Source organism: Rhineura floridana, chromosome 19, assembly GCF_030035675.1.
Source record: "Rhineura floridana isolate rRhiFlo1 chromosome 19, rRhiFlo1.hap2, whole genome shotgun sequence".
In the NCBI taxonomy this organism is placed as follows: Eukaryota; Metazoa; Chordata; class Lepidosauria; order Squamata; family Rhineuridae; genus Rhineura; species Rhineura floridana.
In genome coordinates, this window is record NC_084498.1 from 22,793,981 (window position 1) to 22,938,159 (window position 144,179).

Sequence of the window (144,179 nt, forward strand, 5' to 3'; positions counted from 1 at the left end):
CCATGTCTACCTTGATCCTGAGTGCTTGCTTATATCAGTTGGGGTTAGGGAGCTGTAGGGAAGCCAAGAAGTTTATTGGAAATGGCCATAGTTGAGTGCTTTGTATGCAGAAGGCCCTAGGTTTAATCCCTGGCATCTCCACATAAGGATGGAGGACCTCTCTGAAGCCCCAAAGAGCCACTGCCAGTCAGCATAAACCAGTGGTTCCCACCTTTTTTGGTATGGTGACCCCCTAGTCCAAATTTACTTGGTATGGTGACCCCCAGCAATTTACTGTCACATGAATTTTGGACTTTATGACTTTGACAGCTATTGGTTCCATGCATTTTAACTGTAAGGTTGCCTTTTTTATAAACATTTCTTGAGGCATCCAGGTAGACTTGCCACCAGCACCAAAGAATGGTCCCCAGAGTAAAAATGTAAGACCCAAACCTTTCTGACATTTGGGTACACAACATTATAACAGTATGCCAACAAAACATCAACAAAAAGGTCCTCTCGGGTTTGCCATTTTTCCAATCTTAAATTCATTTCTCCACATTCCTGTAGTAATCTGCGATTTTGTTTTGTTGTTAAAAAATATCCTCATAAAAAGTTTTCAGCATTTTGGTGTGAATTTCTAACAAACCCATTTTTGTATGCAGCTTTAACTAAACATATTTTTGGAAAGAAATCTCTCCCAATTTAATGCATTTTTGCATGTTAGTTTCACTAGTATATTCAGGCGTGAGACAGGGGTGTATTTTATCACCCTATTTGTTTAATCTATATGCAGGACATATAATACAGAAAGCGGGATTGGACCAAGATGAAGGAGGTGTGAAAATTGGAGAGACAAATATCAATAATTTAAGATATGCAGGCGATACCATACTATTAGCCGAAACCAGTGATGATTTGAAACAAATGCTGATGAAAGTTAAAGAGGAAAGCAGAAAAGCAGGACTACAGTTGAACGTCAAGAAGAATAAAATAATGACAACAGATTTATGTAACTTTAAAGTTGACAATGAGGACATTGAACTTGTCAAGTATTAATACCTCAGCAAAGTCATTAACCAAAATGGAGACAATAGTCAAGAAATCAGAAGAAGGCTAGGACTGGGGAGGTCCTAGAACTAGAAAAGGTCCTCAAATGCAAAGATGTATCACTGAACACTAAAGTCAGGATCATTTGGACCATGGTATCCCCGATCTCTATGTATGGATGTGAAAGTTGGACAGTGAAAAAAGTGGATAAGAGAAAAATCAACTTATTTGAAATGTGGTGTTGGAGGAGAGCTTTGCACATACCATGGACTGCGAAAAAGACAAATAATTGGGTGTTAGAACAAATTAAACCAGAACTGTCACTAGAAGCTAAAATGAGGACACTGAGGTTATCATACTTTGGACACATCAGGAGAAGACATGATTCACTAGAAAAGACAGTAATGCTGAGGAAAACAGAAGGGAGTAGAAAAAGAGGAAGGCCAAACAAGAGATGGACTGATTCCATAAATGAAGCCACAGACCTGAACTTACAAGATCTGAACAGGGTGGTTTATCACAGATGCTAGTGGAGGTCGCTGATTCATAGGGTCGCCATAAGTCGTAATTGACTTGAAGGCATATAACAACAACAACAATTCATTTTATGCAAACTTCCAGTAATATGCCTTTTTTAAAAAACAACAACGTTGGTCAGAGAACTGCATTGCAAAATTTGGAGATGTGCAGATTTCAAAAGATGGCTGTGTTTTGGTTCTCAAATTGTTTTGGAAAGTGCAAATTGCATAGATTCAGCTTTAAATGCAATCTGAATTGAATTTCTTCTCCATCCCTAGTGGTGAGGAATCTTTTTTAGATTGAGGGCAGCTTCTAGGCAACTTTCCTGCTGCCTGGTAGGAGTTGATATGCTTCTTGCCTCCACTTAAGTTAGCGTATAAATCCTGGAATGAATGGACAAATAAAATTCAGCGCAGAACTGCCTCACTGTATGATTTCAGCAACAGTTGCCACTGTCTAACAGATCTGGAAGCAGGGTGGAAAATGCATGACCTCTGTTTCACATCCCTGATGATCATCATCAAAAGCAACTTCCCTGACCCTAGATGTGCAGGCTGTTCCAATGGCCCTTAATATCCAACCCAAAATAGCAGAATTCAAAGCTACTGGATCAGGGGGCAGGTATGGGTTGTATTAACCCAAAGGTCTGATAGAATTCCCTCCTTGTAATGCTGTACATGAAATGTCGACTGCAAAAGTATCCAAAGGAATGCCACACATATGCCATTGTGAAAGGGCTTGATTTACATGGAGCCTATTTCGGTAAAGAAAATGGAAGATGGCCTGGTAGTGTTCTTGTTACTGGCTAAAACTGCAAACTTCTCTCTGCTGATGCCACAGTGCTGTTGGCGTGTTTTTTCCAGTTACTACTGCTTGTGAAAGTTTGTATTTATTTGTACTTTTAGCAGCCCACCCTGCAAAAGCAAACTCAGGTGGTGAGTGCCAGTAGGATTACAGCCAAAATGGGGGAAACTGAGAAATAATAGGGAGATATTGGCATGTTCGGGAAAATCCCAAGGTTTGCATAAGTAGGAAAACATACTTAAAGGCAAACAGGCTACAGGGGAAAGCAATATAGGCTGGATTAGTTGTGAGGTATAGGAACAGACATGGCCTGTGAAAAGAAGGCACCAAAGGAACATAGGAAGCTGTCTTATACTGAGTCAGACCAATGGTCCACCTAGCTCAGTATTGTGTACACGGACTGGCAGCAGCTCTCCAGGATTTCAAGCTGGGGACATTCCCAGGGGATTGAGCCAGGAACCTCCTGCACGCAAAGCACTTGCTCTACCACTGAGCCACTTTGTGACTCAATGTGCATGCATTTACGTCCAGACGCTCATGGACTCAATCGTGTATATACTGCAAGTCACACATTTTTGCATAGAGATGTAGTAAGGGAGAGACACAATGTGCTCCCACTGTCCTATGGCACAAGCAGGATTTTGGATGAGTGTTGATGTCACATGGACCTTTATAGCTGGGTGGGGAACCTGCTCCCATCTGTACTTCATGTTATGTGTCCAGGTCCAAGCTGTGGCATCAGTCCATCCCCATAGATTTGGCCAGAAAAGGAAGGGAGAGATGAAGAATGGAATTTGGGAGCAAACAGGGATTGCCTCAGCCCCAAATTGTCCAGGCTAAGGGAGCAGAGTGGATGCTGGAGCTTTATAGCAAACAGTTGCATGTGGGGGTAATGGAGAACTAATGCAAAATTCAGTTTGCATTTAAAGGCAAATGTATCTAATTTATTTATTTATTTATTTATTATTTATTTATTGCACTTGTATACCGCCCCATAGCCGAAGCTCTCTGGGAGGTTTACAGCAATCAAAAGCATTAAAACAAATACACAGCTCAATAACATATTTTAAAAACAATTTAAAACACAATTTTAAAATTCAAAACAATATAAAAACAATTTAAAAACTCATGCTAAAATGCCTGGGAGAAGAGGAAAGTCTTGACCTGGCGCCGAAAAGATAACAGTGTTGGCGCCAGGCGCACCTCGTCACGAAGATCATTCCGTAATTTGGGGGCCACCACTGAGAAGGCCCTCTCCCTTGTTGCCACCCTCCGAGCTTCCGTTGGAGTAGGCACCCGGAGGTTCACACTTTACTATACCTGTGGACCAAAAAGCAGCCATCCCTCAAAATTTGCACTTCTCTGAATTTTGCAATGCTGTTCTCCAGCCAAGTACCAAAAAAAGGACATATACTGCAATGAAGTGTGCATAAACATGCATATATCACTGAAAATAACATACAACAATGCATTATACTACGGGAAATTGCTTTGCAACATGGTCCATATTAGGCAAAATCGCATCCAAAAAATCTGTTAGGAGAGATGGGCACTAAAAGGTTGATGATTTTTCATGAAGACTTAAGAATAAATAAATCACACACTGATGTGGAAATGTGGAAAACCAAACTTAAGATGGAAAAATGAGAAACTGAGACAAACCAGATATGCCTATCCATAGCAGGCACCGTAAGAGGTACTGGAGACTGGTAGAGCAGTGTCCAATTTGCCCTAATAGGACACCCTCCACTGCATCTCAGATATTTAGGGCAAGAGAGCGCTTTTTCAGGGGATCTCCTATTGGGGCAGACCTACTAACATTGCCAAGCTGTGCCACCCTCCCCCTCACCACGTTTAGCTTGTCTATGAATAAAATAGGCAAAAATAGGAAGCAGTAGAATAACTGAGCCTTCTCTGAATACTCATATATATCCCTGTATATCAGTATATCCACACATTGGTTTCTAGCTCCTTCCTTTCGAAAGACTGTGAAAATAAAATTTAAAAAAAGGTCTGCGGAAACACTAATTTGAGAGTTTGAAAACACACCCACCTGTGGGTAAGGCAACACAGATAGCAGCTGATGCTTCAGATGACGCTGCCGTGCAAAGATGTGTAGAACTGCAAATTGTTTTGTACAAAAGTGCACTGCATTTCAAAGGCTGCGTGCATACACAAACTCAGTGTAACAATAGGATTCTGTTTTATGGTCCTTCCAGACTGTGCTCTGCAAAACATGCATGAACCTTCCCCTCCCTGTGCACAGATCAACACAATAGCAAGCAAAACCTCTTTCACGACCTTATTTACAGTGACCTTGGTTGAGAGCATTGATGGTGTTCCAAAGATGAAAACCAGGAAGACTTCCGCAGCTGGAACAGCTTCTAACGTGGGATTAACTACTGTCTTGTAAGAAAGCGCATGTCCCCTGGAGTACAATTCTTACCATACTTTTATTTTTGCTGTGCACATGGATAAATATTGATAAGTTCCCATATGTTTGGCAGTGCATTGGACTGACTGGATGGCTTTCCTACCCCCTTCTCCATGTTGTCCATGGCCATCATAAAACCAGAGACACACTTATATGGAGGTGAAAGGCTAAAGGGCCCCCCTGTTTTAATGAAAGAAACATTTCTGTTATTAATTACATGTTATCCATTGAACATTTGCTGCACTTATTGCAGATAGAGTTACGTCTCTATTTTATTAGAAACCCTTTCATATTAAGTAGAGGGATTTGGGAGGGATGAGGTGGGGGCAGGGGAGAGAGAGAGAACAGCTTTAGATTTCATGGGAAGATGCTGTCAGAAGTGTACCACAATAGTCCTTACTAGTATTCTATCGCTATGTGATCAGGAGGAAGTGACATTGTCTTCCTCCACCCAACTACTGTTCACCATTTTGTTTTGATTTGTTCTGCTTTAAAGAAGCTTGAACTCCTATTCATGGCTTATGCACTGGAGGAAGAAGAGCAACATCCATGTCTTGTTTATGTCACCCTTCCGTCCTGCCAAAATGCCAAGACAGACCATTGGCCCATCTATCTGGCAGCAGTTCTCCAGGGTTTCAGACCCAATCCCTTCCCAATTGTACCTGCTGAAGGCTGAACTTGGGGCCATCAGCATTGCACTCTCGTGCTAAACAATCCCCCTTCCCCTAAGCCAACATTCTTCAATGTTGAGTCCCCAGAAGCTGTGGGACTACAACTCCCATCATCTACAGCCAGCTTAATGGCCTGGGATGATGGAAGTTGTAGTCCGACATAAGAACATGAGCCTGCTGGATCAGGCCAGTGGCCCATCTAGTCCAGCATCCTGTTCTCACAGTGGCCAAACAGGTGCCTGGGGAAAGCCCGCAAGCAGGACCCGAGTGCAAGAACACTCTCCCCTCCTGAGGCTTCCGGCAACTAGTTTTCAGAAGCATGCTGCCTCTGACTAAGGTGGCAGAGCATAGCCATCATGGCTAGTAGCCATTGATAGCCCTGTCCTCCATGAATTTATAAGAACATAAGAATTTATAAGAACATAAGAACAATGTCCAGGGACTCAACACTGAAGAACGCTGGTGCAGATGGAATGGGGGAGAACTGGGTGGAATCCTGGGCGAGAGCCAGGAAGTTGAGACGTGTTGAATGGGGATGGACAAAGGAATTGTTTTGGTATTCATTTGATAATTTATATTGTCATATATTACATATGTGTTATTTGTATTATCGTATGGTTTTGGTAACATTTGTTATTGTTTTACTCTTCTGTATGCCACAAGTGTGTGTGTGTGTGTTGTACAGAAGAGAAAAACAGTAACAATTGAATTAGTTTATTTCTAAACATAAACTAAATAGATAAATCAAGACACATAGAAGTGTCTCATCGCTTGGGGAAGAGATGCTACACTAACCTTCCAGCAGGTGGGTTCCTGTTGCTTACTGGGAAGGAGAGGGGAAGGGGCAAGTGCAAATGCTGCAGTGGACCCAATCCAGCACCCTTTCTGGTGTTTTTGCACCATGTTGATCTCACCACCACCAAGCCCCTTCCCCCTTCCTTCCTCCTGGGAAACATCAGTGACTCACCTGCTGGGAAGTTAGCAGAGTGGCTTCGCCCCACCCGGCAAGCCACTTCTGGGCACATGGGCCACGTCCACACCGTATATTTAAAGCACTCCTATGCCACTTTAAACAGTTATGGCTTCCCCCAAAGAATCTTGGGAACGGTATTTTGTGAAGGGTGCCAAGACCTGTTAGGAGAGACCCCTCGTCCTCTCACCGAGCTACAATTTCCAGCACAATCAATCCCTCTTCCTAAAGAACTCTGGGAATTGTAGCTCTGTGAGGGGAAGAAGGGCCTCTCCTAACAACTCTGTCAGCAGCCTTCACAAACGACACTTCCCATGATTATTTAGGGGAAGCCGTGACAAAATGGTATCACAGGGCTTTAAACGGATGATGCAGATGCAGCCATGGACACCCTATCTCTGTCACTGGGAAGCCACATGCCTCTCTAATTTTACAATGTTTCTACCAGGCTTAGTGCATACGAAAAACATGATTTCTCTCCCCCCTCCTTTACTTCATTCATGTTGGCAGGTAGTGATTCTTTCATCAAACGTGTGTGTGTGTATATATACATATATATTGCATTTCATCATTGTTTTGTGTATAACTGAATCTTCTGAATGCTTCTCTTTCTCTGTTCCTTTAAAAAAAAAAACTTCATGTTTTTCTCATAATGCACCCATCTTTTCCATATGTCAAAACATTGCTTTGAGAATATATATATGTATATATATATATATCTCCTTGATGAAGGGAAGGAACCAGGGTTGCCTAATCACCCTTCGGGCCATCTTGAGCAAATTGAGTTTGTCTAAAATTCACCCAGCCTTTAAAGGTTTAATACAAAATGATTGTCTCGATGCAACCACACGCCTAGACAGGACAAGATGAAAATGGATACTCTCCCTTTGAAGGGCCTGTTGATGTTAGGTGAAGGAGAACAACAGTTGTTATGATCCAGAAACTCTGCCTGAACCCAATTAATCAATGCTGAGTTGATTTGAATCATGTGGCATGCTTGGTCACCTCTCTGATATTCTATCCTTATGCCTCCCCGGATTGAGCCTTGATTAATGTCAACTGAATGCCCCATTTTACTTTTTAAGTCCGTTGGATGGGGCAACAAATTAGATCAAAAGAGGGATTCCGGCAAAAGACGGGATCATTTTCACAGAAGGGGTCTGTTGAGTTAATGTAAGATTGCTTGAATATTTTGGGGTGCTTCAGAAACTTTGTAAATTGCATGCTTTCTGTGTCTGTGTGTGGATCATCAGGGTTGAGTTATGTATGTCAAATCCTGGCCAAACATCTTATTTATTTTTTTTATTGTCTTCCACACAAATGCTTCAAGGCAACGTACAAGATACAGGAGGAATATCTAAAGAAAAAATGCACAACACAGAAAACAGCAGCAGATAAGTGTTAAAGCAATAGAAACAATGCAATACAAACAATTGTACAAATACAAACAAGCAATACAAAAGAGACATCTATGGCAGAGACAGGTTCATCCAGCTGGAAAAGCTTATTGGAACAGGAACATCTTCAGTGGATGCCTGTCCATCTCAACAGGAATGCTGTTCCACAGAACAGAGGCAGCCACCCTGAACGCTCTGCTCCGAGTTACTGTGGAGCGAGCATGAAAGTAAAATGACCAAAGTGTGTGAATGATAGGACAGGTAGTCCAAACGATCAAAGACAAGACACAAACATCCCTTTCTTTGCTCATAATGACTCTTAATTTCCCCCCTCAAAATTCTGTAACATTTCCCCCTGCATTTCACTTAATTTAATTTTTATTCTTTGTAATAATGAAAGCTGGAGACAGTTTATGTGACCTGAAGGTGGAATGACAAGCATGAGTGATTAAAAAATATACTTTTTCTACCGCACAGTAGGAAGATAGGGAGCTGCCTTATACCAAATCAGAACACTGGGTCCATCTAGCTCAGTATTGTCTACACTAACTGGCAGAGGCTCTCCAGAGTTTCAGGCAGGGGGACATGCTCATCCCTACCTGGAGATGACAGGAATTCAACCTGGGACCTTCTGGGACCACTGAGGTAAGACCTTTTCCATCCTCCCCCCAAAATGTTGGGAAATCATGATTAGCAGGATAATGTCATAGGATCAAGATCAATACTGGCTGCACTGACTGGCAGAGGCTCTCCAGGCTCTTTCCCTAGCCTTACCTGGAGCCACCAGGGATTGAACCGGGGACCTTTTGCAAGTTGAAGGAGGTGTCTGTCACTGAGCTTCCACTGTGCTCTACCACTGAGCTGCTTGCACAGACCACTGCACAGCAATCTGAAAAACACCAAATCACATAACGATAACAGCATCATAATAACTCAAATATTAAAAATGCACAGAGCAAACTATCTGCAATTACTGTGTATGTGAAATAGCCACCTCACCCCAGAATATTGGCAGTTATATTGCATAGCCTGCTCTTGTCATTCTTAAATGATTTTCGTGGGCCCCCCATCTCTCTGTACATTTGTGTTTGTCGTTGTGTTCTGTTTTATCCTTTTCCACCTGTTTGTATTGTAAACCACTCTGAAAATAAATGAATTGAAGAGCCTGCCGGAACAACAATGTCTGCTTGTAGCCAGTGAAACAGTAAAGAGATTTCATTGTTACTCTCTTGTGGCAAAGCCAACTAAGGATTCATAGGTTCACAGAAAAATAGATCTTCAAGAGGCCCATAAGGTCATCAAGTCCAACCCCCTGCTCAATGCAGGAACTGAAGTTAAAGCATCCCCGACAGGTGGCTGCCCAGCAGCTTCTTGAATGCCTCAAGTGTTGGAGTGCCCACCACCTCCCAAGGTCATGGGTTCCATTGTTCGTATAGCTCTAAATGTTGGGAAGTTTTTTTTCCCTGATGTTCAGTTGAAGTCTGGCTACCTATAACTTGAGCCCATTATTCCATGTCCTGCATTCTGAGATGATCGAGAAGAGATCCTGACCCTCCACAAGAAGACTTGTGTTGTGCCAACTTAATGATTAGCAGAACAATCCAAACTATAGGAAGACAGTGTAACCTATGCTGGGATGAATTATGCTGGTGCAATTTACCTCTATTCCAGACGCCGTTCAGGAGCGAGGCTACTGCTGACTGAGTCGGCCCAAGTCTGACAGAGGGAAAACATGCCCTTAAAATAGAGTTTGACTTACACCATCCTTTTTGCCGGTATAACTGGGTTGGTAGGTCACATGGCCAAGCTGAATAAAGTTTGGAAGAAGGATAAATCTGAAGGTTATAGTCAGGATCTTAACTCAAAGGGACAGGATCACTTTCATTCATTGGTTGAGTTCATATGGGGGACAACTTCCACATCAATTATTTAGTCCCCCTTGATGAAAACGAGGTTTAGGCCTTTCCTCCAAATCTGGATTTGGCAGGACCAACACACCCTCTCCACAGGGAAACCCTGATTCTCACGTATGGCAACAGATCACTGGGTTGTTCTTGGTTTGTTTTTTTCTTCCAACCAACAGGCAAGATTCAGGCCGCACACCATGATGAAGGTGTGCTTGGTTGTACACAAGTGAACGTTAATAAGTTTAAGGGGAAAGAGCAGCCTCTTTGAAGGTTGAGGGGGGTTGCCCCCTCGCTGAACCGGGTTAAAAAATATTTGTGTAAAACTGTCCAAATCACGCTAATGAAAAATACTTGACAGAAATTGTGTTCCTTGAGGATTTCCCCAGCAGACTCTGGGAAAGCTATTAAAATGATACGGAGGCACTGAAATGAGCTAGAATGAGTCGTGGGCCTAATGAAACCAAAGGACACAAGGGCCAAGAGAGGTGGGTGAGGTGAGGGAGGGGAACAGGAGTGAATGGGAGTGGCCTTTGAGGGACAAAGAGCCCATTTCAGGGTGCAATGAGTGCAAAGGAAGGATGGAAACAGTAGTATAGTGACAAATTCAGAAGTTCAGGTCCCTTCATGATAGTCGCAGCCACCCTTTTTGTTGCTAGAGTGAGAATGAGATCCCTTTTAACGCCTTCTCCAACAACAGACATCTCTAAGAGCCAATCAGCATGGGGGGTAGTGTTAGCTACTGAAGAGAGTCTTCTCAGTGGCTGACTCAGCTCCTTTCACCCTGATCAGCTCCAATCAGCAGGAAAGGATAAGGAAGCATGTTAGAAGACTCATCTCAATGACTAACACACTCCCCTTTCATGCTGATTGGTTTGTAGGATGCTGGAGACATAGGGACCCTGCTGTCAAAAAGGTAGGGAGACTAAGACCCCCCAGACCCTGGACAACCACACCCCTGGATGGAAATGAGAGAGACGGAGAGAGAAAGGGAAGCCATTTGAATATGAGTAAACTTGCTTTGGATCTCTCTGTACTATTTATTTTATTTATTTTATTTTATTTATTTTATTACATTTTTAGACCGCCCTATAGCAATAAGCTCCCAGGGCGGTGTACAGCATGATAAAACAGGTTAAAATACAAAAACACAATAAAACATAATTAAAAATTTTCAATTTTAAATTCAAATTTTTAAATTTTTAAAATGCCTGGGCGAAGAGGTAGGTCTTTACCTGGCGCCGAAAAGATAGCAAAGAAGGCGCCAGGCGTATCTCATCAGGGAGGGCGTTCCATAGTTCGGGGGCCACCACTGAGAAGGCCCTAGCTCTAGTTATCGTTCTCCGTGCCTCCCTATGCGTTGGGACACGGAGAAGGGCCTTCGACGTCGAGCGCAGCGACCGGGTAGGTACATAGCGGGAGAGGCGTTCCGCCAGGTATTGCGGTCCGATGCCGTTAAGGGCTACACTGAGGGCACTGCCTGGTCAAAGTGAGAACTATAAACTCTCAGTGATCCAGTAGGGCCTTACTCCCAGATATGCTGGCTGGGCTATAGGACTGCATCCACCATCTTCCCTTGGGCTGAAAAGCGCCATGCAATCCTAAACATTTTTTCCTCAGAATCCTTTGTTGTTGTTATGTGCCTTCAAGTCGACTACAACTTATGGCGACCCTATGAATCAGCCACCTCCAATAGCATCTGTCATGAACCACCCTGTTCAGATCCTGTAAGTTCAGGTCTGTGGCTTCCTTTAGGGAATCAATCCATCTCTTGTTTGGCCTTCCACTTTTTTTACTCCCTTCTGTTTTTCCCAGCATTATTGCCTTTTCTAATGAATCCTGTCTTCTCATTATGGAAGAGCGGAATAATGGGCTCAAGTTACAGGAAGTAACTTCCTAACTGTTAGAGCTGTACGACAATGGAACCCATGACCTAGGGAGGTAGTGAGCTCTCCAACAATGGAGGCCTTCAAGAGACAGCTGGACAGCCACCTGTTGGGGATGCTTTAATTTGGATTCCTGCATTGAGCAGGGGCTTGGACTGGATGGCCTTACAGGCCCCTTCCAATTCTATGATAAAGGCACAATCCAGCCAAAGTGAAACACTGTGTCACTTTCATCCATGCCCTCCCTCTTGGTTTGCAAGGGTCACTTAAGCATGGAAACGTAAATCTTTCTTAGTCAGGCATTCCCTGGCCACTAATATTGGCTTGTGCATAAAACTGATTGCTGTGATTATAACATTAGAGTTTCATGGTATGATGGGTTGTATGTTATTGTTTATATTGTTTTAATGTATAATTGCATTGTCCTCTACATGTCTTTGAAACTGTCTGATATAAAGTGGCATGTAAATGTTTTACAATAAAAAAATCAGCAGGACTTTACCAAGTGCCTTGGATGGTGGGCGACGAGAGGGGCTTCCTGTTAGATTATTCAAAGAAAAAGAGAAGTGAAAGGAAGCAGGGGTGTAGTTATCCAGGGTCTCGGGGGTCTTAGTCCCCCTACATTTTTGGGGTGCAGTGTTTCAGCAGGGTCCCTATGTATCCATCATTCTACAAACCGATCAGCATGAAAAGGCAGTGTGTTAGTCACTGAGAAGAGTCTTCTAACATGCTTCCTTATCCTTTCCTGATGATTGTAGCTAATCAGAGTGAAAGGAGCTGAGTCAGCCACCGAGAAGACTCTTTTCAGCAGCTAACGCTCCCTCCCCCCCCCCCCCGTTTCATGCTGATTGTCTCCTAGATTGCCAGTGGTTGTGGGAGAAGGCATTAGCAAGGATCTCATTCTCAACCCAGGAGCAAAAAAAGGGGGTGTGTGGCTGTGACTATCACGAAGGGGACCCTGCACTTTTGAATTCGCCACTACGCTACTGAAAGGTAGGCAGGAAAGGAAGGAAAGACTGTAAGTCGGACTCTTTGGGAGAGGTAAGTAAGGGCTGCTCTGCCCGTCTACAGGAGGACGGATGAACCCTTTCCCCAGCCCTCGCAAGCCCAAACGGGTTTACATCAATTTGGCTTCCTTTCTAGCGGCTCTTACAAATCGCATTTGTTGATTTCCATCTCTCTCCCCCCTTTCATCCCTCCCCCCAACACGCACACACATTCAGTGCAGCCGGCTCGCCTGCCTATCGTCACTCATCGGCGGCGCTGGTTTCCAACCAGGGCGCCTTTGTACCGCGGCCGCCTCCCCAGCCCCGCCGCGCCGCCCCCGCGCCTAATTGGATTCCCCAAAGGGTTTCCTTTGATGGATTTACTTCCTTTTATAATTTCCAAGTTATGTATCCTGGCTTTGCCTTTCCAACACGTAATGGGGACAAAAAGACCCTCTTTCCGGGGAGGGGAGGCGTAAGACATTTGCTCCGCCGGGAAGGGAGGGCGCGCGCGCACCGGGGCGCCGGGAGGAGGTTGGCTTTGCCTGGGCTCTCAGGCGCCTCGTTTTGCCTTTCGTTGATTCTTGGGCTGCACAGAGCCCGGTCCAAATCGTTTCGAAGGATCCCTGCCCAGCCATGAATGGGGCTCGTGTTCTGATCATTGGCGATCGCTCCTGGCCGAGTAAGATTGTCTTCCAGGGTAAGGTTTTTAACAATGGGTCCGTAAGTGCCTGTGGAGGCCAATTCTGGATCCACACAGCTTCCCACAGTGAGGACATAGGTTTCCAGAAGACTGGCAGGTGCCTCCCTTGGAGACATGGGGGAGGGCATCCAATGCCAGTCGCACCCACGGAAGTTAATAGACACAGCTAACTTAGGATGGTTAACTTCAATGGGTCTACTCTGAGTAAGACTTAGCTGAGTCCACCCCTTCAGAGGAGCCCTGCTGGATCAGACCAAAGGCCCCTCTAGTCGAGAGCTCTGTCCACCGAAGGTCTCCAGCAGGTGCCCTCTGGGACACCAGAAGCTGGCCACGAGGGCAGTCAGCAGTGTGGTAGGGAATTCAGTAGTGCAGGGTCCCTTCAAGTTAGTCACAGCCACGCCCTTCCCTCTTTTTTGCTGCTGCTTTGAGAATGAGGTCCTTGCCTTCTCTCACAACAACAGATATCCCTAGGAGCCAATAATCATGAAAGGGGAGGGTGTTAGCTGCTGAGAAGAGTCTTCTCAATGGCCGACTCACCTCTTCTCACTATTATTGGCTCCAATAAGCAGGAAAGGGCAAGGAAGTATGTTAGAAGACTCTTCCCAGTGGCTAGCACACTCACCTTTCATGCTGATTGGTTTGTAGGATGCTGGAAACATAGGAACCCTGATGAGACCCTGCTCCCAAAAAGGTAAGGGGGGATCTAAGACCCCCGAGACCCTGGGTGACTACACCTGTGAGGGCAATAGCCATCTCCGTGGTTGGATGATGGTGATGATGTAGCTCTTAATCAGGTGTGGGAAACCTTTGGCCCTCCAGAGGTTGCTGAACTACAACTCACATAATCTCTGACCATTGGCCATGCTTGCTCAGCTACTTCTGAAGAGCCAAGGGTTCCTCACACCAGCTCTACAATCTCAGAGGAACAGCAGTGGCCTGTGACCTTCCTATAAGGGGCTGGTTGACCACTATGGAAACAGGAATGTTGGATGAGTTGGGCTTTTGGCTTGATCTGGCCGGGCTCTTCTTATTTTCTGTAGTGAGCTATGGCCTTCCCTGAAAAGGCCAATCAAATAAATTTACCAGTTGGGGAAATAAGCCCCATTAATTTCAGGGCAACTTGTTTTAGGATCCAAAGGTGATTCATTGACTTCCGGCAAGGCATCGACTGGCTGTCTTTCAGCCTCAGTGATCCATCTGTAAAATACTGCTGCTAGATCTGGGCAGCGGGGGTCTCCAGTCGGCCTTCAAAGGAAATTTACAAGCGTCCCAAGGACGTGGGGAAAGGCCAAGGGCAACTCCGGAGAGGAGGCAGGTTCCAGCAATTCAATCAGAGCTCCACGTAGCATTGGAGGGGGTGGGGGGTTGCCCCTTGGACCATTACCCATATTGCAGAGCACTACACATATTAAATATATCGAAGTGGCATTTGTTTGAGCCTACTGAACAGACTCCGACTAAATGCCAGGAAAGGAGTCAGGCCCACATCACAAGGACGGAGGCGAATGGAAGGAGAATTTAAGAGGACTGGGGGCATCAAGGAAAGAATTGATGAATGAAGGATTTTCAGGGGACGGGTTTCTTCTTGAATCAGGTGGCATCTCTTCTGAGCTCATGGATTTGTGCATTTTGGCTTGGCCTCGAGGGAGATCCGATCCTTGTTTCAGTCTCCACGTGATCTGAATTCTTGTTGAATGAATGAATGAATGGTTCCCCCCCCAATATTACTGTTTAACTTCGGTATTAATTCAGGGGTAGCCGACGTGGATTCCTCCAGATGTCAACTCCCATCATCTCTGACCATTGGCCATGCTGACTGGAGCCTGATGGGAGCTGGAATCCAGCAATACCAGTAAGGGCACAACGTTGGCTACCCCTGTTTTAATTTTATGCGGTGGGGAGCACTACCGCCCCCTAAATATTTCCCCACCCAAATTTTTTTTTTACAAAAAAATAAATACTTAAATTTATTACGTGGGGAAAAAAAACCTCCCCTCCACTCTTCTTATCCACTCCCCAACTTTTAGTTTGGCTACAAGCTTGTGTTCACCCTGGGACCTTTCCTGTGAAGCGCGGTCTATAAATCTGGTGAAAGAAAGAAAGAAAGAAAGAAAGAAAGAAAGAAAGAAAGAAAGAAAGAAAGAAAGAAAGAAAGAAAGAAAGAAAGAAAGAAAGAAGGCAGGCAGGCAGGCAGGCAGGCAGGCAAGCAGGCAGGCAGGAAGGACATTTATTTAGAAGTAGCTCTCACATTTCAGTGAGACTTACTCCCAAAATCAATGTCCTTGATAAAGGAAAGGTCCTAGCCCAAAGGCAGAGCATCTGCCTTGCCTGCAGAAGGTTTCAGGTTCAGTCCCCAGCATCTCCAGGTGGGGTTGGGAGAGACTCCCTGTCTCAGACCCTGGAGAGCCGCTGCCAGTCAGTGTAGACAATACTGAGATCAATGCACCCATGGTTCAACTCAGCGTAAGGCAGCTTCCTACGTTCCTCAAATTCATCAGCATTTGGGAAAGGCCGTCACTCAGTGGTAGAGCATCTGCCTTGTGTGCAGAAGGTCCCTGGTATAAATGTTGGTCTGGACCTCATTCTAGTCTGTCCTTCTCTCCCCCGGCCCCATCGATGTGTGGAGAGGGAAAGATTGGGGGGGCTAGGAGAGGAGCCGGGAAAGAGGGTAGATTTCCAAGAGATAAGCAAAAGGAGGGCAAGTTGACTAGACCGCTGAACCAGGAAGCTGCTGTTGGCGAGAAATTGCATGGCATTGGTCAGGTGGTTTTGGTCGCCACCACAGCACGGACCTCTGGACCTTAGGCGAAGATACCTGCAGAGTTGAATCAGGCTTGGCAAGCAGATTTAATGCGTGTTTCTCTCCCCAAAGAATCCTGGGGACTGCAGTTTGCCCCCTCACAGAGCGGCAATTCCCAGCACTCTTAACAACTACAGTTCCCAGGATTCTTTGGTGTTCGGTGCTGGTGAGGAATGTGCTTTAAATCTTCCTGAAATACATGGTGTGCAGGCAGCCGCTCTACAACAGACTGCTGCTCTACAACAACCAGGGGTGTAGTCCTCCAGGGTCTTGGGGGGTCTTAGACTTTGGGAACAGGGTCCCAGCAGGGTCCCTCTACCTCAAGTATCCAATGAGCCAATCAGCATGAAAGGGGAAGTGTGTTAGCCATGGAGAAGAAGCTTCTCACATGCTTCCTGGTCCTTTCCTGGTGATTGGAATCAATCAGAGTGAAAGGAGGTGAGTCAGCCACTGAGAAGACTCATCTCAGTAGCTAATACTCTCCCCTTTCATTCTTATTGGCTCCTAGAGATGTCTGTCCTTGTGGAAGAAGGCATTAACAAGGATCTCATACTCAACCCAGCAGCAAAAGGGTGTGTGTGGTTGTGACTAACATGAAGGGACCTTGCACTTCTGAATTTGCCACTACACTACTGACAACAACAGCACCCCTCCTCTGAAGATGGTGGTGGCAGCCCTGCTATACTCAGTAGGAGCCCTGATGCAGCTCACCTGGACAACCCCCAGAGGTGGATCCACTGCCTTCCTCTCTCTCTCTCTCTCTCTCTCTCTCTCTCTCACTCTCTCTCTCTCTCTCTCTCTCTCTCCCCCAACCCCTTCCTCTGGCCCCTTCCTTCTTTTCAATAATAGGCTACTACTAGGGGAGGGAAAGATTTTGTTGTCAGAGGTTTGAACTGATTGCTTTGCAGAGGGCTTTCCCTTCTTCTTCCATCATCCCATCCATGTTTTTGTCCCATGCACCCACCCACCCACCATCACCAACCTTCCTTCTCTCCCCCTGAGCAACCCCACTCCTCCATGAAATTATGCCAAGGGTGGCATTGAATTATATTTTACACTAGGACAGCAGGACCATCCACACACACAACAAAAAAAACCTATGGGGTGTTGCACACATTTGCATGTGGACCAATAAAAACAAAGCATTGAGAAAGTGGCATTGAGAAAGTGGATAGAGAAAAGTTCTTCTCCTTCTCTCATAATACTAGAACTCGTGGACATTCAAAGAAGCTGAATGTTGGAAGATTCAGGACAGACAAATGGAAGTACTTCTTTACTCAGCGCATAGTTAAACTATGGAATTTGCTCCCACAAGACGCAGTAATGGCCACCAACTTGGATGGCTTTAAAAGAAGATTAGACAAATTCATGGAGGACAGGGTTATCAATGGCTACTAGCCGTAATGGCTGTGCTGTGCCACCCTAGTCAGAGGCAGCATGCTTCTGAAGACCAGTTGCCGGAAGCCTCAGGAGGGGAGAGTGTTCTTGCACTCGGGTCCTGCTTGTGGGCTTTCCCCAGGCACCTGGTTGGCCACTGTGAGAACAGGATGCTGGACTAGATGGGCCACTGGCCTGATCCAGCAGGCTCTTCTTATGTTCTTATGTTCTTAAAGGTTATGAGAGTTAGCAGCAGATGGCTAGCCTGATGTGACCCGTTCACTTTAATTGTGGCATGGAAACCAAACGAGGGTTAGGGAAAGGTGAAGGAGGCTTCGCATAAATCAGAGCACTTTCTGGGCACACTGTTTCTTTGGTCTGGACAACAACAAGAAGAGCATCAAGGAGCGGCAGTCTGCTGTTTGGGAGACAATCCTTTTTAAGAAGTGGATAATCCACCGCAGACTTTCAAGAAAGGCCAGGGCATTAACTCTGTAGCCTGGAGTAATCCTACCCCACCCCCCAAAAAATAAAGCAAGCAAGCACAGAGGGCTTATATCACAACATGGGGATTCGCTTGGTCAGCCAGGGATGGGGCATCAAAGGGACTGATATCAATTTATTTATTTATTTATTTATTTGCACTTATATACCGCCCCATAGCCGAATGGGCTGCCCATTCTGTAATCCAGTTAAAGGAACTAAATGGAGATCAGACATGTTTTTCAATTTCTAGAAGGTATGGGTGGGATTCAAAGGTAGCCCTACTCAGAGTAGACTCATTGAAATTAATAGATGTGACGAACTTAGTCTGATTAATTCCATTTTGTCTACTCTGAGGAGAATACAACACTATGCCTTTCAGGGAAGATAAGCCTAACAGTGGATACTAGTCAATGATGCTTATGTTCTACCTCCACGGTTGAGGCAGTGCATCTCTGAATACCTGAAGGTGGCCTACGATAATATTAGGACTTCACAAAGGAGGAAAAAAAAAACTAAAAAGAGAAAGAAAAACACAATGACTGCGAACTCGCATTAAGAATACAATAACCACCAGTACTTCCATCTAAAATTAAACATATATAATCGATATAAGTCCTCCAGATGTCCAAATAGGTATACACGCAAGATTGGCATTTATAGAAAATATGATCAAATGTAGCAAGGGCGGTGAAGTCCTCAGACCATTGCGTAATGAGACATTGGGAGTTTATCCTTCCAGGCTTGAAATGCAAGTCTCTTGAGGGCTTTGAAAATTGCCTTTTGTTGTCCTTTCCTTCTTCTTATTATTAATTTTTAAAATATTTCACTGGAGGTATTGAAGCAGAGGCTATCTGTAAGGATATTTATCAGAAGTTGCATTGTGCATTGTAGATTCAGCTTTGAGCAAGGGGATGGAATGCATAACCTGAAAAGTCCTTAACCAATCAGGAGCATAGGAAACTGCCTTATACTGAGCCAGGCCATTGGTTCATGTAGCTCAGTATTGTTTGAATTGACATGAAGTGTCTCTCTAGGAATTCAGATGGGGATCTGTCCCAGCCATGCCTGGAGATGTTAGAGACTGAATCTGGTACCTTCTGCATGCAAAGCTGATGCTCTACCACTAAGCTATGGCTCTTCCTCAAATCTATAAAATTATGTTGCTATATGATCCTGTGACTCACCCAGTCATGTGATCCTCCACCTACCACCTGAAATAATTGTGAGGTGGTTGTTGTTTTTTCATGTACAGTTTTCTGAACTCATCTGATGTTCATGTGAACTAGGCTTAAGTGTTGGGGACATGTTTCCTAGTCCAGCCTATCTTGCCATTCCCCATTTAGCCACATCACTCAAGATCACCTTCCATTGAGGGAGATGCCATGGCAAGATGATAGATAAGGAGATGCATGCATGATTGTTAAGGGACTTTTTGAAAAGGCCGGCACCTTTGGACTGACCGAGGAATAACAGGCACAGGGGCATATTTTATAGGCCATCCTCTCAACCAGAGCTTGGAAAAGTTACTTTTTTGAACTACAACTCCCATCAGCCCAATCCAGTGGCCATGATGGCTGGGGCTGATGGGAGTTGTAGTTCAAAAAAAGTAACTTTTCCAAGCTCTGCTCTCAACTGAGAAAAGATTAGTGTTTCTGCTGAAAGATGTCACACGCCTCCTCTGAAGCAAAAAGCTCTGACATTTCCCCATCAAAATTCCAGGCTGGAAGAGAACTATTTGATTTCCCTCTGTTAACATTCAGGCAAGAGAAATATTTGCTAGGTGTGCAAGCCACCTGTTCATGGAGCAGACCTGCAATGATAGAGGATTGAGTGGGGAAAATGAGGCCTGCTGGCCAGTTTAGATGCCAGTCATTGTCTCAGCAGCTTGAAGGCTCTGGAGATTGGCAGGGGGAGGAGGAGGGGGAAACCTAAATGTCACATATGTTTATCTCACACACACCCATGCCTGTAGGAAAACTAACACTTGCAGTGAGAGGTACAACACAACCAATTACTTCCTTGGATTTTATTTCTGAAATAAAGGTTTCTGAGTGGCTTCATAGAGTGTTTGAAACAAGGGTTAACAAGCAGGGCTTAACATAAGAACATCAGAAGAGCCCAGATGGATCAGGCCAGTGGCCCATCTAATTCAGCATTGGGACTGTTGTCTCAGTGACTAACCAGATGTTCCAGTGGGAAGCCCACAACTTGAGGGCAAGAGCACTCTCCCCTCTTGGGGTTTCCAGCAGTTGGTATTCAGAAGCATGCTGCCTCCACAGCTTTGCCATCATGGCTAGTAGCCATTGATACTCTCATCCTCCATGTATTTGTCAAATCCGCTTTTAAAGCCATATTCCTCTTCCCACCGGGTGACTTCAGTGTGAAAACAGGGGTAGAGGGGAATCTCATCTTTATGTCTGTGCCAAGTGTCATTATCCAGGTATTTTATATTCATTATTACTATTCCGACTACATTTATATCCCACCTTTCCACCAAGGAGCTCAAGGTGTCATACATTGTTGTCTTCATTTTATCCCCATGACCTTGTGAGGGAGGCTAGGCTGAGAAAAAGTGGCTAGCCCCAGATCACTCAGGCAGCTTCATGCCCAAGTGAGGGTTTGAACTCTGGTGTCCCAAGGGCCCAGACCATAGAATCATAGAGTTGGAAGGGCCTATAAGGCCACTGAGTCCAATCCCCTGCTCAATTCAGGAATCCAAATTAAAGCATACCCAACAGGTGGCTGTCCAGCTGCTTCTTGAATGCTTTCAGTGTTGGAGAGCCTAGGTCATTGGTTCTATTGTCATACCGCTCTAATAGGAAGTTTTTCCTGATGTTCAGTCAAAATCTGGCTTCCTGCAACTGGAGCCCATTATTCCGTGTCCTGCACTCTGGAAAGATTGAGAAGAGAACCTAGCCCTCCTCTGTGTACCTTTCAATGACTTGAAGAGTGCTACCATATCTCCCCTCAATCTTCTCAAGGCTAACCATGTCCAGTTCTTTCAGTCTCTCCTCATAGGGTTTTGCTTCTATTCCCATGATCATCCTTATTGCCCTCCTCTGAACTCAACCAACACTCTAACCATTACACTACATTCGCTGAATTGGAAGTATCACACAGATCAACAGGGAACTTCACATGGTGTCCTCTGTAACATCTTCCTGGAGCAAGTTCTCTCGCTCTTTTTCTCCCATGGTTCAGCAGTGGGAAACCTCTGACCTGCAGGCCTATCTATCTATCTATCTATCTATCTATCTATCTATCTATCTATCTATCTATCTATCTATCTATCTATCTATCTATCTATCTATCTATCTATCTATCTATCTTGCTCTTCCTCCCAGGAGGAGCCCAGGGCTGGTTATTTATTACATTTACATCCCACCTTTCCTCCAAGGAGCTCAAGGTGTGATACATGGTTATTTCCTCCCCCATTTTATCCTCACAACAACCCTGTGAGATAGGTTAAGCTGGGAGGCAGTGACTGGCCCAAGGTCACCCAGTGAGCTTTATGGCTGTGTGGGGATTCAAACTCTGGTGTCCCATCCTAGTCCGACATCCTAGCCATTGCATCACACTGGCTCTCTAATTAGGCTTGACGGGCCTCCCCATTTGACCTGCAACCAAGCCACACGTACATGCCCTACTTCTGACATCATATATACCTGGCATCAGGTATGTGACAGGTGGGCAAAAAGGTGATTTGCAGGGGCTGCCAGTCAGCTGATCATCAGGGCTTGCAAAGCACTGTGCATGTGGTTTTGCAAGCGTCGACAATGAGCTGATTGCCAGAGCTTGCAAAGCTCTGTGCCCTTGCCCTCACAGTTTGACTTCAAGCCATGCAGGCAAAAATGAGCCACCTGATGTCATTGTAATGTCAGGTGACTGACAGGTGCACTGCCTCGCCCACCTCTCAAACTTGGCCTACAGTGAGTGGGGGAGATAGAGAACTGGCTGGGAAGCTGGATCAGGTTCCCCAATCCTACTTTAGTTTCATGGGTAGACAAAATCAGGGTAGACACTTTGAAATGAATGAACCTAACTTAGATTCATTGATTCCAATGGGTCTACTCTGCATAGGGCTAACAAGGCATGCAACAGTGTTAAAACAGGGCATTTAGCTGACTATACCCAGAGGCATCATGAGAGCTATTTTGGCTCGGGAGTATTCGGGTGACTCTTGTAACACACAACAGGACATACCTGCATTAAAAAAATTTATCAGTATTATACCAGTCTTAACTGCCATGCCTCCCTCAAGTTTTGTTTTCCGAAGGTGCTGTAAGTTCTCTGTTGAAGATCCACAGCAGTGGTGGTCAAGCCACAGTGGTAGATTGAGAATGCCAAGCTGTAGGCAGCTGTCAGAGTCAGCCAGTAATTGAGACAAGCCAGGAGTTGGAGCCCAGGAAATACAGAAAATTTACAGAGCCAGGAAGACTGTTACTGTTCAGGTTAGAGTGACCACATGCCAAGGGCAGTCCTCTGTTTGAAGGCTGTCTTGTCCAACTCAAGTTTGAAGGTCAATGAGATTCGAGGTGTATGGTGAGATGTATTGCATTTCTGTTTAAAAGACAGAAGCTATTTCTAAATTTGCATTAGTAATATAAATTAGCACATGCAGATTTATGCAAATCTGTACCATCTTTCTTTTTTTACCTCTTTTTCCCCTGGTGTCGTGTTTCCATTTTTTGAGGAATGAGTCCAATGAGTCAGAGCAGTAACCTCTAGGGTCCAGCTGCTTCAACACTCCAAGATAAGAGCTTGGGGTTCAAAAGGATATCTGGGAGCTTGGGGTCAAAGGCTTAGTCAAGCACAGACTAGAACAGCCTTCTCCAGCCTTGTGCCCTCCAGATCTTTTGAGTGACACCAGGCTGGAGAAGCCTGTGCCCACCACACAAACCAACAACAGGAAATACTTGGTCCTTGTCAGCCTGGCTTGTAGGCCTGGGTGGGGGCCAAAACCCTTTCTAATGTTTGGGCATGAATGCTCAGGTAGGGAATATATTTATAGCAGTGGTGGCTGGTGCCCATTGGGACTGGTGGGGAGGAAGGCAGAGAGCCCAGCAGTAGGTGGAGCCACAGCCAATGACAGGCAAAACCAACTGATTCTAGTCATGCCCCAAATTTCCTCTCTGGTTAGTTCTACAAGGACAAAACTAAGGCTGTGTCCACACCATACATTTAAAGCACATGAGCTCCCCTCCCCCCAAATAATCTTGGGAGACTCTAGTTTGTTAAGGGTGCTGGGAATTGTAGCTCTGTGAAGGGTAAACTACATTTCCCAGGGCTCTTTGGAGAAATCCATGTGCTTTAAATGTATAATGTATACACAGCCTGTGACTAAGGGGGTGGAATCTAGCACCCTGTGCCAATCTCTGGACTTGGTGGCTGGGGGCATATTGAAGTTGGAAGAGCAGTGCCCCCATTTGCCCTAATAGAGCAGTCTCCACTGAGGTGGTGAGAGTTTTCTTTCTTTCTTTCTTTCTTTCTTTCTTTCTTTCTTTCTTTCTTTCTTTCTTTCTTTCTTTCATCTTAGAACATGGAGGCAGCCATCTCCCCCCCTCCCCAGGAATGCCCCTGTGAATGACACTACATCATCTCTGAGCATCATTCCCGTGGGGCATTCTGGCCCTCATTTTCAAAGCACTTGAAGCTGTAGTTTGGAGAGACTTCTTAACTTTGTTGTTAAGTTTTTAAAAGATAGGAGAAATCCCTTTGGTCATCTCATGAAAAGGTAAACTCTCCACCCCCTCCACCCAAAAGTACTGTGAGCTTTGCTCATTCCCCAAAACTCACAAAATGTCTCCCTGCACACACACACACACACACACAGAGAGAGAGAGAGAGAGAGAGCAATGTTCATGGGGGATAAAGGTTTTTCAAAGATGGAGGGAATTATGCTCAGCTCTAGTTTAAAGGCTAAATCCAACCAGCTGTATTGTGCCTGACAACAGACAAGAATCTCCTTGGAAAGCTGTCAAGATACACTCAGATATTTAAAATTCAGTAACTTGATTTTAAATGACTGCACTGCGCATTTCCCAAAGGACCCATGGAAGCTACCACTGCTGGTTGTTGCTGTTTTCATGCTTGTGGGATATGAAATTGTGATGCCTGCCCACTTTTACCAATAACATTCACAATAAAGCAAGTTTATATCACTTTTTTAAAAAATTGTAAGCCACTTTGCTTATCGGTTTGATAGAAAAGTGAGATATAAATTAAAAAAAATGCTGATATGAGCTTTGGGACTGATAGGCAGCTGGAGATTTTGTTTAGGCATTTTCAGGAGCGGGGAACCTTTTTTTCACACCGAGGGCCACTTTCCTTTCTGGGCAACTTTCTGAGGGTCACATGCCACTGGAGGGTGGGGCCACAGGCAAAAGTGGGTGGAGCAAAGAATATACATATTACCTTTGTACAATGGGCTAGTTTCTACACTCACAAGCACATACACACCCCTCTATCCTGCATCCAGACAAGCAAAAGGCATTATCAAAGTTCAAGGACACATCTGAGCCAGGCAAAAGCCCTCAAGGAGGGTACAGAGCAGACCAAGTGAGAGGTGTGCCCTGGAGAGAGGGGTGTGTGTCCTGGGGACAGTTTAGAGGTCCAGATGGAGAGGACTGGTGGGCCACATTTGGCCTCTGGGTGTGAGGGTTCCCATCCCTGCTCTTGCTGTTTCCCAAAGTGGCCACTCAGCCACTTCTGAGAAGCCCACAAGCAGGGCATGAAAGCAATAGTGCTCTCTGGCAGTCGCTCCTCACCCCTCTGTTGTTATCGTTGTTGTATGCCTTCAAGTTGATTATGACTTATGGCAACCCTATGAATCTTTTGGATATATTCATAGGGTTTTCATGGTAAGAGGTATTCAGAAGTGGTTTACCATTGCCTTCCTCTAAGCCTACGGCACCTGGTATTCCCAGGCAGTCTCCCATCCAAGTACGAACCAGGACCGACCCTGCTTAGCTTACAAGATCTGGCGTGTTCAGGGTAGTATGGCCCTGTGTTACATGAATTTTAGAACATTATTCTTCTGTGTATATGAATGTGTCATCCTGACATGCTGCAACAACTTTCTCTTCAATCTGGTTCTGCATCTTTATGCAATATATTATGAGATGTACTTCTAGGATGTTCTGTCTTGTTTACTACATAGGAAGGAAGCTTCCTTATATTGAGTTAGACCATCGATCCATCTAGTTCAGTATTGTCTACCCTGACTGTCAGCAGCACTCCAGGTATTCAATTTACAGAACAGGTGGCTTAATGTATGTCCCAGGAAAACGGGGGGAAAGTATGTTGTTGTTGTTATGTGCCTTCAAGTCACCTTCAACCTATGATTAATCTATGAATCAGAGACCTCCACTAGCATCTGTTATAAACCACCCTGTTCAGATCTTGTAAGATCAGGTCTGTGGCTTCCTTTATGGAATCAATCCATCTCTTATTTGGTCTTCCACTTTTTCTACTCCTTTCTGGTTTTCCCAGCATTATTGTATTTTCTAGTGAATCATATCTTTTCATGATGTGTCCAAAGTATGATAACCTCAGTTTCATCATTTTAGCTTCTAGTGATAGTTCTGGTTTAATTTGTTCTGACACCCAGTTATTTGTCTTTTTCGCAGTCCATAGTATGCGCAAAGTGCTCCTTCAACATCACATTTCAAATGAGTTGATTTTTCTCTTATCCACTTTTTCCACTGTCCAACTTTCACATCCATACATAGAGATCAGGAATGCCATGGTCTGAATGATCCTGACTTTAGTGTTCAGTGATACATCTTTGCATTTGAGGACCTTTTCTAATTCTTTCATAGCTGCCCTCACCAGTCCTAGCCTTCTTGATTTCTTGACTGTTGTCTCCATTTTGGTTAATGACTGTGCCAAGGTACTGATAATCCTTGACAAGTTCAATGTCCTCATTGTCAACTTTAAAGTTACATCAGTCTTCTGTTGTCATTACTCTAGTCTTCTTGACGTTCAGCTCTAGTCCTACTGTTGTGCTTTCCTCTTTAACTTTCATCAGCTTTCATCTCAAATTATTACTGGTTTCTGCTAGTAGTATAGTTATCGTCTTCATATCTTAAATTATTGATATTTCTCCCTCCAGTTTTCACACCTCCTTCATCTTGGCCCAATCCCGCTTTCCATATGATATGTTTTGCTTATAGATTAAACAAATAGGGTGATAAAATACACCCCTGTCTCACACCCTTTCCAATTGGGAACCGATAGGTTTCTCCATATTCTGGCCTTACAGTAGCCTCTTGTCCAGAGTATAGGTTGCACATCAGGACAATCAGATGCTGTGGCACCCCCCCCCCATTTCTTTTAAAACATTCCATAGTTTTTCATGATCTACACAGTCAACAGTTTTGCTGTAATCTATAAAGCACAGGGTGATTTTCTTCTCAAATTCCTTGCTCCGTTCCATTATCCAATGTATGTTTGTGATATGATCTCTGGTACCTCTTCCTTTTCTAAATCCAGCTTGGACATCTGGCATTTCTCACTCCATACATGGTATTTATTTATTTTATTTATTTATTGCATTTGTATACCGCCCCATAGCCGAAGCTCTCTGGTAAGAGCCTTTGTTGTAGAATCTTGAGCATTACTTTACTTGCATGGGATATTAAGGCAACAGTTTGATAATTGCTACATTCCCTGGGATCCCCTTTCTTTGGAATTGGGATATATATTGAACGCTTCCAGTCTGTGGGCCATTGTTTCATTTTACATATTTCTTGACAAATTTTTGTCAAAATTTGGACAGATTCAGTCTCAGTAACTTGTAGCAACTCTATTGGTATGCCATCTGTTCCTGGTGATTTGTTTCTTCCAAGTATTTTAAGAGCAGCTTTCACCTCACATTCTAAAATTTCTGGTTCTTCATCATACAGTTCCTCCATGAATGAATCTGTCATCCTGGCATCTCTTTTGTAGAGTTCTTCGGTGTATTTCTTCCATCTTCCTTTTATTTCATCTTGGTCAGTCCGTGTGTTCCCTGTTGATTATTCAACATCCCTACTCTTGGTTTGAATTTCACTTTAATGTCTCTAATCTTTTGGAATAGGGCTCTTGTTCTACCTTATTTGTTGTCCTCTTCTATTTCTATACAGTAACTATTGTAATAGTTCTCTTTGTCCCTACGTACTAGTCGCTGTATTGTTGCATTTAGGGTTCTGACGGTGTTTCTATCTCCTTTTGCTTTTGCTTTCCTTCTTTATTTAACCATTGTAAGAGTTTTGTCTCTATAGCTGTATAGAGGAGGGAATTTCAGCAGTAAACTTGCATGACAAATGCCTTCTTCTGCCCAACAACATAGGGTGCATGAGTCCTGACCTCCTTTTCTTCTGGCCTCCCTATTGCAGATCAGCCTCCATACATCAGATGAAGTGGACCCTAGTAGTCCATGAAAGCTTATGACACAATAAATGTGTTAGCCTTCAAGGTAGGTATGGGGAAGCCGATGATGCTGGACTACAACCCCCATCAGCCCCCAGCCAACATGGCCAACACTCATGGAAAGTAGAGGTTGGTGGGATGGTGCATGGTGGTGGTGACATTGCTCACCTGCCTTCCAAACACTGAGTGTTGTTGGCCGTTCCTGAGAGGGATAAGGTGTGGGGCAACCACTACTGCTCATGGATGATAGAAGTTGTAGTCCAGCAACATCTGGAGGATCACAGGTTCCCCATCCCCACTTGAAGGTGAAACAAGCCTCTTGGCTGATCTTGCTCTAACACAGCTACACCTCTGGAAATTTCTCTGAAGTTAAGTCTCACTGCCTTTAACTGAGACTTGTGTAGAGGACTGTTGCTAGGCTGGCCAGATACAACAGGGGCCTTACACTTTTAGTAGATGTGCAAATGAAGGCGTTTCAGCAGGTATAACTGGCAGTGCAAGCTATACCTGTTGAAAACCACTTCTCTGCTATGTGTCTTGTCTTTTTTTGCATCTGGCAGCCCTAGTCCTGAAGAGCTATTCCAGTGATGCCATTTGCCAGCTCTATCTCCCTGAACTCTTTCATCAAATCTCTGGCATTTGCTGACTCTCAAGAGCCCTCTTGGGTCTCAGAGTCTGGAGTGAGTCATGTGAGCTTTTCCAACCTGGGGCTGAGTGGCCCATGGCTCCAAAAGCCATCAGAGGAAGACAGTAACAAGATAGGCGGGTTTCAGCAGGCTGGAAGGGGTGGCAACAGGCCCTTAGGGAGACAGGAATGCATTCATCTCGTTCCCCCACTGCCACCCACCCACCCCATAAGGAAGGCAACTTCACTAGGCTGGATTCCTGGGGCATCTGGATAACATCTGTCAGCAAGGTTTGGGCGGGGAGGCAAGGAGAGCTCCCTGACCCCCTCTTTGAGTGTGAAGAGCTAGCTGGGGGGTGGGGAAGGAGTTGGTAAGAGGCAGCAAACAGATTCCCCAGGTGCAGGTTTATACTGAGAGGTGCATCTGATTGTAAACAAAACCAGCGATGACCCCTGTGGCACCTTAAAGACTGACATGTTGATTAGCCACGCTGCTTCATGAAAGCCTGTGCCATTGCAAACCGAATGTGTTAGCTGCTGACTTGCCACAAGACTCTTGTTGTTTCTGTTTTTCCTGCTGCAACAGACTGAGGTGACTCTCAGTGACAGTGTAGCAAGGAGGAAGGGCTCCCCAGGGAGTCACTTCTGACACAGGGAACTCTCTCTCTCTCTCTCTCTCTCTCTCTCTCTCTCTCTCTCTCTCTCTCTCTCTCTCTCGTGTGTGTGTGTGTGTGTGTGTGTGTGTATATGTGTGTGTATATGTGTGTGTGTGTGTTGGGTAATCTCCTTTTTTTGCTCTGAGTTGCTCCTCAAGTTAACCTGCAGCTTTGAGCCTAGACTGCCTGTCTCCAGTGGTCATTTCTGTAGGCTCTATGGGCTGTCAGTTTCAGCTATAAGGGACAGGTGTAAATCTCTCCTGACATTCCACCCTCCCAGCACCTCCTCACCTGAAGGGCTCCCATTTATTACTCAGAGCAAATAAACCCAGCAGGGCGCTTTTGTCTTGTTTTAAGAAGAAGCCTCCCTGAGGATGAGTTTTTATGGTATACCTTCAAGTCAAGCCCCTTCAGCTGTTTCTTAAGGCAAAGCAAATAAGTGTCATTCCAACTCTTTTCTCTCCTCTGAGTACACATATAAATCCATCTTGCCATGTGGGGGTTTTTTTTGTCTTGTTTTGTTCCTTTCATTTTTAATAGGCTGTCGGCAAACGGGGCCGTGGGTGGGGAGAGTTAGTTCATGTTAAACATTAAGTGGCTTACCTGGAACCGGTTCCTGATGGGGGGGAGGGGGGGAAGGTGACAAAGTGAACTTATATATACAGATATATATATATATGCATCAAACAGCACTTCACGCAAGCTTGCTCTGGATCCTTTTCAGGACTTGGTTAATCACTAAAATGATATAGGTAATGATTGTTGGGGAGTATAGGTAAAATCAGCTGATTTAAGCTGGGCGTAGCTTGCTAACCGTTTCTGTGCAGCGCGAGTGTGTGTGGTCTACCTGAGAGAAAGCAAGCTTTTACCTTGCTGTGAATCACTGACACTTTAGACTTAGCAAAATAAGAAAAGGCTACTTTATTAATAGAAATGCATACAGTACTTGATAGGAACGGCTCTAATCATCGCTAGCTAAGTTGGAGGCACAGTGGCCGGGCTTGGGTATTGACCACCATGCTAGACCCAAATGGAAGATGTCTGCTCTTCCCAATGAGTGAGGTTGTCTAGGGTCTTGGGGGGGTCTTAGGCCCTTTTGGGGGGGGAGCCAGGTCCCAGCAGAGTCCCTATGTCTCCAGTGTCCTATGAGCCAATTGGCATGAAAGGGGAGTGTGTGAGCCACGGAGAAGAGTCTTTTAACTTGCTTCCTTGTTGTTTCCTGCTGATTGGAGCCAACCAGAGTGAAAGGAGTTCCTATTTGTTCCTGCTTCAAAAGCCAGTTTTGTGGACAGTGAGAATTCTGTAATTGCAGGAGAGACAATGAATCCTGATGATAGCATCCCATCTACATCATTGGGTAGCTGTGTAGACATTGAATTTAGTTATTCAAGCAATACATCTGACAGAAAGGACAGTCAAATTGTGACAGTGACAGAGAAGCAGAAAGCAGTATTCAAACCTGGCCAGATTATTCTATAACTTTAGAAAGGTTGTATAATTTTAGGAGGGGGCATGGCTGGGACTATCATGAAGGTTCCCTGCACTTCTGAATTTACCACCACGCTACTGCTCTTCTTTCAAGAAGAAGGAGGAAGAGTTTGGAAATGAGGTCAGCTCCCTGACAGTATCAGTTTACACTGGAAGGAAGACAGGTAGAGGAACACGGGTAAGGTTAGGTAGCCTAGCAAGCGGACAGTTCTCCCAATGGAGGGCTGTAGAAAGTGGAGTCCCTCAAGGATCGGTATTGGGACCTGTACTTTTCAACTTGTTCATTAATGACCTAGAATTAGGAGTGAGCAGTGAAGTGGCCAAGTTTGCTGACGACACTAAATTCTTCAGGGTTGTTAAAACAAAAAGGGATTGCGAAGAGCTCCAAAAAGACCTCTCCAAACTGAGTGAATGGGCAGAAAAATGCCAAATGCAATTCAATATAAACAAGTGTAAAATTATGGATATTGGAGCAAAAAATCTTAATTTCACATATACGCTCATGGGGTCTGAACTGGCGGTGACCGACCAGGAGAGAGACCTCGGGGTTGTAGTGGACAGCACGATGAAAATGTCGACCCAGTGTGCGGCAGCTGTGAAAAAGGCAAATTCCATGCTAGCGATAATTAGGAAAGGTATTGAAAATAAAACAGCCGATATCATAATGCCGTTGTATAAATCTATGGTGCGGCCGCATTTGGAATACTGTGTACAGTTCTGGTCGCCTCATCTCAAAAAGGATATTATAGAGTTGGAAAAGGTTCAGAAGAGGGCAACCAGAATGATCAAGGGGATGGAGCGACTCCCTTACGAGGAAAGGTTGCAGCATTTGGGGCTTTTTAGTTTCGAGAAAAGGCGGGTCAGAGGAGACATGATAGAAGTGTATAAAATTATGCATGGCATTGAGAAAGTGGATAGAGAAAAGTTCTTCTCCCTCTCTCAGAATACTAGAACTCGTGGACATTCAAAGAAGCTGAATGTTGGAAGATTCAGGACAGACAAAAGGAAGTACTTCTTTACTCAGCGCATAGTTAAACTATGGAATTTGCTCCCACAAGATGCAGTAATGGCCACCAGCTTGGACGGCTTTAAAAGAAGATTAGACAAATTCATGGAGGACAGGGCTATCAATGGCTACTAGCCATGATGGCTGTGCTCTGCCACCCTAGTCAGAGGCAGCATGCTTCTGAAAACCAGTTGCCGGAAGCCTCAGGAGGGGAGAGTGTTCTTGCACTCGGGTCCTGCTTGCGGGCTTCCCCCAGGCACCTGGTTGGCCACTGTGAGAACAGGATGCTGGACTAGATGGGCCACTGGCCTGATCCAGCAGGCTCTTCTTATGTTCTTATGTTCTTATGTTCTTATGTTCTATCTCCCCTTAGTATGCAAAGAGAACCAGACAAGAGTTGATCTTGCCAAACTTCCAACAATGATAATAGTTTTATCAGAGCACCTGATGAAGGCGGAAGCTGAAAAGTTTTGCCACATAAATAAAAACCCTTTTTAAGCTTTGTTAATCATGGTAATATGTGTATAATCAGGTGTGAGGAACTTTTGGCCCTACAGGTGTAGCTGAATTACAACTCCCATCATCACTTGCCATTGGCTATGATTGCTAGGGCTGGTGGGAGTTGTAGTTCAGCAACATCTGTAGGGCCAAAGGTTCCCCATGCAGCGCATACACACACGTGGAATACATTTCACAGGAATAAATTTCAAAGAAGTCTTGATGGGTCAATGTCAATAGCAATACCTGATGCTATTGCAAACAAATGAGTTTGGGTATAAGTGCAGTTATAAGTTTTGAATGGAAGAGTAGGCAGATAAAGAAATGAAACTGGGTCCTGCAACAAAATGTTGCAGTGTAGAGTGCTCCTGTTCAGAGTTCTAGCCAGGTAGTCATCCAGGAATCTCCATTCTGTTGAGAACATAGGAAGCTGCATTGTACTGAGTTAGACCAATGGTCCATCTAGCTCAGTACTGTCTACACTGACTGGAAGTGGCTCTTCAGGATTTCAGGCAGGGGACATTCTCAGCCCTACCTGGAGATGCCATTGGGGATTGAACCTGGGACCTTCAGATGCTCCACCAATGAGCTATGGCCCTTAACACTTGGTTTTCCATTCCCTCCCTCTCCTCACTGAGCTGTTTCTGGATAGGTTGTTTTCCTTAGTGTTTTTGTACTTCTGTAGACTCTGAGGTTCTCCCAAAACCTCCCCATTGAGTGTGGATGGTGTTTTGGCTACAAAAGAACCTGCACTCTGAGTTCACTATTATTAAAGCTGTTAATCCAAACTTCCCCAATCTGGTGCTGTCCAGATGTTTTGGACTATACCAGCGCAACAGTTTTGCTGGCTGAAGCTGGCGAGAACTGTAACCTAGTTCATCTGGAGGGCCCCATATTGGGGATGGCTGGGTAGCAGTTGGAGTGTTGGACTAGGATCAGGGCATCCAAATCCCTACTCAGCCATGAAGCTTGCTGGGTGACCTTGGGCCAATCACCATCTCTCAGCCTAACCTACCTCGCAAGGTTGTTATGAGGACAGGATGAATAGAAGGGAGGACCATGTATGCCATCTTGAGCTTCTTGGAGAAATGGTGGGATATAAATGTAGACAAACAAACAAACAAACAAACAAGCCAATGCAAAAAATATAGCACAGCACATAGTTGCTCCCACAAGAGGCAGTGATGGCCACCAACTTAGATGGCTTTAAAAGAGGATTAGACAAATACATGGATAAGGCTATCAGTGGCTCCTAGCCATGATGGCTATGTTCTCCCTCCATAGATGGAAGCAGTATGCTTCTGAATAACAGTTGCTGGAAACGTTAGGAGAGAGTGTTCTTGCATTCAGGTCTTGCTTTGGGGCACTGGGGCATCTGGTTGGCTACTGTGATAAGAGAATGTTGGACTAGATGGGCCACTGGCCTGATCTAGCAGGTTCTTCTTATGTTCTTAAGATAATTTCAAATGCCTCTTCTGGTAAACTTGCTCCATCTGGAAAGGAATGCTTTCCTGGGCAGGCAAATTAACACCAAATACTGTCCTTGGTTAAACCTTCCCTCCAGATTTAATCTTTCCTTGCACTGTAAATTAACTGACTCCATTTGGTTTGAACCAATAATGCCAACCTAATCACAAACTTCAACAACACTGACCTGAATAGATCACCACCACCGTCACCAATGCACAGCCAGAGGAAACCCCTAATTAATTTCAGCTTCTCTCATAACTTGTCAGTATAAGATCTTTGATCCTGTTTAGAATGCATCTTTCCCAGGGGAGGGAAGCCTATCGGGGAGAAGAACTTGATGCAACACGATTGTGATTTAATGGATGCATTACTGTTGAACCAGATAACTGGATGGGCATGTTAAGTGACATCTCAGCTCGACACCGAACTGAACTAAAAGATGTATAATTCCCCATTAAACTAGGTGGTCCTTTCTTCCAACCATCCATTCACTTTGCTTTTTCTCTTGTACTTGTCTTTCTTTTGTTCATTCATTCAGGCTTATTTTCTTTGCTTTGTTCCACTTGATCCTTTTTTAGATCCATCCGTCCATCTGTCCATCCGTCCATCCGTCCATCCGTCCATCCGTCCATCCATCCGTCCGTCCGTCCGTCCGTCCATCCATCCATCCATTCTTAGACTTATTTGTCACCTTGTATTTGTGAGCATCCAAAGCATCCCATTTTTTTAAAAAAATGTTTTTAAAGTTATTTTGTTTTAATATATTTTAAAGTTTGTTTTTATGATGTTTTAAAGTGTTTTTAGTGCTTTTGTATGCCGTCCTGGGCTCCTACTAGGAGAGATATAAATCTAACAATAAATAAAAATAAAATAAAAATGGCTAACAATGCAATCCTAACTACATCTACTCAGAAGTACGTTCTATTCAATGGGGCTTACTCCTAGGCAAGTTGTGTTAGGGTTGTAGCCTTAATTAACACATATATTGTGATTTTAAACAAACAGTCTTTATCAACCTACAGATGATAAATTGTAATTTCACTGTTTCACATATATTCCTGCTTTGAAGTAATTTTGCTCAATTGGACTTCCTCCCAAGGAAGTGCAGATAGGATTGGATCCTGAAAAGTGCTTAATTTTAGCAGGATTGTGCCCTTTTCTTTATCCAGCCATACGCACACCAAGCCCTGCATATTATTGTTGTGATTCAGAAGCCATAACTGGATCTCTGCCACTTTCAACACCCCCATTCTTATCGCTATGATAGATTTCAGTGAGACTTGCTTCCACAGAGAATGTTTAAGTGCTGAGTGTTAAATTCAGCTACCCTGTCTTAAGTGGTCTATGGATTAGTTCTCCTGTTGCAGTCAAGAATCACTGTTTACACATCAGGGAAACAGAAAAACATCTCCTGTTGGCTTCTGTTACATGTCCCTGCCAATACTATTCAGAACATGAAGTGGGGGTAGCTAACTCCCAACCTGCAAAGAGTTTATTCTGTTCCCTAAGGCCCTCCAAAATTTGTCACATTTAAAAAATAAAAATATCTTTACTGCTTCTATGGCTCTCCTGCTGTGGCACCATGATTCCAAAAGATTTTTAAGGGACCCCCAAGCCCCTCCCCCCAAAAAAACCCATTATAATGGCAGATATTATCAGGCAGGTGCCTTCATTGTATACTTTCCAGTGCCTGCTTAAAACGAATGAATTGAATGAATGAATGCTTAAAACATTTCTGTTTAGGCAAACCTATCCAGACTTGCAGATGTTGGTGTTTTTTAATCTCTTTTTAGTTTACTGCCAGTTTTAATTGTATTTGTTTTTAATTACATATTTTTAACTGGTTTTATTGATAATGTTAATATTTCTCATAAACTGCTTAGATGTGTTGTTACGATCAAGTTGTACATAAATTTTGTTAACTAAATAATTTGCCAGCTCATTTTTCCATTCTTTGGTGTAACAAAAAAAAGGGAGGCTGGCTCCAGTCTGAAGCTGAACAGCTGCATGACTTCCCTGAAGGTGTAGTTACAACCCTGGAAAAGGAGTCAACCAGTCTTAGGAAAAAGAAGCCCTGGTCCAAGCAAGAGTCATAGAATTGAATAGGTGTGCAATCTTGTGCCTTTATGTCAATGGGTGTAAGGAAGAAGAAAATAAATAAATTTATGGGTTTGGTGATCCAGTGAGGTGTCTGATACAAGACCATATCCTATCACTCCATAGATCTATTCACACATCATGGCTGGTGCTCTTATAATTTCAGAATTTATTTTAAAAAAATATGTTTATACCACCAGACAGCAGAGGTTCCAGGGAAGTTTACAAAATCAAGATAAGATACAAATAAAGCATGCACAGCATGTTTATTTATTATTTATTTATTACATTTATCCCACCCTTCCTCCTTGAAGGTGCCCAGGGTGGCATATTTAAACATTTATTAATATGTTTAAAAGTGGGGGGGGGCTGCCTTAGCCTGGTGTCAAAAGGATAACAAAGTTGATGCCAGGCGGGCATCTTCGAGGAGAGAATTTTACAACTGGGGTGCCACCAATTAGAAGGATGGTCTCTGGTCACAAACTATGGTTGTTAAAGATGGTAGGGGGCTTGGAGGAGAGCCCCCAAAATATGGCCTCAGTACATGGGCAAGTTAGTATATGGAAGCAAGTGTTCCTTCAGGAACCTGGATCCTAAGATGTATAGACATTTAAAGCAGGGTTGGCTAACCTGTGGACCTCCAGATGTTACCAAACTACAGTTCCCACCATTCCTGACCATTGGCCATGTTGGCTGGAGTCAATGGAAGCTGGAGTCAAACAACTTCTGAAGGGCCACACATTATATCTATTACTGCAGCGAGCACCTTAAATTGTGCTCACAAACAGCCTGCAAGCCCATGAAGTTATTTCAGTGCTGGCAAGATATGTTCCCAATCAATAGTTTGAAGACTGTGGGCTGTGTCCAATTAAATTCTACTCAGTGTAGACCCATTGAAGTGAATGGACCTAATTTTGTCTTGGCTGTTTTTCTCAGTGGGTCTATTATGACTAGTATTGGATATAATCCTGCATTTTGAAGTAATTGAAGTGTCCAAACAATCTTTAAAGGCAGCCCCACATGCAATATGTTACCGTAGTCAATCCTATATTTATCCAGAGTATGGATAACTGACATCTTCCACTGTGGCACACATCACTTAATGAATTTCCTGGAATGAACTCCATCAGAGAGAAAGGCTGCATCAATGAATCAGTGTGTCAACTGCTTCATTGCTGAAGCGAATGAAGACTGGGACATAGGCATGTGTATGACATCAGGCAATGCCACTAGTGTGTGTGAGACTTTGCGGCAGGCAATCTCTGCTTCTTGAGGAGGAGAGTGGGGTAGTGCACTGTCAGGCATCTGTGCGCTGATGTGGTCCCCAACTTTGTGCTATCTTCTCCCCTCCCCAACCTTACACATTTCCTGCAGTGATTGTACACTACACCAAATTCACCAGGGAGGTGGTGTAAAAAAATAGCCCAGATGAAATAAGATTATGTTCTGCCACACATTCATGGATGCCTCCTTCCTCTGTTGGCATGCAGTGTTGTGGGATGCTTCTCAGTAATTTATCTCTTTATTGCATTTGTATACCGCCCCATAGCCAAAGCTCTCTAAGCGGTTTACAACAATTACAAACATTAAAAACAAATATACAAATTTAAAAACACATTTTTAGAAAGCAATTTAAAAACACATGCTAAAATGCCTGGGAGAAGAGGAACATCCTGACCTGGTGCCAAAAAGATAACAGTGCTGGTGCCAGGCACACCTCATCAAAAAGATCATTCCATAATTTGGGGGCCACCACTGAGAAGGCCCTCTCCCTTATTGCCATCCTCCGAGCTTCCCTCGCAGTAGGCACCCAGAGGAGGGCCTTTGATGTTGAGCATAGTGTTCAGGTGGGTTCATGTCGGGAGATGCATTCCTGTAAAGTGAAAGATCCTGCTAGTGATGAGGTGTCATGGGTTGTAGATGCCCTGCTACTGATTACATCAACAGCTGAGCTTATGGATGACGGCTTCCAATGTAGACAGCTTTATTAGGAGTTGGACAAATTCACAGAGGCTGCCAGTGGCTACCAGTCATGATTACTATATGCTGCCTCCAGAATCAGAAGCAGCATGGCTCTTAATTACCAGTCAACTGGAGAATAATAGTGGGGGGGGGTTATGTGTAGTCTTCCCAGAGGCATCTGGTTGGCCACTGTGGGAAACAGGATGCTGGAATAGATGGGCCTTTGGTGTGGTCCAGCTGGGTTCATCTTATGTCCTTCTGGTGTCTTTTCCTGAGTAGTTGTTTGATGTGGTATGTCAGGGAGCCTGACCTCTATCATGATAGTTGTTGAAACTCTGAAGTCTTCAGCTCCTCTTTGATCTTCCTCTTTCAAGGATCTGTAATGAATGATTTTTAAAAAGCTGTAAGTTGTTTGTCTGTTATTTATGTTTCATCTTGTCTTTCTATACTGCCCTGCAAGTGCGGCTGAAGAGCGGTGTAGGGAAATTTTAAATGAAAAGTAATAAATCCTTTGCTTTGCAAGCAGAACAACGTTCACTCCACTCCAGTGGCACAGCTCAGTAGCAGGACATCTGCCTTGCATGCAGATGGTCCTCAGTGTCACCTCCAGGTTGGGCTGGGAGAGACTACTGCCTGAAACCCTGGAGACCAGCTGCCAGTCAGTGCAAACTATACTGTGCTAAATGGACCAATGGCCAGACAGTATAAAGCAGCTTCCTGTGTTCTAGTAGTCTTCTGCCTTTTCCATCCTGGGAGCCACCATTAACCCAGATATGTATCTGGGGGCACATTTCTTCTCCTTTCCTCTGATATATTTGTATAGTAATAGGGCAACTGCTGCAACCCACCTTAGATTAGGCCGTGTCCTGGCAGTTAATCCCAATTCATCAGCTGATGACCACCTCGCTCCTTCCACATGCTTCTCATTTAGCAACCACTAATTTGCTCATTTATGTGTGTTCTTCATATGTACCTTCCGCGCCTTCTCCCAGTCCTGATCTATGGGTCCACAGATTCCAGGCAGACATGAACCTCTAATTTTGGTGTACTCACACACAGACACACAGAGAGAGAAACACACTTTCTCATCCAAATACAGCCCTACACAGGCTTTAGATTGTACCCAACTAAGGCATCCTCAGACCATCAGTATGCTGATGACACGCAGCTCTACTTCTCCTTTTCATCTTCTTCAGGTGAGGCTGTCGATTTGCTGAACCGTTGCCTGGCCTCGACAATGGACTGGATGAGAGTTAACAAACTGAAGCTCAATCCAGACAAGACTGAGATGCTGTTGGTGGACGGGTTCTCTGATCGGATGGTGGATATATACCCTGTCCTGGACGGGGTTACACTCCCCCTAAAGGACCGGGTTCGTAGTCTGGGAGTCTTTTTAGACTCTTCCCTCTCACTTGAGGCTCAAGTAGCCTCGGTGGTTAGGAATGCGTTTTACCAACTTCGGTTGGTAGCCCAGCTACGTCCCTATTTGAGTAAAGAGGACCTTACATCAGTGGTACATGCTCTGGTAACCTCACGTTTGGATTACTGTAATGCGCTTTACGTAGGGCTACCTTTGAAGACAGTTCGGAAGCTACAACTAGTGCAAAATGCGGCGGCCAGATTGCTGACAAGGACCAAGCGGTCCGAGCATATAACACCTGTTCTGGCCAGCTTGCACTGGTTGCCAATATGTTTCCGGGCTAGATTCAAAGTGTTGGTATTAACCTATAAAGCCTTATACGGTGCGGGACCACGATACCTTGTGGAACGCCTCTTCCGATATGAACCGGCCCGTGCACTACGTTCTGCTACGAAGGCCCTCCTCTGGGTTCCAACTCACAGGGAGGCCCGGAGGGTGATGACAAGATCTAGGGCCTTCTCAGTGGTGGCCCCCAAACTATGGAACAGTCTCCCTGAGGAAGTACGCCTGGCGCCGACTCTGCTCTCCTTCCGGCGCCAGGTCAAAACCTTCCTATTCTCTGAAGCATTTTAAGTTACACTGATTTAATTTTAAAAATGTTTATTGTGTTGGATTGTTGCTTGTATTTTAGTATTGTTTTGTTATTTATTGTATTTTTATGCTGTTTTATGTTCACCGCCCAGAGAGCTATTGCTAGTCGGGCGGTATATAAATTTAATAAATAAATAAAATAAATAAATAGACCAGACCGACTGGAATCAATGGGCATGACTAACTTAAGGCCATTGATTTCAGTGGGTGTGTCTCGAGTATGATTGAGTTGGATACAAACCCTCAGAGAGGCCCACAGACAGACAGATTGAGTACTTGGGCATTATCCAGCCAAAGTTAAGAACTTTTAGCAGACCTGTTGATTTCAATGGGAGATGCTTATCTCCCATGGAAACCAAAGAGATGGACAATGTGTAATTAATTAATTAATTATTACACTTATCTACCGCTTTTCCTCCAAGGAGCTCAAGGTGGCATGCATGGGTGTCCCCCCTCTCCATTTTATCCTCACAACAACTCTGTGAGGTAGGTTAGGCTGAGAGACAGTGAGTGGTCCAAGTTTATTATTTATTGATTTATATCCCACCCTTCCTCCCAGAAGGAGCCCAGGGCAGCAAACAAGAACACTAAAAGCACTCTAAAACATCATAAAAACAAAAGACTTTAAAAGATATTAAAACAAAATATCTTAAAAACATCTTTTAAAAAACAGCTTTAAAAACATCTTGAATAGCAATTCCAGCACAGGCACTGACTAGGATAAAGTCTCTACTTAAAAAGCTTGTTGAAAGAAGAAGGTCTTCAGTAGGCACTGAAAAGATAACCAAGATGGTGCCTGTCTAATATTTAAAGGGAGGGAATTCCAAAATGTTAGTGCCATGACACTAAAGGCCCACTTCCTATGTTGTGTGGAAGGGACCTCCTGATAAGAAGGTATCTGCAGTGATAGACTGGATATATAAGGGTGAGTGGGGATTTGAACCCTGATCTTCCAGTTCCTAGTCCAGCACTCTTGCTGCTACACCATATCATATGTCTACTCAGAAGTGTGTCCCATTAAATCCAATGAGACCTACTGCCAGGTGAGTATAGGATTGCAGCCTTAGAAGTGATTAACTTCTGGATCCATGCTTGGATTTCATCCGATATATCCAGGATCAGGGTATCTGTTTAGGAATATATTCTTGCACAGCTGCACCTGAAAGATAAATTAAAATAATTATCTGTTATCCATATTGTAGTTTGTTCAGCATAGTGAGCAATGCAAGAGACTGGCATGTCACACTGCCCTATCAAGAGGACTGGAGAGTTGGTGGGATCGATTCCCAACTGGTAAGGAAATATCAACATGCAATGAATAGTGACACTGCAGTACTGCATCAACACCTAAAGAGATTAGCCACTCCCAGTTTTTACTGAGCCCAATAAAATTTGACAGGGTTGAAAGAATTACATATGAATTCTAATCTAATTTTGCTTCTTGTAATCTCATCAAACTGGTTCCGTTTCCCTAATGACTTGATATGTATTCAGGATATTTCACAGACCCATTTTTGTGCATGTACATTCTGGACTCCTGAAAAATGCATCGGCACTTAACACTCCAAGTAACTGTGGTAAGGATCACAGCCTTGATTATTTCACATTCACACACACACACATCACTTTTTGGGACCAAACTTGAGGGCCTCATCTACAACATGCAACCCGATCCACTGCATGTTTACTCAGAAGTAATTCTCACTGCGTTCAGTCTGACTTCCTCCCAAGTAAATGGGTGCTGAATTTCAGTCCTCTTTAAGTGCCAGGGACATACAGCCCTCACTTGGCAGGGATGCAGTTTGTCATTTATGGCAATGATTCCTATAACAGTATTATTTAGGAACATGTTATTGTTGTTGTAGCTTATTTCTATCCCACATTTCGGCCAAAAGGCCCTCAAAGCGGCTTACAAACAATAAACACAAATACAGAAATACATATCAATAAAAGCAACACAATTTACAAAAATTAAATCAAAGTAATAACATTGTTTAAAAGCAGCAGTTACAACCTCCAATGAAAATACAACACCAAATCACACTTTCCTAACACTTTCCTAATAAACTCCTAACCATTAGACAGTGTCTACTAGTTCTTACATCAATATGCTGACATCAAAACATAATATATAAAACATAGAATATGTGAAGCCGCCTTTTACCGAGTCAGACCAGTGGCTCAACATTGTCAACACTGATCTACAATGGCTCTCTAGGGCTTCAGGCAGGGGTCTCTCCCAGCCCTACAAATGTTCTACCCCCTGATCTGTAGCCATTCCCTTAGGTGTGGGTGGAGACAGCCAGGAGGCAAATGGATCCAAATGCCCACGACACATAAAAAGGGAGGAGGCGTGGCTGTGAAGATCATGAAGGGATCCTGCGCTTCTGCATTTGTCACTGCACTACTGCTCTTGAGTAGGACTAACAATCCTTTAGGGCAGCCCCGTCAGTGACAATTCGGCGTAAAGCTTGAGATCAGTAAAGTGGCCTTTCACAACAGCAGAGACAGGCTGGCGATAAGGCAGCCTTTCATGGCATCCCCATGCCAATTAACACCTACGGAGGGACAGGAAAAACCCATTGAGAGGCCTCTGCCCTCTAAGCATGTTCACGTTGGCAGTCGAAGAGACCCTTCAGCTGCGATCAAACAGGTCCGCTGCATACATCGGTTGAGAGCCAATCAGCGGAGGCTGGTCCAATAGGGCAAGCGAGGCACTGCCCCACCAAGCTCAGTCTGCTCCCAGCCACCCCCGCCTGTCTGACTCCTTCTTTACAACCAGGCTAGAGGGTGACATTGCGTATCGGTTTCCTCCTCCTCCTCCTCAGTCTCAGGGTTGCCTTTATGGAAACCAGGATGAAGGAAGAGAGGCTGAAAGCATTGCGCCCACGACCGCTGATTTTAATTGTGCAGGGTTCCACGTAGTAGAGACGCTTGGATCTGGAGGAGGTGCTTGGATCTGGAATCATATATGATGCCCTCATCATATATGGTTCCCTCGGGCAGATAGGAGACTTATAAAAATGGGGATAGATCCAGACTAAGGCTGCCCATTTGCCTGGGAGTAAGTCCCATTGATACAGACTTCAGAGGAGACATGGTTAGGATGACGCTGTTACTTAGACTTGCAAACTTGATGTCAGTGGATCTCCTCTATGCACGACGTAGCCTGGATCCAAACCATGAATTTTTAGCGCTGTCACCGGGTTAGATAAATTTTAGTGGAGGTTTTGTGCTCGCTTTAGGCTGCATTCCTATCCCCGCTTACCTAGGAGGAAGTCCCACTGAACGCACTCCTTCGTAAGTGGGACATCTGAAAATCTGCTCAAATTTGCACACGAAGAAAAAAAATAGTCCCAAAGGAGCTGGAGCGGGGAGACCACATTTTGTTTCTGGGTCATACAAATATTTGTCGAGGGAAGCATTATTTTAGGACCATTTCCTCATCGCCATTACGTTGGACGAACTCCCTCTTCCGTGATAGCGGCTGTTTTTATTCTTGCACTTAAGTAGGTATCCAATATGCTCATGCCACATTGACTGGGGACACATTTTTAGAAGAGCAAAACTGATTAGATTAGATTAGATTAGATTAGATTAGATTAGATTAGATTAGGTTAGGTTAGGTTAGGTTAGGTTAGGTTAGATGGATGGATGGATGGATGGATGGATGGATGGATGGATGGAGCAGGCAAGCTCTTCTGGATTAGACCAGAAGTCCATCCTGTCCCAGATGCCTCCAGGAAGCCCACACGGTGGTCGCGAAGGCCCTCTGGCTAGTACATTCCGCAGCAACTGGTATTCACCAGCATAAAGCGGCGTACAGCCAACGCCCAACAGATAGGATGTATTTGCATCTTCTCCTTTCCCAAGCCGTCTAAGCCAGGGCCCATCAAAGGAAGCGGCCGTGCTGAGCCAGACCATCTTACTGCCTATATCTACTGGCAGAGGTTCTCAAGGGTTCCAGACAGGGAGTCTCTCCGAGCCCTAACTGGGGGAGGGGGTTTCATCCATGAAGCTTCTTTTGTCCACCACAAACTCCTGCTACGTGTGACCCTGAGTTCTAGAAAGGGAGGGAGAGGGGAAACGTCCTATTCACGTTCTCCACGCAGTTCATAGTTGTACTCATTTCCAGTCGTGTCTTCTCATCAGTAGCGTAGTGGCAAATTCAGAAGTTCCGGGTCCCTTCATGATAGTCCCAGCCGTCCCCCTGCCCCCTTTTTGTGCTACTGGGTCGAGAATGAGACCCTTGTTAATGCCTTCTCCCACAACAGATGTCCCTAGGAGCTAATAAGCATGAGAGGGAAGAGTGTTAAGTTACTGAGAAGAGTCCCCTCAGTGGATGACCCACCTCCTTTCACTCTGATTGGTGCCAAGGAAGCATGTTAGGAGACTCTTCGCAGTGGCTAACACATTCCACTTTCATACTGATTGGCTGGTAGGATGCTGGAATCATAAGGACCCTGCTCCCAATAAAGTAAAGGGTCTAAGACCCACCTAGACCCCAGACAACTACACCCCTGCTTTCCATAATAATCTCCCCAGCCCCATAAGACTATGTAGATAGATGATGGATGGGTGGATAGATAGACGCTGTGTTAGAATGTAGGACTTACTAAGAACATAAGAAGCTGCCTTAGACCATTGAACCCTTCTAGCTCAGTGTTGTGGACACTGACGGACAGCGGCTATCCAGGATTTTAGTCCTACCCGGAGAGAGGCTGGGGACTGAACCTGGGGACATCTGCAGGCACAGAGCTAAGGCCCTTCCTCTAAACTGGGCAACTTTCTGCATGTACCCGGGGTGCTCTGGGGGCAGGATTATTAGGAGAAGTCGGGGGGGGGCTATTCTGGAAAATGGGGAGGGGAGGAAATGCAGCAGGGTTGGCTTGCCAGTTTTACTTAACTGAAGTCAAACAAATGACCACCCCCAAAAAGGAGGTGGTCATAAGACTTTTTCAGTCCAGCAGTGTCTAAAATTACCAAACTGCCCCGTTGCATTTATCTGGGAGCAAGTTGCAGTGTAAACATTTAGTTTTGAAAAATGAGGGGGGGGGAGCAGAGTCAGGATAAGAGCTGTGTGTGCGTGTGCACGTTTGTGTGTGTGTGTGTGTGACAGTCACTCTTCATTAAGCGCTTTCACCCAAGGATGCGATCAGACATGAGATAATGCGTCCTCTCTCTTTCCCCCCCTCTTTTTCCCCAGGGACCACAACTGTCGCCAGTTCATAAAACCCACCGTGCCGGGGCCGCACCACGCTACTCGCCTCCCATTTATCCCTCACAAAAGCTGGTCTCCCGATCCCTCCTAAGAAACCCAGCGCCGGAGACAACTCAGCCGAAATGTTTAGTTTGATTCATTTCGAGACTAATTGACCTCCCTTCTTTTCTTGAAGCCCAATTAATCTGCAATGTATGTCAAAGGTCTTTAGCCCACTGGAAAGCTTTGTTAAGATTCTCCTACCCCCTCCCGCCGCCGCCGCCCATTGATCTTATTAGGAGATGTGTGTAAGAGAAAGAAGGGGGGAAGGAGGGAGTGTGTTAGTTGGGCTGCAATCCAATACATGTCTATTCAGAAGTAAGCTCGATGGGGTTCAATAGGGGTTACCCCCAGGTATGTGTGTATTGGATTGGAGCCTTAGTTAGTTTTCCTTTGCCTGCCTGAAAAATCTGTAGATCCCCCCCTCTCAAAGCCTTCCCAAGAACTCCTCTTTCTCAAAGTTTATACGGTTTTTAAAATATACTTTTGCAAGTCCCAATTTTCCCCCTCCCTCACTGAAATCTCTTCAAATGTTGCAATCCCCCCCCAAGAAGCTTAGAATGAGATCAGAGAGTGTGAAGGGGGATTTGTCTAAAAGGCAAGGAGTAGACCTATCTTGAAATGGTTGCAAATTGTTAGTTTTGGGGTTAGTTGACTTTGAGAGGGGAGGGGGTCCTCCAGTTTGGATTTCACGTTTGTCGGCGAAGTAACGAAAGAGGGTGTTGAGCAGCTGGAAAAAATCGCTGCTAAGCTCTCTAGGACGTTATTTTTGCATTAGTTCAAAAGCCTGAGGGGGGCGGGGGGGGGAGGTTTTAGGGAAAGAAAGGTTTAGGGTCTTTTTAAACCATCCTGGCCAGCAAATCTAGGAGAAGAATTTATTAGCTTTCAGGCCCATCAGAGGAATAAACATTGATTTTATTGACCTAATTATAGACCAAATGACCTCTTCCATCGATCAATTAAAATGAACTGGGAGAAGAAAGGATTTTTGCCTTGAAGGAAGGGGTGGGGGAAGAATGATGAAAAGAATGCATATTTCTGAGAAAGGGAAAGGTTTATATATATATATATATATAGCTTCCCCCTCCAACGGTATCTGTTTCCCAAACTGAAATCTAATTGGAGGGGGTGAGGTGTGTGTGGGGGAACTCTTGCAGGCAGGAGATGAGAAAATTGCATTGACATTGAATCTGTTTTGTAAACGCCAAGCAACTCGCTGGTGGATTCAGATCCGGCCGGTCAATTTGGCTAAATGAGCATTAAACAAAGGGGCAGATGCTGACTCCTGGTCTCCCTGTGTTGCATTTCCTACGGTGAAATGCGCTAGGATTGGAGGGGGGGCGGGGAGCAGGAAGTTTCTGAAAAAAATACCATTATTGATACATACAAGGTGCGGTCGCCACTAATGGAGGGTTCTCCAGAACGGCGGGCCAGTTGGCTAGGTGTCTGCTTCTTACATTCTTACAGTAGATAGGAACAGAGCAAGAAGCCTTATACTGAGTCCATCTAGCTCGGTATTGCCTGCACTGACTGGCAGCCACTCCCCAGCATTATAGGCAGGGTCTCCTCCCAGCCCTACCTGGAGATGCCGGGGGTTGAACCTGGGACCTTCTGCATGCAAGGCAGATGCTCTTCCACGGAGCTATGTTGTCCCATCCCCAACATTTACAGGAAACCTACCTTGAGTGAAAGTTCTCTCACTCACTCACTCACATACCCCTCTCTACCTACCTACCTCTGAAAGGAACTCTGTAGCACAAAGATAGGGAACCTGTAGCCCTCCTGATGTTGTTAGGCTGCCATTCCCATCAGCCCTTAACAGGCATGGCCAGTGGGTTAAGGAGGATGGAAATTTTTGGCCCACCAACATCTGGAGGGCCATAGCCCCTCCCCCCCACTTCTGTCTTGAGTGCTCAGAGGGAGGAGGCACTCGGGTGGGAGATGTTTCTAGCTATAAGAGTTCAGTAATCTGAATGAATGAATGAATGTGTACTGCCTTCAAGTCGATTCCGACTTATGGCTATGAATAGGGTTTTCGTGAGGCTGAGGGGCAGTGACTGGGCCAAGGTCACCCAGTGTGCTTCATGGCTATGTGGGGATTTGAACCCTGATCTCCCAGGTCGTAGTCCAACACCTTAATCTGGTGTCCTCCAAATGCTGGTGGCCTACAACTCCTGACTGTGGTGTTGGCTCAATCACACATAACGATCAGGCATGTTAACCAGCCCTGCAGTCTGCTGTCTGAGAAGTAGTCAGTCTACACTGCAACTGGGGGGAGGCTGTATGTTTTAAGGATAAGGCCTGTTTCCTTGTTCCTACTCTTAGATTGGTACTGGTTAAAGTGTTGGACTATAGCTGAGAAGAGTCTCCTTAGAAGCTAACGTTCTCTCCTTTCATGCTGATTGGCTCCTGCGGATGTCTGTTGTTGTGGGAGAAGGCATTACCAAAGATTCTAAACCCAGCAGCAAAAAAAAGGGGGGGGGAGCATTGTTGTGACAAACGTGAAGGAACCCTGCACTTCTGAATTTGCCACTACACTGTTGTTATGTGCCTTCAAGTCGATTACAAGTTATGGCGACCCTATGAATCTGTGACCTCCAAGAGGCTAGACTCCTAGCAGGGTCACCCAAGGCGGAATGGTCAAAGCTGAGACACCAGACTAAGATGCATCCAGACTCAGAGGAAGGCAAACCACCTCTGAATACCTCTTACCATGAAAACCCTATGAACAGAGTATCCAAAATGCCACTAGACTGGTGTATGAAATCAGTTTGCTCTACAGGATAAAAAGTGTGTGTGCTTTGTTGAGCAGGCCGTTTGGGAAACCGGTGGCACGTCCTCCCCCTCCCCACAGGGCTCCAAAGGAACCCTGGACCCCTCAGAGGCGTTTGCTCCTCTGTCATTTAGGACCAGACGGGAACCGTGTAGACCTTTCCGGATTCTCACTCATACAGCTGGCGACAGAAAGTGGTTAGGGGAGCACGCCTCTGGGAGTCTTGTGTATCGAGGGCCGCCGGGGCGCCCTCCAGCGGCCAGAGAAGGAAGTCAAATTCCCGGGGGGGGGGTTAGAAGCAAGGCGAAGGTTCTGTAAGGGGCAAGTGAGAGGGGCAGAGCCCCGCGTTAAGAACCAGGAAAGCCCCTTCGCGCTACCGCTGCTCCTCCTCCTTCTCCTGCGGCGGCGGGCTGCAACATCTGCGCCCACTCGTCTCCCCGGTTCACGCAGCGTTCACCGCTGGCTTCCACCCTCATTCAAGACGCGGGTGCGTGTGTGTGCTTTATGCAGAACATCTGGGAGGGCAGGCAAACTCCACAACAAGGCTTTTTACACCACTTCCTACTTAGCTGGACTTTTATGTGGCTCCTCCGGATTTCAGAGGCTTTGTAGTCTTCCAAGGCTTGTTGGAGCGCTCCTACGTGTTCATCTCTTGGCTAAGCCAACCGCCCGGGACAGTGCAATCGGGGACAGCGACGCTTCTCCGTGTAATGAGCTTCAAATAAAGAACTGAATCATGCACGCACATGTGAAAACTTTGTCAACAGATGTGACGCGCTTCGCTTCCTCTGGACTTTGGAAAGGGTCCGCATACGTTCTGCGGGAGAGCGGGGATCCCAAACACCAGTGGGGGAGGGTCTTTGCTCAGCTCGAGGGCCGTGTAAACTTCTGGGCAACCTTCCGAGGGCCACCATCCAGGGACAGACAGGTCTAGAGGCCAAGTGGATGGAGCAACGAATGTCGATTTTTGCATTGTCTAGTAGGCTAGTTTAAGAATCATTATCAGATCTGGAGAACGCATTGCAGCCAGGCAAAACCACTTGGGGTGCATAAAAGGGCCGGCGAGGGGTGTGGCCTGGAGAGAAGGGGCATGACCTGGTGAGAGTTCCGAGTGCCGAACAGAGAGGCATGGTGGTCCGCAGTCAACCCAGGGCTTGAGATTCGCCACCGATGCTGTATACCCCAAGAAACTCCCCTCCGCGGGATTGATTGCTGGGGAAAGGGGCTTAGGATCGCGCTGGAAGCGCGAATGGGCCAACGGCCCACCAGGTTGCCCTTGGACCACCTCGTCCATAATCGCTGGTTTTCAATGGGGAAACCTGATTTCAATGCGCTAAATGAAAGTCCGTTGCAGGTTCGGGGGGGGGGTCGGTGCAGGAGGAGCAAAGGTTCACAACAGGACAGAAAGTCCAACTCTCATACGTAATGGGGAGGGAAAACATTGCGTTTGAAAATAGGTGACTGAAGTTCCTTTTTATACCGACACCTAGGGATATATATTCTCCTCAAGAAGAGTCACAGGGTAGCTTGAAACACAAAGGCTTCCTGTCCCTTTCTAAATAGTGCTGTCCCCCCACCATCCAGCCTTGTGCACGTGTGTACACTCCAGTCTGTGTCTAGGGAATAAAATACCTGGATCTAGATCAGCCCCCCATTGTCCAAAGGAGCAGGCTCCTTCCTCCATCGCCCTGACCGCAACTTATAAACGATTTAGGGGCCCTGAACCTTTTCCGAACCGAGGACCTGATTCCCTTCTGAGCAACCTTCCGACGGCCGCATGGCAGTGGTGGGCGTGGCCATAGGCAAAAGTGGGTGGAACAACGCGTGTGAATCTGACCTTTGTATGTAATAGGGTCGATTCCGCACGCAGCGCTCTCTTGATGCTTCATCCAGGAAAGCAAGAGAGTCATCATTAAAGTTCAAGGGTATATTGCAGCCAGGCAAAAACTCTCAAGGGCAGTGAGGGGTGTGGCCCGGAATGAGTTCTAAAGGCCAGAGAGAGAAAGGCCTGGAAGCCTGGAAGACACCAGCAAAACAGTCACTGGCCAATCTGACCAGAATGAAACATAAATCCCTTCTCTACCCCAAAGATGAGGATAAATTAAGCTCTGAGCCCAGGGGAAAGCCCCAGAAATATGCTAAAGAGGACAGTGTGGAACCCAAGGTTTTATTTACTAGATCTGGGACCACCTGGGCAGGTCGAAATTAAGAGCAAGATGCAAAACAAACAACACACTTTTAAATCCTGAAATTTTTGGGACAAGGAAGTGTTGAACTTTAGGTAGATCCTCCACAGAGCTGAAACTCTGTTCCCCCTGCTGACTTGCAAAGCAGGGCGAGCAATAATTCCTATGAAACAAGTATATGTTTGCCCATGAAACATCCAGCGTTTCAAGACACTGAGAATGATCTTTGCTTCCAACATTTATTTCCTGTCATTTAATGAAAGTGGGTGTTGGGTGTCTTATTTTTACTTTCTTTAAGTGAAGGGAAATAAAATAGAGAGACAATATTCCTAAAATTAACCCAGAAATCTCCTTTGGAGACTTCAAGAAAAAGGTTGGCCCAGTAAGTTTTTCAGAGCAAGTCTAATGCATGTTTGCTCAGAAGTAAATCTTATTATCTTCAGCTGGGCTTTACTCTCAGATAAGTGTGCATAATCTAATGGCAATATTTGGGGTTGCCTGTCTCAAGGCCTCCTGGACCAGTGATCTCCTTTTAGCCTGATGATGTCAACCCTGGATTATTCCAGTTATTCCTGTTATGAGGCCTGACTTTCTCCTAGTCTGCACCCTGGTTGTCAAAGCATCTGGATTTTTCAGCTGCTGTTGATTGCTTCACCTTGAATTTAATGGGCTCTGCATTAACTTGCATTTACATTTGTTTTTCTAGCTAAGGCACATCAGAGAGCCAGTGTGGTGTAGCGGTTAAGGTGTTAGACTAAGTCCTGGGAGACCAGGGTTCGAATCCCCACACAGCCATGAAGCTCACAGGGTGACCTTGGGCCAGTCACTGCCTCTCAGCCTCAGAGGAAGGCAATGGTAAACCACCTCTGAATACCGCTTGCCATGAAAACTCTATTCATAGGGTCGCCATAAGTTGGGATCGACTTGAATGCAATCCATTTCCATTTTCCATCATAGATCTAGGTGAGGGAAACTGCCCTTTGCTTCTTTTCTCCAGATCCTTGCGGGGAGGGGGTGGGGAATCCTTATTATACTTAACACAACTTCTTTTTCCCCCTTCTTAAGAACATAAAGAGTGCCCTGCTGGATCAAGCCAAAGGCCCATCTAGACCTCTGTTGTGTTCTCACAGTGGCCAACCAAATGCCTCTGGGAAGCCTGCAAGCAGGACCTGAGTGTAAAAGCACCTCTCCCCATCAGCAATTCCCAGCAACTGCCTCCAACAATGGAGGTAGAACAATGGAGGTAGAACAATGGAGGTAGAACAATGGAGGTAGAACAATGGAGGTAGAACATGACCATCCTGGCTAGGAGCCACTGATAGCCTAATCCTCCATAAATAATTTCTTTGCATTATCTGGATTTCACTCCCCACCTCAGTTTCTACTTAGTTCCCCTGAATTCCATTCGAGCTTCTCTTCCTGTCCAAAGCTCTTCACCCAGGAGTTCACTTGGCAGATGCCATTCTAATTCAGAGCAAGGGCTTACAGGACAGAAGTAGTTGCAGATTCCCCATGTTGGAAGTTTTTTTTTTTTAAAAGCTATTTATTTACCTGTTTTGGAATTTATATACTCCACCCTTATTCCAGATTGGAGCACATGATGGCTTACAACACATTGTGCAATGTGAGCCCAGTAACATACAACATACAAGAAAAGCAGGATAAAATCATGCAGGTATTTTTTTTTTTTGGTAAAAAAAAGCAACGCTAAGCCCAAACTCCCAACCACGTTCATTGTAACAGTGAGAAACCAGGGGATTAAAAATATCATATGGGGTGGGATACGAAGAGGGTGGGGGACATCTGAAATATTTCCTGTTGTTTTAGGTACAGCAGTGATGTACAGAATGGTCACAAGTGTTCACGATTGGAGGTGAACAGCATCCTTGGTTTGCTTATAACGTGGTGGAAGTGGATAGATTGTTGATCCTGGTGCTGTCAGTTTGAATCCCAGCTCAGGCCCCACGGAGGGGTTCTGGGTGACCTTAGGGCTCTGGTGAGCCAGGCAAACGTGCTCCACATAGCCTACCTCACAGGATTGTGGTGAGGATATAGTTGGATCCACCCACTGCCCCGGTTTTGCACAGGAAAGAAATACACTAACAGAAATACACTAACAGAAAGAATACACTAACAGTTAATGTGGAGGGCAGGTCCCTGGTACCAAAGCAAGCGATTTAGGATCTTCGGCTTCCTTCCTAAGCCAGAAACCGCCTTTAGAATTCCAGCATCTGGTCCCTGAGTCCCAATCCTATGCATGTTCACTCCCTGTGTGGCTTTGGGAGTTACTCCCAAGTAAAGGGAGATACAATTCCAGTCTTAGGCTGCTTTTGACTTATTTCCAAACCATATTAGTTGGAAATGAAAGGGGGTTGTCATCAACTATGTCCTACTCAGAGTAAGCCCGTTAAAATGAATGGACCTAAGTTAGTCTTGTACCTTCACTTCAGTGGGGCTGCTCTGGGCTAGTGTTGAATACCATCCCAGGTAAGGGTGGGTGTATGTGGGGGGGTGAGATTGGCAAAGTGTTCCCTGGTATCAGGGTGACATCCTCCCAAATATCTACCTTCTTTCAACCCTCTTAAATCCCCATATCCTGGTGTAACCAAGCCTATGCAGGGGCAATTCAAATAATTTCACATTCCATATCCTAATAAATCCAGAATCTCTCCCTTTCCACCCCTGTCTGTCTCTATTTCCCCTGGTGTCTCCTGGTGTCTAACCATAAATGGTTTGCCCCTCGGGGCAGAGACTGTATTTATTGATTGTCTCAATGCATATATGCAACTTAAAAACAGCCCTCTTTAAGCAGAGACTCAGTTGCCCCAGATGAAACTAAGAATGAGTTAAAACCATAACATCAGAATTCATTTAAAATGCCTGATAGGAAAATAACCACAACCACAACCATAACCACCACAACAACAATAACAATATTTTTAAAGTCTTCAGTAGATGCTGGAAGTTCAACAGGGAGAGGGCCTGTCTGACCTCAGGAAGAAGGGAGTTTCATAAAATTGGGCCCCCAGTACTGCAGGGACAGCTTCTGCCAGATACCAGCCCTGCATCTGAACTTTGGGGCACCACTAACAGTGATTTATAAAGCACCTTGTACACTAGTGAAGTAGTAGGAGTGATAATACCTAAGTACACTTAGTTGAAAGGAAGTTCCATTGAAACCCACTGGGGCTCTCTGTCCAAAGGCACGCATTTTAGGATTGCTGCTATAAGCGCTGGAGCTTAAGATGTGCATGGGATCCTATGCAGGGGTGCATGAAAATCCTATTAGAGACAGCCCGACGAGAAACACGTCCCAAGGGTGGGGTCGTCCTCCCCACTCTTTTGATCCGCTCAGCCAAATTAAGGTGAAGGGAGGGGAAGAAGAGGGTGCTTAAAGTAAAGGGGCACCTGAACAGCCGCGTCCCTTGAAGGAAACATTATTTACACCTGCAATGCAAAATAATAATAATAATAAAAGGAAAGAAAATGACTGTATTTCGGTTCCAATTGGCTTAACTGTAAATCGTTTCCTTATGGCCCAAACCCGGGGGATCATCTGGGTTTAATAAATGTTCCCAACACCCCTCCTGAAAAATAAAATAAAATAAAATCCGAAGGCAGGAATCGCGTCTGCCTGTCGCTTGGAACCTTACCGGGGCGGTAATTACCGCAGGCAGCCTAATGGCCTGCGACGTGCTCGGGGTCCGGAGAGGGGTGGTGGAAAAGGGGGCTTCCCATTAAGAGGGTCCTTCGCAGTGATTTCCCTTGGCTGAGAGAGAGAAAGAGACGAGGAGCGCAGGGCCAAAACGCAAACCGCATCTCCCGCTCCTTCTAGCGAAATTAAAAGGCGTTTGGGCAAATTGAATTACCGGGCACGGGAGGGGGGACTTTCAATTCTGCAGGGCTGCCGGCTTTATGCCGGCTTTATGCTTTCCACCTCTGACTTTCTGGGATGAACTAAGTCGAAAGAAAGAAAGAAAGAAAGAAAGAAAGAAAGAAAGAAAGAAAGAAAGAAAGAAAGAAAGAAAGAAAAATGCTGATGATGGGGGCAACAACAAGAGAGGCGTCACTGCTTCTTTCCACAAGAAGTAAATTTAAAACAAAATAAAAACAACCTGAATTGGGGTGGCGGAAGTTGACTAGCTTCAGGAGGAGAGAGAGGCTTTTGTAACCCAAGAGTGCCTTCGAAGGAACTGTCCCCGAAGTGCCCTTGAAATCAGAGGGATTTATTTTCGGTTTTCGGGGAAACTTCTTCAGGTGGGATGGACCTGTCTGACTCTGCGTTCGGAAAGCAACTTACTTTCAAATGTCTCTCCCCCCGCCCCCGCCCCCGCCCCCGCATGCCCCAAACTGGGGTGTAATAGATTGCTTTGAAGGAAAGCACCTCGACTTAATACCTGAAGAGATCGGGAGGGCAAATGCACGCCATTTCTACAAAATCCAAAATATAGAATTCAGGGCTGGGATTCTTATTCTTTTCTTCTGAAACAAAATTAAATAAAATGTGCTTCGAGGTTGTGAGTCCAGACCACAGAGACAATGTTTAAAAGAGAGAGAATGTAATAACCCCATTAAAAAATGGAGGAATTCACCGGGAAACGTGTCTTGCGGAATCTCTCTCTCTACACATAGACGCAGACTTTGCACTAAGATTTTCCGATGGATTTGTGGTGCCCAGTGACTCTTGCTAAGAGTGTGTCTTCAGTGACACAGATAAGTCTGACCTGGCCTTAGTATCTAAAGCTTACACACTATCTTGCCTTTAAGTCTGGAGAAGTCCCCCACTGACTTATTTCATGGGTGTTATGCGTTTTATATCGTGGGTGCTTTTGAAATCGTTTTATTGAGAATGTCAGGGACGCAAAAAGTGCGAAATGGAGAAACATCAACGAGAAACAGAGTGAATGTGTAGAGAGTGTGTGCGGGTGCATGCATGGGCTTAATGCATGCGGGGACTTCACTCAGAAAAGAAGGCAGAAATGTACTCCTGATTGCAATATTCTTCTTCAGGGGGTGCCGAGGGAGGGTGCTGCTGCTGGGCGGGGGCACGGCCAGAGAATAGCAGTTCAGGACCTTTGACTTGCCATCCTCAGGGAGGACAAGGGAGTCTGCGGGACTGTGACTAGGCTTACAAGGACCCTGCTCGATGGTGAGGGGTGATGGGGCCAGATTTGCCTTTTCCTTGTCTCTGTTCGCTGTGCAAAATCTGGTCGACCCCCCTGCCGCACTTTCCCTGGGAGAGAGCGCCACTGAATTCAGCGGGACTTTACTCCCAGTACATCTATACCGAGGTTTGGGCTGTGCGGTCGGCGTTGCTCCGAAGATGGTCAAGACGGCGATTGCAAAGCCAGAGGCTACGGGCTGAAGAGTAGGATCCAACCCACGCCACGCCACCCCCGGTGTGTGTGGTTGCTCCTCGGCGCACCGACTTCCAGCGCTGAGAACTCTGTTTGCGTCGTGACAGGCAGGCCGCCATCTCACAATTTACTTCTCCCTTCCAGCCTCCAGCAGGGGTGTGCGTGTGTGTGTGTGGAGCGGGGGAAGAAGACAGGAGAGAGCATTTATTTCTGCTCTTCAGGGCTTTTCTTGTTATTATTCGTGTTGTTCTTACAGAAAACGTGTCCAGAACGCGGCTGGTTTACACCGCCCCCGGTTCGGCGTCTTGGCTCCGAATTCAAAGGCGCTGGGGATCCCTGAGTCATTGGGGCCTCAGGGTCGCAGTCAGCAAGGAACAGAAGCCGGAGGGGAGAATATCACTGGAAGAAAACTATTCTCCATTCCAGAGATAAAGATTGATCTCTTCATCTAATTGTGGGAATTTAACTCTCCTCTGTGTGTGTGTGTGTGTGTGTTTCAGAGGGAGCTTCCCACACACAAACCCAGGCACTTTTTCTGTGGAAGCAGGGGGCCAATATGTGCAAGAAGAAACGGGGTAGACTTTTGTCCACACTTACTTGGAACTAAACCCATTTGAATATAGCGGGGCTGCGCGTCAGGCGCTCCCTCGTTCGCTCGCCAGCTTTTCTAATAATTTTAGCTTTCTTCCCTCACAAAGCTTAATCTGGCTTTGTTTCCAGACATCTGTTTTAGGAAACTTTTCCTTTTCCCCACCCCACCTCCCAGTCATGTAATTCGAATTAATACCCTGGCTCATTATACTACTACTACTACTACTACTACTACTACTAGTAGTAGTAGTAGTAGTAGTCGTCGTCATCATCATCATCATCATCATCATCATCTGTCCACTAGTGCAAGCGTTGCCACAAAGACGGGCAAACGTAATAAGATAGGCTTTAAATCAGGAATCTGAGGTACCGGACAAACCCCCCCCTTGACTTACTGATGCAGTCCCTTAATAAAATGCATATTAACAGTGTAGTGTGCGTATTTTGAGCGACCCCGCCTTCATTCGGGGCCCTGAGTCTTTAATCTATAGATATACATATAAACGCTTGAAAAAGACACTCCTTGGTGACTCTGAAAGTGCAATGCTTAACTAAAGACGATTCCGCACCCCGCGTTTTATGTCTCCCGGGTGCTAGAGGTTCCATTGTCCGTAGCTAGAGAAAACGGTAGATCTTGGGACTCCACATTGCAGGAGTGCTTTGAAAACATATACACTTTAAAAGACTGGCTTTTAAAAAGAAAAGAAAAGAAAACCCGGGAAGGGGTGGCTGGGCATGAACAATTAACTCTTCGTGATGCTAATAAGGGCTCCCTGGTTTCCAAGGTGCGCAGACAGGCAAAGGTTCAGCTTCGCGTCCTTGGGGGGCGGGGGGGGGGCTCGTAAGTAAAACGATGCTAGAGCACAACGGGAGAGAAGGCGACCGCGAACAGTATTCCTTTCTGGGCCAGGCCCTTCCCATTTTGGCTGGCAAGGCAGATCCCTGCTGTTTTAGAGGCGATAGACCCAGCTGGACCCCGGCGAAGAGAGAGGGAAACACTCTGCGGAAAAGGGTGCAGAGGGAGAAATATAAGGAAGCGGGGAAGCGGCAGGCTTCTGGGTTCCCCCCCCCTAAAGTGATGTTCCTCCAACCTGGATGAAACTGACCACATCGTGGGGAGCCCAAACTGTAATTGATAAGGTTGGGCCAGGCGGCGTTCCATCAAAGGCTGATCACAGGCCTCAAACCACGGAGCCGGCGCTGGCTCCCGGATCGCTTCTCCACTCTTCACAATTAGGGAGATGTCTACCCAGCCCCCGCGACACATTAATTTAATGTGTCTTTGGCAAAGGAAATAACTTGGCTCAAGCGGCAGCGGAGAATTGACATCCATCCATCTCTCTTTTTCAACCCCCCTCCCCCCCTCCCAGCTCATGCTTTTTGTCTCTTTAATTGAAACCCAATAAGGTAATGGATATCGGGCTCAAATTGAGAAAACGTGTCTTCGGCTACAAGGGGAGCGTTAGTTCAGCAGATCTGGAGGGCTCCATTCTGAGCCTGCCTGTCATTCGCCGCCCCCAGCTCCTCTACTGACATCAAGCCCCTTCCTCTCTCCAGTCTGACCAACCCCCCCTTCATATTTTCATTACCCTGCAGCTACACATGTCTCCTCTCCTCCGCTTCCCCACACTTCAGATTATATCCCCCATCCCACAGCAAGTTCGGAGGTATCCCTTCACTGTTCAGCAGTTGCTACCGAACTAGCGCTCTTCAAAACACCAGAGAGGGCTGACAGCTCCTCTAAGCCCACGATCAAATGCCCCTTTTGTTCGGCTCCTCCAGGTGAAGATGGAAGAGGAGTGGGCAGACAGACTGCCTGGTCCGGCTCCTGGTTGCAATGTTCTTCTTGGGCAGGGGGTTCCAAGGGGAGGGGGCAGGGGCACAGCTAGAAAATAGCATTTCAGAACCTTTGACTTGCCATCAATTCAGGGGAGGGCAAGGGAGTCTACGGAACTGTGACTACATTTACAAGAACCCTTGCCCGATGGCGAGGGATGATAAACTGCATTTGCCTTTTCCTTGTCTCTGTTCGCTGTACAAAATCTGGTTGACCCTGTTGCACTGGGTCTGCAGGAACGTGCGTTTGTAGTAGGAACGGGCGGCTGAGGCCAGCCGCCTTTTACTTCTGGATCCTTAAACCCTTAGCTGGAAAGGAAGCCCGGCGGAGATCGGTGGGATTTTCGCCAAACCAAATATTTTAGGATCGGAGGTTCATCTTGAGGATGGCTCAGATTTGCTCTTCTGGGCTGTGTGTGTGTGTGTGTGTGTGCTTGCGGGCGTGTGTAAGTTTGAGTTTTTTTTTTTTTTTTTTTTTAAGGAAGAGGTTCTGGTGTCAAAGAGGAGGGCAACATTCACTGCCAGGTACACAAAGGACCCGTTTCTGAGATTAAATTGCACAAAAGCCGTGTCTTTCAAGAACACTAGCAGAGAGAGAGAGAGAGAGAGAGAGAGAGATTTGTTTGTTTGTTTGTTCGTTCGTTGAAGCTGTCTCTTGCCTTTCCACCAAATGGTGGCCCAGGCGGTTAACAAACAAAAAAGCACAATAAATAAATATATAACACACAGACAGAGAGAACTGGACACAGTTCATTGTGATGCATAGATAGACAGCGATAGGAGAGATAGTATCACTGGCCTTCTAATAAAATGAATTGTTGGGATACTGTATGGCCTGAGAACTCCTGAGGCTACCGCTGTCTGATGTCAACCAGGGATGGACTGGCTCAATCCACCACTGGGATTCATCCCTGTAACAGGAGAATATAAATTTGGGGTTGTATCCCCTTAAGATCCACTGAAATCTCTGGACTTCAGTTAGTCAAGACTAACTTTAGTCTATTGGTTTCAATAGGACTGCTCCGGGTATGACTTAGGCACAAAACCATGTTCTTTTCTCTAGATCTTCAGAGAAGCTCAGCTGTTTATATTGGTCCAAGGCTAACTTCAGTCCACTGATTTCAGCGGGTCTGCTTTCAATGTGGCTTAGTGGGACACAACTCAATGCACATGCTTTTAAAAGAAAAACATCCACCACCACCCCAAAAAAGATTAAAAGGGGTGGTAAAAAGAAAACGGATCCGTTCCTATGATGTACATGCCTAGTACCTATCCCTTTAGTTATATTGAGGCTGCGTTTGAGGTCCTGTGCGCCCTTATAGAGGAGTAACCCCCACTGAACTCGATAGAATTTACTTCTGAGTACACATATATAACATTCTGTGCTGTGACTGGGGCAGAAACAGGGGTGAAGAATCGTCCATTATATGTGGTCTAACCTCTCACCTCTCTCACCCCCCTCCTTCCAAATGGAGCCCTGGCCTGTAAGAAATCCTGATTTGTTTTTGTTTGGGGATTATTATTACTTTTTAAAAACCGTTTCCCACGTTTATCGACCACAAACCTCCACATTAAGATTTCAATGAACCTTTTATAAGATGCTTGCAAGAGGTTACTGGGGAATGGGAAATTCCCCCTCCCCCCATTAGACTTATTCCTGATGGGTTTTATGAATGGGAAAGTGGGATCATTAATTTCAATGCAATGAGATTGCATTCCCTGGCATGAGTTTACTTGGCAATCCATCTCACTAGATCTTCGCTTCTGACTTCACTAACATTTATGATTCAAGGGTTTTTAAAAATGTGTTTAGGAATCGGGGTATAAATGGGCTTAAATCCAGCCACTCTAACAAACTAGATGGTTGATCGGGGTCTCTTACCTTGTTGCAGGCGCCGCTCACCGCACGATCCCCTAGCAATTTACTCCAAAGAACTCCTATTTGAAGTTTACAGGGTGACCTGGGGCTTATGTTTTGCAGTTCCCCCAAAAACGCCAAGGACCCCGAGCTAGCCAAAGTTCGGGATTTTATAGAGCGATCCTATGCAAGGACTCCAGTGAAGCCGCTGAGTCCCAAGTTAAGTGTGTGCGCTCAGGATCACAGACTCGTCTGGTCGACTTCAAGAGGAAGAGCCCAAACACGTGGCTCGCATCTCTCCCGTTGACATTAACGTGACTTTAAATGGCTTAACGTTGGGTAAGATCGTTCACCAAGGAAATATCCAAACGAACTGATTGGTGAGGGCGCGGGGGGGAGGGTCGGGCGGGGAGGCACACCTTGAAAACACCAATAAGCATCCAAATTAAGCAGCAGTCAACATTAGCTCAACTGCCCGGGCAGAAAGCCATAGAGTCTAGAAAACGGTTACGAAGTTGTCCAATACCAAATCTAATAATCAATGCAAGGGGAATGATTACAAGGAAGAACTAAGAATTTACGTTAATCCAGATGTTTTTATTGGCACAGGCTGCGTTTGGGGCAGAGGGGAGGGAGAGAGGAAGCGACAGATCCACATGGATTATATGTGTAGCGTTCGATGGTTTATGGGGTTTCTAAAGCGACTGGCGCCATTGCCGGGTCTATAGTCTAAAAATAATGCATTCTCCCAGCTAGGCAACTTCGAAAATTGACACGCGCGCGCGCACCCGCACAGAGAAAATATTCTGACTCTTGCACTAAATTGTCGTGATCAATAATTCAGAGACTATGTCAAAGGACACGTAAGCGTAAGTTACAGGAAAGGGGATCGTTTTTTAATACAAATATGCGCTCGCTCGCACGCAGGTGTTTTCTTCTTGGTAGAGAAACAAGCAGGTCATAATCAAAAAGAGGCTCTGGATGTGCAAACAGAGGAAGCAACCGACCAGAGTTTCTGGCTCTTAAAACGCCAAACATAAGGACATGCTAACATTGCCAAAAGCCCTGCTGGAGCAAATCCAAGATCCATCGAGCCCATGATCCTGTTTCCAACACGGCTCAGCCAGATGCCTCCTGGAAGCCCTTGTTCGTCGCCAGTGCCAGAGACAATTCAGATCCCTAGACATGGAGACTCAGTTTAGCTCTGATGTCTAAGAGGAACTGATCACCCTTGCCTGAGCTCTCCGGGATGAGTGTGGCTAATCCTTTAGGGGAGGGACGGGGAAGCTGTGGCCCTTCATCTCTGCATGGACTAAAACTCCTTCATCGCCCGTCATTGGCCATGCTTGCTGGGGATGACTGGAGTTGGAGTCCAACAACTTGGATTCTTCAGGGCCACAGGGTCCCTGTCACTCCTTTAAGGACATGGGGACATTCTATTATAAGCGTATACAACCCGGGACACGCCCGGTCACGTCTGATCTCGGAAGCTAAGCAGAGTCAGGCCTGGTTAGTACTTGGATGGGAGACCTCCTGGGAATACCGGGTGCCGTAGGCTAAGAGGAAGACAATGGCAAACCACCTCTGAAGACCTCTTACCATGAAAACCCCATAGATATAGACAAAAAAGATTCATAGGGTCGCCATAAGTTGTAATGGACTTGAAGAAATATAAGAACAACAAAACTCCTCAAAACGGGAAAGAGTGAACAGAGGGATGTGGGGGGGGGTGTTGAATCACAGAGAGAGGGGAGATGGGGGGGATCCGTCAGAGAGATGATACACTTGTCACAATTTAAGGTGGAATCTCTGGACAACATCCATGGGGGAAATTCTCCTGTCTACACCCCTTTGTAGAGACCACTTAGGAGAACTTTAGCCTCCCCCCCCCCATTGCAGTAGGGCTTGCAATAGGTTGGTCCTAAGGGATGACAACAACTGAAGACAATTCAGGAATGTCAAGCATAGGTTCCTTGTCAACCTCATCTAGAAGGAAAGGAATGGGTCATGCATCTGAAGTTACCCCGATGGGGCTTGCTCAGGAGAGCTTTTTGCTAAGACAGTTTTGGGATTCTGGGGAAATTCTCAGTAAAATGCTACACAGCCCTAATAGGCCTTCAGTGACTCATCCAGCCCAGCCAATCTGTTTCTTCTGTCTTTGAAGTTCATTATCTTGGTCTGGACAGCCAGTGTGGTGTAGTGGTTAAGGTGTTAGACTATGACCTGGGAGACCAGGGTTCAAATCCCCACCCAGCCATGAAGCTCACTGGGTGACCTTCGGCCAGTCCTGCCTCTCAGCTCGGAGGGAGGCAATGGTAAACCACCTCTGAATACCGCTTGCCATGAAAACCCTGTTCAGGATTGACTTGAAGGCAGGCCATTTCCATTTTCCATCTTGGTCTCTCCCTGAGTCAGAGACCTCTTTTGGAGAAAAGAACCTGCAAGCCTATGTGTGTGTGTGGGGTGGGTGGGTTTCCACCTCCTAATATATCTACATGTAGGTATATATGTAAATTAAAGGCTAAAGTATATTCATTATAATGGGTTTACTCTGAGTAGGACTAACATTGGATATACAATGGAAAGTTCCTAGATTTAGTTCTAAGCCTCACACCCATTCCTTTCCCTTCCAGATTTAGATATGAAATTACTATCAGTTCCTCATTTGGATAAACAAAAGACCCATTGCCTAACTTTCCAAACTCACTGGGCTGTTGTGCAGATTAAGGGTGGGGGCTGACATATATTGTTGCTCTGAGCTCCTTGCAGGAAAGGCAGAGGAAAATGTACAGGAGGGAGGCCTAGCTGGCTGCCTACATCTGCTATCTGCCAAGGCTCACCTCCAAATAGCTCCTCTTACGGCCTGCTCCAAGGCCAAGGAACAGCACCTGTTGTCACCAGCAGAATCCATTAAAAAAAATGTGACTTGGAAAAGGGCCAGTTTATTCCAGACATCTACAGTTCATGTGTCTTTTATTGTGTGAGAGCTTAGGAGATCACTAAAATGTGATCCCCATTTCAGATTGTCCTACCCCCACCTTCAATCTCAAATACGTGGCAAGGCCGTCAGCTGTAGTTATTGAACACTCAGCATACATATCCAGGAGAAATTCAGTTGTCTGTGGCACTTATATTAGACCATATTTACATAGCACTCTGGAGCATTCAGAGCACTCCACATTATCTCAGTAATTTGTGCCACAACCCTGTCATATTAGCAGTATTATCCACACACTGCCCATGTGAAAGAGGGGAATGTGAAAAGAACTCATGGTGAACCCATTTAAAGAGAGCTTAGACCCTAGCAACTAGCGCATTAGCTCTCATTCCCCACCCCCATAGCAAGGAAAAAATGCTTTTTCCACATGCCCAGAAGCACTTCCTCTTGTGGTTTTGCTGAGGTCACGCTTCCAAAAGGGAGAGAGCAAACTGGAAACCAGGAGTGCCTTGATGCTAAAATTAAACCCTTCCAATAGTTTAGCCAGTGTGACATAGTGGTTAAAGTGTTGGACTATGACCTGGGAGACCAGGGTTTGAATCCCCACACAGCCATGAAGCTCACTGGGTGACCTTGGGCCAGTCACTGCCTCTCAGCGTCAGAGGAAGGCAATGGTAAAAAAAATGTAAATGTACTGCCTTCAAGTCGATTCCGACTTATGGCGACCCTACAAATAGGGTTTTCATGAGGCTGAGAGGCAGTGACTGGCTCAAGATCACCCAGTGAGCTTCATGGCTATGTGGGATTCGAACCCTGGTCTCCCAGGTCATAGTCCAAAACCTTAACCACTACACCTTAACCACTATGCCTCTGAATACCGCTTAACAGAAAAACCCTATTCATAGAGTCACCATAAGTTGGGATCAACTTGAAGGCAGTTCATTAAATTAATAGTTTAATTAATTGTTCATAGGAAAACTACAGCATGAAACAGCTAAATTAAAATTCATCAAGAAGTTCAATGCCATCACTTGTGGTTTAAATCAAGACATAGGATTTTATCACCAATGCTGATATATCTTTCATGGTACCTATGACTGTTTCTTAGGAATGGCTCCCTATGCCATTATAGGTCTAAATTTAATCATCTCAGCAATGCTGAGTAAGTTGTTAACAATCTGCTATTGTAAAAGGTGTGCCTGTTTTGACATACATTTAGGCTGCAATCCAATGTATGTCAACTCCAAAGAAGGCTCCATTGGTTTCAATGGGACTTACTCCCAGGTAAGTGTTTATTGGATTGTAGCTTATAGCTATAATATCATTGACTGCATTATTATTATTATTATTATTATTATTATTATTGCTGCTGCTGCTGCTATTACTATTACTACTACTACTACATCTCACTCCTATTCAACCCCCACCTTACAACCTTCTCCTTTATAAACCTGCCAACTAAGATTTTGCTTTATACTTTTCACAAAGTGGGCTTGTGTCCATGAAAGCTTATGCCATAATAAATTGGATAGTCTTTAAGGTGCCACAAGACTCTGTGTGTTTTTGTTTATTTTTTGCTACAAGAGATTAACACAGCTACCCCTCTAGAAACATTGCTAGGAAGTTATATATAGGGGCTCTCACCAGGTTAAATAAATCCCTGCCAGTTAGTAATATGAGTTAGTTTTTAGCTGATTGGTGGAGTAACTGATTGAAGAGCCTGTGTGGTGTGGTGATTAATGCATTGGAATGGAACCAAATCACAACCCCATTCAGCCATAAAGTTCACTGGGTGACCTTGGGCCACTCGCTATTTCTCAGCACAACCTACATCAAAGGAGAGTTGTGAAGATAAAGGGGAAGGAGAGAAAGAGAGGATATCATGCCAGTCACTTTGACTTCCTTGGGAGGCACATAATTGTAATACGTGGTTTATTTATTTATTTATTGCACTTGTATACCGCCCCATAGCGGAAGCTCTCTGGGCAGTTAACAGCAATCAAAAACATTAAAACAAATATACAATTTAAAACACATATTTTAAAATTTAAAACAATATAAAAACAATTTAAAACATATACTAAAATGCCTGGGAGAAGAGGAAAGTCTTGACCCGCGCCAAAAAGATAACAGTGTTGGCGCCAGGCAATGAATGAGCAAAGAGGAAAGCAGTCATATTTGGAAAGGGTTGTACAGTGGTACAGAACATGTTTGGCATGTGAAAGGTCCCAAGTTCAATGTCCAGGTTAGACTGGAAAAGACTCCTCTGCCACAGCTTCGTCTGCACCATACATTTAAAGCAGTGTCATACCACTTTAAACAACATGGCTTCTTCAATGTCCTGGGAAATATAGTTGTTGATGGCTTTGAGAGTAGTTAGGAGACCCCTATTCCCCTCACAGAGCTACAGTTCCCAGAGTTCCATGGGAAAAAGGATTGACAGTTAAACCACTCTTGAGAAGTACCGGACTACAGTTCGCAGGAGTCTTTGGGAGGAAGCCAGGGCTGCTTCAAGTGGTATGACACTGCTTTAAAAATACAGTGGAGACAATACTAAGCCTGAAGGACTGAACGTCTAACTCCATATATGGACATAGGAAGCTGCCTTAAACTGAGTCAGATCTTTGGTCCATCTTGTCCACACTGGCTGTTGGCAGCTCTCCAGGGTTTCATATACTGGGCGGTCTCCCAGCCCCAACTGGAGATGTTGGACATTCTGCCTGGTCCCTTCTGCATGCAAAGCAGATGCTCTGTACTGTGTCATAGCTCTCTCTCCCCCCCCCCCCAGGAACCACAAGGCTTCCTATGTCGAAGGAGGGGAAGCGGGTGCATGCATATAAGAACATAAGAAGAGCTGCTGGATCAGGCCAATGGCCCATCTAGTCTGGTGTCCTGTTCTCAGGGAGGCCAGCCAGATACCCCTATGGGAAGCACACAAGTAGGACCAGAATACAAGTGCACTTTCTCCTTCTGGGTTTCCAGCAGCTGGCATTCAGGTGCATACTGCCTCCGACTGCGAGGTCAGAGCAATGCAGTCATGGCCAATAGCCACGGATCGCCTGATCCTCCACGAATTTGTCTAATCCTCTTTTAAAGCCATCCAAGCTGGTGGCCATCACTGCCTCTGGTGGGAGCAAATTCCAGTTTCACTATGTGCTGCTCATTAAAATAAAATAAAAAATTAGAAGGAATGCCACTGGCATGATAGTGCCTCCTCTGTGTACAGGCGGGGTTTTTTTTTTACACCTTTTTACAATAGAAACACACACACTAACACCTACTGACTGATTCACCGGGACCGCTTTCTTAAGTTGCACAAACGGTGTGATTCGGCAGGTCCAACGGATGAGTGGACTTTGGAAGGTTGTCACTTGCAGTCGCTTTGAAGCTGGTCATTTGCAGGCCAGTCTGAGCAAGGCGACCCGTTCTCCACCTTGCCAAAGGAAACTTCTAAGGAATGAGGCCACGCGGCCGGATTCCCCAGGAGATGGGCTGGTGCCACGACCTACCTACCTACCTTTTAGAGCTAGAGCGAAAGAGGGCTGGGCTCGCGGAGACGACTGTGTTGCACTCCTGGGATCTCCCATTCCCACGAGGCGTAAAAGTTTCTGCAGTCCGAGAGCTGATTGACTAACTGCCCCGCCCCACCCCCACGCAGGACCCTTCCTTAATGAGCAGCAGAACGCCTTCCAGAGCCATTGTATCAACATGGACAGGTCGTCAGTAACGCCTCCCAGTCTGTCCGCCCTCCAATACGGGAGCGTGGGGGTGAAAGTTTAAGTGGGTGATAGCCCGGTCGCCGGACCTCACGCACACGGCTCGCGGGATATTTACGGCGAGGACCCGCAAGGTAACTTCTCCTCCCCACCACCAGTGGACTGAAGAGAAATACTGCCTGCTTTTGGGGGTGGAGGATGTATTAAGCTCGAAACCACCTGTGCAGAGAGCGATCGCTAATCTAAGATGGGCCAAAGGCTTAACTTGATATAAACCTTCCTAATAAAAGCCTCCCCAAAGGTTTATTTATTTATTTATATTTATATTCATTTATTTAAATCCCTTTTCCTTAAGGTGGGTTACAAGGATAAATATACCAGTCCAAAACAAGTAAAAAAAAGTTACAACCATAAAGATGATTAAAACCAGCTATATAAACCCTCTTAAAAGCAATTCCATATAGAAAAGCGTTTAAAAACAGTTAAAAATATAGTTCCAGTACAAATGCAGACGAGGATAAAGGTCTCCACTTAAAAGGCTTGTTGAAAGAGGGCGTTCTATTTTTAAAGGAAGGAATGGCACGTCTGGAATTGGTGTCTCTCCAATGCAGCGTTTCTAAGTACTCCTATTTTAAAATAGCGTACTTAGCTAAAAACCCATGCCTCTGGAAGTCGTTGCTGGTTCTTATCTCATTTTAGGCGGTTCCCCTGCAATAGGAGGATAATAGAGACCTACTTCCTAGGGTTGTTGCTGTTGTAAGGCTGACAACGGAATAAAGCAGGTGATGCCTTTTAAGCAGTTGAAAGCCCGATATGAATGCCAGCAAATCATGACTGTGACCGACACCAATGGCCCGGTGAGACCCACGTCCGAAGGAAACAAGTGGAGAGCCAGTGAGGTGTAGTAGTTAGAGGAAGAATAGCTAACGGAGTGCCCTCCAGACATAGTTGGGCTCCAATACTCATCAGCCTCACCTAGCACAGCCAAATGGTCAGGGATGAAGAGAGTTGTCCAGCAACATCTGCAAGGAGTTAGAGGAACTGAGGAACCGCACGTTCACATCCCCACTCAGGTATGAAGCTCACTGGGTCACTTTGGGCTAGCCTAGCCTACCTCAGAGGGTTGTTGTGAGGATGAGGAGGTAACCATGTGTGCCGCCTTGAGCTCCCCGGAGGAAAGGCGGGATATAAATAAACAAATCACCAACCACTTAGAGGCATTTCAAGCGCCATAACACAACAAACCTAATTCTACATTGCCAACGGAAACCACGAGTGATCGCCAATGAAATGAATGAATGAATGAGAGAAGGAAAGAGGACAGTGCATCCTGGAGTGTAAACACGTGTGTTTGTCAGTTCATCCTGTACAATTTGAGGACTACTTTTTTTAAAAAGGCAGCCTAGATTATATGCATTTCAAGTTTTCAAAACGATTGTCCTAGTTTGATTGACCTGGAATTAATCGAAGCTAGACCTGGACTGCCGAGTCTTAAGAGTCAGCTCCGGGGCTCACTGGGTGACCCTGGGAAAATCTCTCTCTCTCTCTCTCTCTCTCTCTCTCTCTCTCTCCCCCCCTTGGCCTGACCCTATTTTCCACTGTTGCTGAGATGATAAAACTTGAACCCCCACAGAAAGCTGGTTAAAGACCCGCCTTTGAAACCCTCCTAATCTGGAGAAAGGGGCACACCTTTCGACTGAGCCCATGTTCAGTTGAACCCAACTGACCATGCACGTCTGCATGGAGGTGAACACCGGCCTGCCCCCAAATCCGAGAGGACACCTCATAGACAACAGGAACATAGGGCCATTCGTCCATCTGATTCAGTATTGTCAAAACTGAGCGGCAGCGGGTCTCGATTAGGGATAGGAACGGTTCAGGCCCGGACAACGTTCCCATCAGCACCTGAAGATGCCATTGGAGGATTGATCCTGGGACCTTCTGCATGCAAAGTAGATGCTGTACCACTGAGTTAGGGCCCTTCCTTAAGTGCCTGACCTTCCACTAGTCCTGAGAAAAGCAGGCCCTCTTTCACAGAAGGAGGAGGGGAGCAGCATCTTAACCCTACTGGTGCCCCAATAAGATGGGCCGAATAGAAACGGTCTTACCAGCTTAGGGGGCGGGGGGGGCACAAGGTAGGTTCGATGATGCTGGAGGTATGCAGCAGGATCGCCTCCAAGCAGATAGCTTTGTCGCCAGCTCAGCCATCCTATCCCGCCCCCACCCTGGCCCTTGAGTTAAAAGACTGAGCTCTGTTCCCTCTATCTCTCCCCCCCCCACACACACACACACCCCTCTCAGCCACTTTTGTTAGAGACCGAGAGAAAAGGCTTTAGTCGCCTCCTTGAAGAGGCGAGATGGACCTTATCGGGGCTGGTTAGAGACTCCAAAGAAAGCAAAGGGAAATTCGGCATTATCTCCCTTCCTCCCCTCCCCCTTCTTGTCTCCTTATCCTTCGTTAGATGTGTTGATCTAGTTCCTCCGCAAGACTCCCGCCGTCCAGCAAAAGGGCCAACATGTAACATCAAGCCTTGGCCAATATTTAACTAAGATGGCCGGCCATGGGGCTTTGGGGTTTGCTTGCAAATTAATCATCCAGCGCGCAGTCGGCGCCAGTGTAGATTTATCACACGCAGGAGGGTGGGGGTGGAACGAGGCTGGCGAGGAGACACAAAGAGCGTTCGCACCTTCCCGCTTTTGATCCTAGATTAGGGCAGCCTCCCTTCAGAATACGAGTCTCCAGGGGGCTTAGTGTGGGAGGTCACTCAGAACTGGCGGAAGTTTGCACACCATTAGCAAGGGGCTCAGAGTTGCAGGTATTAATCCGTAAACATTTCGGAGTTTGAACTACAGGGGCGCGGAGGGCAAGAGATTGTGTGTGCGTGCGTGCGTGCATACGTGTGTGTAAAATTGTAGAAGGACCTGTTGGTATACCTAAAGACATTCTCTCTCCCTCCTTCCTTTTTTTCTTTCCTGCCGTCTGAAGGAAACTTGAAAAATGGAAATGGGCTGCCTTCAAGTAGATCCTGACTTATGGCGACCCTACCAATAGGGTTCTCATGGTAAGCGGTATTCAGAGGGGATTTACCATTGCTTTCCTCTGAGGCTGAGAGGCTGTGACTGGCCCAAGGTCACCCAGCGAGCTTCACGGCTGTGCGGGGATTCGAACCCTGGTCTCTCAGGTCCAACACTCTAACTACTACAGCACACTGGCAGGGGCAAATCAGACAAGGTAACTTCCCAAGGAATACCACCAACCCCAATACTCTGTATTTTTTCCCTTTGCACTGAAGTAAATCCATTTCGATTCAATGGGAATGTCTTCCAAGAAAAAAAAACAATAAGAAGCGTTAGAGCACCTTGAAGCCTCAACAACGCAAGCCTAACGGTGTAAGTCCTATTGAACTCAAGAGAGCTTCTTCTCAACTGAGTCAGGGTTGCCACCTTAAACATTTATTCTGCCCTAAATTTCTGATGAAGTAGGTTCTATGTCAGGACAAATTATGCCCAGGGGTGTAGTTGTCTGGGGTCTCAGGGGGTCGTAGACCCCTTACCTTTTTGGGAGCAGGGTCCCTGCATATATATACCCTCACGAGCCAAGCATCATAAAAGGGAAGTGTGTTAGCCGCCGAGAGGAGTCTTCTAACCTGCTTCCTCGTCTTTTCCTGCTGATTGGAGCCAATCAGAGTGAAAGGTGGTGAGTCAGCCACTGAGAAGACTCTTTTCAGTAGCTAACACTCTCCTCATTCATGCTTATTGGCTCCTAGGGATGTCTGTTGTTGTGGGAGATGGTACTAACAAGGATCTCCTTCTCCCACAACAAAGAAAGGGTGCGTGGCTGTGACTATCATGAAGGGATGCTGCACTGCTGAATTTGCCACTACACTACTGCTTATGCCATAATAAAATTGTTCCTCTTTAAGGTGCTACAAGAGTCTTGTTGATATTTCCCCCCCCCCAAAAAAAAACCAGACTAACAGAGATTATCCTGGCTTGAAATGTCTTCCAACTAAGCCTGCGCAGGATTACAGCCCAACCCCAATTACGTTTATTCAGAAACAAACCCCACTATTGAGATTGACTTTCAAGTCATTTTGCAAAGGATTTCAACCCTATACACCTTTACTGGAGGCCCTTGAAGCCAGTGGGACTTCTTGTTGAGTGAACAAGGTGAAGATTAGGCCTTGACTTGTTTGGTATAGCGGTTGGTATATGGACTTTTGGAGAATCCCAGGTTGAAATCCGCAACCAGTCATCAATCTCAGTGGGTGATTTTACTTGGCCCAGTAACTATGGACTGTCCTAACCTGCCTCTCAGGGTTGCTGTGAGGATAAAATGGGACAGAGTGGAGATAGCGCCGTGCAGGCTGCAGGATGCTTTGAGCTAACCGGAGGAAAGGCGAGATGTAAATATAATAAATGAACAATGAGATAAATAGCAAACACAACGATCTGTTTTGGGGCGTCTAAGAAGGTTATACGTTTATCATTGGGCTGGGGCGTCTAAGAAGGTTATACGTTTATCATTGGGCATGTTTCCATATGGGCTCCAGCATCCCTTTGTTCGACGCATAAAACAGTACATTAAGAAAAGAGAGGCCTGTAAACAGGGGGGGGGGAGAAAGGGGTAGGGCTCAAAAGACCATGAATTCACAGGCAAAGTTCTTCAACGGTTGAGACTGAATACTTGGACTTCTCTGTTCTAAGAATGGCCGTTCTGTCGACCCTTCCTTCGAGCCTAGCCGCATGGACTGCACCACCAGCACCGCAGAAGATCCTATTGTGATCCCTAGCTAAAGGCGGGCTACTTCAATAGGTAGTATCTCCCCCCTCTCCTTCCAAACATGCACACTTTCTTCACATAGGAAACTGGCTTCTACTGAGTCCGGTCCAATGGCCCATCCAGCTCAGCTGTTGTCTACAGTAACAGGTAGCTGCTCTCCATTGTTTAAGAAAGGGTCTCCCCTAGCCCAACTTGGAGACGCCGAGGCTTGAACCTGGGACGTTCTGGACGTTCTGCACGTGAGGTAGATGCTCTACCACTGAGCTACGGCCCTTCCCTTTCCCCTCCTAAGCCTTTCTGTATCTACTTCCTGAGGCTTTTACAAGCGGTGCCCAAGCTCAAGTCCTTATTCTCCCCCCCTCGTGTACCACTCCTCCATTGAAACTTGGCATTGTAAAATGACGCTTTCCTCCAGCTGAATCTGAATTCCGTTGTTGTTTGCTGTCCGAACTCCTCTTCAAGGTGTTTGCGTTGGGCGAGAGGCGTCTTTCTACGATTTCCACCAAGAGTAACTGGGAAAGCGCAGGCTGACTTTGGGACGAAAGATTCTCAGTTTGGGAATGGAGAGCAAAGTTTACTGTGGTTTCCTGAGATTGAGAGAGGACAAAGCATCTGTAAAGTAGGCTAACACCCAAGGGTATAGTCGTCCAGGGTCTCAGGGGGTCTTAGACCCCTTACTTTTTTGGGAGCCAGGTCCCAGCAGAATCCCTATGTCTCCAGCATCCCTACAAGCTATTCAGACACTGACAAGAGTCTTCCAACATGCTTCCTTGTCCTTTCCTGCTGATTGGAGCCAATTAGAATGAAAGGAGATGAGTCAGGCATGGAGAAGACTCTTTTCAGTAGCTAATGCTCTCCCCTTTCATGCTGACTGGCTCTTACGGAGGTCTGTTGTTGTGGGAGAAGGCATTAACAAGGACCTCATTCTCAACCCAGCAGTAAAAAAGGAAGGAGGGGCTGCTACTATCATGAAGGGACCCTGCACTTCTGAATTTGCCACTACACTGATGCTTTGTTGTGGTGGTTATGTGCTTTCAAGTCATTTAGGACTTATGGCTACCCTATGAATCAGCGACCTCCAATAACATCTGTCCTGAACCACCCTGTTCAGATCTTGTAAGTTCAGGTCTGTGGCTTCCTGTATGGAATCGATCCATCTCTTGTTTGGCCTTCCTCTTTTTCTACTCCCTTCTGTTTTTCCCAGCATTATTGTCTTTTCTAGTGAATCATGTCTTCTCATGATGTGTCCAAAGTATGATAGATAACCTCAGTTTCATCATTTTAGCTTCTAGGGATAGCTCTGGTTTTATTTGTTCTAACACCCAATTATGTGCCTTTTTCGCAGTCTTTGGTATGCTCAAAGCTCTCCTCCAATAACACCTGAAAATTCGGCCTTGGGAAACTTTTAGAGGAGGAAACAGGCGAAGAATGCTCAGCTGAAAATGCTGGCAAGGAGGGCAGGAGCTCACGACGCCCGCGGCTCCGTCGGGCCCTTGCCCAGTCTCCCTCGGAAGGCCCACACGGCTCTCCGCCTCGGCAGACGAATACAGCTTTGTCCTCCTGAGCTAAGGAGAGAACCGGAGAGAGACTCCCTGAACCCGCTCTTGGCTTTTACCGACAGAGAGAGAGATTTTCGCGGTTCATGCAGAAGGCCTCAACCAGAACCAGCTCCCAACCCAACCTGAGACTGGGGAGGGGGCGCGGGGAGGGGAGTTTGTAGTCCGTACGATATTGCCGCCTTCCCCTCTTCGTGGAACTCAGTCCAGAAAGTAGAGAAGAGGGGACAAAAGTCTAGTTTCTAACAGGAAGACTCCCAGTCTCTCTCCACAGCCTAGTCCCTTCCTGCCCCCCATCACCACCCCGCAATCTTTCTTCACTACAAGCTGAAACGGGAGCCAAAGGGATGGACAGGCTGTAGCCGTAGACACAACTTCCCTGGAAAGTCAGCCCCACTTCCCTCTGAGCCAACGTGTCCATATAGGTCAGGGCTCTCAGTCGCTCAGAGACTGGCTGCAAGGGGCCAGGTCTTTGGGGACCGCGGACACGCGTCTCTCTCTCACTCGTTCCTTTTCCTTCCGTTCAGCTCCCGCGACCCCCTCCTTACTAGCCCACGACCCCCTCACTTTCCCCCCCTTTTCCGGGCTCCTTCTAAGGGGTCACGGCTGGAGAAGGAAGGGGAGATATTTTGGGCGAATGCAAAGTGATTCTAGACGCTGCTTCTGTCTGCGAGGGTTTCACCCCCGCTGGCGCCAAGAGCTCTTAGCCATGTGCTCCCTTTAAAAAAAAAAGTTAGAAGACGTAATCGCGGTGGATACGTTTTGCCCGCACATCGCTGGCCAAAGCTGACCTTCCCTCTCCCCACCAAAAAAAATGTTTGCATGTCTTCCAACAACCCAATCCCTTTTATCTTTTTCTTCTTTCAGGAACTGAGGCTGGGAGGGGGGGTAGAGAAAGATAATACCGCCCAGATCCCCATTATTACGCTGGCCCTTTCCACCCTCGGCATCTCCCAGGCGTAATTATGTAACGTTCCCCTGTACGACAAATATGCGTACATCATGGATACATGGGCGTTTCATGTGCATGGCCTGCCATTCACACACCCACGCCGACAGCCTTCCACCCAGAAACGTGGGTCTTTTTCTCCCTCACGCCGCCGGTCCACTTCCACCTCTAGGGGCTGATAAGAGTGATGCTCACACAGACATTGTTCCTGGGGGGGGGGGCGCATCCAAAGAGAACACAGTCAAGGGAACATAAATGCTAGGTGGCATTCAAAGTTAGCCCTACTCAGAGCAGAACCAGTGAAGTTAGCAAGCATCCAGTAGCCTAGTGGCAAATTCAGAAATTCAGGGTCCCTTCATGATAGGCACTGCCACCCCCCTTTTTTTCTGTTGGGTTGAGAATGAGATTCTTGTTAATGCCTTCTCCCACAACACAACAGACATCCCTAGGAGCCAATCAGCATGAGAAAGGGGAGGGGAGTGTTAGCTACTGAAAAGAGTCTTCTGAGTAGCTGACTCACCTCCTTTCACTCTAATTGACTCCAAACAAAAGGAAAGGACAAGGAAACATATTAGAAGACTCTTCTCAGTGGCTAACACACTCCTCTTTTGTACTGATTGGCTCGTAGGATGCTGGGGACATTGGGACCCTGCTTCCAAAAAAGTAAGAAGTCTGAAACCCCCGAGACCCCTGACGTCAACACCCCTGCAGGCATCACTAACTTGGGTTCATTCATTTCAAAGAGTCTTCTCGGAGGAGGACTTAGGTGAACACAAGCCATGGCCTTTCTTAATTTTGTATCCTCTCCCTCTCTTATTTTTATTTCCTTTTTTCTTTGTCTCATTCTCAAAAATTGCTGTCGTGTATTTAGTAATACATTTCTATGCCAACGCAGGGGTTCCCAGACTGTGATCCGTGGACCATCAGCGGTCCCTCAGCTGCGTTCGGGTGGTCCGTGCCATGTTTGTAATAAATACTCATCCTGATTTTAATTTGTATTGCTTGTCCCCCCCTTGTATTATTGTATGTAATATTAATTCTGCAAGAATGCAAATTGTAAGAACAATGAAATACAGCAGAAGAAACAACAGAAGCAATTAAAAATACCGATAGAAATCCTACAGCGCCTAACACTGCCCGTGACAATTGCTATAAGAGACAGAAAGGTCGTTCCGTGATCCGCCAAGACCTAAGCCGTGATCCGCATTGGGGGTGGGCGAGTTTGGGAACCCCTGGATCAAGAAGCTCAAGGTGGCCTGTGCATCCCCTTCTATTTTCATCCTCGCAGCAACAACTCTGAGAGGTAGAGGGTGAGGGTGAGAGCCAGTGACTGGCCCGAGATGCTCCCTGGAGCTTCATGCCCCAGTTCGGGATTTACTCGAACCCTGCAGCAGGCCCGTAGCCGACATAAAATTTCGGGGTGGGGTGAGGGAATAGGAAAGAAGAAATAAATTTTCTATTATAAATTGAATTATTTAAATTTTGTAAAAAACAACAACAACAACAACTTCGGGGGCAGAAATGTTTGGGGGGCGGCCCTCCTCCCCGGCTATGGTCCTGCACTGCAGGTGCCCCAGGCCTCCTAACCCAACACTAATCTAACTTTGCCGCCCTGGGCTCCTACTGGGAGGAAGGGCTGGATATAGATCAAATAATTAATAAAATAATAAATAATCTCTACACCGCATTGGTGTAGTATCCCTGAATCTTTTCTGGACCTTGGTGTCCTCTTGCCTCTGTATGCTTCTGTCCAGCCTATCCGCTGCGTACCTCTCTCTGCCAATCTCTGCGCCTTTCTCACGTGCGCCGGTGAATCAGGGCAGGCGCTCCGACGGGCCTGGGCGCACCCCCAGGCCCCTACCTAGAGCCCCCGTCATCCTATCCGGAGCCCCCGCTCGCCCCCGCCCCCAAATAGGCTCGCGTCTAACTTAGCAGCCTCTCAGCCCGAGGAAGTCGAGCACATTCCCACGCAGCGAGCGCGCACACGCCCCTGGCAGCACGCGCCACGCCGCTCACACATGTGTGCTTCTTTTTTCTTTTCTAAAAACTCTTCCCAAACTAAACAGGCCTTCCTGTGATCTGCCAACTTCGAGGCAGATCAGACCGGCTCCGGCTCCCTAAGATAAACCGGCAGAGAGAGAGAGAGACAGAGAGAGACTAGGCGTTGGCTGGAGAGATCGACCCGGGAGGAGCGGCTCGGTCCTTATCCTTTGTATTTTGCCCTCCTCCCCCCCCCCCGCAGCAACAACAATCCCCCTACACAAACGCTCTTCCAGCCCAAGCCAGCATCTCCCACTCCCCAATTCCCGGCCCCAACAAGCTCAGCGCCCCCGTAAACCTAATCTCTACTTCCCTCAGCTCGCTCAACCCCCAAAGGGGAGGTGTCCAAGCTGGGATGAGAAGTAACTCATTCGGCGCCGGGGCTCCAAGACCACAACAATAATCACCAGTGTTAGAGGAGACCCATTGAAATGAGCGGGCATGGATCACTTAGGATCATTTCAGTGGGTCTACTCTGAGTCGAAGGAGACAACACAGGAATCTGCTTTATAGCGAGTCAGACCCTTGTTCTAGCTAGCTCTGAATAGTCTACACCAGGGATATACTCTTCAGGGTCTTGGGGGTTATAGACCCATAGATTTTGGGAAGCAGGGTCCCTATGTTTCTAGCATCCTACCAGCCAATCAGCATGAAAGGGGAGTGTGTTAGCCACTGAGAAGAGTCTTTTAACCCGCTTCCTTCTCCTTTTCCTGTTGAGCGGAGCCAGTCAGAGTGCAGGGAGGCAAGTCAGCCACGGAGAAGACTTTTCTCAGTAGCTAGCACCTTCCCCTTTCATGCTGAATGGCTCCTAGGGCCCTCTGTTGTTGTGGGAGAAGGCGTCAACAAAGATCTAATTTTAAACTCGGCAGCAAAAAATGGGGAGGGGTGTGTCTGCGACTAACATGAAGGGACCCTGTCCTTCTGAATTTGCTGCTACACTACTGGTCTAGCATGACAGGCAGCGGCTCTCCAGGATTTCAGGCATGGGACATTCCCAGCCCTACCAGAAGATGCAGGGCCTTCTGCATACAAGGGAGATGCCAGGGTGATGATGGTGTTTGAGAAGCAAAAAGGTGACATCCCACTGTCTGAAATGAGCCAGTCTTGTTCTGTAGGTTTTGGAGGAGAACAGAGTTTGGGGCAGGGCGAGGCAGGATTTGTAGCCCAGAGAGGACTTTGTCTTGTGTATATTGTTGTTGTTGTTGTTGTTGTTAGGACAAGACCCTCTCTGGGCTTCCAGCTCTCTCCCCCACCCAACCTCGACTTTCCTCCTTCTGAACATACAGACCAGGTCTCATTCATTTCAGACAGTGAGATTACACCGTTTGTTTTTCAAATGCGCTAAACAAACAGGGGGGAGGTGAGTCACCTCTGATCCCAGAGACAATTACGAGAGGGGGGGAGGAGGCTAGGGTGAAGAAAGGAGAAGGTAGGCCCCAGGCGCGTCGTAAAAGGCGATCCTGGGGAGAGAGAGTCCCTTAAGCCAGCAAGCCTAGGCAACGTCTCCCCTCACCTTTTCCCTGGCCAAACGTCGGAAAGATCAGGGAGAGGGGGGCTGCGGATGCGGGGGGGGGCTGCAAGGAGACTGGCGGATGGAGGCCAGAGGCAGAGATTCCCTGAACCCAGAAGCTCATCTATCAGACTATTCCTTTCAAGACCAAAACAAAGCGATATAACCGTAACCCCGGGTGTGGATGATAGCAAATATCAGGAGAGAGGTGTCATAAAACCCTTGATAACTGCCTAAAGTAAGGAATGCTGGTGACTTTCATCGCTCACCTATAGCGCCGCACGCTCTACCCTTCTGAGCAACTTCGACGTTATCAACCCACTGAAAATGCCCTCCTTTTACCTTCCCTCCCCAAAACCCTAACCATATGCCCACCCGCAATGCCCCATTTCTTTCCATCTCAAGGGGACACCCGCCTGGCTTCAGCTAGCACGAAAGCCAAAAGAAACAGACGGGAAATACTCACAAGGACAGGCCGAGAGTGACACGTGTCTGCGTGTATGTGTGTGTGCGCGGGCGCGCGCGCCCTTGCTGCGTCGATCCCATCGAACCCGGGGGAGAGGAGGAGCGCGCTCGCAACGCGGGAGGGGGGAGGGGAAGGAGGTTGTTAAAAGGACAGGGGCTTCCAAACACCTTTCTCTCAAATACTTTAGTGGAAACGAGAGAAGATTGAACCGCGTGTGGGAAGGGGGGGTGACTTAGGCAGACGTGTGTGTGGGGGGGAGCTGGGAGAGGATCGGCACCCCACCTCCACCTCCTTGAGCCTCCTAGATCTCTCTACCCAGCATGATCTTGCCCAATGGAGACGGAGAAGGAAGGCGACGAAATGGAAAGCCCTCGCCGGGAGAAGTTGATGATAAGTCCAAATTGAAAAAAGCCCCAAAGAGCTGGCTCAGCCAGAGAGAGCGAGAGAGGCTTCCCCACCCCCTCTCTTTGGTTTCCTGGCTGCGTTGCGGGCCAGCTCGTCTCTGTTAAGCCCCTTAGAGGCGACTCCCTCTGTCTCCTCCCTCTCTCTCCTCTCTCTCGGCCTGGCTTCCCCAATGGCTGTTCGCTCGCTGGCTGGCTGACTGGCTCCTGGCTTCCCTCCCCTGCGCTCCCCTCCCTCGCCTCTGATCATGTTGACATATTTGCCCGGCGCGGAGCGCTGGGGATGCTTTGCTGCAGTGTTACAATTTCCGACACCTTCTTTTTATAACTCGCCTCGGTCCCCCTCCGCTCGACCTGTCAAAACCACGCCTATGGAGCCACACAATTGGTCCGAAAGCGTCAAAGAGCCAATCAAGTATGCCGCAGCTGCCTTGCAGCCGCGCACAACGCATCCATACAACCCGACGCAGCAGCTCCGCCAGCCTCAGACACACACGCACTCACCCCGGGGATTCTTGGAGCCGAGCGCCGCTTTCGCTCGCTCTTGCCTCGGTCCTCTCTGCCTCTCGCTTGCTCTCGCTTTCTTTCTTTCTTTCTCTCGCTCTCTCTTTCCCACACACACACACCCCACCCACGCTCTCTTCCTCTTCCTTGCAGGAGCTGGGAGGGGGGAGGGAAGGGAGGGAAGAGCGTTCGAGGCTTCCAGTTTTCAAAATCGCGATCTGTAATACTTTTTTTTAATTTAAAAAAAAAGTGGGAAAAGAAGGAATCCAGCGAGGAACGACGGAGCGGAGACGGGCGGCAGATACTCTTTGTGGTTTTTTTTTCCTTTTTCCTTTCTGGAATCCAAACTTTGGCAAAGGCGAGCGGTGCGCGGGGGGAGGGGAAAACGGAAGCTGCATTTTTCTACAACTTTTGGCGCGGCCGCTGCTCTGCAAGGAGCCTGATTGGGAACAAGAGGCTTTCCTGATTCATACTTTTGCTTCTCATCTGTCTGTCTATCTCACGCTTCGCGCGCGCACGCCACCTCTCCAGCAGCTTTGAGGGGGGAGGAATAAGACGAGGGGAGAGTCATAAGCCAGGGATAGGGGTGAAGAGAACTCTTCCGATTTTCACGCTTGCAAAGAAAGAGCCCCACCGAAAGACAGAAGGTGGCGTTTTTTTGGTTTGCTTTCTCCGCCGGTCTCTTTCCCCCTCCCCAACACACACACCTCCCTTACCTGCACGGTTGAAATCTCCACCTTCTAGCTTCATCTCTGTCCCCAGAAGTAGCAGCGAAAGCGGGTTGAGGCTCTCCGTTTGACCGTTCGTTTTTGAACTTTTCCGAATCGACCGTTCTTAACGTGAGGATGGTTACATTCTCGTGCAAAAGCGATCGCTGAGGAGGAGGAGGTGCCAGACAGCCGAAGCGCCCTGGCGATCCTCCGTTCCGGGTGACCCAATGCCTCCTGCCTCCAGCTTGGGAGCACGGACTCTCTAGTGACTTGCCTATGTCACTCTCCGACACCCCCCCCGCCCCGGTCACTCGCCTTCTTTTCGGACGGCCCTCTCTCCTTCCCTCCTCCTCCTCCTCTTCCTCCTTCCCCTCCTTCTCTTCTTCTTCTGTGAATCGTGGCCCGAAGATGAGCTGGTAAAGGGCCGCTCCGGGATTCAGGACTGCGTCCAGGCCCCTAGAAGGCGAGGAAGGCAGTTGGATGAATATCTCCATGAGAGAGCCCGTGATCCCTGGGACGAGCATGGCTTACCACCCCTTCCTACCTCACCGGGCGCCTGACTTCGCCATGAGCGCCGTCTTGGGCCACCAGCCGCCTTTCTTCCCGGCTCTGGCGTTGCCCCCCAACGGGGCCGCCGCGCTCTCCCTGCCCGGAGCTCTTGCCAAACCCATTATGGATCAATTGGTCGGATCGGCAGACTCCGGCATCCCTTTCTCCTCTCTGGGACACCAAGCCGCGGCTCACCTGAGGCCTCTGAAAAGCCTGGAGCCGGAGGAAGAAGTGGAGGACGACCCTAAAGTCCACCTGGAAGCCAAAGAGCTTTGGGATCAGTTCCACAAGCGGGGCACGGAGATGGTGATCACCAAGTCAGGAAGGTAAGGGAGATATGCTCTGGGCCCACCAGGGATCTTTTCAGCGCCCCCCCCATTTCCCTTAAGGTGGTTCCCAAACGACAAACCAGTACTTTTGGCTTCCATAAAAACGCTTCGTATGGAATTGGGAAGCTATTCAGAAAGCTGTAGCTGCCCATGCCTGCTTGCAAGCCTTCATTCAGAACACAAGGACAACGGCAATAGTGTGTGTGTGTGTAATCAGTGCAATGTATACATTCCTTGCACCCAGAATACATGCACACACGTACACAACTTTATCTGTGGGCACTAAAGAGAGAATTGTGGACTTGAGATACGTCTAACTGTGTTAATTTTCTACCGGGAATGTTTTAATAAAGAGCACAATAGCCCCTTGGAGGATATGTCTGACATTCTCTGAACACTTTACTGGGGCCCATTGGATTGAATGGGGACTTGCTTTCAAACAAACACAGAGAGACGAAAGAGCAGGGTTCTCCTGCTCAATTTTTTTTAGCTGTTAAGTCTTTCCACGCTAGAAGCAGAACTAATCCGTCGGTTATTTCCAAAGCAAATCTGCTCGGGGAATCGAACTCTTCAGCTGCAATCTTTTTAAAGTACAGCTGAATCTTCTTCTCCACACCAAGTAGATTACTTTTCGGTAAACGTGGTTAGTGGCTTTAACCCACGATTTCAGCCAGCAGAGAGATCTAGACAGGCGTAGGGCCCACAATGTGCGGAGCAAGTTAAAATCGTCTAGCAATGCACTTAATGATCATAATGCAGAGCGTTTGGAATGAAGGGCTACACTTTCCCTTGTAGAAACTTACAGCTTATTTAAGAGCAATGTGGCAGGGCGCACTTTATTTTTCCTAAAAAGCCGCCTCTCGATTAGGAATAGTCTCATTGTGAATAGAAATAATTATCAGCAAGGGCTGCCTTTATGAAAAGGCACGTCTCATGGAGGCTCCTCAAGTTCTGAGGTGGTCACATTTACAATTCCAGGCACATTTGAAATTGTTTGAAGCAAACAAAGTCCCCAAGAATCCTGAAAAGAAGTTAGAATAATTTGGCTCCATGGCCAAAGTCCCCTCCCCATCCCCAAGAAGGACCATTTGCTTTCTCATTTGTGTAGTTACTTTTAAGGCAGATTTCTGAACCTCACCAGGTTCATATTAATAATAATAATAATAACAATAACACATATCTTTGCCATTTGGAAATCAGTTTAAGGATTTGGGGATAGCGGTGGCTTCGGAATATTGCTGTATGGAATACTACGAATCTGCTTCCTTCTGTCGCCCAACAATTCTCCATTCCCAATTCAATTGACTTTATTTTAATTGTGGTTTAAAAAGAAAATGAAATATCCGCAGTCATTTCTCCATCCCCCCATTTTTTTTATTTTTATTTTTGCACAAAAGCAACCGATGGAGAGAATCTAAAGAAAAGATAAGTCCTTATAAGAATTCAGTAAAATAAAATAAATGCACAGGAATAATCATCTGCATTGTGCCTTATGACGATTCTCTTTTTAATTAAAAAAACACACACATTAAAAATAAAACTAAACTCTTCTCCTTTGTTTGTGCTGTCTGTCTCCAGGAGAATGTTTCCACCCTTTAAAGTGAGGTGCACAGGGCTGGATAAGAAGGCCAAATATATTTTGTTGATGGACATTGTGGCGGCTGACGATTGTAGATATAAGTTCCACAATTCCCGGTGGATGGTGGCCGGAAAAGCTGACCCTGAAATGCCAAAGAGAATGTATATCCATCCGGATAGCCCGGCGACCGGCGAACAGTGGATGTCTAAAGTCGTGACTTTCCACAAACTTAAACTGACTAATAATATTTCGGACAAACACGGATTTGTGAGTGGCTTTCATTTTATCTAACCGGTTCTTTCAAAGCCCCCTACAAACACACACAGCTTAAAATAATAATAATAATCTATATTTCCAAAGTAAGGATAAACTGAGATTGAATCTCAGTTATGCTGCAGAGATTGAAGGGGGGGGGACCTATTTACTAAAAGCTTTGCAAAGGCCCAACAAGCGTGAGGTTTGATTTTGATCAACTCTAGATTTTTTTAAAAAAAAACGTGGGGAAATGACTTCATATTTTGGCACTTTGGTTGACCTGTTATAATTTAATAATTGGTTTCTTTGTGTATATGTATGTGTTTAGGGGAGGAGGGGAGTGGGAATGAGAAGGTACATGAAGATAATCGTTCTTTGCAAGGCTATAAATCTAACTGGGACATTTCCGAAAAATCCCGGGCCTTTTGCTCGGATTCATCTATCAATTGACAGGATCTGAATTCCAGTTAAAATGGAGAGGGAGAGGGAGATGGAAATAAACATCAACAGAATAAGACTAAACTCCAGGGAATTCGGAATTTATCTAGGGTGAAATAGATCAAGAGCTAGTCCATTGCAAATGGAAGAATTAAAAACAGAGTATAAAAAGTGTTGGGGGGGGAGAAAGGGGAAGAAGGGATGGCAGCAACCCCCACCATCCAATAACCAAACGGCTCCAAATAGCATTTTTGGGGATTTCAGACGGATTTCATCCCCTCCTAATCGATTTAAATCCAACTCTCTTGTTTTTACTCGCTTTGCGGTCTTTTTGCCAGCTCGTTTCACGGGCCTCCCTTTTTTTCTGACCACAGTTAGAAAAGTGAACCTTCGGGCAAACGAGCCCGCCAGTGAAGTGCAGAAAATGAGTTCATAATTATTACTCCTGTCCAGTCTTTCTCTGGGAAGAGATCCTCGCTTCACTGGCTGGCCTTGGCTGATCTTCCTGAAAAGCCTTCTGGTCTTCTTGGCCCCGTTGGAGTTGGCTCAGAAAACTCAAGAGTTCTTCTTCCATCTCATCTCCAATCGATTAATTAATGACAGAGTTTTCATCTCTCCTAGTGTGTGTGATTTTTTTTTTGGTCCATAGTGGTGGGAGGATATTTATTATTATTATTATTATTATTAAAAAAGCAAAATATTTGCAAGCAATCATTTTGTAGATCTGTAAAGGCAGGATGGAAGAGGGAGGGAAAGGAGAACAGGATTTAGAGTCCTGATTCAGCCTTTCTGGTTTCATTCTTTCCCCTTTGACTGAGTCTGGATGCACCTATCTGTCTCTCCCCCCACCCCACCCCCACCCGTAGACCATTTTGAACTCCATGCACAAGTACCAGCCACGGTTCCACATCGTCCGGGCCAACGACATCCTCAAACTGCCTTACAGCACCTTCCGCACTTACGTTTTCCCGGAAACCGAATTCATTGCTGTGACTGCATATCAGAACGACAAGGTAAAAGGGGGGAAAAGATTTCATGGAGTGTATTTAAGGGAGGGGATGGGTGCTCTGGAACCTCAGATAAAGTTTTGTTTTGGCATAATTGGTGTAGAAAATGCCCAACATTTGGGCTTTGTCTTCTGGCCTTTTTATTTGCTCTCAGGCCACTTCAAAACCCAAATGAAAAGGAGAAATTAAAATCGTCCTGGTACCTGGTATGTCAGTCTGCACAGAGAAAAGTCATCAAGGGTGTGTGTGTGAAAGAGAGATTCGACTTTGCCTCTCCTTGTGTAAATGTGTTTTTTTTTTTTTGAAACAGAAGCCTGTGGACCTTACACCAGCTCACTTTTTTAAACGACAAAGACAGCCAGGACCCTCTCCCCAGCATAGGTCTGGTTCTTATTACCCCCTCCACCCTTTACACTGCAGTGTTCTTTGATTAATTAATTTGGGGGGGCGTTTCTAAGGGGGGAGCAAAATATGCTTGTAGATCCTATCTAGCTGCGTTTAATAAGAAAGACTAAGCCAATGGTGATTTTTTGGGGGGGAGGGGGGAATTGTTGTTGCTGTTGCTTTGTTTTTTCAAAAAAATACCCTATTCCCAATGATCACCACGACTGCTGTTTGTAGGAGGCCGCCTTGCCCACAGAAATGGGCTATCTGGGAGCCTGGCCTATTCTAAATTTATGATAATGAATTCAAGGCGAAGGACCTGGAAGACTCAGCCTAGCCTGCCTTATGTTTGTTTTATTCCTCCCCCCCCCGTAAATTAGTACGTTTGGGTTCCAAAACTAAAATGCAGTGGTTTATGGACCGTTGGCAACTTTGCAAGATGGAAACCCCAGTGTGCGCTTTGAAAGCGTGTTTCTTGGCCCAGGCGTCTGCCCAAGTTTAGCTCCCCTGGAAGCGAATGCGGCGCATGTCTGCGCTCAGGATCGCGGTGGCAGCTGGCAGAAACGGTACCGGTTTTGGAAGAAAGTGGTTTCGTTTCGTTTTGTTTGCGGGAGGTGGGTGACTCCTCGCGTTGATCGTCAGATTCTCCTTTCTTCTCGCGGTGCTTGTAGCCTGCAGTTGGGAAACCCAGGCCTGGTTTCAGCTAGCCGCAGGAGACAGTGAAGCTTACTAGGGACTAGCCGCTTAACGGAGCTTCGTTATGATCCCAGAGGCGGGGACCCAGGCGAAATTCCTCCAGGGCAAGCAGGCCCTGCTTGGTTGACCTGGCCTTTGCTTCAGCCTTCCTCTGCAGCCTCAGTCCCATCGGAACGAGAATCCAGTTGTCGGATTGCCCTGAAATGGCGTCTGAAAGGGCTTTTCTAACTGGACCAAAAGGTACCCCTCCCCAAGAAAAACTTCCCTGGCGTTATCTTGGGCGATCTTCTGCGAAAGGTCAGGGAGCCCGCATTCCAGCGCTCACCTAGGCGGCCCCCGCCGGCTTCAATAAGCGCTTTCTGGGCATCTGGGAGGTAATGGATTGACCCCGATAGGCGGAGCGCACCGAGTCCCAAAACAAAGGTTGGCTCCTTTTGTCCTGTTTTTCCCCTAGTCCGGGCCAAAGGACTGGAGGGGCGGATAAGAGGAAGAGATATAGTGTGTGTGTGTTTGTGTGTGTGTGTGAGAGAGAGAGATCTATTAAGTACATATAATATTTTAGAAGTGTTTGTGTGCTTAATATCTACATTTGTTTGTGTATGCAATACCTCTGTGTGTGTGAGAGAGAAAGAGTGAGAAGTCTGTACCTATTACATATAATATTGCGTGTGTGTGCATTCAATATCTGTGTGTGAGTGCTTGTGTGCAATATCTATGTATGAGAGTGATATCTATTAAGTACATATAATATTATATGTGTGTGTTTAATATTTATATATGTGTGTGCATGCAATCTCTCTCTCTCTCTCTCTGCGAGAGAGGTCTATATCTATTACATACGTATAATATTATGTGTGTGTGTGAAGTATCTATATCTATATTTGTGTGAGAGAGAGCGGAAAAAAGAGCAATATCTATTATATATTATATGTTATGTTTCTGTAGAACATGCAATATTATAGACATATAAGACACACAGTGGCATTATTTATTCCCCACTCCAAGAAGTCCGCGCCTTTCCTGTCCTCTCTAGAAAGAGCATAGGAAGAACAATACTGTGTGGGTTTACTGTTCAGTAAGCCCCACTGTGCTCATTGGGATTCCTTTCAAAGTAAGCATGCACACAATTGCAGCCTCAACTCAAAGGGGAGAGTGCGGTCACTCTGGATCCCATTCCACCCAAGGGTCACCCCAGTAATTCTCATTTTCAAAGCGGCGCGATCCATAGTTTCAGAATTAAGCAAGTGCCTAACTCTTCCTAACCCAACGGGACGATTTCCATGAAACATCAAAGCGCTTGACTTGGGCTGGATAGTGTCCGAGCAGCTTTGAAAATAAAATAAAATCCAGTGCAGGTATGGGGGGGGGGTTCTTCCCCCTGCGTAGGTCTTTCTCTTAAGACTTTGCAAGGGTAGAGAGAGAACGAGCCAGCAGCTCTCTTGTAATATGTTTGCACAGTATTTATTCAGGACTAAGCCCCCAGCCCCCCCCCACACACAACACAAGCACCAGCACTGTGGAAGTTAATTACAAAAAGAATTTTATTATAGCAAGCGGGTGACCACCATTCCTTTGCGGTTTAATTATGTCAGGTAAAGAGTTTTAAAATGAAACATAACTTTAATGGATAGCAGGGGCAGCGGTGCGTTCCATTCATTCCTCGGAGGGGTATTGCAAAGCCCATCCGAAGAGATGGTGGGTCTTCTGTTAAAGGGTGTTGCCTGGGGCTTCAAAAAATAAATATTGGGGCATAGTCGGGATGAAAGCTCTCTAGGACCTTTGGGTGGTTCCCCTTCCTTTTAGTAGGGACCTGTGCAGGAGAACCATCCATCTGGGATGGGTTGTGTACTGAGAAGGCAGAAAGACTGTGGGGGGAAACACCCCCAAACCCTGTATTTTATTTGCCACCCTTTGATGTCACCCTTCCTCCCAGGAACTGAAGCTGATTTTCAGCATTTTACCCCTACCCGTAGATCCTTAACAGTAACCTCACGTGAGATAGATCGTTCCCACAGGAAGGATTTGGAATCGGGGGTCTCCTCTCCCCACCTTGTCCAGTGCCCTAACCATTACACCACATTGCGTCCCTTGAAAATCTGAATGCATTCTGAGATTCCCTTATAAAACATCTTTTTCTTTCTTTCTTTCTTTCTTTCTTTCTTTCTTTCTTTCTTTCTTTCTTTCTTTCTTTCTTTCTTTCTTTCTTTCTTTCTTTCTTTCTTTCTTTCTTTCTTTCTTTCAAAACAGATAACACAATTAAAGATCGACAACAATCCTTTTGCCAAAGGCTTCCGAGACACAGGGAATGGGCGGCGAGAGAAACGGTGAGGGTGTTCATTGCTGTCTCCATGTTTGGTCTGACTTTGATATGCTCGTCTGGTAGTGTCCTTCCATATATGTGTGTGGGACCCTTTCTCACTTCCTTCTAATCTAGAGGGGATTCTCCCCCTCAGTAACCAATTGTGGGGTGAGGGGCAAGGACGAGAGCTTCCAACCTCATTGGAAACTGCTTTTAAAAAGTTATAGGTTATATCCAAGGTTAGTTCTTGCTTAGAGTAGACCTTTCAGTGGGTCAGCTCTGAGTGGGACTGAGCTGGATAGCTCTTTGTTTGCAAACCCCCTCCCAACCAAGGGGCTCTGTTCAGATGTAACCCAATGGAGACATATCTACCCAAAATTAAAGGGTATAGCTTAGGACACTTGTTTGCAATGAGCAAACCTCAGAGCATGAAAGGGGTGGGGCATAGTTGGCAGTAGTTTTACCCAGAGTGATCTTCTAAGACGTTGTAGGGACCTGATCGAGCATACATTTAGCTTGAAGTAAGTCTTGAGTTCCTTCCAAGTATGAATTCAAAAGGAAATGTGGGGTTTAAGAGCAGGTAGCAAAACAGACATCTTCTGTAGCCTGGCTTTTGATAGAGGTGGTCTCGTTTCCGGTCTATGTTATACCTTTGCACAATACTCTTTTTTTTGGGGGGGGCACATTTATTTTGGAAGGCATTCTTCAAAGGCGACTATTTCTGTGTTTTGAGGTATGAACAAAAAATTTCCAAGGGAGGAAAACAAAAGAAAATTGGCACACCTCAACCCTTTAAGTATTTCTCATTATTATTATTTAAAGGGGAGAGATCCAAACATGCAATTACTGCCTCAAATTTCAGAATGAATTATTAACTTTATTTATACCCCGCCGTTTTTCCAAATTGGAACTCACGCCGGCTTCCAGATAAAAAACAGATACAATTAAAACCTACCAAAGTGCTTAATAATAACCTATCAAGTGCTTAATAATGTTGTATTTTATTTTAAAAATATTTTACAGAATGAATACACCCACACATATTTGGGGAGGGGAGAGAGAGGGACCAGCAAGCATTATTTCTAATTTGTCTCTCTCTCTAAAAAAAAGTTTTTGAACAATAACTTCCAAGTAGCCAGTTATCCCAGGAACATTTTTAAACAGCTAATAGCTGCTGAATTATGATTTTCAGCCTCACCCTACCTTCTCCATTTTTTTCATTCATATATTTATTTGCTTTATCCCTGACTCCCAAGAACCATTTCCCCCATTTTCCCAAACTCATTTGCTTCATTTATGTTATTTGATTTGCTAAGTCTTTGTGGGTTTTGAGATTCCATCTCTACATGAAGATTAGTATCATATTTTGGGATGGGGGAGTCAAGAAGGTTGTCCTTGGGTTGCTGTAATCAAAGCTCATTCAAGTTTGAAGTTCTTTGCTTGAAAGTTGCTTCCTAAATACTTCCACTTGGAAAGGAGTTAACTTCCTTCCGAAGGAACGCTCTCTGGTTTCCAGAAGTGTGGCCAGGATCCCATTTCCAAACAGTAAACTTGGAACCCTTCTGGAGTAATCAGCCTTCTTTCCACTGAGGGGAGGCCAAAAAAGGCCCTTTGATCTTCACCAGTCCTGTTGACCTTTCAGGGCATCCTCTGAAGTAAATAAGATCCCTGCTCAACCCCCCTCTGTTAAACACACAGACTTGCACAGAAGCTGTGTGGAGATCCCTGGGACCTCAGGTGGGCAGCCATGCCCCACTGTTGATCCTAAGCACATCCCGGGCACGCTCACAAGAGTATGTATTTACTCCAAAAATAAGTGCTATTGGGTTCCATTGGGCCTTCTTCCTAGTCCATTTGTCTAAATTAGGGCGCAGATGATTTCTCTTTGGAAAAAAGTGTTTCAGGGAGCCAGCTGATCCGGTTAAAGGTATTATGGGCTGCAGTTTGCTCTGTGTGTGAGAGAGAGAGAGGAAGGGAGAGGGAGGAGAACTAGAGTTTTCTTGCTCCTTCAGAGAGTTTTAATCCACCATTTTTCTCCAGAAAGCAACTGACCCTCCAGTCAATGCGAGTTTATGATGAGAGGCAAAAGAAGGAAAATGGGACCTCTGATGAATCCTCTAACGAGCAGACAGCTTTTAAATGCTTTGCCCAGTCAACTTCTCCTGCAGTGTCGGCTGTGGGCACCTCAAATCTTAAAGGTGAGACATTCCCTTGTTCCTCCCACTCTGTCCCTGAACAAGAAACCTTCTGTCTGTCTGTCTGTCTGTCTGTCTGTCTGTCTGTCTGTCTGTCTCTCTCTCTCTCTCTCTCTGGGGGTAATTTCTTTTCCCAATCTTTCTGCACTGCAAGGAGTTTGGCTGAAGATCGGCCCCTGGCTGGAGGGAGAATTTTTGTTAGAAAAAAATAAAAAATACAATGAAATAAAATAAACCCGATTTTGCAAATGGATTTGCTTGAAACTGCTCCAGACATTATTTTTAAAAAAGAAAACACCCAGTTTTCTTCTTTCCACTCTGTATCTGTATTTTTTCTATGGCTTTTATGGAGCCAGCCAGCACTGAGGTAGACCATGGGGCAAAAGTTCAAAACGGCAACCCATTCATAAGCACATTGGGACTTCTTATTAAGGAAAAAATAAAATTGCATCCAATCCATTCATAAGCAAGCATATTAGATTTTTTAATTAAGGGGGGAAAAGACAACAAAGAATCTTGTGGCACCTAACAATTTCTTTTTGCCTACGCTTTTGGGGACTACAGTCAAGTTCATCGGGTGCATTTCATCGGAGTCAGTGTGGTGTAGTGGTTAGAATGTTGGACTAGGACCTGAGAGACCAGGGAGTTCAAATCCCCATCAGCCAAGAAGTTCACTGGGCAATATTGGTCCAATAACCACTTCGCAGCCTAACCTAACAGGGTTGTTGTGAAGATAGAATGGGGAGAGGGAGGAAACCATGTACTTTGCATTGTGCTTCTGGAAGAAAGTTTGGAAATAAATGTAATAAATTCATACATTTGTTAAGGATTTTACATTTGTTAAGCGGTTTTTTTTTAGGTAATGGGTCATTTTTTGATCCTAGAAACATTTTTTTTTTGGGGGGGGGGGTCAGCACCCAAACTCCCTGAGCCAGAAAACCCTTTTTAGAGGTAGATTTTTTTCTGAGCAGTAAACCCTTGCCCCTTCCTTATGCCTATTGAGTAACCAACAATATTTTTATTTTCAATTACAAACAAAAAAGAACTATCTTTTAAAGTAAAATGAAAAAGTTAAAACGTCATGAAAACAATGTAATCTCTTTACAAATGACCTGAATCTGCTGCTAACGTTGGCTGGGGTCAACATTTTCCCAATGGGAAAATTCAACATATTTCTGGGGTATATTTTGACCCCAGCTGGGTTTTTTTTGGTTCCAGAAATAAAATAGTAAGTGGTAACTGGCCAAAATTAGGGGATGTTGTAAGGCTGACAGTTTGTGACAATGTCCTAGACGGACTTCCCTGTAGGACTAATGTATAGATTGCTGAATGAAGAGTGCACCTGGGTGAGGTATTGAATCTGAGAGTCAGGATGAGGGTTAAAGGGCCACCAGATACTTTGATGTTTTTGCTTTATGATACTAATATAGTTAGCAATCTCAAATCCCACCTGACTCCAAAGAAGATAGGTAGATAGGTTAAACTCTACTTCAAATTATCTATTTTGTCCTTCCATGAATATTTGGGCTGTAATGGGAGTTAAATGGCTTTGAACACAATCCTATTCAGGCATACTTGAAAGAAAGTCTGCAAGTTGCTTAGGCTGCAATCCTACCCCGGCTTTCTTGGGAATAAGCCCTATTGTATTCATTAGGGTGTACTTTGTGGACAGACATGGTTAGGATCACCCTGTTATCCTCAAGTAAGTGTGCATAGGATTGTAAGCCTCAAAACTCATACCTCTCAAGCTCTGGACTTTGCCATGTTGTTGGCTGATGGAATGCACATTTTATATGACACCTTCATTTTTTTAAAAAAAGAAAGAAAACAAGCTTGAACTTTGGTTTTCTCTCTAAGGGCCTGCAAAGGGAAAACAGAAAATAAATGGCAGGGGATTTCAAGTCCCTGTAAGCAACAGGGCTTGTGTTTGAGGCGAGAGAGAAGCCAGACCCTAATCTTGACTTTCCTTGAATTTGGAAGGAGAGCTGTTCCAACTGAGAACAGAAGAGAAATAAAAACCTGGGATAAATAGAAGCTGGGAAATTAATATGATTCCCCCGCCCTTTCCTCAAGCCTCTTCTCTTGCCCACTTCAATTGGACGTTTATTATGGAAACAAGGGAATAAGTGAGCCTAGAGACCAGGGACGGGAATAGGCTTACTTGTGTGTATAAACCTGCCATTTGGAAAGCTCCACTCCAAACAAGTCTATCTGAATGTGTCTAGTCCTTCCCTCCAGAGGTGGTAAATCCACCAAGGGGAGGGCAGAGGAAGTTTGCACCCCCCCCAAAAAAATTGTAGGTTGGGGAACAAAGCAGGGCTTGAACCTTTCTCCCCAATACACTAATTTTTCTATGTGCAGGGATCCCCCCCCCCGTTTGCAGGATGGAGCATTGTGAAGTGAAATCTAACAGCCCATATCTCGAAGAATAGTAGGCCAGCATCTTTAGCATATCTTTAGGGATGTTTGTATATATTCCAGGGCAGAGGTGGCTGGTAGGGTGTGTGTGTGTGTCTGTGTGTACACCTTTTTAATCAGCCCCGTTAAGATGCCTCTCCAAAATCAGTTAGGCCCAGCTCCAAGTGGCAGCTCCTTAACCCCACAACTCCCAAGAGAGAAGCGCACCTCACTGAGAAAGGGCTTCATATGAACCCCATGGGGCACCATTACGGTTGCGGGCACACCATACATTTAATGCACCTCCCCCGAATCCTGGGAACTGTAGTTTGGCACTCGCAGAGCTACAGTTCCCAGAGCCCTTCCCAAACTACAGTTCCCAAGATTCTTGTGGCGTGTGTGGTTGTGTAGGGAGGGGTTGTGCTTGCAATGTACGTTGAAGGCAGCCTCGGGACCTCTCGAATTTGCTGTTCAGTGGGCTCTCCCCTTCTTTTCAAGATCTGTGTCCCAGCGAGGGGGAGAGCGACTCCGAGAGCAAAGACGACCCCTCCGAGGCCAGCGACACCGGGAAAATCTCCACCACCACGACCGCCATCGCCACCAACAGCAGCTCCTCGGCAGCTGGAGGAGGGGACCCGCGGGAGAAGACCAGCCCCTCCAAGGCGACCCTCTTCCCCCCGGACTCGGCAGGTAGCCGGGCAAACAGGGAGAGCGTCCCCAAGGCTGCCCCGGACTCCCGGCACAGCCCGGCCACCATTTCCTCCAGTACGCGAGGCCTGGGCGGGGACGAGGTGAAGAGCCCCCCGCGGGAAGACTGTCGGGGCTTGGCCAAGGAGCCCTTCACCCCCCTGACGGTCCAGACGGACAGCGCCGCCTCCGGACATCTGGCCCAGCAAGGCCACTTGTCCAACCTGGCTTTCTCCCACGGCCTGGCCGGGCAACCGTTCTTCAGCCCGCTGGGGAACGGGCACCCCTTGCTCCTTCACCCCAGCCAGTTCGCCATGGGTGGGGCTTTCTCCAGCATCGCTGGGATGGGCCCTTTGCTGGCCACGGTCTCTGGGGCCTCGGCGGGAGTGACCGGACTGGACAGCACGGTGATGGCCACGGCAGCGGCTCAGGGATTATCTGGAGCTTCGGCAGCCGCGGCCGCGGCAGCAGCTTTGCCTTTCCACCTCCAGCAGCACGTCTTGGCCTCGCAGGTAATTTATTCCGGAGTGTCTGTGTGGAGGGGGGGAGGGGAAGGCAGGTTCGTAGGCAGCCTAAAAGTTCAGGGGGGGCACAAAAATTACCTATTTTTTGTGACGAAAAAAAAATAGGGAGCAGGAAATTTTTAGGGGGGAGCGGCCCCCTAGCCACTCCCGCATATGGGTCTGAGGGGAGGCTTTCTGACTCTCACTAAGGCCAGAGCGAAGTGGGCCTTTTGGAGTCTAAGGAGGTAGATTTTTCTTTGAGAGGGCCCCCTCTCCCCTTCCCCCTCTTACTGGGAGGAAGGGCGGGATATAAATCTAATAAAGAAATAAAATAATAAATAAACGCTGCCTGGTCCAACTGTAACACCAGCAGCCCTCCGGTGCATTTGAAAGAGGGGGCAAGCTCAGTGGCTCCCAGGTTTAAGGCATCTCCAGGTAAGGGTTGGGAGGGTCCCCTGCTTAGACCCCTGGCTGGGAGCTGCCAGTCAGCGCAGGCAACTCGGACCTAGATGGCCCAATGGTTTGTCGCAGAATAAGGTGGCCTCTCGTGATAAGGGAGGAGCCACATTTCAGTGGGACAGCAGGTGCTTTGCACTCTGAAGGGATCAGGTCCTGTCCTTGGGATGCAGAGGGAGAATGGGGAAAGATGCCTGACAATCCTGTAGAGCCGCTGCCAGTCAGTGTCACCAGTACCAAGCTAGATGGGCCAGTGGCCTATCTAAGCGCTGTGTTCCATTTTCCCAGTGATGATGGTCACAATGGGTGAAATGAGGAAGAGGTCTCTGTGTTGAACAGACTCTGTTGTGGCAAATTTAAGAGACAACAAGGGTGGCTTATCAGGGCTGAGAAGAGTAGACAAAAGTTAGATTCTTTCTTTGGTGTGGAGAGAGAGAGAGAGAGAGAGAGAGAGAGAGAGAGAGTCTTGTATGGGTGGCCCATTATATTTGCATTTCCTCACCTCCTCATGGCCAAAACAACCCCCTTCCCCATATCTGCCTGAGGATTTTCTGCTCAGATTCCTTAAACCTCTGCTTGGTGGCAAATTTTCTGTGTTATTGTTGTCTGGGTTGTTGTTGTTGTTGTTATTGTTATTATTGTTATTATTATTGTTATTATTGTTATTAGGTGGGTTATTCTGTTTCATCTTCACAACAGCCCTGTGAGGGAGAAGGGAGGCTGTCAGCAGAGAGGGCGAGTTCACTCAGTGAACGTAATGACCCAGAGAGGGTGGGATTTGAACCCAGCTCCGCTTTGTCAAAGCGAGGTGCTTCCTTGATGGAGCAGGCAAAATTGTTTCAGTTTAATTTCGTCTCTATCTATCTGTCTCAGACGCACATGCTCTTAACTGAAGCTAAACAGGAGTTTATGCGGGGGGAGCGGGGGGAGGCGTCCAGGGAACCGACGAGAGAAGGTTTCCAACATCCATCTACATTTCCCCCAGCGGCTTTCTAGAGCCCTTGACTAGGACAGGCTATCAATCCCTACTTTGCTCCGACCACATTTTACAAGCGAAGCGAGCCGATATCGCCTTTTCCAAACGGTGTCAGAGAGAGAGAGAGAGAGAGAGAGAGAGAGAGAGAGAGAGAGAAGAGAGAGAGAGAGAGAGAGAGAGAGAGAAGGCGGCTTCCCCTTCCCCTTCTCCTCCCCCCCTTTCCCTCCGGAGGTGTTGACGCCCGCCGTTGGAATGGCAGCTGAGGGTGCTCAGCACCTTGAGAGACGGATGATTGAAAAGGGATCGCTTAAATAAATGGAGCCTCCGCTTGGCTCGGGGCCCTCTCGCGTCGAACTGTTGGTCCCGGCGCCAGGGAACGGAGCGGGGCTTGGCTGAGAACCGCGTCTCCGAGGCCCTCGGAGGCTGGATCCTTGCACTTTCCCCAACGCGCACGTGTATGGGGGGTGGGGGAAGAGCGCCAGCGCACGCGCTCCCTCGCTCCCCAGTTCCTTACAGAGCCTTTGCCATGTGGTTTACCTCGGAGGTGCGGCCTGGGCGCTTTTTGTTATGTACATGTCTGCGCCTATGTGCTTCTTTTCGTGTTTTCTTGCCACCCAGTAAAGACACAAACACACACACACCTGAACGCGACAACTGCTGACCTGACCGCTGCTTCTCTTGCAGGGCTTGGCCATGTCTCCCTTCGGAAGCCTCTTCCCTTACCCGTACACCTACATGGCCGCCGCGGCCGCAGCCTCGACGGCAGCCAACAGCTCCGTCCACCGCCACCCGTTCCTCAGCGCCGTGCGCCCGCGGCTGCGCTACAGCCCTTACTCCATCCCTGTGCCCTTACCGGACAGCAGCAGCCTGCTCACCACGGTTTTGCCCTCCATGGTCGGCGGCGGGGCGGAGGGCAAAGCGGGCGCCTTGGCATCCAGCCCGGCCTCGGGAGCCTTGGACTCCGGTTCCGAACTCAACAGCCGCTCTTCCACGCTCTCTTCCGGCTCGGCGGTCTCCCTGTCGCCCAAAGTCTGCGCAGACAAGGAGGGCACCAGCGAGCTGCAGAACATCCAGCGCTTAGTGAGTGGCTTGGAATCCAAGCAAGACAGAGCCCGGAGTGGGTCGCCCTAGGAGAGGGGATGGTCCCGCTCCTCAACTTCTCACTCCCCCCTTCTCTGGGCTCTCCCCCCTCACCCTCACCCCTTTTCTCTCTCCTTCCCCCCCTTTTTTTGTGGCCCTTTGCTCGAACTCGCCGCCCACTTCCTCTCCTACTTCGCGGTGGGACTGATCAGCCAAGGGTGTCCTGGGGGAGTGGAAACCAAGTGGCGAGGCGAGAGGCCACTGACTGGACAGAGGGGGAGAGGGGCTTTTCCTGTCGGAAGCTGCTATTATGAACCAGACTGTGGTGTCCACTGGAGGGAGGGGGGCTGCGGATCCTGGAGAGGCGATGAGGTGACCCCGTTGTTTTCCCACCCACCCCCTTTTTGTTTCTACACCTATCCCTTTAAACACGCGACAAAATGAAATGAAAGGCGAAGCAAAGTGACCGAGGAGGGGTCCCGTTTTTCCTTCCGCCTACCCACCCCACCGGAGAAATGACTTTTTGCATATCAGTTCAAGCCTGACCATGGCCCTGGACCATGTCTGTTAAAGGAGGGCGTGCCCCGTTGAATAATCGAGTGATGTGTCTATCAAACTCTATAAGGATTTCCCCCCCCCGCATGTTCCATTCTATTCTCCATTCTTTGGGAGGGTTTTTTTTTTTTAAATAATGCTTGCTTAAAATCCCAGGGTCATTTTTAACCCTTTCCTCCCTTTTATTTTCCATTTCTACCGCCAGGAACAATTTAAAATATAGTTGGAAAGAGGGGTGGGGTTTTTTTGTTTTGTTTTTTGGAAGGGCCGTCATTTCCTTGGTTTCCCCCCCTCATTCTCCCCCCCCCATTTTCACTGTATATGCAATAACAAGGTTTATAAACATAATAAAAGACGAAGAAGGGGACACTATTGATAAAGTATTTATGTAATTGATGGAAAACTTGTAAATAAGTGGCATATGAATACTCAAAATTAAAAATTTAATTTATTGATATTGTACATATGTCTGTAAATAAGCCTGCAGGCGTCTTCTTTTCTGTGGTTTCCCCCTTCCACCACTGCTTTCTTTCATTATTTTTTTTAAAGGGAAAAATCTTGAAAAGAATTTAAAACTTCTAATGCTAAAGAGTCCATCGGGGATGTCTATTATCTTAGATATAGCGTTTGCATTTGCAATGTTTTCTTTTGATTCACCTTGTCATGGGGGGGTCATTTTGGTTGTTTGTTTGCGGGGGAGGGAGGAGTATGCAAAAGGCAAAAATAAAATAGAATTTAGGGTTGGAACAATAGGGCGAGAGAGAGAGGACGGACTGTACAATAGTGTAACTGTTGCACTCTCCCTTATTCTAAAATGGGAAGAGCCTTCGGTAGACATGGCTGAATAAATATGTTCATTTAAACACCAACACACTGCTGAGGTGGGTTTGTAAAAGGGGGGGAAGGGCTGGGATTTTTGCCCAATTTAAAAAGCAAATATTTCTATCGATTCTTCTCTCTCTACCTCAGTATGCCAATATATTATTCGCCCAAATGAGTCTTTCTCTTGTGCTATATCTTGTCTTTGCTTGGAGTGAGTCCATATTTCCATGGCTACAAAGTCTGGTTCTAAGAGCTAGGCAAACAGGAATATATATATATATATATATATGTCTATTTTGTATTATATATATAATATATATATATATACACATTTTGTTAATATAATAAAAACCTCTGTTTGGTTAATCATATATATTTTAGGTGATTAACGGAATCCTTATAGGGATCCAGAGCAAGCTTGAGTGAAGTTCTGTTTGTTGCTTTCAAAACTGTCTTATATATAACTTTGGGATTTACTCTCTGGACACATTGGCACCACATGGCCTGAACCTGGAGGACATTACCACCACTACTTAGCTTCTGCAAATGAAGCCCCTATGAGCATTCCACCCTCAAAGCTCTATAACTGCCACCTTGGTAACAGCATTTGTATGTTGGCAGCTGATGAAGGCAGAAGCTGAAACGTTTTGTTAATATAATAAAAACCTGTTTGGTTAATCACAATTACGTGTGTGTATATATATATATATATAATATATATATATATATATATAATTGTTCGAAAGTTCTTAAGGGTCCCCCCACATAATTCTTACCCCCATCTCTAAGGGGTAAAAAGCCTTTTAAAATCATTACAATTTCAATAAATTTTTATTGAAATATCGTTGGGCCTCACGTGATATGCCTGGAGCGAAACTGTGATTGGTTTGGTTTGGAAATACTTGGGTGTTCTTGTTTTGTTTTTTTGTCAGGGCCTCGCTTGACTCTGAATTGCAAACTATCTGTAGGGATTCTGGTGTATCCTCACACACACACAATTTACTGGGAAAATAATACTTTCTTCTATATATTCCTGACAGACACTGTCCTTCTCTCTTGAGAGTTGAGTTTGAAGGCCAGTGTTTTTTTGTTGTTGTTGTTTAAATAATGATGGTAATAATTTGGAAGGTAAATCAGTCCAGGATTCCAAGCACTCTGATTTGGGCAGAAAGTTTCAGTCGAACGAATAGGACATTCAGACAAGTCCTAAATACACACCAAAATGGATGTAAGGGTGGCTGCAATCCTATACACACTTACCTGGGAGTAAGTCCCATTTAGCTCGATGGGGCTTACATCTGCATAGACATGTCTGTGCAATTGCACGTGCCAAGTCCATTGAAGTTACTCCCAAGAAACTGCCGAGGATGATACTCTTCATCCGGGCGGTGGACCCAAGGTTTGAAAAATAAATATATTTGAATTTAAAGTCAGCCACTTCCTCTTGTTTAATTGTTCTGACTACGTGGATAAAAGGTTTATAGAATAAATAAAGAAAAACTGCTGTGGGGAGCGGAGGAAAAGAGATACCATTAAAATGACAAAAAAAGGTTATCCTTTAAAAAGGATTTAAAAGGGGGGAGGGAATCAACAAAACTTCCAACTTTCCCCGCTATCCTCCTTCAGATCGCCTGTATTTACAATTTGGGGAAATGTTTATATAGAACGCAAGAGAACCGCCAATGAAAACGCAGCGAATTCGTCATTCAGCAACGGGCGGCGTTCTAAGCCTTTGAAGGCCCGCTTGTGAATCGAAGGGCAGATAAGAAGGCTCAAGTCGGTCGCCCTGCAGCCACGCCGGGCCCTCGACACCGCCGCTCCCCCCGCGCTTTGGTAAATTGTTGTTTTTAAGACCAGCTCCGAGTCTCTCTAGCGACGTCGTCGCCGCCGCACCTACGATTCAACCTGAGCCAGCTGTAAACACGATTAAAAGTTCACTTCCAGCCTCTATCCTGTTGCGTCGTCTCACTTCCCCCGCTCTGAATTGTGTCACTTGGATATAAACACCAGCCTGGTTGGTGAAAGTGGAATGTATACAGCAGAACCTCCGTGCACAGCCACTTCTCTCCGCCTCACTTCCTGACAGTCTTTTTGATGGGTTCTCTCCACCCCCCCCCTTTATTTTGGTTGGTTTCGGTTCTGGAGGGGAGGCTAAGAGAGAGAAAAATAATCGTTGTCCTTTAAAAAAAAAAACCTCCAAGTTTTATATACAATTCTAGGCTCCTTGATCACATCTTGGAAGCCTTATGTAACCGACACACTCTCTCTTTCTCTCTCACACACATCTTCCTTAGGACAAATTCGGTACAAGCAGCCCCGGCGGATCGTTTGGGAAAGGGTTGCTCGAGTGAATGTTTTCGAAGGAAAGAGGGGGGGGAGTTTCGATAAAAACAAACAGTTGCTTATTTACAACTCTAGGGAAATCTGTGCCTCTCAGGCTCACTGCCTTCTCTCTCTTCCCCCAGTTGCCTTCAGGAAGACGACGAAATAAAATAAGTTACGGCTGTAACCCCGTGCACACTTACCTAGAAATCAGTCCCACGGAGTACAGGAGAATTAACAATCCAGTCAATTTATACAAGGCGTCCAGAGGGGGTTACCCTGTTAGTCGGGTTCAGAAAAAACCCACAAGAGACCTGAAAGACTAGCCAATTTTGTTAGGCCATAATCTTTCTTGGACCACATGCTATTTTATCAGATGTAGTATGTGTGTACACAGTATATATAGTGCGGCAGGGTGGACTCGTTTGCGCATTGGCTTCCCAGCAGACACACTGAGGATCGGGCACCGAAGGGCAGCTTGCGTACTTGTTTACACTTGGAAAGATGTATCTACCCAATTCCAAATTTAAGGCCGCAATCCTAAACTCATATCCTACGCAGGAGTTACTTCTGAATAAGCATGTTTAGGACGGCGTTGGGCACTTAATTTTTTTAATTACTATTACTACTCATATTGTTGTTATTATTTTGGAACAGAGCGTCCACATCAGTCGAGGAGGGGATCTTCACTAGGGCATATCTGTGTGTATCTCAAATGCCCCGCCCCCATATTCAAAGGGATAGCACTGAAGGGCGTTCTTTAAATGACTGGCATTTACTAGAACGAGGAGCTAGATCTCGCTGGCGTGTGTGCAGGTAACAAGATCCTGAAAGTCTTTCTCCAGCTCAAAGGGTTGGAGATCAAATGAGAATGGATTCAAACAGACCATCCAGTTTTTGTTAAACCACGTAGGCTGCAATCCAGTACATGTCTAGTCAGAAGCAAGCTCCGTTCGGTTCAATGCGATTTACCCCAAGGTAAGTGTACATTGGATTGCAGTTCAAGGGATGAAAGCAATATATTCGAGTTCTTCCACTGGAAACCAGACGTGAGACACGCCGTCGTCTTTCAAGTGGCCTTTCACCATAAATCTAACCCTTTTCTCTCCCGCCTCACCTGTCCTAACCCGGGCAGCAAGATCGACCACCTCCTCCTCCCAGGAAAAGAAGGGGGAATTTGCAAAATATGCACACGCCATTGTGTTTTTTAAAAAGTCAACCACAAACCCACACGTGTGTGTGTGTGAGGTTCTTGCCGAAAAATTGATTACTACCTGCCCGGGATAGTAGTTGCCCCCTCTCAGTGAGCACTCACTTCAAAATCTTACAAGCCTGTGCGTGTGAAAGAGGTTTTTTTGGGGGGGAAGTTTCCCTTCGCAGAATCCCGAGAAACCGATCATCACTATTCCACTTTCATCGCGATTAACAGTACAGATATTTTTCCAAGGTGACCTTCGGCCTTTTGACCCCCGCCAGCTTTCAAGGGGACTTGCGGTCCTCTCATAAAGCATATTAGTGCTGTTATTCTTCACAAACAACATGAAAACAGGCACGTTCTTGAAAACTACGAGGTGAAACAAGACTGCAATGCTCCATAAAGTTAGGAAAATGCATTGCAACCGATGAAACGTGCCACTGATGAATATTTACTCGGGAGGAAGGGCCGCGGATCCCGAGGTCAGTCTGCAGATTTTTGCATCTTTAAAGCTACCTGATTAAAATAACAGAAGCAGCAGCAAAACTTCTTTTATAAAACTAAAGGAGCCTTATGGCCACCTCAGATACATACAGATTCACACTAATCAACTGAAATGGAAATGGCCTACCTTCAAGTCGATCCCGACTTATGGCGACCCTACGAATAGGGTTTTCATGGTAAGTGGTATCCAGAGGGGGTTTACCATTGCCTTCCTCTGAGGCTGAGAGGTGGTGCCTGACCCAAGGTCACCCAGTGAGCTTCATGGCTGGGTGGGGATTCGAACCCTGGTCTCCTGGGTCGTAGCTCAACACCTTAACCACTACACCACACTGGTGTAGACTTTAAACTTTAATAAAAGAATTGCCACAGCATCTTCCAGCAAAATCCTATGCATGTTTACTCAGAAATCACTGTGTTTAATGAAGCTTATGCTGCGGTAAGTGTGCCTAGGGTCGCAGGTTGTTTTTTCTTGCAACACACTAAACGAAGGCAGGTATATCCGGTGTGTATACATCATCTCAGTGCCTCAAGAACTAGCCTGGCTTCCCAGCCAAGTTCTCACGGAGGGGGCCCGAAGCTGTCTCGACGGGATGTCCAGGACTGACACTGCATGGTTTTCCATAAACAAAGCAAGACAAGTGATGAGCCTTATAATTTATTTTAAACCCCTTCACATAAATAGAAATCAGGGGGAACTGGGGAAGGTTTCTATTAAGCGAGCCCTTCCCTACAGGCTGACACGCTGGGGCAGTGTGTTGTAGTGGTTAGAATGTCGGACTAGGCCCTGGGAGACCATCGGGTTCAAATCCCCGCTCAGCCATGAAGCTGACTGGGGGGACCTCGGGCCAGCCACTGCCTCTGGGCCTAACCTACCTCACAGGGTTGTTGTGGGGATAAAATGTGAAGAGGCCATTTACGTCACCTGGAGCTCCTTGGAGGAAAGGTGGGAAAGAAGTAAATAGATGTGCAGCCCGGACGCATGTCCGCCGCCTCGCTGAGAAGTAGGCCCCTGCCAATGCATATTGCTCGGCTGAAATCGAACTCTTAAGGCTAGTGTTGGCCAGCGAGGCTTCCTCTGTTGAAAACGGGAAGGGTTGAACTTCTGAAGACACTGAACCCCAAAGCTGGCCATTAGTTTAAAGCGCACACGCGCTCCTTTAAGGATATGGAGGAATTTGAGGCCTGTGGCTTGGGAGAGAGGGAGAGAGGCTACCCCACCCCCGCAAAACAACAACAACAACAACAACCTTAACTGTCTGCCTGGAAAAGAGAAAACTAGGTGCTTCCATCTTGCGTCTTTTACTTGCAAAGTACTTCCCCCTTGCACCGAAACGGTCTCGCACACTCTCCTTAGAACAAATTGGGTACGAGCAGCCTCGGTAATCTTTTGGGAAAGGGCTGAGCGAGTTCATGTTTTCGAAGGAAAAGGGGGGGGGGAGATGGAACGCTTTTAAGCATCGAGCTCTCTCCGTGCACACATGGAGCAACGTTAATGAGTAACTCTCGTGGCGCTTGTTGGGGGAGGCAAACAGCGAGCAATCGCCCTGGATTATCCTGTCTATTGCTCACCTGGCGCCTCGGTTGATATCCCAGCGCTTTTTATGGCTTTGCAAGCTGGGGCAAGGCTGCAATAGCGGCGGCGCGACGTTCGGTAGGGACGCAGCGCCACCTATCGCCGGAAGGCTAGAATGAACAAGGCGAAATATGTTATTTCAGACCATCGGTTCATCTAGCTCAGTATTGACTACACTGGCTGGCAGTGGCTCCCCAGGGTTTCAGGCAGGGGGTCTCTCCCAGCCCTACCTGGAGATGCCATTGACACAAAGGTTTGTGGACCCAGAGCCCAACTAGTAAGATGCATTTAAGAAAGTAGGTATTTTGAACCACATCTTTTTTTTTTAAAAAATGGCACAATCAATGTGTTTGTCTTTAAAAATTCATACGACTTTTATGTTTCTTTTTTGTTGTTGTTGTAACAGATATAACAGCTCAGTCCCATTAGACATGCTTACTCATAAGACAGCCACACCTTGCTTGATGGGGCTTACTTCCAAGTTACTGGGAACGGGGCTGTGAGTTCAGTGAGCTAGGAATTTGTCACTGGTTTCAGTGGTGAGTTTGGGCTTTTGGATAGGAAAGTGGAGCTCAGGGGCTTATGAGATCTTACTTTGGGCTAGGGTGGCTGGATACAAGAGAGAGCAGGACTCCTGCAGCTTTAATAATAACTTTCCTCTTCTACAGAGCTATTAAAGGTGCAGATGTACTAGATCAGGGGTGGCCACTCCTTGGCTTTTCAGATGCTGCTGAACTACAGCTCCCATCAGTCTCAACCAACACAGCTCATGGTCAGGGATGATGGGAGCTGTAGTCCAGCAGCATCTGGAGAGCCATGGAGTAACCACCCCTGTACTAGATAGTTTGCATCTGGCCAACCTACTCTAGCCTCCCTTATTACTAAGCTACTTGGCTCACAGTAGTGTACTGACAAATTCAGAAGTGCAGGGTCCCTTCATGTTAGTCACAGTCACATAGTCCCCCCCTTTATTTGCTGTTGAGTTGAGAATGAAATTCTTGTTGATGCCTTCTCCCACAACATCCCTAGGAGCCAATAAGCATGAGAGAGGAGAGTGTTAGCTACTGAAAAGAGTCTTCTCAGTAGCTGACTCACCTTCTTTCACTCTAATTGGCTCCAATCAGCAGGAAAAGACAAGGAAGCATGTTTGAAGATTCTTCCTTTTATTCTGATTGGCTTGCAGGAAGCTGGAGATATAGGGACCCTGCTCCCAAAAAAGTAAAGGGTCTAAGACACCCCCCCAGAGACCCTAGACAACTACACCCATGGCTGAGCCTGAGGTGAATGGAGGACATGCAAGACAACTGCTACTAACAAAGTAGAAGGAAGGAAGGAAGAAAAACAACCAATGGACAGGAAGTTACATCACAGTAAAACACAGAGCTGTCCTGAATTTAGCTGGAGGTGTCATTTCCCTAGGACTGTACGAAAGCACGCACAGCCCTTCCCCTCTTGGTAGCATGCAAGCTTGCTTATTCCCAATAGAACTCCCTGCCCAAACACTTAACCTGATGCAAGTGAAGGCTGGTGCCCACTGGGACTGGTAGGGCGGAAGACAGGGAGCCCAACAGTAGGTGGAGCCAGAGAGCCAATGGCAGGCAGAGCCAACTAATTCTAGTTTTGTCCCCAGCCTCCTCCCTGCTGAGTTCTCCAAGGGCAGCATGGAGAGGAAGGAGGAAGAAAAGGACAGACAGTGCCACCCCCTGGGCTGGTTGTAAGTAAGGCAGGCAGGTGAGGGCTGGCTGAGGGCAGACTGAAGTTGGTGGGGCAGTGCCCCATTCGCCTTGACAGACCAGCGCTCACAGCTCACATGTCGTCCTCTCCCTTCTTCCTTTCTATCAAATCCATCATCAAATCCTCATCTTTTCCACAAACCCCCTCTTCAGTCCACAACTGAAATCAAATGTACTTATTCACACTTCCATTTTGTCCTTGTCCATGTTACCACTCTAAATGTTGTCTTCTCCAGTGCCCAAATACAGTCTGCAATTTCCTTGGGGTGTGGGTGTGGGGTGCGGGCTTCTTCTCAGCTTGTGCTGTAAAGCACACAATATAATTAAGGCTCCTCTGAAGGCTTCCCCATGCTTATTTGGGAGTTGGCTATATTGCTGTCAATGGCACTAGCCACTAAGAGCATGTACAGATCTGAGAAACTTGCATCCTATTCAATAGCTACCTCTTTTTCAGTGTCCATGCTTACACAGATGTTCCTCTATGCTCAGAGAGACTTACTCCCAGGTAAATGTGTTTAGGGTTGCAGCCTTGTGCTTTAAATCATCACAGAGAAGATAAAAGAACCCCTCCCCCATATTTATGATGATAGGTGGGTGCTATCATTATTATTATTTGCTTTTTTAAGAGTCTTCAGCCAATACCACCTAGGCTACTGGGAATGTGGGATTATTATGATTATTATTGTTACATTTATGAATTACTTCTTATGAGGCATCTTGATGTGATTTATAATATAATGGCATATATTGTTGCATAGATAAAACCAGTTGAAACAATTGCAAAAACTAATATATATATTTTTAAAAAACAACTATAAATATATATTTTTAAACCAGTTTAGAACAACAGCCCAGACACAAAATCAATTCAAATCCAAGACAGATCCCAACTGGAATAAAGATTTTAGAAGGCTTGTTGAAAAAGGAACTTTTTAGCGGGCGCCAAAAAGACAATAGAGAAGGCACCTGTCATAGTCATAGGAAGCTGTCTTATACTGAGTCAGATCACTGGTTCATCTAATTTATTGTCTACATTGACAGGCAGCAGCTGTCCAGGCTTTCAGGCAGAGGGACATTTCCCAGCCCCACCTCAGTATTGAACCTGGGACCTTCTGCATGCAAAACAGATGCTCTGCCACTGAGCCACACCCCTTGCCGGCTTTCAGCACCTTGCTCAGCATTCAAGATTCAGTCTAGCTTCCCACTTTTGTGGGTTTCAAGATCTATTGTGCTAGGAGGCTCCTTTTAGTCTCTTTTCATTATACAGTCTCCAGTTGATGCAAGCTGTTTGGTGATCGCCAAAGGGCTGGTGCAGTGGATAATAAAAAGTTTAAATGCAACCAACATTTAAAAACAAACAAGCAAAACTTGGGTCCATCTTAATGTGAAGAGGGAGGGAGGGAGAGAGAAGCAAAGAGCTAGGGGGTTGTGTCCAACTAAGTTCTCCTTAGAGTGGACCCAGTTCCAGTGGGTTTACCCTGAGTAGGACTAACATTGGATACAAGCCTAGAGCACTAGTTGGTTCAAGAAATGAGTGGGATCTGCAACAAAACGTTGAGCATGCCAGCCACCCAGTCATGCCCTTTCCGGGATATTCCAATACCCCTTCCCCAGTTTTCTGCCTCCTCTACAACAAAACAGTCCCTTCTCCCCATTCACCACCACCACCACTCTTGGCAGGATGCTGCTTTACAGCTTCCTTCTTCAATGTGCGTCCCCTCTGTCTGCCCTCCCTCCTTAGGTATCTTCAGAGGATTGTCTTCATCCTATCCTGGATACAGCTAGTAGAATCATAGAACAGTAGAGTTGGAAGAGGCCTCTAAGGTCATCGAGTCCAACCCTCTGCTCAGTGCAGGAATCCAACTCAAAGCATCCCCGACATGTGACTCTCCAACTGCCTCTTGAATGCCTCCAGTGTTGGAGAACCCATCGCCTCCCTAGGTCATGGGTTCCATTGGCATACCGTTCTAACAGTTAGGAAGAGTCATGGAACAGTAGAGTTAGAAGGGACTTCTAAAGCCATCGAGTCCAATCTCCTGCTCAGTGCAGGAATCCAACTCAAAGCATCCCCGACATGTGACTCTCCAACTGCCTCTTGAATGCCTCCAGTGTTGGAGAACCCATCGCCTCCCTAGGTCATGGGTTCCATTGGCATGCTGCTCTAAAGGTTAGAAGGTTTTCCCTGATGTTCAGTTGAAATCTTGCTTCCTGTAGCATGGGCCCATTAGTCCATGTCCTGCACTCTGGGACCATCAAGAAGAGATCTTGGCCCTAGCAGTTTTTATGTACCTTGGGTAGGTTTGTGGATTTTGCTGTTTCTAAATGCAGGGGGTGTCCTTGTTGTTGCAACAGTTAGGGAGGGGGCAGCTGAGAGCCAGAGCATCTGTTTTCAATGCAGAAGGTCCGAGGTTCGATTCTTAGTGTCTCTAGCTAGGGCTGAGGGAGAGCCCTGCCTGAAATCCAAGAGAGCCGCAGCTGATCAACGTAAACAATACTGCACTTTGTGGATTCATGGACTGACTCAATAAAAGATGGCTGCTCATTAGGAGATAGCTGGTATAGCTTGTACCACAGTGGGGAGGAGAGCCTGGTTGGGAGTCCAGAGTCTGTGAGTTCCAATCCCCGCTCGCGTCTCTTGTGTGTCAAGGGCCAGCTAAAGATCACCCCCACAGGGAGTGGCTCAAGGGTTACGTGCCCTGCCACCTGTGCAGCCGTGGGCAAGCTGCATAGTCCCAAGGACCCAGCTGGCAGTTGCAGACAAGGAAGGGTCTGGCTTGTGCAGCTGTGGCAAGCTGAGCAGGCCCTAGCCAGCTGGGGAGGACTAGCCTCAGAGGGAGGCAATGGTAAACCCCTCTGAATACTCCTTACCTTGAAATCCCAATTCATAGGGTCGCCATGAGTCGATCGACTTGAAGGCAGTCCATTTCCATTTTCCATGCTCATTAGGAAACAAGCCATAGCTCCGTGGGAGAGTATCTGCTCTGCATGCGGAAGGTCCCAGGTTTGATCCCCTGCATCTCCAGGTAGGGCGGCGGCGGGCAGGGGGAAGGGAACCCCTTTACCTGAAATCTTAGAGAGTCGCTGCCGGTCTTTGTCTACAGTACTGAGCTAGATAGAGCAATGGGCCGACTCTGTATGGCGGCTTCTCTCCCCCCGTCGTGCCTCTCGTGCCTTTCCTCAGATCTGTCACTTCCGACGGCAGAGGGCTCTAGGTCCTGAACATGGGGGAACGCTCCCCCTATGAAAACGAAACGAACGCAAAATCTCTCCTTCACGTGGAAAACTGGCACAGAAGAAGGGCGCAGGCTACCCTTCTCCTCTATCTGCTATTTAACCCCGAACTGTGGGGAGTCTCACTCCCCCCAGCATTCACACACGCAATAACCGCGCGCACATGCTCACGCACAGGGGTGCCGTCCAGAAAAAGTTTTAGCCTTTGATTTTGTATAGAAGCGCCTCTGCTCGACCGCAGAGCTACGGCCCTTCTCCAGAGGAAGGAATCGCATCTTTGAGGTCAAAGGGATGCGGCTGGCACTCTCCTGTAGAGTCCTGGTGCTTCCCTTTAAACGCCCTGGATGATTTTTCCACCTAAAATCTATCTTGGTTTTTTTCCTTCTTCCCCAAATTTCCCTCCCTTGGACTTTCTCCTATCGTTTGGAGGTATGTCAGTCTAATATTTATTTTCAGGTGAAAAGTATTTAAGAGGAGGGTGCCAAGGAGCAAACCACAAGAGCCAGGGTCATTTTGGGGTTTTGGAAAGCCTGCTTCCAAGTGAAATTAAGAGGGTACGCCGGCGGATCCGGTGCATGAATATTCACGGCGTTTCAAGAGGATTTACGCACAGAATCGCGGCCTGACGCTCGGCACGTTTCTTCCGAAGCCAAAGGAAGGTAGGAAACTGCCTTCCACCGAGTCAGACCATGGGTCCATCTAGCTCAGCGTTGTCTGCAGTGACTGGCAGCGGCTCTGCAGGGTTTCGGGCAGGAGACATTCCCAGCTCTACCTAGAGATGTCAGAGGTTGGACCTGGGACCTGTTCTGCCACTGAGCCACAGGGGCACTGTAGAAACTCTCTCCCAGGCAAACGCGTTTGAAGATTGCTGTCTGGTCCCTGACATGTTTGTTCGGAGGCCCGATGCGGCTTTCTCCTCAGTAAGTGTGGCACGAGGCACATCCTTACAGGGCAATCCTTATTCAGGTCTCCTCCGAAGTAAGCCTCATGGAGTTCAGTGGGGCTTACTCCCGCATAAAGTGGGCACAGAAGTTCAGCCTTAGCCTCCAAGCCAATGAAACGAGCAAAGCCCATTGAGCTCCTTGCGATTTACTTCTGGACCCTCGGCGCGGTCCAGAACTCCAACTCACCCGCGAGCCAACGGATACCTGCTACTCAAAAGCAAAGAAACGCATTCAGTAGGAGCCGGTCTTTCGAGTAACCGGGTTTAGAGTTTGCGTGTGTTATCCTAGTATCCTAATTTGCAAGCGGAATCGGTCAAGACTAGCCTCTGGACACGCTTTTAACCAAAAACACCACCGCCGCCGTCTTCTTCACTATATATTATGGAAATCCCATTTTCCCTCTCTCTTTTTCACCCCCCATGTGTCCAAGTACCTTTGCTTATAATAATAATAACAAATATTACTCCTATTATCCATCATTTCTTAGATCTTCACCGGAGCTGCGTTCACCGACTCGGGTCTGAAGACCGAGTTGCAAACTTTACCACCAGGAATGAGATTCCCTTTTGATGTAAAGGGGCCGAAAGCGCTTTCTGACCTCTCTAGAAGCTGGGTCCATTCACACCCCCTTTACGAAACAGAATGTCCCCTTCCCCACACACAAACAGGGCAGGGATAAAGAGAGCAAAGTGGGCTTTAAAAAAAATAATAATACAGATTTATTTCTTTAGTGCAGAAGAGATGGTTTTCTTGCGTTTCGAGAGCTTTGCCCTAGGCCTCTGAGGCGGCTGGTTGAAGACAGCTCGGATCCCCAGCCCTAAAACTTTGCAGCGATCTCTGCAAGCGATCTCTGCATCGTGACGCCCCCCCCCCCAAATCAGACCAAGCAAGTAGAGGGCCCTCCGGAAAGGTATGGAAGGGAGACAGACGCAAGAAAGTCCTTCACACAGCGCTTGCTTAAGTTACGCAGCGCGCATCCGCAGGAGGCTACGATGGCCACCAACTTCGGCGGCTTTAAAAGAGGATGATACAAATCCACGGAGGATAAGGCTAATCAAAGGCTACTAGCCACGGTGGCTATGCTCTGCCTCCGTAGTGGGAAGCAGTGCACTTCTGAATACCAGTTGTTGGAAACCACAGGAGGGGAGAGGGCTCTTGCTCCTGTGGTCCTGTTGGCCACTGTGAGATCAGGATGCTGAACTAGATGGGCCACTGGACTGATCCAGTAGGGGTCTTCTTATGGTCACCCCCCCACCCCAGTAAACCCGAAAAGACCCAAGTCTCTTACAGCGGGGATGGTTAAATTCCTGCTTGTGGGATCTTTTTTTTTTTTTTAAGCCAGAACCCCGAGATCCGCCAAGTCAGAGCCAGGTGCACAGTCAGTTGGAATGAAAAGAATTCAGAGCTCCCGAATTTGTTTTGCACTCGCCGTACTTCCAGACAACAGCCACAAACACCCAATTCTCCATTCCAGCTTTCTTCATCTGAATTCTTTTGGGGTTTTTTGCGGGGTCGTGGGCGTCGTTTTGTTGTTACCCCTGTTAAGCAACGGAGAACCGGAAACCCATGCCGATCTCCTTCAAAGAAATCAACCCGTGATCTATCCACCCCTAGGACCCGCGCTCTCCTCTGCCCTCCCCTGGGCCACAGGCAAGGCTGCAGAGGTCACTTCCAGGCCGTGGCTGTTTTCTAATGAGATGCGTAATGACATACCGGAGAATTCAGGTTGCCCAAGTCAAGTTGATGTGGTGCTCTTGCACAGGAAGCTGGCTCCCCCCCCCAAAAGAAAACCCTGGACTTTTGCGATAAGAAGTGGAAAATGTGGGGTAACAATAGCTTGACAATGTCTTAACCCCCTCCCCCCCCCAAATCGGAATCAGTGCTCAATAAACAAGTCGTTTTTGGAAACGACTCTCACGTTCCTTCTGCGCAGGATGAAATGGAAATGGACTGCCTTCAAGTCGATCCCGACTTATGGCAACCCTATGAAGAGGGTTTTCATGGTCAGCGGTATTCAGAGGGGGTTTACCATTGCCTTCCTCTGAGCTGAGAGGCAGTGACTGGCCCAAGGTCACCCAGTGCGCTTCATGGCTGTGTGGGAATTCAAACTCTGGTCTCCTAGGCAGTAGTCCAACACTCTAACCCAGCCTTTCCCAACCAGTGTGCCTCCAGATGTTGTTGGACCACAACTCCCATCAGCCTCAGCCAGCATTGCCAATGGTCAGGAAAGATGGGAATTGTGGTCCAACAACCTCTGGAGGCACACTGGTTGGGAAAGGCTGCTCTAACCACTACACCACACTGGCTGTCTCTATGCAGGGAAAGCTTTCCTTAATAGCATAGTATATTGGTATACAGACTCTCTCTGTGCAGGATCCAGACAAATTGAAATGTTAGTAGGATGGGTTTCCATGGGAGAGACAATTTCCAGAAAGGTTAGTTGCGCTAGGTTGTGTTCTGCAGCAAAATCATCGACTAGTCTTGTGACACGTTCTAAAGATGAGCACATTTATTCTGGCATAAGACAGAACCTTTGCCAGCTGTGGCTGGCTGGGTCTGAAGGGAGTTGCAGTCAGAAACATCTGGAGGGCACCAGGTTGGCAAGACTGGCATAAGATGACATGGTGCGCCTCATCAGAGCCATCTCTCAGCCTAACCTACCTCACAGGGTTGTGTGTTTGTAGTTCCTTGGAGGAAAGGTGGGATATAAACATGAGTGTAGTCGTCCTTGGTCCAGAAGGTGTGTGTGTCATAGCCCAGTTAATTTTTTGGAAGCAGGGTCCCAGCCAAGTCCATGTGTATGAACCAATCAGCATGGAAGGGGAGGCTGTGTGTTAGCTACTGAGAAGAGTCCTTGTCCTTTCATGCTGACTGGAGCCAGCCAGAGTGAAAGGAGGTGAGCCAGCCACTGAGAAGACTCTTCTCAGTAGCTAACACACAGCCTCCCCTTTCATGCTGATGGGCTCCTGGACACTTCTGTTGTAATGTCCTCTGCCCTGAGGTCCACCATCCCTGAATGTTTTCAACAACTGCTCAAGACACATCTCTTTGCCCAGCGCTTCAGGGGTGTAGGTTGAAATCTGGATGCTCCTTATTTGCTACTGACAATTATTTTAATTGCTGGATTATTGATGGGACATCACTGGTATAAAGTGCCTTATATCAAGTTAGTGCATTGGGACATCTAGCTCAGTATGCCAACACTGACTGGCAGCGGCTCTCCAGGGTTTCAGACAGGGGACATTTCCCAAACCTACCTGGAGACTCCAGGGATTGAACCTGGGACCTTCTGCACTCAAAGCAGATGCTCTAGAGCCAAACAACAGTCAGTGTGTTATATCAGTTTATCTTTTGTCTGTTGTTTTAAACTGTATTTACATGCCTTGAGAAGGGTTGGGCTGTAGCTGCTTATGATAATTAATTAGAGCTGGGATGTATGCGAAAGGGACACAACAAGCGGGAGAGGCTCATTTCACGAAATTGAGCCTTCAGTGTTATTGGCCCAGCTCTCTGGAACACTCTGCCAACAGAGATTCAGCAGGCAAATTCTGTTTTAACTTGGAGCGCCCACTGAAAACTTTTCTGTTCTGCCAGGCTTATGCAAGCAATTAAGGTGCTTTTTATTTATTTTTTGGCAACAGTTGACCTTTGTTTTTAGTTTAATGTTTTTTATTCTATGGTGGTGGTTGTTTTCAACGTGTTTTAAACTGCTTTGATGTTTTTAACAAAATAGCATGATTTTTTTAATATATAAGTAATAATAAAACAAACACAGTGATCCTTTACAACAGCAGTGATAGGCAACAAAGCAATCCATTTAATACAACTGAGTCAATCAACATCTTTACTGTGATAGGAAGCCCTGGTCTCTATTCAGACCTTCTATTCCCATCAGAAGCAAGGCTACAATCCTAACCCCACTTCCCCAGAACTAAGCTCCTTTGACTTCAACGGGACCTACTTCTGAACAGACATGATTAAGACTGCAGCATAAGTCTCATTCTGCAGGTGTTTAGATCTGCAGCTACCCTGGAAAGTAAACCCCACAGAACACTATGGGGGCATCAATTAAAATTCCTGGTCAGTAAATATGGATCATGAGTGGATAGGTGGATTGAATGTCTGTAGTTCATGCCGCTGTCTTCCAACGGTTGTAGCTTAGTGGCAGGGCATCTGCTTTGAATACAGAAGGTCCCAGGTTCAATCCCCAGCATCTCCCAGTAGGACTGGGTGTGAGTCTATCTGAAATCCTGGAGAGGTGCCACCAGGCCATGTAGTCACTATTGGGCTAGGTATTGCAGCACAGCAAAAAGCACCTGAGTGACTTTGTGTGTGTCTAATAGCACACCTTCTCTGGAATTAATCACAATGAGACTTCAAGCTTCAAAATAAGAAAACTACTTCTCTCTCTCTCTCTCACACACACACACACACACACACGCACACATACACATGCCTATGGACTGCCTTCAAGTAGATCCTGACTTACAGCGAATAGGGTTTTTATGGTAAGTGGTATTCAGAGGTGATTTACCATTGCCTTCCTCTGAGGCTGAGAGGCAGTGACTGGCCCGAGGTCACCCAGTGAGCTTCATGGCTGTGTGGGGATTCGATCCCTGGTCTCCCAGGTTGTAGTCCAACACTCTAACCACTACACCACACTGGCACTTGCACACAAAGAAGCAGCTGGATGATGTGGTCAGCATCCTAAGGATATCAGTTTACACAGGAAGGAGGAGTTAGCAGGAGATCAAAGGATAGGTGCAACCTAGGAACCGGGAGCTCTCCTCTCTATCTCCCCCTTTTAATCCCATGCAGACCCAACCCACCAGTGAGCTGAAGCACCTACTCCAACTCTAGGTGGACCAATGGTCTGATTCAGTATAAGGCAGCTTCAGGTGCCCCTGATTGAAATTGTCAGGTTTTGCCGTTCCTGTGACACTGGGGTGTGTGAGTTGGTGGGAGAAGCAAAGCTGCTCCTGAGATGTGAAAGAGGTCTGGATTGCACTCACACACTGGCCCATAACGACAACCTCATTATGCCTATATGCTCCAAGTCAGTTTACCTCTGTAGCTATTTGGAAGTATTTCTATAAGAGGCTTCAGATGGAATTAGACATGACTTACAGCAGGGGTGGGGAGGCTGTGGTCAGCCTAGCCAATGGTCAGGGATGATGGGAGTTGTAGTCCAGTAGCACTCCCGGCCAAGACAGTGCCTTTTAAGCAGAGCTTGGAAAAGTTACTTTTTTGAACTACAACTCCCATCAGCCCCAGCCAGCATGGCCACTGGCTGGGGCTGATGGGAGTTGTAGTTCAAAAAAGTAACTTTTCCAAGCTCTGCTTTTAAGTGCTCAGCAGCAGAACCCTGTGCAGGATGCTTACTCAGAAGGAAGTTCAATGGACAAACAAGCATAAGATTGGGGCCCAAAGCAATGCATGTATACTCCTTACAACAGGGTGGGGAACTGCAGGCCTCTCTGTCTGGCCCTTGGGACTTTTCCCCAGGCCACACCTCCTTACCAGGCCACACCTCTCACCAGTCACAATCTCCTTGGGTGTTTTATTTTTTCCCCTGGCTGGAATGTTGTCCTTGAACAAGTAATCAATTGCAGTTGTTGGATTGCTATGTCTTGAAATGATTTGAAATGATGGTTATGTTTTCTAAGTAATTGCTATTGATTCCTGCATTGAGCAGGGGGTTGGACTTGATGGCCTTATAGGCCCCTTCCAACTCTACTATTCTATGTAGTGATTTGCACTTTTGTGAAATTGTAAGCCACCTTGACCATATTCATATGGAAAAGCGGGATACAAATTCAAGTAATAAACAAACAAACTCTGAGGATGCCTCTTGCTTGCTTGGACGGAGGACGCAAGAGGGTGTTCGTCGAAAGTAGCCTACTAGAATCTGCATCGATTGCTCTGCCACTGGCATGTGGTCCTCAGAAGGCTGCTCAGAAGGCAAAGCTTTGGCTGAAAATGGTTTTCTGCCTTTGCCTTGCTACCTTATTCCTGTAGTGGTAGGTCGAAAATATTGCTGTCCCAGTAGAGCAGCTATTTATTTGGAGGCCTCCCTGGAATGTCCCTCCATTCACTCAAGTCAGTCCACTGAGGTCAATGGGATTTATTCTCAGATAAGTGTGCACGGGATTAGGTCCTTCATCAGCACCCTTTGTTTCTCTCTTCTCTGTGGACTTGTGTTTACCAGTCCTAATATATTTCATTCTAGCTAATTTCCACCTCAAAAAGTTTTCCTGGCAATGACTCAAGGGCCTCAAATCCCCCTTTTCAGCTTTCACGTCCAATCCTTTCTTTTTAAGAGCTCTCCAGCCAGAGTCCTGAGCACTGCTGTCTCTTCTACGAGGCTGTGATCGCCTCCTTATTTCCCAACTGAGTTAATTGTTTTCCTTTGGGATTGAGTTTTGGCTTGAATCCCTTTGTTCTTCTACTGTTTTCTGGGTGAGCAAAATGCAGTCACAGCGCCAAAGGGCAAGTTATCACCGTGCGTGTGTCCGCTTTGCAAGGTGGTTGTTCATATTAACCTGCCAAGCAGTGTGTGTGTGGGGGGGGTGAAATGATTTTGCCGCACTTTTGACCAAAGAAAGCAGGAGATTCAGCCTGCCACTTGACAGCACTGCCATACCAAATATAATGACTGATATGCACCCTGTGGTGATTTACCACTTGTCTTATGCTCATATATCATTTGCTTGTTTTCCTTCTCCTTCCTTGTCCCTCTTTTGTGCCATGTCTTTTAAGATTGCATTCCTGAGGGTGGGAACTGTGTTATTTTTATTGATGTGTAAGCTTTTGGTTGAAGAGTGGAGTGTAAATGCATCAAATAAATATACGGTCACCTTTTATTGTCTTCTTTTTCTTTTGGGTCTGTCAGCATCCTAGCCTAGCTTTTTATTATTGTGAGTGTCGTTATTGTCGTATTCTTTACTGTTTGATCATACTCATCAGCATCTGCCCTCTGATTAAATAAATCTTCATTGATTCACTGTAGGGAATTTAATCATTTGACTGTGCAATCCTATAAACCAGTGGTTCCCAAAAACGTTTCCTACTGGCCACTTTAAAACTGTTGAGCCTCTTGGGGTAGAGATCTGTCTTTTGCCTATATTGCTCTGAATGAATAATTAAATAATAAAGACTCCAACATTTAGTTGATTGATCAGTTGGATCAAGAGTTTTTAAACATTTTTGGTTATATCCAGCTAATTTCTACTCCGAACTGACTCACTGAAATTAATGGGCCTAAATGAGTCGTGCCCATTAATTTCAAAGGATTATTTACGTTATTTACATTCATATCCCACTGTTCCTCCAAAGACCTCAAGGTGGTTCTTCTGCTCCCCATTTTTTATCCTCACAGCAGCCCTGTGAGGTAGGTTGGGCTGTGAGAGGCTGTGGCTGGACCAAGGTTGCCCAGTGAGGTTCACAGCTGAGTAGGGATTTGAATTAAGGTCTCCTAGGTTCTGATCCAAGAGTTGCAAGCCACATGCTAGTCCTATTCAGAGTAGACCCAGTGAAGTCTAATGTAGGCCCTTTAATTTCAGTGAGTACAATTTAGTTGGCTACAATCCTAACCACATAGTGTACACAGGATAACACTCCTATGCAAAGACCCAAATTTGGGAGTCAGGGCAGGGAACAATTGAAAATGGAAATGGACTGCCTTCAAGTCGATTCTGACTTATGGCGACCCTATGAATAGGGTTTTCATGGTAAGCGGCATTCAGAGGGGGTTTATCATTGCCTTCCTCTGAGGCTGAGAGGCAGTGACTGGCCCAAGGCCACCCAGGGAGCTTCATTGCTGTGTGGGGATTCAAACTCTGGTCTCCCTGATCGTAGTCCAACACTCTAACCACTACCCCACACTGGCACAATTATGGAAGGCATATTTTTGAGCTGACCTGCTTAGACTAAATGAGTGTCTTTTCCATCCGGAGCAAGGATGTAAGTATCCGTGTAACACACTTTGGAGACCATGCTTCAGAGCCCAATGGCACTTGATCCTCCTTCCTCATAAATCAGCTCATAGTAATGGATTGTGTGTCTCAGAGTCTCCTTAACCCTAAGAAAACAAAGTTCATGGAAGCCTCAATGCTATTTGCAGAGGAAATAAATCAGCATACCTGCACGGAGAGGGAAAACTAGCAGGCGCAAAGCAAAGGGACACCAGTTCACGGGGGAGACGCGTTGCAATATGTAAACTGTTCTTATAATGCCATCTGGTGGACATGGAATGTAAATGCTACCAATGGAAGATAAATCTAAGAACATCTGTGGATTCTCTTTCCATGTTACACAGGTAAAAGTAGGTGGGAGGGGAGACTGAGTGCCAGAACCTATTTTAAGTGCCCAAGGTCATTTGCAGAACTTGTGAAAAGAACAGTAAGTTTCTGAGAGGATGCAGAGGTCCAGGCAACCTCTCCAATTTTGGAAATGTGCTCCATAGAGATTAGATGAGGGAATCCTCAACAGCCAGTGTAATGCAAGAAAACACGACATAAAAGTTTTACTGCTGCACATTTCCTGTAGAATAGCTTGCTATACAATAGCAGTGTGCATTAACCATAGGATTCAGCTCAGACAGTAATTCGGCACTTAGAAAACAGCTTGCCTTGGTTCAAGGCACTTTATAAGCTGCCCAATTCAGTTTGGAATCCCTCAAGGGTTTCCTTCATACCTCCTCCCTCCCCTGCCCGGTCCCAAATTCTTTATTGGCAAATAAAAAAAGTAGCTATACTTCCCCCCCACCCCCTTTTCACAGAAGTGTATGAAATTTGCAGGTGTACAGGCTGTTCCAGAGTGAATAGAGCTTGCCAAGTTGCAGGCAACTAAGTTCAGGGACTTCTCTGCTGCTCACATTTCATTCTTTTTTTAAAGGAAACATTCAGACAGTAGTGTGGCGGCAAATTCACCCATCCCTACCTAGGAGTTAACCATAAAGGGGGGGGGGAATCTTCCTGAATGCACAGCTAAGGGCTGCTGTGACATCAGTAGCCAGTCGCCCAATCCTCTGCCTTCTCTCCTATTTGCATGTTTGAAAATCTGGGCCTTCCTGTCGGTTTCTCACATTCCCACCGCTTGCTGGGCATTTCCAAGGCCCTTGCTTTTCTTCTTGCCATTTGCCTTTTTCCTTCGCTGTCTGCTTCCATGCTGTGGTCCCTAAATTATTTCCAGTATAGTCTAAAACTGAAGAACTGATGTTAAGGAAGAAGAAGGGATGGGTGAGGGGGGAGAGAAGTTAGGCAAGCTTCCTTTGAACAGACATCAGCTAATTAGTTGAGGGGGCCAGAAGTACCAAATGCCTGGCAGATCTTTGGGCAACAAAAGAGAGGAAGGCAGCCCCACCCCCACCCGGGAACACTAAGAGCAGCCCTGGCTGTGTTTTCATTCTCCCTTCCTCACGCAGGAGAAGCTATTTGCAGGGCGGAAATTGCTTAAGAATGCCAACCCCATTATTTCAGTGCTAGGCTCACAAAAGGGCCACTTTCTATGAAGGCGAGGTCACCCTAGACAGCCACTTGAGGCAGACTCCAGCTCCTTCAGAAAATTAATTAGGGGAAGAAGCGGAGAGCATTGAGTGCCCAGGGAGGGCGGTCAGGAGAGAGGGGTCAGGGTCACCGCTAAAATGCTGAGGCCTGTTTTGATCCTCGAGGTGAACAAAAGAAAGCCAGATTGTGTCTCCCAAACCAGGATTGGTGAAACTGTTTCTGAATTTTGCAAAACTGCATCCTTTCCTGCATAACTTTCCTTGTGACTGTTGTCGGAAAAACACCTTCTGAGGTTGAACGGCCTTTTTTTTTTTTTAATGGGCATCCAAGCAAGAGGAAACAATGAAACAATGTCTCCATCCTGCACCATCTGATTTGAGAATCTGTTATGCCTTATTCTAGATGTTATAGGTGTTGATCAGATATTTCTTGCAAAGAGGGCCCCCCCCCTTTGTCTTCAGCCTGGGGCCAGGCTATCTGAAGGAGCACTAAGGGCTGCTCCAGAGCCTAGGCTGGTATTTTAGTGTGGTTGCATTCTGCAACATGTTCTTGACACAATAATCAGGCATTAGTGGTAGATTTATTCTGCTTTATTAGTCATTCTGTGATGCTTCCCTAATGCTACCCTATTGCTGCTGTCTGGGGAGGGCGTGCGCTATGCAATAACCAAAGTTGAACAAGAAGAAACTGCAACATTTGTGGTATAAAACGTTTGTAGGATTTCATCAGGAAGGTGTGGGACATGCACTGAAAGGGAATAAAGCAGAACGTTTGCTCTGAAACCACTGTAGGCTCAAATAGTATGGAAAATGGGATTGTGTATGACTGCCCCAGTGGCATAATGAGAACATATCATCAGGAGTTCTCAATAAAAAGGATGTCTGGAGGGGTCCTAGCTCTTGTAAGAGCCTGGCTGTCAAATGAGGTCTTGTTTGGAAGTCCTTTTCAGTGTCATGCCACCTTTAGTAACTGGGACACGTAGGGCTACCAGAGAGATGGCCTTTTCAGTGGTGGCACCTACGTATGTTCAAATGACGGTGCCATCATTGCTGTCTTTTAGGTGCCAGGCAAAGTTCATGCTGTTCTCACACGCTCTTGATGGCATCATTCTCAGACCCCTTGTGTTTGCTGTTAATTTGCTACCCCATTTTGTCCTTATTTTAACAATGTTTTTACTGATATTCACATACTGATATTGGGCTGGAAGGGAACCAGAATTGTCTTGCAGTCTATTAAGAATGTAAGAAAAGCCCTGCTGGATGAGGCCAATGACCCATATAGCCTAGCATCCTGTTCTCTCAGTGGCTAACCAAATACCTATGGGAAACCCACAAGCAGGATCTAAGTGAAACAGCCCTCTCCCCACTAAGGGTGGGGGAGAAATATGATTCAGTTCACATTTAATGGTGAACCTACTTAATCCCCGCTTTCCGAAGCAATATGCAAACCGAAACGTAGCCTTCCGTCAAAATTTGCACTTTTCTGAATTTTGCAACGCAGTTCTCCAGCCAGGCAACACATACAAAAAGGGATGCTACTGTAAAATGGGCAGAAAAATGCATATATTATTGGGGGGAAACCATGCAAAAATGCATTGTTGGGGAAAATTGTGTCGCAACACAGTGTGTATTATTTAATTTATTTATTTTAACAGAATTGATATACCTCTTGATTGTGAACCACTTTAGAGGTTTTTCACAGTCAAGCAACTGCAGTTGGACCCCCGACCTGAGGTCCCTTCCCTGGTATTACTACCTCCAGCTACAAGTGCCCTACATATGAGTAACATGCATGGACAGGGCGAGGGATGAAGATTTATTACCAGCGACAGAAGCCAGAAAAGTAGGGACCACTGGGGCATATTTGTAGTGTGTTTTGCCTGGCTGGGACGTGTCCTTGCACTGTGATGCTGCGATAAATGTTGCATATTGCATGTTGTCTGCATATATCAGTCTTGCATTTGTCACTTGCAAGCCCAGAGGATTTCTGGTTATGGGGCAGCCTACAAATGTCATAAAATAAATAAAACAAATCTGGAGCTATCTTGCACCATCTAGTGGAGCAGGCCTGTAGCGCTGCTCTTTGTCTCTAAGAAATCTTACCAGATGGTATCTGTTCTGGACATTTTCGACGTGGTTTTCTTCTTTGGTTGTGGTGCTTGTAGCTAGTAAACACGATAATGAGAAGGGCGCCCATTTACGTCAGGTCCATAATACCCAGATGAGTGCAATGCGAGAGAAAAAGAAATATGTGTTGTATGGTGATCTGAAGTGGACTTATTAAACCTTGCTTTGTCCTTTGAGATGAAGAGCTAGCAAAAGAGTAATACAGGAGCCGCTGAAGGGTTTACATTAAAAGCACTATTTCATTTTATATATAAAGGGTTAGATAAGTGGTGCTTATAGTTATCCTCCTCCCCCCCCAAAAAATATAACCTTGTCACAGACTTTTGGTCATTTTTGGCCCTGCACAAAATGTAGAGGCAATGTGATGTAGTGGCTACAGCATTGGACTAGGACCTGGGAGACCAAGGTTCAAGTTCCCATTCAGCCATGAAGCACACTGGGTGACCTTGGGCCAGTCGCTGCCTCTCAGTCTAACCTACCTCACAGGGTTGTTGTGGGGATTAAATTAGGAAGGAGAGAACCATATTTGCCATTTTGAGAATTATATTTAGGAACATAGGAATGTCTCTTCAGGACACTGCATGTCCTGTAAATGTCCTGCTGAAATCCTGTATCTTTTTATACTTCAAATGTGCCATTTCTTTTTTTTCCCCCTTCTTTTTTGGAACCCGCTTCATTGCTCTACAGGGCAAGAGTGCCCCTCCAGACATCAATAATGCAGTAACATTGACGAAACAGCTAATAAAGCAGAACAATGTGTGGATGGTCCAGTGTATATCCACCGCTAATGCACTACGATTCTGTGTGTGTGTACAAAATACTAGTCTGAATGGCCCCAAAGACTGCTGACAAGGAAAAATCTTATGCAGCCCTGGAATTGAAATAAAACCCCACCTCTTATCTGGGGTAGCACATTCACTTCCTCCCTGCCCCACATCCAGGGAGGGCCCAGCTCTATGCCCACAAGACCTTCCAATCTGAATGCCAGCGAGCAATTTTATCTCAACATTTCAACTTCTCAGACTCTCAACCTGGGTTATAAACACCCAATGCCCAACCACCCATCAGTCAGGCTGGAAGGATCTGTCAGCAGAGGTGTAGTCAAGCAGGGTCTCAGGGGGGTGTCTTAGACCCTTTACCTTTTGGGGAGCAGGGTCCCAGCAGGGTTGCTATGTCTCCAGCATCCTACAAGTCAATCAGCATGAAAGGGACTGTTTTAGCTACTGAGAAGAGTCTTCTAACATGCTTCTTTCCTGCTGATTGGTGCCAATGAGGCAGGTTAGCCACTGAGAAGATTCTTCTCACACTCCTCTTTCATGCTTATTGGTTCCTAGGCATTAACAAGGGTCTCATTCTCAACCCCACTGCAAAACAAGCAGGGAGCGGGGCACGGCTGTGATGAACATGAACGGACCCTGCACTTCTGCATTTGCCACTGTGCTACAGTCTGTCAGTCTTAGTACTCTCCATTTTTCATATTTCCTATCTTGAATTCAGTTCTCCACATTTCTGCAGCAATTTGTGATTGTTTAAAATAATAATAATAAAACCCTCATGAATGTTCTTTAGCATTTTAATGCAAATTTCTCCAAATAAACACATTTTTTTTGCCTGCAATTTTGACTAATGTATGAATTTTTGCAAGCCATTCCTCCTAATAAAGTGCATTTTGTGTGTTATTTTCAACCAGAGAATCCTTCCGTGCACAATTTTAAAGCTAATGTATGCATTTTTTTTTGTAAACATGGGTTGGTTGGGAGAGCCAGTGTGGCGTAGTGGTTAGAGTAGAGTGTTGGACTACAACCTGGGAGACCTGGGTTCGATTCCCCACATAGCCATGAGGCGCATTGGGTGACCTTGGGCCAGTCACTGCCTCTCAGCCTCAGAGGAAGGCAATGGTAACACTACCTCTGAATACTGCTTATCATGAAAGCCCCATTCATAGGGTCGCCATACGTCGGACTCGACTTGAAGGCAGTCTGTTGTCATTTGGGTTGGTTGGAGAACTGCATCTCAACATTCAGATAAATGTGAATTTCAAAGGAAAGGGTGGGTGCGTTTCGGTTCCCTTATTGTTTCAGAAAGGACACATTTAACAGATTTGCCTTTAAACCCAAACTAAATCTCCCCCATCTTTGCCCATCAGACCAACTACTTCAACCTCCATACCTTCCAAAATAAGCAAGTAGAACAGGGGATGGAAGAGGGAAACCACAGTGTTGAACAACATCTGCTGTTACTCTCTGCTGCTGTGGTGCTGCTTTTAAACGAAATTAAGCAACACAACTGCACACAGCACAACACAGCTGCCTCTTGAAGGCCTCCAGTGTCGGAGAGCCCACTACCTCTCTAGCTAATTGGTTCCATTGTCGTATAGCTCTAACAGTTAGGAAGTTTTTCCTGATGTCCAGTAGAAACCTGGCTTCCTGCAACTTGAGCCCATTATTTCGTGTCCTGCACTCTGGGATGACCGAGAAGAGATCCTCGCCCTCCTCAATGTGACAACCTTTCATGTACTTGAAGAGTGCTATCCTATCTCCCCTCAGTCTTCTCTTATCCAGGCTAAACATGCCCAGTTCTTCCAGTCTCTCCTTATAGGGCCTTGTTTCCAGTCCCCTGATCATCTTTGTTGCCCTCCTCTGAACCCGTTCCAGTTTGTCTGCATCCTTCTTGAAGTGCAGAGACCAGAACTGGACGCAGTATTCAAGATACTAGGCAGGGCTAACCAGAGCTAAGGCATTGTCACAGCTATCGGACACCCCCCCCCTTACAACCTGTAAGTAAGTGTGGACGGGTTCATCTACTTGCGCGAGGAAGGTGTCACTGAATGGGAGCGCATGCGCACATGAGGAACTGGGGGAAGCCTTTGAGCCTACCGGTGCAGTTGCCCCCTTGTCTGGGCCGAGGGCAGCAGAGACAGGTCTCCGAAATCCACCTCCTTGGGAGGAGAAGTGTGTTGCAGTGGTGACAGAGTGGAGGGGTGCAAGGAAGGTGAAAGGGCAGCCTCTTGACTGGGCTTTGCCTCGTCAGTTGCAACTGGAACTCTGGGGGCGAAGCTGTCGGTGTCAACTCAGCTGGAGCCTTCAGTGTCAATGCCCTCTGACTGCGTGACACTAGGGCCCTCCCCCAATCCCATCCCCTCTCCTCCTCATCTTCATTGCTGCTCCACAGACATTCCATGGGACTCATGGCACTAGCCAAGCGTAAACACTCAAGGAAAGTGACATGCAGTTCCAGTGAGCAGTTGAGCCTGAGGACAAGGGGTGTAGCCTCTAGGGAGTACTGGGGGCCATGCAGAAAGACTTTGAGGGCCGCATTTGGCCCCGGTCCTAAAGTTCCTCACCCCTGCCTTAAACACACCCAAGGACTGTTTCTCTCTCCCCCTGTCCATTTCAGTTTCTCTTCCCTCCCAATCTTAAATTCTGTTCTCTATATTCCCACATTATTAATTATTTATTTATTACATTTATACCCCGCCTTTCTTTTCATGATAGAAACCCAAGGCGGCTTACATATGGTTCCAAGGTGGTCTCCCATCCAGGCACTGACCAGACCTGACCCTACTTAGCTTCAGCAGGGAGCCGGCCTTATGTGCCTTCAGCCCGTAGCAGCCCATGGACCATGAAGTTTGCAGGGTTGTTTTTTTTTTAATTCTTCATGAGAATTCACCAGCTATTTCTCTAGTATGCACAGGTTTGCCTGCAGTTTTGCTTCCCATTTCTCCCAGCACAATGCATTTTTGTATGCCATTGCATGAATATATGCATTTTTTAAGGCACATTTTACCCGAAATATGCATTTTGGCACATATTCCTTGGCTGGAGAACCGACACTGAAAAATGGGGATCCTGAAGGATGGCCGTACTTTGATTTGTGTATTGCTTTGAAAGTGTGAATAATGGAAGATTGGATACTGAAATTACTGGACTTAACAAGACTACTGAAGATGGAAGATGGAAAATGGAACTAATAGGGATAATAGAACAATGGCTACTGAAATTACTGAACCTAACAGATTCTGATGTGATGGATTAATTGAAATGTTTATTTTGACTATGGTTATGACAATAAGATTATCATAATTAGTAATGAGATGGATTAATCGATATGCTTATCTGGAAAAAAAATTGATAGATATATTTCTTAAAGAATTGAAACCTCTCTTTGACTTTTTGTGGAAAGAATAAAGTAATGTTTATGAGATTTGATGATTAAGTAAGATAACTACTGGAGGAAAGTGATTTTATAATATGACTTAAGAGACAGGATTGTTATATATTATAGACTTATAACTGATTTGATCTTTGACAAATGGGAAGTCAATATTTTACTCTTTATTTTTTCTTTTTGTTTTTTTTTTCTTTTTTTTTTTTTGTTTAACTATTTTTGATTTTGTTTTTTGTCTTTGAATGTTTTATGATTTCGTCTTGTATGTTTTATGAAAATCTGAATAAAAATTATTGAAAAAAAGAAAGTGTGAATTAGGTAAGTTTGTCGTAATTTGAAATGCCAACTGGATCACATTTCTCCCCCATCTGTAGCCACAACCCACCACTTGGGGGAAACCCTCTTGTTAGAATCCACAGCCTGCTCTTTATTCCAAAAAAGCACGCTTGGCTGTTTGTGGCTCACTGACTGCATTTACTGTACTTTGTTCTTGAGCGCAGCTGATGGAGTGAGTCCAAAACATTTATCCATCTCTCAGAGGAGCTTTCCTGCATATGCAAAGAGGCAACCCCATTCCATCGCTCGACATGTCAAGGCAAAAATAGAATAAAATAAAATCAGGAAAGGATCACCACTCATACCTCCCAGTGACTCTGTAATGCATGGATTACAAAGCACTTTGCAAGGGTGGGACAATTATTATTCCTAACTCTGCGTTGCAGAGTGGAAGGCTGAGCCCTTCACTAAGAGCAATTGCTTCTGCTGTCTCAGACAAGAACTTGACCTCGCTGAGCTTCTCCTGAAGCCTGCTGAATTTGCCCTGGAGACAATCATGGTTTCAGCTCTTCAGTTTTATCACCTTTCGGATGAGCCTAATAGCACCACTCAGTCTGAGTCTCTGCACCCTATAATTGCTCAACAGCAGCAACAATGGTCCTTTGGGGATTACTAGCACCAGGTGAGTGTCAAAGAGTTTTGCAGAGGGCTGGAAAAGGACAGAGTGCCGTTCCATTATCATATGATGGAGGAGGATGAATGACAGGTCTTGAAGGGGGCTTATGGTACAACTCCTAGGTGGTCTCCCATGCAGGGAGCATGCAAGACTAGGGGTGTAGTCATCTGAGCTCATGGAGAGGGGGTTAGACTTCTTATTTTGGGGAGCAGCATTCCAGCCAGGAGTCTATGTACAAACCAACCAACATGAAAGGGGAGCATGTTCCCACTGAGGAGTCCTTGTTCTTTCATACTGATTGGAGCCAATTAGAGTGAAAGGAGATGAGTCGGCCATTGAGAAGACTCTTCTCAGTAGCTAACACACAGCTTTCCCTTCCATGTTGATTGGCTCCTAGGGACTTTTGTTATAGTGGACTTGGAGAGCAAGGGAGAAAAAAGAATGTGGCTGTGAGGGGGCATGACATGACTATCATGAAGAGAACCTGAACTTCTGAATTTGCCACTACACCACTGTGCAAGACAGTGCTATACCTGCTTGCTTTCAGCAGTACACCTACATCAAAGGGTGCCTTCAGAAGTTCAGATCGCATATGAGGAAAGGTAGCAACATTTGTGGCTTTTTAGTTTAGAGAAAAAGTAAGAGAGGAACATGATAGAGGTATACAGAATTATGCATGGCGTAGAGAAAATGGAAAGAGAAAAAAATTGTTCCCTCTTTCATAACACTAAGAACTCATGGACGTGCAATGAAGCTGAATGCTGGAAGATTCAAGAGAGACAAAAGAAAGTATTTCTTCACATAGCACAGAGTCAAAGTATAGAATCTACTACCACAGGAGTTAGTGATGATGGCCACCAACATGGATGGCTTTGAAAGAGGATTATACAAATTCATGGTGTATAAGGTTATCAATGTCTACTAGCCACAGTGACTATGATCTGCCTCCCAGCTTTTAGAAAAAGGACTTTCAGGGATGTCAACATAAACCGTGAAGTTTGAAAATCTGGCTCTATTGCCTAATTATCATGGATGGGGCAACTTTCTATGGATTGATCTGAAGGTGATAATAAAATATATACTCGCTCTGTTTTTCACACTGAGTAATTACCTCATGCATCAGATTTAAAGGCTTTGAGACACCCACACCATTGATGGATCATAATGAGCTTACTCAACAACCCACGGATGTAGTAACTAGAGGTTAGTGTTTCTTCATGTTCTCATGCAAAGCTTCCCATATGTGAATGCATGCAAGTAAGGAATCCTTTGGATCAGTGTTGGGGAATCTGTGACCCTCCAGATGTTGTTAGACAACAACTCCCATCATCATTGACTATTGGCCATGCTAACTAGGGGTTGGACCAACAACATCTGGAGAACTGCAGGTTCCCTATCCCTGATTCAGATTTATCAGGGTGACTCTTGACCTGTCTTGGTTTCATGTCTGTTTCGTTATTGAAATATTTCTATACTGCCTTTCATACACAACAGCAAGGCAGTGTACACCCCCTCCCCAAAATATGACAAAATGACAGTTTGGAATAAAATGGCAGCCTCTAGGTCAATGACATATAAGTTAAAAAGAAGCCAGCTGGTATTAGTGGCCAGCAAATTGGCAAATGGCTCAGAAAATAATTGGGTTTTCAGCAACCAATGGAACTACAGCAATGTAGATGTGTGTTGCGATTCATAGAGGAGGTGGTTCTACAGACAGGGCACAAACACAAAGGAGAGGATCCCCAAATTGTACGAAAACCACAGACAAAGTCACTGGGACCTGTAAAGAGTAGATGGTCAATATAATTGTTAGTAATAAGAATACAATATATTACAACAATCATACATGAAAACTGCATATGAAATAAACTCTTATTTAACATGTGCAAAATAGGCCCACTTAGCAGCCAAAAGATAAACTGAAAATACAAGTATCATTGTGAAGCTGAATCTCAGGAGACTTTTGATGAGTTGTTGACAAGATCTCTGGATTATATTTTGTCCCATTGCTTCATTAAAGCCAATTTAAAAATGAGGCATTTCTCATGCTTGACAGCTAAAGATAACCCTCTGTCCTCTTAGGAGTCTCTTCCAGGAGACATGTCATCTGTTGTAAACCATCCGAAGTAACTTAACCAGCAGAACATCCCCAAATGGGGTTTATGGTTCCCTGGAAGCATCATAGCAGAAATCAGTTCCCAAAATTATAAAAATTAGAATGTGGCATAAGGCTGCTGCTCTTTGCCATGCGACAATCGCGCTGTCACACCTCTGGCCCCAGTGATGGCTGGTGCCCAATGGGACTGGTGGGGCGGAAGGCAGGGAGCCCAACAGTAGGTGGCGCCAGAGCCAATAGCAGGCAGAGTCAGAGCCAATGACAGGCCAGAGCCAACTTATTCTGGTTTCGTTCTCCTCCCTGCTGAGTTCTACAAGGGCAACCTTGAGGCTAGGGAGTGGGAAGCAGATAGGCAGTGCCATTCCCCTGGACCAGTTGTAAGATGGAAGGCAGGCAGATTGAAGTTGGCAGGGCACTGTCCCACTTGCCCTAATTGGCCAGCCTCCACTTGTCTGGCCCTTTCAATAGATGCTGCAACCACACATGGCCACTCGAGTCAATCTTTAATCATGACACCTCTGAATACCAGTTGCTCTGAATCATAGGCAGGAAGAATCCTGTGGCACTCAGGATCCCTACCATTAGGCACTGTCATCTGTTTATCCCAGACCTTTCAATGCATTTCCCCATCCCTTTCCAAACCGCAAGAAGTCTGATACTTTTTAAAAGTGGATTTGTTGTGCCAGGGCGACAGTGCACATTAATCCACTTGGATTGCACAAATCTAAAGTTCTGGTAAGCACTCAAATCCCTCTTGCAAAATACTGACACTCCAGAGACATCCCCGGTTCTCAAGACTGGGGGAAAGGACTGCAAAATGAAATTCTTCCAGAAGGCTTTGTGCATCATGCCTGTAACATAACATGTTCCAGACAGCCAGTGTGGTGTAGTGGTTAGAGTGTTGGACTAGGACCTGGGAGACCAGGGTTCAAATCCCTATTCAGCTATGAAGCACCCTGGGTACCTTGGGCCATTCACTGCCTCTCAGCCTAACCTACCTCACAGGGTTGTTGTGGGGATTAAATTAGGAGGGGGAAAACCATGTACTTTGAGCTCCTTGGAGGAAAGGTGGGATATAAATGCAATAATAAATAAATAGATAAAATAAACATATAACAACAAAAAGAAAGCAGAATATATCCTGGGGGAAGAGGACGCCTACCCTTCTAAATGTATTTTAAGATTTATTTGTATGATGTTTTAAAGTGTTTTTTAGTGCCTTGTTTGCCGCCCTGGGCTCCTGCTGGGAGGAAGGGCGGGATACAAATTAATTAATTAAATAATAAATAAATAAATTATTGTTCCAATGGTGACTGGCCCATTAGGGGAAATGGGGCACTACCCACCCACCTCAATTTCCCTCAACCAGCCCCCGCCTGTCTGTTTTCTTTCTTACTAACAGTCCCAGGGGTGGCACTGACTGTCACCTTCTTCCTTATTGATCTCACTGTTGACCTTACAGAACTCTGCAGAGAACAGGATGGAGGCCAACCTAGAATTACTTGGCTCTGCCTTTTATTGACTCTCGGTCTGCCTGCCATTGGCTGTGGCTCTACCTACTGCTGGCCTCCCTGCCTTCCGCCCCATCAGTCTCAACGGGGAGCAGCCACCACTGATAGTCACTGTGCATGTTCTATCTTATAACTAAAAAAAGTAAGTTCTGTCAAACTGAGGCAGACAATTCCAAGTAAACATGCACAGGACTGGCCTGTTAATTAGATTAGATCACAGTGGGTGCAATGTGGGTTTAGGGTTGCACCAAGGGCTACTGCAACAAAACTGTAGTGTTTGCTTTGGAGGAAAAATAAAAATAAACAGGCCAGCAGTTATTCCTAACCAAGTAACTGCTGAATTAAGAATGTGGAATCCTCTGAGCTCAGCATAGGTGTACAAATAAGTGTTCTAATAGCAGCAACTGAGCACCAAGTGTGTTTGAGCCACCTCGGGCTATCTGACACTTTTCTTCCTCTAATTATGATGTTCAGAACTCGGATGGTTTGAAGGATGTGAATGTTTCTTAATACCCCAGCAGAATTGGCTGCCAGCCATTGTCTGAATAGGCAGGTCTTCTCATCCAAGATCTCGCTTGATCACGGTCTCTCTCTCCTGCTTCTAACTTCTGCACAGGAACAGGGAACATCTGGTGTTGGGAAGTAGGGAGGTGGCTGTAAGCTGGACTGGGACAGAGCATGAAAAAGGGACCATTAGAAATAAGGAATCAATACCGCATATATGACAATATTAGTATTATTAAGTGGTATTCAACATGGCACTCAGTACAAAGACTTTCCCTTGTGCAGCAGAATATTCTCCCTATCTCCTCACCCCATAGAGTTAAAGATCGGAGGGGGGGGGTTGATTCAGTTCACATTTAAAGCCAAATTTATCAAATGTGCCCTTTTCAAAACAATATGAGAATTGAAACAGCCATCCTTCAAAATTCACACTTATCAGAATTTTACGATTCAGTTGGCCAACCACACGATGTTTACAAAAATACATATATTAGGAGGATATGTACATTTAAAAATTAATATGTGCGTGAAATTAACACACACACATGCATTCTGTTAGGAAGAATTGCTTACAAAAAGGTGTTTATTAGGAGAAATTTACACTAAAACGCTGGGGAATCTTCATCAGGATTTTTTTTTTAAAAAAATAGCAAATTGCTGCAGAAATCTTGTGAACTGAATTGAAGATTAGAAAAATGAGAAACTGAGAGAACTGAAATCAACAGATCTGTCTATCTCTACTGCATATATGATTGTTATTATCGGGTTGTATAAGAGTGTTGGACTACGACCTGGGAGATCAGGGTTTGAATCCCCACGCAGCCATGACGCTTACTGGGTGACCTTGGGCCAGTCACTGCCTCTCAGCCTCAGAGGGAGGCAATGGTAAACCCCTTCTGAATACTGCTTACCATGAAAACCCTATTCATAGGGTCGCCATAAGTAGGGATTGACTTGAAGGCAGCCCATTTCCATAAAACATAGCACTCAGTTGAACTCAGTTCCATTAGTGGAAACATTTTTCCTTGCACAAATGTATGTTCTCTTCCTCTCCTCCTCCCCCTACCTGTGTGCTATGTAATTCTGTTCCTGGGTTGCCCCAGTACTCTGGAGCAGATTTAGGGATGCCGTTGGGTGGTGGGAAAGGGGAAAATCCCCTTGTGTTAATTGAAGCCACAAGAGTTTAGTTGAACAGCACCCATTACTGCTGCTACACCTTTCACCAAAATCTCTAGGTGATTTACAATCCTATAATAATAAAAAATAGGTTTACAAACAATACAAAGATAAGGTTTAAAAGATTTAAAACAGTACAAATAAATCTTCAAGGCAGGGGGACCTACACACCCCTCCCTCGTCCATGCCATTCAGCTAGCATAGCTTGTCAAAACAAAAAGTTGTCTACAGACAGTATCAATAATGCACAATATTGTACAGTATAAATGTATATTGCATTATATTATAAACGAACCCAGGAGCAAAATTCATAGTATAACTTTGACTCCAAATAGTTAATTTGAAAAAGAAACTGTTATTATTCCATCTGTTGTGTTTTTTTTGGGGGGGGGATCCCTGAGAACAGGGTTGAGCAATGTATGGCCCCCATTCTCTTGATCTCCCATCCTTTGGTAAAGGTAGGAATGGGGAAGATTTCTTCAGGATGAGGGTTTCATTCCCTTTTAGTTTTGACCCCATCCCCCTGCCTCTTGAGTTCTTCAAGGTCAAAGCTGAGAAGATGGGGGAAGCGGACAGCCAGAGCTACTCCCTGTACTGGTTGCAAGTAAGAAGGAAGGCAGCTTGGGGTGAGGGTAGAGTGAAGTTGATGGGGCAGTGTCCTTTACGCCCTAATGGACCAGACTTCCCTGCCTTAGTGGAGATCCTCCATTTTAAAAACTCCAAGGTTTCTATCATGGTTCCTTCCCTGTCTTTTTTTGTCTGATGATTTCTGACAAATTCAAAGCCTTCTAGTGGATAACAGCACTGTCTCTCCAGGGTTTCAGTTACAAGATGGGGTTCATGAACTCTGACAATTTGAGCAAGTTCAGCAAAAGAAACAACACCATACTCTCCTACCCCCAACTCTGCTGCCGCCCTGAGCTTTGGAAGCTCATCGAGGAACACAGACAGGCACCAAAGAGGTAGACAAAACAGGTTCACATCTCCCCTCCAGGCTCCCTCACCACGAGAAGCCGGGAGGATCTCCTAAGAGCTGTCAGTGTTCCCCCTGAGGCTGTGGTGTTCAATGTTTTACATGGTGAGAAAAAGGCATGTGTAAGCAGTAAGGAATTCATCTAAATGAGGGATGAGCCAAATGTTCTTCTAAGAACTTTTTCAGTGAAAATGAGAGGTCTGGGGCAGGGTGGTGGTGGACAAAGTCTTTGCACAACTGCACCATGGCTTGCCTCCTTTGTGTGCAGAACTGCCCCCAAAGCTTGCCTTTTCATTTTGCACAACTATGCCATGGCTGCTGCTTCTTCTTTTTGCACAACTGCCCTTACGGCTGCTGGTTTTGCTGCTGCAAACAGAAGAACATCAGAAGAATCCTTCCAGATCAGGCCAATGGCCCTTCTGGTCCAGTATCTCGTTCTCACAGTGGCCAACCAGATGCCCTGATGGGAAGCCCACAAGCAGGACCTGAGCACGAGAGCAACACTCTCCCCTCTTGTGGCTTCCGGCAACTGGTTTTCAGAAGCATGCATTTCGGGAGTTGTCAACCTGGATCATCGCCATCCCATATTATTTCTCTCCTGAGATTTTCAAGAGTGTCAGGTGGCTCTGCCTCTCCCCCACCCCTTAGCAGTTCTGGCCCCACACAGTGCTGGCATGCAGCCCCAAGTAGATTATCCCTGTTGAAATGAACTCTGGAGAAGGATCCCTGAAGACAGAGAGAGGACATTTCATGCTTTTCCTATGGCCTTGCTGAGATGGGGGTAGGAGGGGCTACTCCTCTCTGTGTGTGAGAGTGCTGTTTATAAGTGTGTGTGTGTGTGTGTGTGTGTGTGTGTGAGAGAGAGAGAGAGAGAGAGAGAGAGAGAGAGAGAGTTGTGTCAGTGATGTATGTATGGGTTAGTCTCCATGTATGGCGTGCATGTATGTGTGTATGTGTGCTGTACAAACACAGTACATGCATGCCCACTGCTGTCATCTGGCCCTCAAAGGGGTGGCTGAGGGTCAATGTGGCCCTCAGGCTGCATATGGTTAGCCACGCCTTGTCGAGACCCCCATGGCTGTGAAGGTTTGTGTCGGTGGTAATGTCTGCTGACATTTCAGAAACCAGAAAGGCAGCTGAAGAAGGCTTCCTGTGATGGAGGAGGGGGTTCATGGCCACACGTTGCTTCCTGCACCTCCCCAGCAGTGGCAAAGCCAGTATAAATTATGGAGAAAAGAAGCAAACAGAGAGAAATTATTCATCATTCCTTCATTCGCATGATTCACCCGAGCTGGAGAATCCACGCTTTTCTTGGCACAGAATACGGTTTGCTTAAACCCAGGTCCCTCCCCCTTCTTCTGTAAGCACATAGAGCTTAGCCTTGCCTGTGTCTGCTTGCAGAGACAACCTTGCAGTAATCTTAACCTCATCCTTACCTGCATCCAATCTTTCGTAAACCTCATCTCTGCCAAGATTAGGGCTAGGGGAGAAATTCAATGTGGTTCACGCATAAAGCAAAAACGCTCAGATTCACACTTTCTGAAACAATATGAGTACCGGAACACAGCCATCATTCGAAATTCACACTTACTTGAATTTTGCAGTGCAGTTGTCCAACCACCCAATGTTTACAAAAATGCAAATATTTGAGGGAAATGTGCAAAAAACAAAAAAGGAATACGTTACATGCAATTGTACATTATCTTAGGAGAAACTGCTTGCAAAATGTATACATGAACTGCATACCAAAAAAATGTAGGAGAAATTTGCGCTAAAATGCTGGGGGGGGGGGAAATCCCACAAGGGGCAACACTGAGATGAAGGAGGAGGAAGCTGTCAGACAGCGCCACCCCTTGGACTGGATGTGAGAAGGAAGACAGGCAGGTGGAGGCTGGCTCAGAGCAGACTGAGGTTGCAGGGGCAGCCCCATGCTTGCCCTGATGGGTCAGCCACCACCGAATGGATGAAAAGGAGACAGGGAGGGTAGAAAGTCCCAGGTGGAGAAACAGCAAGAATTGTGAACGTGTGCTGGGAGACTTTCTTCTATTGTGATCACCCAGGGTGGTTGCTATTGTTCTACACCTGCTCGGGACATGTTGGCTCTTGTCACGGTAACCCCAAAACAAGGTGACAAGCAAAAAGGCCCCAACTCATTTGTAGGCTTTTTTTGGGTGGTGGTGGTGGTTCTCCGATTCCCTTCTGTCTGGTTGCCAAAGCGCCACAGGGAGATGAGGGAAAGCAAAAGACGGCAATCTTTTCAAAGGCTTTAACAAACACCAATTCGTTAATGAATTTAAAGAGGAGTGGGAGAGTGGGGCATAGGGCAGTGCACAGAGCAGTGCTGCCTGTGGAGAAGAAATCTTCCTGCAATCGTCATTAAAATCAAGTCCAAACATGCAGCAGCTTTTAATGCAAAGCTGTGGGAACCATACAGGAACAAGGCATTGCAAAGCCAGTTCAGAATTCCGTTCGCCGTTGCCACAATTCTGCCCTTTTGTGGTTCCATATGAAGTTGGGGGGCAATTCTGTGCAGCAAACGCCACATGTCTGCAAATGCTGAGCTCTCTTCCCTCACATCTTCCAGCAGTGTTGACTGAAAGCTTGATGTGATGTCAGCATTTCCCTCACTCCCTGCTTGATTTCCTTGGCTGCCCCATATGGGATGGCTGGGGGACTGGGGTGTAGATGGAAAGAGAAATGCCTATGATGTCATTGTGTGACATCATATAACATGCTACTTGGGCTTTAACTAGGGGGTCCTCCAGACAACCTGTTTATTCAGCATTCATCTTTGATATTTTGCACAAAGCTCATGGGGTGGTTAGATTCTATTCAGTCCTTATTGAACATCATCATCATCATCATCATCATTATTATTATTATTATTATTATTATTATTATTATTATTATATACCAACAGAGGTCCAGTAGGCACCTTCTGTTTTAATTTTTAAGTGCCTGCTGAAAACCTTTCTGTTTCGCCAGGCTTATGCAGGCAATTAAGAACATGTTCTTTTCGCAAAAATTTACCTTTGTTTCAATTGTGTTTTTAATATGTATATGTCTGTGTGTACACACACACACACACATTCTATGGTTGTTGTTTTAAACATGTTGTAAACCGCTTTGCTGTTTTTAACAAAATAGCTGTATACAAATATTTTTATACATTTATTTATTTATTTAAAATATTTCTCCCCCACAATGGGGCACTCAGGGAAATTTACAATAAAATCACACCCACACATAATAAAACTATACAGAATAAAAACACAAGACAAAACAGTAAGTTAAAATACATAAAATACAATAAGCATATATATACAAACAAACCGAGAAACCTACATGACACATCTGATTGGCCGCTGTGGGAAACTGGATGTTGGCCTAGATCCACCTCTGGTCTGACCCAGCAAGGCTCTTCTCATATTGTTTCTCCCCACATTTATCTCCCCAATTCATCTGGCTCTCCTTGCCTTTTTCAGCAGTTTCCACCCATGGATGCTTATTACTGAGAGCCACAGTTGCTTCATGCATTTTATGTCTTATGGGCAGAATGTCAAAGCCTAACAACTTAAGGCTTTGTGTTCCAGCCTTTGGAGACCTGAGGCACAGGTGGTAGTGGAGTCCCACTAAACTCCAGCAACCTGGGGAAGGGTGCTCCTGTCTGAAGATGTATTTCACAGTAGCATCTAAGAGAGGGCTGTCCCGGATGGCAGCATGTTTGGGTGAAAATGAAAAGAAAAACCTTTCCCCCAGCTTCAGCTGGTGTGCACATTGCATCCATTTCTGGTGGAATCAGATCTGCTGTTGATACATTAACTACCTCTCAACTGGACTACTGTGATACACTCCATTTGGGGCTGCCCTGGGAAACTACCATTGGTACAGAATACTTTCCTTGAGATCTTGGCAAGGGCAATGTGATGGGATCATGATGGGATTATTGTATCAGCTGCCTTCACTGGCAATCAGTCCATTTCTGAGTGAAATTCAAGGTGCTGGTATTACATGTAAAGCCCTAGACACTTAAAATAAATAATTTTTGTAGGCTGTGACTAATGTATACATTTTTGCAAGCAATTTATCCTAATATAATGCATTTTTGATGTTGTTTTCACCAATATATTCATTTTGTGTACAGTTTCTCCTAGTATATGCAGTTTTGTAAATATTACTTCATTGAAAAACTGCATCGCAAAATTCAGATAAATGCAAATTTCAAAGAATGGCTGTGTTTTGGTTCTCATAAAGTGTGCATTTGATAAATTCGGCTTTAAATGCAAACTGAATCTTATTTCTCCCCAATCCCTATGTCTGGTCTAGTTTGACCCTTAGAAACCATGAAAGACACCATTTCAAACCAAATTACTTTTTATCAAAGGGCTGTTGGCTGAGGTTAAAAGAGGCCTCTGCTTTGGCTACAGGAGTGACATCTGGTGGCCGGTTGCTTGGAAGGATACCTAGCACCCATCCTTTAATTTCTCTACCTTCTGCAATGCTAGAAATTGAGTTTTCATTTTTTTTAAAAAAATCTCATTCAAAAAAAGAAAACAGATGCCACATAAAAGTTATTTCATTGACAAAACTGGTTTTTTAAAGTATCCCATTTGTCCAATATGCTTTAATAATAGCATTTCATTTCTAAAACGGGAAGAGGAGAGGCTCAAGTTTGCCCCAAAGTCACATTGTAGTAATTCCCACGCTGTGGTGTCAGAAGAGAGCAACTAGTACGGAAGTTCTCAAAATGTGGTCCACGGACCACCAGTGGTCCACCACCTTCATTCAGGTGGTCCATGCCATGTCCACATTAAATATTCATATTAATTTTAATCGCATATCTAGAAAGCCTCAACAAAATTACAAAAAAACCCACCATGTACAGTCACCAAATTCATTCACATACATTCACACTACACAAAACTAATCTAAATGCACAACCCTCAAATAAGCAGTCACTCAACAATCACACTCTTCTTTTACAGAAGAAAGTGTGTGGGGAGACATACAGGGTGGTTTACATTCAACACCAGTTCTACTCAGAGTAGATCCATTAAATCAATAGACTTAAGTTTATCATATCCATTAATTCCAAAAGGTCTGTTCTTGAGTGGGACTAGCAATGAATACAATCCACAGTGCCTTGACTCTTATTTGAGGAATGCTGATCTGGATTTACAACTGGGTTGTGTTTTATATAGGTGGCAAGTGTATTTATTGTGGATTACACAACCATGTGAACTATTTCACAATAAAATTATTTAGGCGGAGCCCAGGTAAGTTTACAAGGTTATAGTGACCATCTTGCGTAGAGAAACAAGCACCCATTGTTCATGTCTTGTGGCAGACAACATGCTTATTAGGGGATTTATGCTGTGCCCCTTTCATAAAGAAATCTTTCATAGAGTTCATAATGAAGAAGAAACGCATTTAAGAACTTGGTCCATTAAACATCCGTGCACCATTTACGCTGCTTTAAAATAACAAGAGGGGGAACGCTATAAGCCCACCATAGCGACAATGACAAAAGAGTCTTGTGGTGCCTTTAAGACTAATAAATTGATAGTGGTGAGATTTTCATAAGCTACAAAGCTGTTTCATCAGATGCAGGATGCAGCCTGAGAAACTGGAGACGTATTTGTATTGGAGAAGTAACAGCTTTGCATGGTGAAACTGGAAAGATAAAATGCAGAAGATACACAAAACGAATCAGAACCGGCCATGCCCCTCGACATACAGAAGCCTATGGCACAGAGCAATCTTTGGCACATTAGCAATCTTTGGGTTGCCAGGGACAGTCCCCTTCCACCATCTTTTATAGGCAATATAAAATTTCCAGTTTCTAAATATAGCCTTACCCCATATGCAGTTATCTGTGGCTTAATGGGTCTGTGACCGTATGATAAGAAAGAAAGAAAGAAAGAAAGAAAGAAAGAAAGAAAGAAAGAAAGAAAGAAAGAAAGAAAGAAAGAAAGAAAGAAAGAAAGAAAGAAAGAAAGAAAGAAAGAAAGTGGTGGTGGGTGGGTGGGTGGGTGGTCCCTTGTGGTACCATGTACACTGAAGGTTCATTCCACAGAGGCTCAGACTTGGTCCTTTCATGCAGCACCTGCCTTGTGGAACACACACACTGCCTTTGGGGAAGGGATCATAGTTCAGCCGTAGAGAATCTGCTTTGCATGCAAAAAGGCCTCAGGTTCAACCCCCAGCATCTCCACGTAAGGCTGAGAGAGATCCTCTGCCTAAAGCCCTGGACAGCTGCTGCCAGTCAGTGTAGACAATACTGAGCTAGATGGACTGATAGAAAACAGATTCCTATTTTCCTGTATTGTCCATTGAGGTTTCAACATCATACACATTTTGCCAGATTGCTAAAATCTTCTCTTATTTTTACAGGCTTTCCCAAAGAGATGAGTTGACTCATGGGAAATACACAATTTTTCTTTGGAGAACTGTTTTAACCTCATAAGAAAAACCCAAATTATTATTGTTGTGCACTGCTCTAGCATTTTTTAATGTTTAGGAGTTCATCAATATTCCAAATAATCAAACAAATATGTATTTTGTAGCACTCAAGGATCAATTGTGTGATTAACATCATATCTAATTTAACCTTTACGTGCTGTATAAATAAGCCTTCAGGACTGTAGAAGTGCATTCATAGAAGACTACCTGCCTGTCACCCTCCACTAGATGCCCTGAGGGGGAGGGTGCCAGGAGGTATAAACCTTTTATCAAAATACTCACTAGCAAGGACAGGGTTGGGGATGCAGCGCAATTCAATTAAGCCAAGGTCAAGCACAGAGATTCAGTCTATGTCCAACACAAGATCCAGAAACAAGGTCAGCAACAGTCCAGGTCAATCTCACAGAGAATTCAAGCAAGTTACACCACAGAGATAGGAGCCTCAAGAGCAGGGAGCCAGAGACCAGCGTGGTTTCTAGCAACCTGAAGACTCAAGAAGGAGACCTTGTATACTCTGGCCTCCTAGACTACACCCTAACCACACTGCTGGTAGTGAAGGACCTTCAGAGATTGCCTACTCACTAGGAGACTCCTTACCCACAAGAAGACACCCAACTCACAAGCCACACAATGACTGTGGGTCTCTATATGCTTGCTATGATGTTGCTTTTTGGCCCAGACACGGAGCTTTTGGTGCCAGCATTTTCAAAGACTGGGCAGTGGGTGGCTCCACCTCCTCTTCTAACAGTTCCAAGGGTTCTTCAGCAAGTCTGTTCTTAAATGACCTTCAAGAGGATCCTCAGCACTGGTTCTAAGGGACCCTGCCTGTTCCTCAAAATTTGTGGGTTCTTTGGTAGCAAGTCAGGGCTAGGCATCATGAAACTGGTGTTCTGGGAGAGCCTCCTTCTTCCTATCAGGAGGTGCATTCAGATGAGTGATTCATAAAGAAACAACAATCCCTGCCATCTTCACGTAGGGCTGGGAGAGGACCCTAGCTGAGACCCTGGAGAGATGCTGCCCGTCAGTGTAGACAATGTTGTGCTAGATGGACCAATGGTCTGAGTCAGTGTAAGGCAGCTTCCTATACTCTATAATTAGTTTAAAGTGGGATGAAGCAGGGTGAGGTTCATGGGGCATGTCCTGCTTGTGAGTTTCTCATAGGCATCTGGTTGGCCACTGTGGGGAGCAGGATGCTGGACTAGATGGGCCTTCAGTAAGGATGTTCTCATGTTCAAGGAGTACTGGCAACAAACAGGCCCCTTAAAATGGGATTGTGCACCAACAAGTGCCCCAGCATTCCAGCCACTGGTGCCAACAATGTGTAATTGGCAAACAGCCATTCTACCCATCCAGACTGAACATTTGTGTAGATATGCCATTACGTCCAAGTAGATATGGCATTAAGCACGCCAGGTGAAAGATGGTAGCTCAGTGGTAGAGCACATGTGCTGCATGCAAACAGTTCAGTGTCCAGTGTCTCTGGAATCTCCAGGTAGAGTTGAGAATGTTCCCTGCCTCAAACCCTGGAGAGCAGCTGCCATTCAGTGTAGACAATACTGGGCTAGATTGGTTTGACTCAGTGTAAGGCAGCTTGCTATCTTTGTAGCTCACTAGAGAATCTGCTTTGTGTGCAGAAGGTCCCAGGTTCAATCCCCGGCATCTCCAAATAGGTCTGGGAAAGACTCCTTCTCTGAAATCCTGGAGAGCTGCTGCCAGTCAGTGTAGACAATACTGAGTGAGGTGGACCAATGCTCTGACTTGATATAGGGCAGCTTGCTATGCTTCCTTGGTTAAAAAAAAGAGAATAGAATAAAAAGCAGCCCTGGTGAGCGGCAAATGATATTGAACCCTAAAGTTCTGTTGAATGCACATATCAAGGCTAAGTGATGTACCTCCTGAGCGGAGGCCTTGAAACTTGCCCGTACCATTCTCATAGCCCACTAGGAAAGGCTCATACATGAAAAACCTATGCTGGTTTCGATCCACTGGTTTGCTAGTTCAAAAGGCTTGAAAAAAACACAGAATGGAATAAAAGGGTCAACCCTGGAACAGTAATGGGTGCATTTGATAGACATACTGTCTAAAGATTTGCTGTACTTTGCATGACAAGCTCTTGGAGAGTTTGGGATTGTGGTGTGGTGTGTGTGTTTCCCTCCTACTTTTCCTAGCCAGAGAAGGGAGTCCATTAATTGATTGCATCTATTGCGATAGCTTGAAGGTAGGACCATAGGCTCCACATATGCTACCTACCACTTGACCTACAGGGGAAATTCCATTAAGTCACAGTTCTTAGCTCACTTTCAAGGCCTCCAGAGGACAATGCAATTACCTGCAGCCCCCCCCCCACCGTTTCAACAAAACACATGACTCTCCCCTACCTTCCCACCCCCAGTGAGAAAGAATGGCTCTGGGGCAACATGTACAAGCTGTTAGCAATGCACCACTGTAGCTGAGCCGTGCATGAATCTTGGTTTGAAGGAGGACAGCCTTTCCCTGGATATAATCACATTGACACTCTGGGTTTAGGAAAATAAAAAAGCTTAGTTTTATTACAGGAGAGATATATTTGAAAGAAAATATCCTAGTTCTAACTAACTAGAACTGGAGATGCAAAGAGCCATGCTTGCTGTTGCAACTCTGCAGGGAGAGAGGGAGAGAGAGAGAGAGAGAGAATGTCTCCTCTCCCAAGGTGGGATGAAGAAGGAGGAGGAAGAGGAGGAGGGAATGAGGCCAGCAACCCTAAGAGCATCAGTTTACACCTGAAGGGAGGTCATCACAGGTTAGGTCAGAAAGACAGTTTAGGAAGCTTGGAGGTTCCCATCTCCCTACCTACTTTATCCTCTTGCAAAACCACCCACGTTCAGTTGCATCCGGACACTTCCAACACACACTGCTTGAGGGGAGATTTCAGCAGCCATTTAGTACAGCATCAGACCAAAGAAGGCATAGCTGGCACCAGGCACCCCCAGTGAGTAACCCCGCTGAGATGCAACCCGTGGGCTTTTGTAGCAAGCTGGAGGGAAGGTGTAGGGAACCTTTGGCTCTCCAGATGTTGCTGAACTACAAATCCCATTGGCCCTAGCAAGCATGGTGGGAATTGTAGTTCAGCAACATCTGGAGGGCCAAAGGTTCCCCACCCATGCTTTAGGATGAATGATGTGAAGTCATTGGAATGAACTGCCTACCCAGTGGCAAGCCAAGGGTACTGCAGGATGGAACGGGTGGTGGAGGAGAGATTCTGTCATTGCCTTCCTGTAATACTATCAACCACCTACTATGCGAAATCACAAGGGGAGTTTAAACTTTCCACAAAATGAAATATATGATAATGATGACGACGACGAAGAAAACATGTTAAAATAATTGGCAATGTGTTGCTGGATCAATGTGAACTGCACAAACAGTGTAAAGAACATACAAAGAGGCCTGCTGCGCCAGGCCATCTAGTCCAGCACTCCATTCTCACAGTCACAGCCAGCGCTGTGCTAGATGGACACATGGTCTGACTCAGTGTCAGGCCCGTAGCTCCATGCCAGAGCACCTGCGTTGCACGAAAAGGTCCCAGGTTTAATCCCCAAGGGTATCTCCAGGTAGGGCTGAGAGAGACCTCCATCTCCAACCCAGAGAAGTACTGCCAGGCGGTGTAGATAATACTGAGCTAGGTGGGCCAATAGGCTGACTCAGTATGGCAGCTTCCTATGTTCCCATGTTCAATGCTAGACTAGATGATCTGATGCTGTAGGTCTCTTGCCTTTTTTTTTCCATTTTGTGTCTTAACTAGATTATTAGTAATCTGCCAGGTTGAGTTATTGTGAATTGTTGTTCTGCCACTGAGAACTCTACACTGATAGGCAGCGGCACTCCAGGGTTTCAGACAGGGAGCCTTTCCCATCCCTGCCTAAAGAAGCCATGGAATTGAACGTCGGACTTCCTGCAGGCAAAGCAGATGCTCTGCCACTGAGATGTGGCTCCTCCCCTATCACAACAGGCTGCCTTATATCAAGTCAGATCGTCGGTCCATCTAGTTCCGTATTGTCTACACTGACTGGCAGTGGCTCTCCAGGGTTTCAGACAGGGAGCCTTTCCCATCCCTGCCTAAAGAAGCCATGAAATTGAACCTCGGACCTTCTGCATGCAAAGCTGATACTCTACCACCCAGCTGCTTCTCTATAGGACCTCATAAGAGGGAAAATGTACTCATATTAAATAATTATAAGAAAAAGAAAACATAATGTAAAGTCATTCGGGGATTTTTAGTTTAGAGGAAAGGTAAGTAAGAGGTGACATCATGTAAGTGTATAAAATTATGCATGGCATGGAGAAAGCGGATAGAGAAAAGTTTTTCCTCCCTCTCTCATAACATTAGAATTTGTGGGCATCCAACAAAGCTGAATGTTGGAAGATTCAGGACAGACAAAAGAAAGGACTTCTTCACACAGCACATAGTTAAAGTATAAGAACATAAGAAGAGCCTGCTGGAGCGGGCCCATCTAGTCCAGCATCCTGTTCTCACAGTGGCCAACCAGATGCCCTTGGGAAGCCCCCATGCAGGACCTAATAAGAACATAAGAACATAAGAAGAGCCTGCTGGATCAGGCCAGTGGCCCATCTAGTCCAGCATCCTGTTCTCACAGTGGCCAACCAGATGCCCTTGGGAAGCCCCCATGCAGGACCGGAGTGCAAGAGCACTCTCCCCCCTGCATTTTCCAGCAACTGGAGTTCAGAAGCATACTGCCTCCGACTGTGGAGGCAGAGCATGGCCATCGTGGCTAGTAACCTTTGATGCCATTATCCTCCATGAATTTGTCCCATCCTCTGTCCAAAGCTGTCCAAGTTGGTGGCCGTCACTGCCTCTTGTGGGAGCAAGTTCCATAGTTTAACTATGCACCATGTGAAGAACTTTCTTTTATCTGGCCTGAATCTTCCAACATTCAGCTTCTTTAGATGTTCACAAGTTCTATTGTTATGAGAGAGGGGAGACAAACTACTCTCTATCCACTCGCTTTATGCCATGCATAATTTTGTAGACTTCTATGGTGTTACCTCTTACTCACCTTTTCTCTAAACTAAAAAGCCTCAAATGCTGCAACCTTTCCTCATAGGGGAGTCGCTCTATCCCCTTGAGCATCTTGGCTGCTGTTTTTGGAACCCTTTTCAACTCTACAATATCCTTTTTGAGGTGAGGCAACCAGAACTGTGCACAGCATTCCAAAAGCAGTTGCACCACAGATTTGTGTAACGGCATTATGATATCAATAGTTTTATTTCCAATACCTTTCCTAATGATCCCAAGCATAGAATCTGCCCTTTTCACAGCTGCTGAACACTGGGTTGACATCTTCATCGAGCTCTCCACTGTGACCCCAAGGTCTCATTCCTGGTCAGTCACCGCCAGTGAGCATACATGTGAAACTCAGATTTTTTTTGCCCTGACATGCATCACTTTACACTTGCTCACATTAAACTGCATTTGCCATTTTACCACTCATTCGCTCAGTTTAGAGAGGTTCTTTTGGAGCTCTTCATAATATCTTTTTGGTTTAACCAGCCTGAACAATTTGGTACCATCAGCAAACTTGGCCACTTCACTACTCACTCCTAACTCTAGATCATTTATGAATAAGTTAAAAAGCATAGGTCTCAATACCAATCCTTGGGGGACTCCACTTTCTACATCTCTCCGTTGGGAGAAGTGTCCATTTATTCCTAGTCTCTGCTTCCTCCTGCTTAACCAGTTCCTGATCCACAAGGGGACATCTCCTCTTATTCCATGTCTGCTAAGCTTACCTAGGAATTTGTTCCCACAAGAGGCAGTGATGGCAACCAACATGGAAACTTTTAAAGAGGCTTAGACAAATTCATGGAGGATAAGGCTATTAATGGTTACTAGCCATGATGGCTATGTTCTACCTCCATGGTCGGAGGCAGCACGCTTCCAAATACCAGTTGCTGGAAACTGCAGGAGGGGAGAGTGCTCTTGCGCCTGGGTCCTGCTTGCAAGTTTCCCATGGACATCTGGTTGGCTGCTGTGAGAACAGGCTGCTGGACTAGATGGGCCATTGGCCTGATACAGCAGGCTCTTCTTATGTTCTTAAAGAAAATCAATAGATCCATATGTTGATGCCTGTCAAGGGATGTGGTCTATCATCTGCTTTTAGTAACAGGGTTAGATGCTGTTACTTTAAAGCTTGTACATCACTGTATTATTGTTTTATGACTATTTAATTGATATCTATTGATGTTTGTATCCCACATTGGGACCACTGGGTGAAGGGCACATAAATAGCATCAAGAAATATGCAAAAAAATTTTTTAAAAAGGATAAAGACCAAGAGCGCTGCTTATCCAAGAAAAACAGCTTGCTCTGAGTGGTTCAGTTCATTCTGCATATAGTTTAAGGAAATTATGCCAGATTCTCTGAGACTCAGTCTCCTTTTGTAATTTAATATGAATGGTCCCTTCATCATGAGCCTGTCGAAAGATCATGGACATGGTTAGTACTTGGGATGGTCTTTTTGGATTGGCTGAGTATATATATTTCCACCACCAGGGGGCATTAAAATATTATATATGGTGTTTGTTTTCTGTCAATGGGATTTCTTATCTGCCATATTTTGGCATCTGTGCACTCCATCCTAATTTTTTTAAAAATGAAACCAATAAAAGCATACTGCATTCAAGGAACCCATACTGTGTCAAGGAAAGACGGATTATGTGACATATCTTTGCCCACTGAGGAAACTTTTCTAATTGCTCTTATTTTGCAAGAACTTATTTATTCTTCAGTGTTTACCATTTAATGTTGTTTGTTTGTTTTACTAGTCTTGCTCACCAAGGGGAAGGGGAAGCTCTCAGTAGTGCAATGAAGCTCCATCCTCAACTCTTGCAAATCTGCTTCCACCACCCATTTGGTTTCCGAAGAGGGGACAGAAAACATGGCTCCCCAATGCCCTGTTGGGTCAATTCCTCTCTGGCATGAACTTAGCTGGTGGCAGCAGTTGAAACTTGGAAACCAGCAACCACTTTAATTTACCACAATACCCCAGAATGATGCTACATCAGGTGCTCCAGAGTGCTTCAGTGCTTTCTGGGAATTCTACATGTGGAGAAAGTGAGAAGAGCGATGTTGACAGCCCTTGTTCTGTGGAATGTGGCTATGCAACTATTACGCTCCCCACACCTAAATATTTTTATATGATGAGTGGCATATGTCTGCCTACCCCCCATGCCTGTGCCATTTTATGAACCTTTAAAAAACCCCGAAAACCTCTCCCAATTGTTTGCAGACAATGTGCTCTCTGATCAACACTGGCAAGTGCTCCCTGTGCTCTTCGCTTTCACGGCCCACCCTTG

The 144,179-nt window shown here is 45.9% G+C and overlaps 1 protein-coding gene, 1 long non-coding RNA gene and 1 pseudogene across 2 annotated transcripts; 2 read left to right on the forward strand and 1 right to left on the reverse strand.

The window, feature by feature from the left end:
• Positions 1 to 35,415: 35,415 nt before the first annotated feature.
• LOC133373234 (uncharacterized) lies at positions 35,416 to 78,925 on the reverse strand. The gene is made up of 3 exons (XR_009759628.1): positions 78,631 to 78,925; positions 40,228 to 40,349; positions 35,416 to 37,556 (listed from the first exon to the last, which is right to left on the reverse strand). It is a non-coding gene; the product is annotated as an uncharacterized LOC133373234 (long non-coding RNA).
• LOC133373553 (5S ribosomal RNA) lies at positions 60,491 to 60,609 on the forward strand (annotated as a pseudogene).
• TBX3 (T-box transcription factor 3) lies at positions 77,808 to 95,458 on the forward strand. The gene is made up of 7 exons (XM_061602699.1): positions 77,808 to 79,499; positions 81,081 to 81,348; positions 82,641 to 82,787; positions 86,109 to 86,185; positions 88,201 to 88,358; positions 91,251 to 91,951; positions 94,059 to 95,458. The coding sequence occupies exons 1-7, from the start codon at positions 79,105 to 79,107 to the stop codon at positions 94,503 to 94,505; spliced, it is 2,193 nt and encodes a 730-aa protein (XP_061458683.1). The 5' UTR covers positions 77,808 to 79,104; the 3' UTR covers positions 94,506 to 95,458.
• The last annotated feature ends 48,721 nt before the right edge of the window (positions 95,459 to 144,179 follow it).

Excerpts from the sequence above, each read along its gene's own strand:
- TBX3 (XM_061602699.1), top strand. The coding sequence starts at position 79,105 with ATGAATATCTCCATGAGAGAGCCCGTGATCCCTGGGACGAGCATGGCT. Across the intron at positions 81,349-82,640 it reads TTTCGGACAAACACGGATTT|ACCATTTTGAACTCCATGCA; the intron begins GTGAGTGGCTTT and ends CCCCACCCGTAG. Across the intron at positions 91,952-94,058 it reads AGCACGTCTTGGCCTCGCAG|GGCTTGGCCATGTCTCCCTT; the intron begins GTAATTTATTCC and ends CTTCTCTTGCAG.